Genomic DNA, 101,278 nt, shown 5'->3' with positions numbered 1-101,278 from the left:
CTAGTATTCTAACTTACTCCTTTTGCAACTTGACAAACTCCACAACTATTTACAAACTTATGAACATCCTTATACCTATGTGGCAAATAATAATTATCCTTCAACAAACTCAATGTTTTATCAATTCCAAAGTGTCTAGCCAATCCACCACTATGCATCTCCTTAATCAAATTCAACCCCATAGAACTTCTAGGAATACACAATTGAATACCTTTGAATAACATACCTTCTTGAATAAAATACTAATCGTACTTACTTATTGGATCTATTATATTTGGTGATCTACACTCTCTCCATGCCTTTGAAAAACAAGGTTTAGTATCATGCATCTCTTTCATGTCATCAAAACCAAGAACTTCAACCTTCTCTTAGTCAATAAAAAAGATCTTCTTCTCAATGCATCAACAACTCTATTAGTAACTCCACTCTTATTCTTAGTGACAAATGTGAAACTCTACAAGTACTCAACCCACTTCATATATCTCTAGTTTGATTTATGTTGACTTCCCAAGTACTATAAAGCTTTATGATCAATATATAATATAAAATCCTTAGGAATCAAATAATGTCTCACTTCTTTAGGGCTTGAACAATAGCATAAAACCCTCAATAATAAAAAAAATACTTCCTTTTAGCATCATTAAACTTTTCACTAAAGAAAGTAAGAGGTTTTCCTTCTTGACTTAATACAACTCCTATTGCACTACCACTTGCATCACATTCAACATGAAATATGTTATCAAAATTAGGCAAAGCCAATATAGCTAATTCGTCAACCCTTTTGTTTCAAAGTCTCAAAACTCTTGTCAACTCCATATGTCCACTTGAATTTCTCTCAATCTCCTCTCATTGTCTCAGTCATAGCATTACAAACATAACTAACATTTCTTAAAAACTTCCTACAAAAACTAGCCAAACCATGAAATGATCATACTTCACCCACATTTTTAGGTATAGGTCATTCTAAAAATTCTTTAACCTTCTCAGGATCCATTCTCAAACCATTGACTCAAATCAAAAATCCCAAATACATAATCTCCTCCTGCATAAAAGAACACTTCTTCAAGTTAATCACTAGCTTCTCCTCCTTCAACCTCTACAATACTTGTCTAACATGCTCAATATATTCTTCCTTACACTTACTAAATATCAGAATATCATCCAAATAAATAATCACAAACTTACCCATAAATGTTTTCAGAACTTCATTGATCAGCCTGATAAAAGATCTACATGCATTAGACAAACCAAAAGGCACAACCAACAATTCATACAAACCATCTTTTTCCTTGAAAGTAGTGTTCAATTCATCACCTTCTCTAATTCTAATCTGATGATAACCACTCTTCAAATCAACCTTTGTAAACTACTTTGCTCCACTCAAACAATCCATTATGTTATCTATCCTTGGCATAGGAGGCCTATATTTCACTGTGATCTTATTAATAGCTCTAGAATCAGTACACATTCTCAATTCATCATTATTTTTAGGTTTTAATACAATATATATAACACATGGACTCAAGCTTGCTCTAATCAGATCTATTTACAATAATTCATGCAATTGCATATTAAGTTCTTCATTCTTTGTAGGTGTCAATCTATAAGGTGCTTTATTTGGAAAACTAGCTCCAGGAATCAAATCAATAAAATGACTTATAATTCTCATCAAAGATAAATCATTAGTTATATTATTTGCAACAATATCATTATACTTATTCAACAACTCTGCAATTTCTAATGACACTCGGTCAATACTACCAGTTTACACTATCAATCAGTTACCTTTGACTGGTACTTAGTTAACACTATTTTTTGGCACTCGACTACTATTGGAACAACTCAATCTTCTTCAGATTATGGAAAAATAGTTTTGATTCTTCTTCATTTCTATTTTAAATTACTTTTCATTGATCATGTAGATTCTTATAGTAGTACACTTATCCTCACCTAGACTTTCAATTAAAATAAACATTATTTGTTTCTTTCCATTCACACAAAGAGTGCATTGATTCAATCTTCCATCATGTATAACATATCTATTATATTTCCAAAGTCTACCCAAAAAAATTTGACAACAATCCATAGGCATAATATCACACAAAACTTCATCAATGTAATATCCAATCTTGAACTTCACAAGGCATTGCTCACATACCAATGTCTTATGCTCATATTTGATACATGAAACATGATCAAGTTTAGGATGCTTCAACCTCTAGAATTGTAACTTTGTAACTAGCTCTTCCAATGCTAAATTTGTAGAACTTCCAACATCAATGATCACTTTGCAACATTTTCCAGCCATCTTACATCTTGTCTTGAAAAGACTTCTCCTAAGGATATGTTCCTCATCACTTCCCTTATTACATAAGGTTCTTCTCACCATCAGATTTTTTTCTAGCATTAGGTCCACTTGGCGAACACTTTTCATCTCCTTGAATCACAACATTTCTATTACCTTGTCCACTTTTAAAGGATCTACACTCAAAGGATGTATGTCCCTCTTCACCACATTTGAAAAAAATTCTACGAAAACCACTTCTAGAATAGGAATTACCTCTTCCACAGTAAGAACTAGTACCTCATTAGTAAGAATTACCTCCTCTCCATTCAATCTTGTTTTTATCATCATTCTTCCATTTATACTTTCCCTTATCTTGCACAAAATTGTTAGATTTTTCACCTTTATAATATCTACCTCTAACTCTCTAGAATCTACCACCTCTACGTCTTTTTATTTGTTCATGGTTCTTTCTCAAAATTTCATCAACTTTCAAGGCATATTGATAAGTTTCCTCTACACTTTCAAATTTCACAAAACTTATCTCATCTTGAATTCTAGATCTTAAACCATTTAGATACCTTTTAATTTTATCAACATCATCACCCACATGTCAAAATCTGATGTCTAATCTATAATATTCCTCAGTATACTCCTTCCCACTCATGTCTCTTTGTCTCAAATTTTACATCTTTCTCAACAAGCTAACTTGGTAATTAGCGAGAAGGAAATTTTTTTTACCTTGTTCATCATTTTCACCCAAGTTCTGATGTTTTTCTTTCCTCTCATTTGTCTATCCATATGTAAATGCTCCCACCATAATGACGCATGTCCTTTTAGCCTAGTGACTACAATTTTCACCATCCTATTATCAGGAGCTTTTTCATATTCAAAGAACTTCTCCATATCATAGATCCAATCAAACACAAAATTTCTATCCAATTTTCCATTATAAGAAACAAATTCTACATTAAGGTTTGAATGTGCCTTAGTTAATAATGTCATCAATCTTGCTTCATCTTGATCTTCCTCATGTTCTAGAATTTGGTTTCATGCTACTGATTCATCATCACTTACATCATCAAGATGTGCTCCTCTCCTCTGGGTTATTTCTACAATATCTAATCAACCTGCATTTGGTCTCAATGTATGCAATATTACATTATCAACATTTCCTCTACCTTGAACCATCTTTGAAAATTAGGCTCCTACAAAATTGTAATCCTCTTCAAGCTATAGGTCATATCCATAGATTTGCAACCCTACGATGAAATTCATTTTGGGTTCTACATGATCCAAACAACACAAGGAAAAACCTTGGTTTAGATAACACCTAATGTAGGGAGATAATGGAAAACAAGGGCCAAGGCACACCTAGCTATTCAAGTCATTTGTAAGAGTTAATATAGTGGAAAGAAACACAAACAATAACTACCAAAGGAGGTAGAAGAACACAATATTTTATAGATTTATCAAATAATCAACATACATGCCCAATTTTAAGGCCTTCAAGGTTGTACCCATATACAAATACATCCAAGCTCCGTAATCCAGTTTCAAAACTTGGATTCCCAAACATATATGCTTCCCTTTTCCCAAAATCCTCTCTCTCATCTCTAAAAATCAATCCTAGAACTCCTTAAATACTTGTGTGGCCACAGGTTGACCTATCACAAACTTCAAGCTTACATTAAATGCATGCATAGATACCAGTCGGCTCATATAAAATATTAACTACCTATCACAATATTAAATGCAAAGGTTAGCTCAAATAGGAAACCACATAGACAACTTGGTCAAATAAGGACCAAGAAAATGTTGTCACTCAATAATTCTTAACACCCACACAAACTCAGAAACCACACGAACTCGGTAACCACATAGACTTGACTCCCACATGAACTTCAAAAACTAAACAAATTCAGCATCCAAAGGATAACTTAGTAACCAAATAGAACTTAGTAGCAAAGGATGACTTGACAACCAAAGAAAACCTAAAAATGAAAGACACTTACCAACCACTATGAACACAACATCAACTAGGAAGTGTAACATCCACTAAACACTTAGCAAAAATTGAATACTCAATAATGCAAGACACTGTAACTTGATAAAAACAAAAAAAAAACAAAAAAATATGCAAGATAACAATGCAACTTAAGATGTTGCTACATCATTATTCAAGTAACATAAGTCCCCCATGGGGGGAGGGGTACATTTTAGAACCCAAGAAAAGAAGATTAAATAATTTGGACAAATTCTTTGGGGTCAAATTTTTGACTAATGGAGATATAAATAGAATAAACAAGCTACCAGAAGGGTGGAGTGAATTAGAATGTTAAACACTATAAACTTTTCACCAATTCATTCACATCTATCAATAAATATCTAATGTACATATATTGTAACATGCAAGTGTTTGAAATAATCAAGACTAACTAGGTTACTAAGAGGGGAGGGGTGAAATAGTAACCTCAAGAAGTTCAAATCAATTCAACACTTGATCCATTCATTATTCATTCATCTAATCTACTATATGCATGAGAAAGATAAACATTTATAACACATGAACATAGAATTTTGGTGACCCAAAAACCTTCCAAATAGAAAGTAAAACTGGGGTGGGGATGATACCCACAAAACTTCATTACTACAATATGAAGTTAGGCTATTAGGGCTTACATTGATCACTTCTAATGATCTACCCTGTTAAGAGTAATTTGGACTGCTAGATCCACCTTGTTAGAGGATTTACAAACATAGAATGAAGTATGCACTCTGTTAGAAAATTTATACAAAGACTGTTAAGTCTACCTTGTTAAATGATTTACAAAACTAATTCACCTATTAGGAAGAAAAAGTGGATCTACTTACAACTTGATTGCTGATTAGATACTTGAACTACAGATCACCACTTGTGACTGATGAATTTTTATTGCTCCTTGTAGACCTTGTTGAATACTCTGCTCTACTACTAATTCACTTTTATTCTTCTTAAAACATTACATGTCCATTCCTTCACATACTCATTCATTGTAAATGATATAATAAATTACATATATACCATTCCAATAATTACAATTGCAAGGTCAACCAAAATAAAAGTGACCAAAATATTACCAAGTTGGCCAAATAGTAGAAAACTCAGGTTCTTCAAGCTGAATTGGTAACCTTCTGATACTCGACATCCACTGCATTACTTGGCATCGTCATGCACTTGGTAGAAGTAGAAGCTCAGTCCATACTAATCAGACAACATAGCTTGGAACTCTGTAACCATTGGAGACTTGGTAGATAGAGTATCACTCTGTAAAAACTAAATTCTTCTTTTACCTTGTTCTCACTCAGTAAACACTATACTTCCATCACTTGATAAGCATTGGCTTCCATCACACAAACTGATAACTTAGTAGACACTGTGAAGCTCGATAAACATTGTATGCTCAGTAGATATTGCTAGACTACACACTCACTCGGTAGCTTTAATAGTTCTTGGTATGAACTACTAGACTCCACACTCACTCGATAGCTCCAAGAATGCTTGGTATGAATTGTTGGACTACACACTCACTCGGTAGCTTCAAGAATGCTCGGTATGAACTACTTAGGTGATGAATCTACAAGGTAACCACTAAATGCAGGTATACACTATAGACTGAGTGATGAACTCAGTAATCATTCATAATCGAATAAGTGTTGTCACTAATGACAAATACAATATAATGCCAACAATCTGCCCCTTTGGCATTAGTGACAAAAAAAACTTATGAGCCAAACATTGTGTACACTGACATACTAGATTTAATTTTTCAAATTTGATCTTTGTAAACCTATTGTATATACATTTCTTACATGTCTTTACTTATCTACCCGATACATATGGCATGGTATATACATAGCTTCTCACTGTACATATATCAATATATTCTCTCTGTCTCTTACTCCCTCTTTGACTTTTACTATCTCTTACTCACAATAATCTCCCACTTTTTTGACAATAATGCCAAAGGTAATCATAGTTATACAAAGACATCAAAATGTCAGAGAAACTCATAATGTAACTTAAGAATAAGAGCCAATGTCTTATCCTAGTTCTCTTGCAAAATTTTGCAGGTGGAGAGACCCACTTGAATTTCTACAGAAAGTTCAATCATATGATCTACTATAGAAAAATTGTTATCATGGATCAATGTTTTTGAATAAGAAATGTGCTTTTGCATTGTGTCCATGATAGGAAGGATCATGTTCTGGATGTCTAATAGTGTAGACTGGGTCCTTTCTTCCTCTCTCAATAGGTCTTCCTACATATCTAACAAGAATCTGATCTTTATGTAATGTGCAGAGCCTAAACTGGGTTCAAGCTGCAACTTTTGAGCACCGACCTTCAGATCTTCATCTATTTTATGCAATTTTACCTTTATTTCTTTTGTGTACTCGATAACATCATATAGCTTGGAAAAAAGGGATGTTACATTTGTAAAAGAATTTTCAAGATTGCTCAAAATTGAAGACATTTCAACCTACTTTATTTCAATGTGCTGAGCAATGTGCTCAAGCACTTTATTATCAAATTTCTTCTCTGCCTTTTCTATAAGCTTCTCTTGACCAGAATTGTCCTCATTGAACTTTTGTAAGGCCTCTACTAATTGTAACAAAATGTGTTGAGATGAATCCACATCAACACCTGTTGCCTCAGTAAGTATATTTTAAGCACTTACAATTATAGTGAATTCTTTATCTCTCTCATCTCTAAGTTGTTTCTACCTTGCTCTTTGCTCTAGACGCTGACCAGCCAGTCCCATTTCATCAACTGTGGTAGTATCCAAATCTATCTTAGGTATAATAATTTCCTTGTCCAACTCTATATCCTCATCAATTGCCTTGCTAGTAAGTAGAAGTTTTAGTGGAGTTTTTGGTTTTACTTTAGTGCTTACAATAGTTGATGAAGTTGGACTAGTAGAAAAAACATGAATTGACCTAACTGGAGGAAAACTAGGAGAGGTGCTAACTGTATCCAAAATTGATGTGCTTCTCAAAAATGAAGTATCAATAGGTAATGTACCAACAGGAATATTTACTACTAAAGTACTAATTGAAACAAAAAATGATGTAGTTGAAGCTATGGATGACAAAATTGTACAACAATCTAGAAAACTTACTATACGAGTTGCAATAGATGACATAGGAGCTAATAAAGAGGGTTGTAGCTCGATAGATGAAGTGCTTGATAGTTCCATTGAAGATACTTGCAGCTTGGAGATGACAATTGATGATTGAGTTATTGATGTGGAAATTGTCCTCACAATCTCACTTGCAGAAGCTATCTCCATAATAGATGTAACAATCTTTGGTGAAGAGTGAGGAAGGGATGCAATAACTTTTGTTGCAATTTTTACTTGATCTTCTTCATCCTTGGCTTCCTCTTCAGCTTCATCATCATCCTTTAGTTCTTGATAGTCCTCAACACCAAAAGTGGCACATGGAGCATTATCTCCTTCATCATTGTCACTGTCATCATTATCATCTTTGATTTCTATAGGATCATTACTGGGATTTTGCAGAAGATAGATGTTCTTCCACGTGTTTTTTTCATCTCTTACAACATGCTCAATGTCCTTAGTTAAAATCAAACATATGTGAAATCTAATCATCATTTTACCTTCATTGTTTCCTTAATTTTTGCTTCAATAAGACTCGATAAAATATCCTTAAAGGATTTCTCATATATGTCCTTACGCATTTGGTTGGCTAACTCCCATGTTGGTTGCAATCTCACCAATAGCTATTTTGAGATTTGAGGGGCAAGCTGGTCTAGGGAGTATTTCCCATCTTGTTAAGTACTAGTTCCTCAATCTACATTTTATCTAAATCAGTTCTTGTTTCAAATTTCAATGCCTTGAAATTTGTGATGCCAACTTCCTCTTCCAATTGTTTCAATCTTACTTGGAAGGTCAGTTGGGGCTTGTTGAATACTAATTCACCTTTTTTCTTATCTTTTTCTCTCCTTGTGGAAATAGCTAGGGAGGCTTTAGGTGGCTTGGTAATGAATACCTTTCCCTTCTTTTTGGCTTGCTCTACCTCCTTCTCTGATTCTTCCTCTATATCTTTTGCTTCCTACTCCTCTTCTTCATCCTCATCTTTTCTTTTAGTAATCATTAGTGGCTTAGTAGTAGGTTTTAACTTAGCAATCTTTCTCTTGCTTTTATTAATTGCTTGAGGAAGTTTGATTTCAAGCTCAATTCTAGCTTTTGCCTCATCATATGTTCCAAAAATTGGTTTCTTTGGATCTACTGGCTCATTCACCATTGCTTCAATAATATTCCTAGTTTCATCAATATTCACCTCATAAGGAAGAGGTTTCACCTATGCAACTCGGGGCCTGATTTCCTGAATGTATACTTTATCACAATCAATCATAAAACATACATCATCTTTGTAGTCTTCAACCAATTTTGGTGGAATTTGAAACCTATTATTCATCCTTTCCTTGAAATCTTCAAAGTAATTATCCATGATGCTATCAAAGTTTACACCCATTTCTGCTACAAACTCATTTATTTGATATAGAATAGGAATATATTTTCTCCACACAGCAGTTCCTTTGGATGAAAAGAGTTTTTGTACATAGAAGAAAATACATGTCAAAAAAGAACCAAACTTGCAAGGGTTGTTCTTTGAAGTCCTAATGATGTCCATATTCTTGTTCAGTTGTATTAACAATAATTCTAATAGATCAAATTCTAGACTTTTCTTCACAACCTTGAATGCCAAATCCACGGCCTTATAGGGCACACTGTTCAAATGACTCGAGCTATAAATATTGTGAGAAATGACATGAATGCCGAACCTTAATTCAACATCAGAAACAATTCTAACCTTCAAACCTCTACCATCCCATTCAGCTAGGGTTTTCTTCTGAAGTTCATCCCGACCTAGGGTTTTGGTAGGTTTTTCTCTACTTAGCATGGGGAGACCAATAATCCTATGAATCATCTTCTTGGTGATTAATATTGGCTGCTCTAACCATAGTTGACCATTGTGCATATGACTGAGGATGTACATAATCCACTTAATCTAGAAAATTCTTAGCATATGCGAGATATGGGTTAATCCTTTGGTCTCTAGATGCTTATGCTTGAGTTTTAAAGAGCCATCAACACTCATTTCTCCTAGGGAATTTTCCATTTCTAGGTTCCCAATCTCTTGAATAGAACATCTAAAATGAGTATGAATATTGTTGACAAGAAGTACCTTTGGTTGAGTTTGTAATTGAGCTCCATTGGGGTTGAGTGATTTTGCAATTGCTGAAACTAGCTTGAAATTTGACGCCTTCCACTCCACACCTTTAACTAGCATTTTTGAAGCTCCTTTTGCCTTTCTGCTACTACTACTCTCAGATGCCATTGATACTCAATAAAAGATAGAAATTTTTTGAACAAATACTTCGCTAGAAAATCACCTAAATTTGCTGGGAATTTGCTTGAGTGCACCTGAAAACCTCATAGCTCTAAAATTGCGATGAAGAATGAAATCAAATTTTGTGTTTTTGAAAAAAAATTTGTCATTAATGCTTGGTAGAAAAGTAGCTAAGATGTCATAGTGCTTGATAGGTTTTCATTCATTCATTTGCTTAGTAGAAGCTTGCAACTCGGTGATCAAACAAAACTTTTATTAATCTCGACCTAGCTCGGTTTAGTCTATGACTTACCTTGCTCAGTATGACCTAATTTCTTGTGACCCTTTGTATCTGAAATACTAATTAGATCTTTTTCTTTCTTTCATTTGGAACTGCTCCAGATATAGCTTGATGATACAGTTCCAGATCCTCCTTTACGAATCTAATTGGAGATGGTGGAGTCACCCATTTCTTGAGTGACATGGCCATCATTTGAACTATTCTGCTCGGTAGATTTAGGAATCTGCTATTGTCTCATCTATTTCCAAATGTTATCAGCTTTAGCTTTCCATATTCTCCACAATAATGACATATGTACCAAGTATTGTAATCCCATCCAAAGATTGCCTTAACAAGTTGTTTAGATGCATTGAATGATTTTGATCTACTTTGGAGTGCCTTGTGACCATGCTTCTTGCATTTGAGACATTTGCCTTCAAATTTTGGTTTTTCCTTGCATGCATTAGCTTTGTGATCATGTTGATTGCAGTTGTAGCATTTTCCATTGAATTTTTCTTTTCTATTACTCCAACATTTTCCTGATGTATGACCTAACTTACCATAGTGATTGCAAGTAGGTTTTGTATTCCTTTGAGCACCTTGTTTGGAAGACTCACCCTCTTCATTATATCCAAGTCCTGCTTTACCCTTTTGTCTATGAAGATTCTACTCATTTTGTTGATTTAATTGATTCATATCTTCTTGATACTTCATCATTCTCTCAATGATTTACTTTTTGGTATTTAGGTCATTTTCTAATCTTTCACTGATTTTTCTTTTAGTGATTAAATCAATCCTTAGGCTTTCATTTTTAGATCTTAGATTCATGATTTCTTCATTTACATTGGATAGTTGATTGATAAGCCTTTTATTTGCATTGATCCTTTCATTTGTCTCATTTTGAGATTTTTTTCTTTGTTCCAAGATTCCACATAGCTTGATTGATTGGATTTCTTGTTCTCTTTTAAATTTTCTTACTTCTTCCTTTAGACAGCCATTCTTTGTTAGGAGTTCCTTGATTGCCTCATTTGCTTCATTTGAGCTACTTGATGGTAAAAGGTCTTAAATCTTTTCTTCAACATACTGATGATCATTCATTTGTCTTGCAAGTTCCTTCCTTCTCTTCAAGGATTGAGAAAGATGCTCTTTTGCTTCTTTGAGTTGAGCCATGGCCATCTCCAAATCTAGCTTTTCATTTTCAATTTTTTTGTCAAATATGAATATCTCCACTTGTCCTTTAGATCTTTGCTCAAGCTGCCAAACTTTGTCTTGAAGAACCACAATGCTGTGATACCAACTATTGGAAATAATTAAGACTAACTAGGTTACTGAGAGGGGAGGGGTGAATCAGAAACCTCAAGAAGTTTAAATCAATCCAACATTTGATCCATTCATCATTAATTCATCTAATCTACTATATGCATGAGAAAGATAAACATTTATAACATATGAACAAGGAATTTTGCTGACCCAAAAACCTTCCAAATAGAAAGTAAAACTAGGGTGGGGATGATACCCATAAAACTTCATTACTATAGTATGAAGTTAGCCTATTAGGGCTTACATGAATCACTTTTGATGATCTACCCTATTAATATAAATTTGGACTGCTAGATCCACCCTGTTAGAGGATTTACAAACATACAATGAAGTATGCACTCTGTTAGGATATTTATACAAAGACTGTTAAGTATACCTTGTTAAAAGATTTACAAAACTGAGTCACCTATTAGGATGAAATAGTAGATCTACTTACAACTTGATTTCTAATTAGATCCTTGAAGTACATATCACCTCTTGTGACTGATGAATCTTTACTGCTCCTTGTAGACCTTGCTAAATAATCTGCTCTGCTACTAATTCACTTTTATTCTTCTTAAAACATTACATGTCCACTCCTTAACATACTCATTCATTTTAAATTATATAATACATTACATATATACCATTCCAATAATTACAATTGCAAGGTTGGCCAAAAAACAAGTGAACAAAATATTACTAAGTCAGCCAAATAGTAGAAAACTTGGGTTCTTCAAGCTAACTTGGTAACCTTCTAATACTCCGCATCCACTGCATTACTTAGCATCATCATGCACTCGGTAGAAGTAGAAGCTCAATCCATACTAATCACACAACATAGCTTGGAACTCAGTAACCATTGGAGACTTAGTAGATATAGTATCACTTGGTAAAACCTGAATCCTTCGTTTACCTTGTTCTCACTCAGTAAACACTATACTTCCATTACTTGGGTAAACACTAGCTTCCATCACACAAACTGATGACTCGGTAGACACTGTGAAGCTTTGTAAACATTGTATGCTTTGTAGATACTGCTCGGCTACACACTCATTCAATAGCTTTAGGAATTCTTGGTATGAACGGTTGGACTACACACTCACTCAGTAGCTTTAGGAATGCTCGGTATGAACTGTTGGACTACACACTCACTCAGTAGCTTCAAGAATGCTTGGTATGAACTACTTAAGTGATGAATCTACAAGGTAACCACTAAATGCTCGATATACATTGTAGACTGAGTGATGAACACGGCAATCATTCATAATCAAATAAGTGTTGTCACTAATGACAAATACAATATAATGCCAACAATCTCCCCCTTTAGCATTAGTGACAAATAAACTTATGAGACAAACATTGTGTACACTGTCATACTAGATTTGATGTTTCAAAATTGATCTTTGTAAACATGTTGTATATACATTTCCTACATGTATTTACATATCTCCCTCATACATATGGCATGGTATATACATAGCTTATCACTATACATATATCAATATATTCTCTCTTATTTTCTCCATTGTCTCTTACTCCCTCTTTGACTTTTACTATCTCTTACTCACAATAATCTCCCCCTTTTTTGACAATAATGCCAAAGGTAATCATAGTTATAAAGAGACACCACAATGCGAAGACAACTTAGAATGTACCTTAAGAATAAGAGCCAATGTCTTATCCCAATTCTCTTGCAAAATTTTGCAGGTGGAGAGAGCCACTTGAACTTTTGCAGAAAGTTCAATCATATGATCTACTACAAAAAAATTGTTATCATGGATCAATTTTTTTGAATAAGCAATGTGCTTTTGCATTGTGTCCATGATAGGAAGGATCATGATCTGGATGTCTAATAGTGTAGACTAGGTCCTTGGTTCCTCTCTCAATAGTTTTGTCTGCATATCTGATAGGAATCTCATCTTTATGTGATGTGCGAAGCTTGAACTGGGGTCAAGCTGCAACTTTTGAGCATTGACCTTCATATCTTCATCAATTTTACTCAATTTTACCTTTATTTCTTTTTTGTACTCAGTAACATCACATAGCTTGGCAAAAAGGGATGTTACATTTGTAAAAGAATTTTCAAGATTTCTCAAAATTGAAGATAGTTCAACCTACTTTATTGCAATGTGCTGAGCAATGTGCTTAAGCACTTTATTATCAAATTTCTTCTCTGGCTTTTCATAAGCTTCTCTTCACTAGAAGTGTCCTCATTGAACTTTTGTATGGCCTCTTCTAATTGTAACAAAATGTGGTGAGATGAATCCACATATACACCTATTGCCTCAGTAATTATATTTTTATTACTTACAATTATAGTGAATTCTTTACCTCTCTCATCTCTAAGTTGTTTCTGCCTTGCTCTTTGCTCTAAACGTTGACTGGTGAGTCTCATTTCATCAACTATGGTAGTATCCAAATCTATCTTACGTATAATAATTTCCTTTTCCAAGTCTATATCCTCATCAATTGCCTTGCCAGTAAGAAAAATTTTTAGTTGAGTCTTTGGTTTTACTTTAGTGCTTACAATAGTTGATGAAGTTGGACTAGCAGAAAAAACTTGAATCGAGCTAATTGGAGGAAAACTGAGAGAGGTGCTAACTATATCCAAAATTGATGTGCTTCTCAAAAATGAAGTACCAATAGGTAATATACCAACTGGAATATTTACAACTGAAGTACTAATTGGAACAAAAAGTGATGCAGTTAAAGCTATGGATGACAAAACTATAGAACAAATTGGCAAACTTATTGTACAAGCTGCAATAGATGACTCAAGAGCTGATAAAGAGGGTTATAACTTGGTAGATGAAGTGCTTGATGCTTTCATTGAAGATACTTGGATCTAGGAGATGACAGGTGATGATTGAGTTATTGATTTGGCAATTGTGCTCATAGTCCCACTTGCAAAAGCTATCGCCATAGTAGATGTAACAATCTTTGGTGGAGTTTGAGGAAGGGATGCAATAACTTTTGCTGCAATTTTTACTGGATCTTCTTCATCCTTGTCTTCCTCTTCAGCTTCATCATCATCCTTTAGTGCCTGATAGTCCTCATCTAACTCCCTTAATACCTCTAGAGAGCCCTTTAAAGACATTTCACTATTTCTTGGAATCTTGACCCCTTTCATGCTTAGCCCACTGATGGTAGAGATCCACTTCTGAATTATGAAAAATGTAACATGTCCCACCATGATCTTACTACCATCTAATGGCTTTCTAACTTTTTTTTGAATTTGTTTGATTGTATCCCTTAATGCCCACAATATAATTTTCCATTCATCCTTCTCAAGGATCTCATAGTGTTTCTTATCATTCTGGTATTCTGCCCATTCATTAGGCTCAATCTGATAAGGTTCTCTTCCCATCCTTCTATTATGATGAATGAAGCAAACGAACATGGATTCAAGAACTAGAAATTCCATAGATGCCAAGACAAAAGGAAAAATCCTTAATCTTTTCTTTGTAGTTAGATTATGCTAAAAAATCAAATGACACTCTCGCTCATTAAAATTTTATGGCAAATGGAAGGTCTATAAATAGTAATAATGATAACATAAATAATGTACAATTTGAATGAGATCATGACATATCACTTTGCACACCTCCACAAGGATGGATAGAGGGTTATCCCAAATTTTGAGTCTATATATGAATTTCTCCACACTTTCTAACCTATCCACAACATGATTTCCCTCTTAATAAGTTTGTATAAATGACAATTCATAAAAGTTTCTTAAGATATGTCTAATTAAAAAAATCAAATCCTAACTGTTCCAACTTGTCAATGCCACATATTTTTAAAAATTTATGATGTTTAAATAATTCACTTCAATGATAACATTTCTTATATTTTACCTAGTCAACAATAAGACCTAGTGGTTATTCTTTTGAGTAGTTGTTGACAATTAATTTTAAATTGAATTGTCATTACTAACTGCTAATTATTTCTTGAATTTTGTTTTCCCATCTTTATTTTATTCACTCATTTTATTCCCAATTAGAATTAAAAAAATTACATTGCTAATTTGATGAAGGATGCTCCCCTTGGTACCATAAGTTACACATAATAGATAAAAAGAAACAACAACAATTGTGAGAATAAAATAGGGGCTTCTTATTATCACCAAAAATGTGGAATTATAGAATTCACAGTTACAATATTCTAACCCACATGTGAACCTTGATTATAGTAATCTACAACAAAGCTATGAACTATCACACCGAGTTGTCCTAGACAATGTTCAAACTTTTCATAAATAGATAATTTTATGCCACCTAGGAAGGTTCCAGACACTCCAACTTAATACCTAGGGTAGATAGAACCTAACAATACATATAGATTAGGCCAAATACACCTTTGAAATTTATTTAATAAATATTGGATAGCCCAACATTGGAAGGCCACAACTCTCAAACCATTGCTCTGATTAGCTATTATAACAACTTTTCAAAAACCTGGGCTCCAAAATTTTCTATTAAAAATAAGTAATAACGTCTCTGATATTGAAGTTGGAGTAATGAGATTTTTATGGTAGGCTTACAATTCTAAAATGAACCTTCATTTAGAAAATCAGCACATTGTAAGTTCATATGACAAGCTTACCAAAAATAGTAAGGTCCAAAAAATAGTAAACACCCCCCATCTACTAGTCCTGATCAATATAGAAAAGGCTGAAAGTAAAAATATTTTTGGGTGATGCAAGATTTCCCTAACATGTAGGATGCTCCTACATCATATACTTGGGGTAATTTGAGAAGTAACTCTATCATGTCTTAGGTTTTTAGAGGAAAACCAAGATGGTCAACCTTCTCCCTTACTAGCAATGATTAATCCCCTACTAGCCTCCTTTCCATTTGACTAGGTATTCTTCATAAGTTTTGTTCCTTGTAATTTTTCTAACATGACTATCAAGTATTTCGTCAATTTCCTTTGTAGGGGAACTAGCTACTGGATTTATCTGATGTGTTTTTGCCACTTCATCTCCATCACCTCCTTCATAATACTCTATCAAATCTAAAATGTTAAACACTAGTGAAAAATTCAATTCAGCAGTAAATTCCACTTCATAGCCATTTCTAGAATCATGTCTTTTCATTATCTTACTTGGTTCAAACTTCTTCATCTTTATCTTATCATATGTACCCATTAGAAAATTCTCTTTTGTCCAATGTTTCATAACTTCATCCGTAATGTGAAATTCTTTATACCTCCTTTCCACATCTTCCTTAGCTTTATACTATGTATTCATCTTTATAATTTTCTTCCTCACATCCTCATGTATATTCTTCAAATATTCAACAAAATCTCTTGTTTCAGTGCTACGTATCTCTCCTTTATCAAACTGTCTCATTTTAGAACCATTTCTGGAATGGTCCCATATACAATCTAGAATGATGATTTACTAGTATTATTATTGACATAATTATTATATGAAAATTATGCCTATGGTAAAATCATATCCCATCCTTTTGGCTTGTCTCTAATAAAACTTCTCAACAAATTTCCTAGACTTTAGTTCACAACTTTCATTTATCCATCAGTCTATGGATGATGTGATGAACTAAACTTTAAATTGGTCTTCATTTTCTTCCATAATGTATGCCAAAAAATCCTAACAAATTTGGTATCTTGAAATAAAATTATAATCTTTGGTAGACCATGTAGTTTCACCACTTCTCTGAAGAAAACTCTACCACATGAACACCATCACTAGTTTTCTTACAAGAAATGAAATGTGCCATCTTTGAAAACCTGTAAACCACCACAAAACTCAAATCAGGCCCTTACTAAGTCCTTGGCAATCCAAGAAAAAAATCCATGCTAATGTCCTCCGATGACTTCTTTGGTACACATAATGGCTATACGACCAGTATTCTACTTCACTCCTTTTTCCATTTGACATACTCATCAAGTATGTACAAATTTCTTCACATCTTTCTATGACTATTTCCAATACTGCTATGGTGGCAATACCAGATAATGCAAAGGAGACAAGTATGAATTTTTTGAATAATACTCGTAATAGCATGATAGATAACTTCATATCTATCAAGTGGCTTTATCATGAGCTGGAGGAGTTTAGGGTGAAAATTGGACAAATGGAAAGTAAAAAGAAAGAGCCAGATTAGGAGAACCAGAAGGATTAGGAGGATAGATTCAGCTTGGGTGAGAATAGAATCCAAAACCTAGAAAACTATAATCATAACCTTGCAAATAAAATGATCTCCATTCTCAATTCTATCAATCACAACATTTTGTCCCTAACTGGTGTGTTAAAAGCTAGAGGCCTGCTAGATGTGAATGAGGAAAAGGATAGAGGAAGAGCTAGAATAGAGGAGGATGTGGCAATTGATATTACTTTCACCAGTATGGATTATGATACTTAGAAGACCCATGAGCAGATGGTAGAGGAGACTCACAAATCCTATGAAGCTACTCAAACTACGCAGGATCTCGAGTGAAAGGCAGAGGAGTCATCTTGTTTTATCTTGTACTTTCTTTTACTATTTTTGTCTTGCTAGCTTTTACTTGTACTAGGTTTATAACTATTAGTTTTTCTAGCCTTTTTGTTAGTCTTTATTTTTGGTTGGGCTTTAATTTCTTATTATTAGCCTTAGTTTGTAGTAACTTTTGGGTTTTAGGGTCCCTATAAAACATGTTTATCTTATAAAAAACTATTGCCAATAATAGTCCTCAACAACCAAGGAAATGGTTTTATCTCTACTAAAGTGTCTAGCCAATCCTCCACTATGCTTCTTCTTGATGAGATTCTCTCTCATTAAACTTCTCAAAATGTACAACTAGATTCCTTTGAACAACATACTATCCTAGATCATAAAATCCAACATCTTTGTCCTACCAAGTATAACATATTCTATACAAGCCTTCCACACTTCACCCAAATTAGGATCATTTGGATACAAATTCTTGAGTTTCTTCAACCCAACTACCTCAATCTACTTTTTTATCAGCAAGAGTTGTCTTCTGCTAAGAGCATCTGTAAATCTATTAGACTTTCCACTCCTATGTTTTAAAACAAATTTATAACTTTATAAAAACTCAACCCACTTCAAATTCCTTTGGTTCAATTTTCCTTGACTATTGAAATATTGCAAAGGTTGATGATTAGTATATAAAAAACTCCTTAGGAAGAAAATAGTGTCTCCACTTCTTCAATGCTTTAACTATATAATAAAATTTCTTATGAGAAACAAAATATTTTCTTTTTGCATCATTCAACTTCTCATTAAATTAATCAATAGATCTACCTTCTTGTCTAAAAAAAACTCCCATTATAGTACCACTAGCATTGCAGTCTATTTGACATACCTTGTTAAAATCTAGAAGTGCTCAAATAGGAAGCTCTATAAATCTCTACCTCAGTAGTTTGAAACTCTTATCTACATAAATTGTTTCTTATCCCCTCTCATCATTTTAGTCAAGGGTCCAAAAATACTACTAAAACCTCTTATGTAATTTCTATAAAAACTAGCTAATCCATGAAAAGATCTTACCTTTATAGCACCTTTTGGAAAAGGCCATTCAAGGATAGCCTCCACTTTCTCTAGGTTCATTTTCACACATTCTGCTAAGACTACATATCCTAGGTACACCAACTCTTTCTTCACAAAACTGCACTTCTTTCGATTTATCAGTAACTTCTCTTTCATCAACTTATCAAACACCTTTCAAATATTCATTGAATTCTCCTCCAATGACTAACTAAAGATCAAAACATCATGTAGGTAAACAATGACAAACTTACCTAGAAATTCCTTTAGTACCTCATTCATGAGCATCATAAAAGTACTTGGTGCATTGATTAGCTCGAAAGGCATGACTAACTACTCATATAGTCCTTCCATTATCTCAAAAGTAGCCTTCCATTCATCACCTTCCCTAATGCAAATTTGATAATATCCACTCTTTAGATCTATCTTTGTGGAATACATAGCTCCATTAAAACAAGCCATAATATCATCCATCCTTGGCAATGGAAATTTGTACTCGACTATGATCTTGTTAATAGCTTGAGAGACTGTGCACATCCTCCTTTCTCTATTATTCTTTGGTGTTAACATTATTGGTAAAAAACATGGACCCAAACTCTCTCTAATCAGCCCTTTTTACAACTCATGATCTTGTTTGTTCAACTCTTCACATTTTCCTAGTGTCATTTTGTGCATTGCCTCTTTTGTACATCATGAGATACAATATTAGGAAACTCTCCCAAAAAACATTCAACTTATATAGGTACTTCCTCTACTTCTTCTTTACCATCTTTTGAAATTACAATAAAACACATATTCTCACACTTCATACCTTTGAAAAACTCATATCCATCAATGAAATATATTCTGGCAGCACTACATACATTTTCTTCTCTCTCCTTTAATGACTTCAACCTATGTTTCACTCCATCCTTGGTCAAAGTGTAGGTATTTTCTTTCCCATCATGTATAACATACCTATAAAACTACCATGGCCTACCCAAAAACATATGGCATATGTCTATATGTATGATATCAAACAATACCACATCCTGGTAGCTTTTGATCTTGAACTTCACTAAGCATTTCTTATTGATGATGACCTTATGGTCATCTGTTACCCAAGCAATATGGTGTGGACATGAGTGTTTCTACCTCATCAACTTCAACTTTGTGACCATATTTTTTTACACTAGATTGTAAGGTTTTTTGACCATCAATGATCACATCACAATACTTAGCTTCACATTTGCACCTAGTATGAAACAAATTCCTCCATTGACCAAGTTCATTCTCACCACAGTAAGACTCTTCTATTGAGTATGACTTCTTTTCTTGAAACATCCTTAGAATGTGATGATCTAGCATCTTCATCAACATGTGCAAATCTAGTTTGGGCTTTGGTTCTTTGATATGTCCTTCCTTTCCACTGGGAACATTCAAATGTTCTATGCCCTTCTTCTTCATAGTGAGAACATTTACATATAAATCTCCTATTTGAGATCCTTGTCCTCTACCTCATCCTCTCTAATCTCTATTTTTTTTATCATGAAAATGATTGGAAATTTTCCCCTCAACTTTTGACTACTACTTCCAACCTCATCCTTGTTCTTTTCATCATCATTTCAACATCCATGAGAGCATCCATTAGATCTTCCACCATGACTTCTACCACTATTCTTATTATCAAATTTTTTTTAGCTTCTCCTCAACTCTTAAGAAAAAATAGTACACCTCCTCAATATTGGTCACTCAAAAAAGACTCATTTCCTCTTGAATTATTGGCCTTAATGCATTAAGATAGCATACTAGTTTCTCCTTATGAGCTTTGGGATGGTCATTTCTAAACAAAGCTTGGTAGAACTCTTCGGTATACTCTTGAACAGATTTTCTTGCTTGCTTCAACCCTTGAATTTTCTTCAATAGATCAATCTCATAATCCATGGTGATGAATTTTTACTTCATTTTATCTATCATCTAATCCCATCTAGTGATCTTTTCCTTTCCCCTTCTATTTTTCTCAAACTAAATCTCCTGCTACCATATTTGTGCATGTCCCTTCAATTTTTCCTTTGCAAACTTGACTCTATCAGGGTCCTCAATATCTTCATGCTCAAAGTACTCCTCCAATTAATTAATCAAATCAATGAGCTCCTCTAGGTTAAGATTTCCCAAAAATATGGGAACCTTAAAACTTAGGTCTTTTTCCAATCTTGGAGATGACCATAAAAAGCCTCTCTTCCTTTGGGTTTAGAATTGTCTTTACTTCAACATTTTCTTCTTTGTCCTCATCCTCGCTTTCATCTCTTACAAAAAAATTTATTACTGTACACATTTTTTCTTCCAATTATTGCATTTGTCTTTGGAGGGCTCTAAAACCATAGGGCAACACCTACTCAGCACACACTCTTTGTGGAGGCATTTACGTGCTTCTATTGAAATCATAGTGCAAATTACCTCACAATCAATGATCTATCTACACGTTCAGCCCAAACCACATTCCTAGTGCAAATTTCCCCACAGTCAGTGATTTGTTCACATGCTCAAGAACTCTAGCTCTAATACCACTTGATGAAGGGTGCACCCCTTAATATCATAAACACATAACAAAAAAAAAGAAACAACAAAAAATGCAAGAAAAAAATAGAGGCTTCTTATCAATTCCACAAATGTATATTTATAGAAATAATAATTGCAATATGTTAACCCACATTAGTGCCTTCATTATAGTATTCTACAAGAAAAAGTTGTGAGCTATCACCCAGTGCTGTCCTAGACAATGTTTAGGCATTTCTTAAATAGATAATTTTATATCGATTGGGAAAGTCTAAAATAGTCCAACTTAATACCTAGGGCCGAAAGACCCTAAAAAAACATAAAGAGTTGGCCAAATACACCTTTGATATTTATTTTATAAATTTTGGGTAGACCAACTTGGGAAGGCCACAACTCTTGAACTGTTGCTTTAATTGGCTATTGTAACCACTTTTTGGAAACCCTAGCTCCTAATCAACAGTAATAGATTAGTGAAAGTGTCCATTTGTCAAAGTTTTGGACCTAATCAAGGGCCTCTAAGGCCTTCAAAACTAAGTTCAAAGACTTTTCTCCAAAATTTTCCACCAAAAATCTGCAATAACTTCTCTGATACTGAAGCTGGATCAATGAGATTTTTATGGTAGGCTTATAATTCTGAAATAAACTTCATGTAGAAAAGTTGAATATTTTGAGCTCGTATGAAAAAATTTATAAAAATAGTAAGCTCCTAGAAATAGTAACCCCCTATCTAATAGTCCTAATTAAAATAAAAAAGGATAAAAATAAAAATACTTTTGGGTGATGCAAGATTTCCCTCACACCTAGGATGCTCCTGCATCATAATTTTTGTTAGTTAAAATGATGTTTTACTAAGTAAGATTTCAATTAGATTTAGTCATATACTAAATTAGTTTTATAATTAGTGATTGCATTGTATGTTTTATTACACTAATAGATTTAGTTTTGAATTAGACTTTTTTCATATTCCTAATTAGTTTTTAATTTTATTCATATTCATTGTAAAAATTAGATTTAGTAAAATTATATTTTAGTCAATTAAATAGAGCGGTGGTTTTAGTTTATATGACTAATTGTTATTAGTTAAAATCATTTCTACTATGTAAATTAGTACTAACTTAAATTAGTCACATAATTAGTGATTACATTGTAAATTTTGATACTTTACTAGATTAAAAAATTTACATACATTTTATTAGATCTTCATGTTATTTCTATTAATTTTTAGGTTATATTTACTTTAAAATAGATCTTAGTCATCTAAAAAGAACAATAGTTTTTCTTTAAAACATGGATTGGGCTTTTTGTAAATAATATTGAAAGGGAAAAATATCTAATTCTCTGCAATCATTTTACTAAAACATTATTTAATTTTCAAATTTATTAGATCTTATAATATGTTTATACTTAAATACTATATTTATATTTGAATTTCTTTGAATGCTAATATTGTTTCCCTCCACTTATATTGGCATCAATATTGAAGTGTACATTAATCTTCATGACATATATTTTAGTGGTGAATATAGAAATAAAAATAACGTAAAACAAAAATGTTAAATGAAAAAATGAAGAACAAACAAGTTAGTTGAAGCAATGGTGTAGTGGGAGATAATTTAGAGAGAGGAGTTGTATTGATGTAATTCAATTTAAGTATTAATTCAAAATATTCTACCTCGATCAATTTTATTATATTTGCTAGTAAATAATTGTTGGTAAACAGATTTTTCACCTAGAAGATATATGATTCTGCCCAATGGAGTATGTGGCAAATTGATGTCTCCAGTAGTTGGATAGGCCCTTAATATCTAGCCTTCCTCTGCGTTTAGAGGGGCAACTCCCTCGTAAGATAAAATTTGTGATTTTTCAATAAAAATGAGTAGAACTTAGAAAATAAAAAAGAAAACCATTGATAGTGAATGCACCACATGCCTTCAATATTTTCATAAAAATGATGCAAACTGTTAATGAGAGAAATCAAGGATTACGCTTGAGAGCTATCACACACAATGCTAATTCATCCATAAATACTCACATCGTACCATGAAAGTAATCATAGATGAATCAACACTTTAACAATCTAGATTCCTTGGAGAGAGAGCGTTAAATGTACTTCCTTTTATTTCTTACACCAAGAAAGAAATAAATAATTGATTACATAAAAACAACCATTGTACACACTTTCCAAAAATTGTTTTATGATCAGACCATAAGTGTTCCTTGGTATCCAAGTCCAAAAAGTCCCTTATTACATTGATTTTTAGGAATTTATAGCCAATCTAGAAGCACCAACTTTTTAGGTTCGTAACTACCCAAAGAGTTTGGACTACTTGAAGATGGTTCGTAACCAGCTCTAACCCTTGAAGCTTAACTACAGCTAGAAAAATGAAGACTAGAGTTAATTCTAAAGTTGATCTTTTTTTTTTTTACAAAATACATCAATCAAATTCTAAGACAATATTAGGCAAAAAATGCTTCTAACTTTTAATTCACTGAACTTGTTACTCGATCTATAGGTACTGCCAGCAACTAAGTTAAGTTTGCCTTGTACACTCAAAATGATTTGATAACCTAAGCCAAACTTTTGTGTTTAATGATGATTAAACTCTGCATCTTCAGTTTGCATAGCTCATGTCCTTTTTTGACTTCATCCAATTGTGTGATGCAACCTAGCAAGTTCTAAGTACAAGATTCCAATGCTACTGAGAGACTGCTCAGTCTCGAATCCATTTCAATTTTCTTTATCTCTGTACCTTCATCATTATTCTGACATTTCTTGCCTCCTCCCCCATGATGCAGCAGAATAAATGCTTGATAATAAAACATGTGTTGATTCATTTCTTGATTGTAACTCAAATAGATATTTTGTAGCAATCTTTTCTAAATCTATGTTCACATGAGTTTTGTAGCCACTGAGCAAGAACCCCAAATAATAGCATCTGGTTCCATAGGCATGTTATTGATAAAATCACGTGATTCCACCAAGTGTCCAGCTCAAAAAAGCAGATCAACCATGCAACAATAATGTTCAATAGAAGGAACAAGGTTATAATCTTGAGTCATGCATTTCAAATATATCATGCCATCATCTACCAGCCCTGTATGACAATAGGCACATAGAACACCAAGAAAGGTAATTTTATTTGGCTTTTTACCAGAGTGTTGCATTTCCTAAAATATCTGTAGCACCTCCTTTCCAAAAACATGCATGGCATATCCTACAATCATCACAGTCAATGAAATGACATTTCTCATAGTCATTTTGTGAAACAATTGTGAGGCATGGTTGATTGAACCACATTTAGCATACTTGTCTACAAGGACATTCCATACAAAGACATCAAATGGAAGCCTGCTTCTAACTACACAACCATGAATCTTCATGCCTTTGCAAAGAGCTGCAAGATTTGCACACACGGGAAGGACACTGGCAAAGCTTACATGATTAGCTCTTACATCACTCAATTGCATATCTCAGAAGAGCTTTAGAGCTCTAAAAAACCTCCCAATCTGTACAAGACCTGCAACAATGGTACTCCATGGAATCGCATTCCTATAGGGCATTTTCTAAAAGAGTTCCAATGCATCTTCAACATATCCTCCATTAGTATATCTAGTCTCCATGAGTACACATTTCTTTCAAGCATCTTCTGGAACAACTCCATGGCCTTATCCATATCCCCAATTTGTGTGTATCTTGCAACCATAGCAGTCTAGGAAACAACATTTTGTTGAGGCATTTATCTAGTAATCATTTTGGATTCTAACAACGTATTCATCAGAATAATTTTTGATTGAAATCCATGTCTAGAGATATTTCCATGAATCTCCAAACCATGTCTAAATAATTTTGATGAACTGTATTTATTTTGATGAATACGTTGCTAGAATTATTTTGGATACCATGGCTTAAGAGCATGCGAAAAGATCATGAATTATGCGAAAATAATTCTATGAATACAGTTCATCAAAAAAAAATTGGATTGAAATGCATGTCTAGAGATATTTCCATGAATCTCCAAACCATGTCTAAGGGATGAGAAGCTTGCACATACCGGGAGAATAGTGGAGAAAGTGAAATTATCTGGTTGTATAGTTGTTCATTGCATTTGGTGAAACAATGTCAATGCTTCTACTGTAAATCCATGTCTTCGACAAGATGTTGATAAGAGTATTTTATAGGAGTGAGTATGAAGAAAATGTAGAACCTTTGTCAATGTTGTGAGAGTGGATTTTATTATACTCTAGGAGGGATTTCTTGTCAATGTAGGCCTATAGTAAATGTGCATATGTAGAGAAGTCTATAGGAGGTTTGGTTGTGCTGAGCAGAATATGGAGTGTCTCTTTCAAGCAACCTTCTTTAGTCAATGCTCTTAGATTTTGATTGAGATGGACTGTAGATGACATTGTATCAATCTGAAAAAACTCTAAAAGCATTGGCACCTGAGTTTAATTTCTTGGACACATTTTAGTGTTGTTGGTAAATAGATTATTTGAGTTATTAATTTCAAAAAATTATCTGGCAACATTTTGAATGCTTTCACTTTCCCCGTCACACCATTGCAAAGTTTCAAGCATTAGTGGAAATGTGCATAGATAATGAATGGAAGTTGTATCACCTCCAAATCACCATGACTAACCTACAAGTGCCTTCCCTATGAATAAAACCAGTCTTCAAATTATATCTATGAACTTTTATTTCTAGTTGGTAGTTATTTTAAAGTTGAAGTTTGGGTTGGGAGGTTTGGGTTAGGATTAGGTTAAAAAGTTGGAGTACGAGGAGAGAGAGTAAGGCTAGTATGTGTAGAGAGAAAAATTTAGTGTGAAAACTAAAACCCTAACTCAAACCATGTACTTCTCTCTAAAAGTTTCTAGTATGTGGAGAGAGAAAAGTTGGAAGAGAGAGAGTGAAAACCCAAACCAGAGCCTTAACTCGTACTTCACTCTAAAGGTTTTAGTACATGGAGAGAGAAAAGTATGGGGAGAGAGGAAGTTTGATTTTTCTTGAGTATTAATCTCTCTCTTTTCAATTAATTAATGTAATTAAACTCTCCGTAAAATGTTTGGGAAACAATAATTTAGTTTTTATTTTTTACACACATATATAAGCTACAAAATGATAGATGTCCAAGTGGGAATGAAGGTAGAAGTCATATGTGATGAAGAAAAATTCGATGGAACATGGCTTACTATAATTTTCATAGGAACAGTTAATAATATTGAATGGAATAAAATTTAAGTACACAATGATCACTTTATCATGGACAAGGTGCACTAACAACCCCTTGGTGATGACGTGTTTTCAAAGAGCACAAGACTGGATCCTCCTCTAATCATGTTCTCTTAATAAATATTAGTTGAATTTGGTATTTAAGAATTTTATTGTGTCACTTAGTGGAGAGGTATAATAATGATGGATTTATTTTGCCTCTAAGTTTTGAAGAGCTCTATGAAGTAGATTTTCTTCATGGTTGCACTCTAAATTTATTTATCTATTCCCAACTAGGTGCATGTGAGGACTAGACTAGAGGAGAATGGATAATTATAAAATTTCATTGAAGATCTTGTTACTACTTATTAACTTTAGATCTATGTATTATTATGAATCTCATTAAATAGAATTTTAGGCCATTCCTTATCATGATGTAGCCAAGTTTCCATATAACAATACTTTTATTAAGTTTTGCAATCTTATAGTGGTCTTTTTATTCTACATTGAATATTACTTCTCTTTTAGAGTGAAGAAAACAGTTAAAACATAAGAATTTTACTTTTAAAAATTGTAGTGCTTATGATTGATTTAAATTATGTACCACTATTGATGAACTTATTTATATTTGGTATGTGGTGGAAAAATGTTTTAATATTTTGAGATTCACATGCTTAGTTTAAAGGTTCACATTGCATCTTCTAAAAACTTTCTTGAAAATTTTCATATATCTAGGAGTACAATTGTAAAGGAGAAAAAAGGAAGCACTTTAAGAGGAATGTAGATCTCCTTGCTCTAAGGTCCACTAACAAATTCAAATAGATATGTGAGAGAAATAGGATAGTTTCTAAATATGATTCTAGTTATGATCGAAAGAAGATTAGCTAGAACCTAAAGAAAGAAAGGTTCTAATTCTAAATTCTGATTATTAAAAAGAATGAAATAAAAGGAAACACTCTCTTTGGCCCTTGATATGATAATGTAAACGTAACTTTTAACTAATTTCTTAAATAATATAAATTTTAATGCTATGTGTATACAATTGGGTCAATTAAGATATAGATCTAGGATAAAGATATAAAGGGAAATAAACTATAGATTAATCACCTTGAAATGAAAAGAAGAAGAGGTATTTCAGCTCCAAAACTCATAGATGTGAATTATTTTTGTATTTCCTATCATGGATATTAGAATAAAATGATGAAGGTAATAAAACCCATAAATATTCCCCAAAATGGAGATTGAACCTCTATGTTGACTTGGAAGGGAAACTTACCACCATGCTGATGTTTTTTGTTTATTTATAACTAAGGACTCTAGAAAGATTCTAAAAAGTAGTTTCTATATTTGTAATTATTTTTTCTACCACCCTGCAAATAAACATAGAAATAAAATATTTTGTGGTTGGGATGAGATGAGGGGTTGACTTGGTCAAGCCCTATGTTAAGGAATTAAATTTAAATGTAAATGATTGGAAAATAAGATAAAGTTTAGGATTCACCATACTTGAAACCATTATTTGTAATGGTATTGTATGGAAATGCATTATGGATCTTGAACTAGGAATTCAAGTCATCTCCATAATTTGTAACTAATCTACCATAATTCCATGATGGTGTCATGGATATAAGTGTGCACCAATGAAGAAGATGAATGCTTAAATATAGACCTCCTCCCTTGATGACCAGCAATAAGCTATATCTTGAAGAGGAAAGTCCAGCAAAGGATTCTTCAATGCTTCATAGAAATATTCTTAGTTGAATACTTGAAAATTTTTAATATTTGAAGTCTTTGAATGCAAAAGGAAGGAATCTAAACTTGAGAGAATGAGCCTAATAAAATGAATCTTGATGTCTAAGTGTGGTACATGATATGAAACTAAAACCTCCAATTTTTCCCATATATGATTTTTTACACAAGAAAAAAATACAACATGAAATGTGAACAAAATAAAACTAATTAAACCCTTGAGATCTTTTGGTCCCTGATCCCTGACGTCACTAGGGACTAGGTTGATCTGATCTACTTGCTCCTAGAATAGGTTTTCTTGGGACAAATAGGTCAACTTGGTTAACTTAGTTCAAAGTAGATCAACCTAGTTCTAGAGATTGGGTGAAAGTAGCCATAGGAAGCTTAGGTAGATACCAGGAGAAACGAGATGAAAAATGGAAGAAGAGAGTAGAAAAAGATATTGAGCATGAGATTATCCTAGGTCCAAAGAAGGCATTATCAAGAGGGGGATAAAAGGTCTTTAAAAGGAAAGTGCATCCATTTTAAGATGATAAATTTAGCCCCCACATTAGCAAGAGTATGAGTTTCCTTGAACTCACAATAAAGTAGATCAACAATACAAACATAAAATCTCATCATGATTGAGGAGGAAAAGAAATCATTAAGCCCCTAAGAGACTTAAATATTTATCACATAAAAAATCATTATAAGAGACATTTAATCTATGAACAAATGGGTGTATTTGCATACTCAATAAGGTATTGGTACCATATTGTGAAAAACACAAGAAAAATAGAAAGAGTAAAAGTTCTCTACAAAAAGAGATGGTGTTGAATGGTCGAGAAGGTGTGTGTAACATGCTATTCAACTCATCAAAGATGAGTGAATCTAGCAATATTGGATGCCATTCTAGTTAATCCATCAAGAGGTTCAACTCTAAAAGAGCTCTATATCTAAAAATAATGAAATTAAGGTGAACCATATATAAGGATTTGAATGGTTTTATCAATTTAAGATTGGGCTTCCTAGATTGTTAGTAGTTAGAAGAAGGGTCAAAATAGGGTCAGGGTCAATTATCCCAAACTATACATAGTTTAGAGAGAAATATAGAGAAAAGAAAATAAGCCCTTAGGAACTCTGAATATTTTTTGAAAACTAAAAGGAAAAAATTAGTGAGAGGTAAAAATAAAATAGAACTACATAGATTATGGTATACCTTAGAAATCATACCAAGCACTAAGGCTGAAGTACTCCAAGTTATAAATAGAATCCATATTTGTATTCAATGGACAAAGAATGACCATAGAGTATGACCCACATTAAAGAAATTGCAAAAAATTAAATGGGGGGAATGGCTTTAACATAATTGTACATGCATCCCCTAAATAACATTTCCACTATGGCATGCCCCCAAGAAGAGAAACATATTAGGGGATGTCAAAACATAAAATGGAAGAGAATAGAGGGATCTAATAATTTTGGGGTTAGCAAGATCATATGATAATATATAATATTATATCAAATATGAAAATATCATCATTCCCTGAAGGAAGTAGAACTATGCCACAATGGAGGAAAATACAAAAAAGAGGTAGGAAGAAGAGTCTATTTGGGCCAATAACATGAAGACCAAAAAGAATCAATGGTTATACAGGATCACTAGTATAGATAATAGTGCAACATAGCATGTGAAAACATATAGATGAAAGAGATACAAATAGAAGAATGTATATGACCTGGGTTGATTACTTTATCTTCTTGAGCTTGAAACAACAAGAAGGATCATCTAAAGAAATTAAAACAACAAAAAAAGAAAAAACATCGTATGGGGAAAAATACAATAGAAGAACAACATGACTACCATAGTAAATGAAGTCCACATCAAATGTTTCATCAATCTCCCTCATCTTGTTTTTGAAACACTAGGGGATGGATGGAGAATTTCCTTAAGTTATATAACAATTATGGCAGGAATCACACCAAGTTTTAAGAAATGACTTTGGGAGTCACTAATCTAATTACTAGGAGAAAGTGTTAGCTATGTATAAAGCACATTAGGAAAAAATGTATCCATATCAATTAATTCCTTATCAATACTAACATGTTTTTCATCTAAAGTATTGGCTCCTAGTTTAACAATATTTGAGTAACCTAATGAAAGAACATAGATTTGAATCTAACAAAGTAGATAAAACTCCAAATTATTTTATACTTATGTAATTAGATAGGTGTGTTAGATAGTAAAGTCCACCAAGATAACTGAGAAAGTGGGGGGCGGGGGAGAATCATTTATCCAACTTTGAAATTATTTACCAACCTTGTCAATCCTTAACCATATGAGTAATACAATCAGCAACCATAAGAATATGCTCATACATAATAATACCATGTATGTCAACTATGGAAATCCTTGATTAGAGTTAAAACCTTGGTGGTGATGTTACCCATAAAATGAGTTATTAACATAATAGTTCCTTGTAAGAGGATGGACTCTATTAGGATCCAATGAATAACATTTATTGAATCTTAATCCCTATAAAGAGGCTCTGATAGGAGATTGCAACCCTATTAGGATTTGTGCCAACCCTGTTAGGAGTTGTGAAAGGAAGAAGGACCCATTGGCCATATAGCTACAAATGCTAGAAAATCACATGTGCAACTATTGACCTTGCGGACTTATTGACATCATCATCAAGCTATTTACTATGAATTTATAATTGTGCTCATCTTGATTATATCCCTGTAAAGTGATAAAATTGAATCATTAGAAACTATTTATCAGGTACTCCATCTTATTATTTTCTTCTATAATTCATTAATAATATGTGCATGTATCTGAATACAAATGTCCTCTTTATCATGATACAATGTGCATAACACATCCTTAACTATACTTAACTTGATTCTCAATACACAAACTATACAATCATGTGCAACTATTGACCTTGTGGACTTTCTGACATCATCATCAAGCTATTTACTATGAATTTATAATTGTGCTCATCTTGAATATATCCCTATAAAGTGATAAAATTGAATCATTAGAAACTATTTATTAGGTACTCCATCTTATTATTTTCTTCTATAATTCATTATTAATATGTGCATGTATCTGAATACAAATGTCCTCTTTATCATGATACAATGTGCATAACACATCCTTAACTACACTTAACTTGATTCTCAATACAAAAACTATACAATCTCATTCTCTATCTACTAGTCTACTAGTCTTAAAAGAAATAATATTACGTTGACATTGATGAAAAAAATAGGCATGAATTAAATATTTCAATCATGTACATGTTCTCTAAAAATTTTAGGATACCACCCCAAAGAAATACCATCAACATTCGTGATAACAATTTCCTCTATTGGCATTGATATAAACATAGATAAAAAAACATGTAAGTTGCAAGAATACCAAATCCAACTCTATTGTTGTTGTTGTTCTCTTCTTTTCAAATCCTCATTATCAATCAAATTTGATACTCACTTGAGCACTACTTTTCTTGTGCTTTCTTACTCTTAGGATTGGGATCACTTATTCACTCTCCAACTCTTAGGAACAACTTTCCATTCTTAGCTAAATTAAATGGATAGAAATAAAATTTTCTAAACTTCTTTCAATCTATCCAAGAAAAATTCTCCCCCATACATAAAAATACATGTTTCATATATATAAGCATTCCCCTATTATGTTAGAGAGAATCTAAAACTTTTTTAGTTCATACATAGGAGATACTTTTCAAACCAATCTCTCTCCCATTTACATCAATGAGAAATGCTTCATTATGTTAATCATTTTTCCCATTTCTTCAATTAGCTCAAGTGTCCAAATACATTGTTCAATACCAAATACCAAGAGTCCTTCATAATTCTTCTCATCATACATACCTTCTAATATAGGAAGCATTAGTATTCAGTCAAGATAAAAAATATTGCTATGTACCACTAGACTAATGCCCTTTCTACATCATCTACTCAAAAGTAGCAAGGAGCATAATTCTAAGCATACCTCATGAATACTCAAATGTATCTCTAGGAAAATAATTCATAAAGATGTCTACAATCTTCTCTTTTTTACTACATATTATAATTAGATTTCTATCTCTACAACTTTATCTCTCAAAACATGATACTTAATAGATATATGCTATGTATCACATGATTCTTAGATATGTACACTTACTATAATTTTTTATCACAATGAATGATAATAGATTCTTAAATTTTTATTCCAATTTTTTCAACATCTATCTCATCCTCCTGATCTAAATGCAACTATTTTCTATAACTTCATACTTTTCTTCTATTGTACTTTTTGAAATACAATCATTTTTCTTGCTTAGCTAAGAAACCAATATCCATCCAAGAAAAATGTTCCACCACTAGTTCTCTTTCTATCATCCATATGGCCTACCTAATCTGCATCATTATAAGCACACCAAGTAAAATCATATGATCTATCATACCACAAACTGTAATAAGGTGTATCCTTCAGATATAGGAATATTCTCTTTGCTTCTAGATAATGTGCTTCTTTAGGATATACTTGAAATCTTTCTACTATCTAAATTTCATATTCTATATCTCATTTGGTGTGAGTTAGATAAATTACAAACCTCTAATCATAGATCTATACTTGATTTTCTCAACTATAGCTATCTCATGTTTGCTAGATAACTTGTGACCAATTATAATGGTTGCACCAATAGACTTACAAGTTTCCAAGCCAAATGTTTTCAACAAGTCTTTTAAGCACTTAGTTTGTGATAAGAAGACACCATCAATTTTTTGTAAAATCTATAAACCTAAGAAATATTTCATCTCACCAATTATACTCATCTTTAACTCATTCTTCATTTCATCAACAAGTTTATCACTTGCTTAATAAATTATGGCATGCAAAAAATCACAATAATCAAAACTCTATTCCCTTCATATGACAAGCTCCATTGTTACCAACTTTGACAATTCCTCCATCATGAAATTGCTAAACTTAACAAACTTATTCATGCCTCCAGACATATGATGTGAACATCCATTGTCTATAATCCGATTAGATTTCTTTCCACCTTGAATGATTTGACTTTTTAATTCTTTAACTTTTGTTTTTTCAATATTTTATTCTTTTATAGTTACAAATCTTATTCGTCATCACCTTTACTCTAAACTCATTCTTGAGACTCATCATTTCTAACTCTTCTAGACTTGAAATTCTTCTAATAAATGTTCTCTCCTTTGGGAAACTTGCAAGCATAATGACCAAATTCATTTCTAGTCTAACATTTAAAATTCTCTAACCATCTAGTTCTCTTCTTACAAGTAGGGAAATTCTTTCTTCAATTCTTCTATCCTCCTTAGATTTGGATCAGCTTCTACTAGTATATATTCCATTATTCATTGCACTTCTTGATAAAGAAGGGTTAACACTTAACGAACTAAAGATTGTCTCCACTCTACGTAGATCTCTAGATTTCTTCAAGCTTTGTTCTATTGCTTCCAATCTTCCAAGTAGTATCTCTCTAGTAAATTTCTTAGTGTAGACTATCACTAGCTTAATTATCTATGATGTTTGCTTGAATGGCAATGTCAATGTATTCAAGATATGCTAGATAAAATCATCTTCAATTTTAGATCCATCGCAAGACTTAATACCTACAATAGTTTTTGATACTATACCAATATAGCTTATTATAGATTCATCTTCCATCATTCTTGCATCCTAAAAGGAACATGTCCAATTCTGTAATTTGATTCTTTTAACATGCATATCACCTTCTAATGTAGTTTCCAAAGATTATGAGAAGTATCTAAGGAATTTATGTAACTATGTTCATTCTCAAGAAGAGATTACAATAATGCTTCTTTAGCAAACATATTTTACATAAACAAATCTCTTTCAGGTTCACTACATTCTCAAGTTTTCTTTCTTCCACAATCTTCTTTCCTTTCTTTTCCATCAACCAATACCATATACCCATATATGGAAAATGAGTCTTCATATTTTCCTTTCAGCTATCATAGTTAAGTCCATCATATTTAGGACTTTTCTTTTTGAGGTGCCCTACCATTGATCTCCTAAAGTTGTTAGTCCTTTTCTTCAAGGACTTGATGCTCTGATACCGATTGTTAGAAAGTAAAGTCCATCAAGATAACTGAGAAGGAGGGAGTGGTGAATGAATAATTTATCCAACTAAGACATTATTTTTTTACCTTATTAATCATTAATCTATGAGAAATATAATTAGCAACCATAAGAAGTTACTCATATACAATAACACCATATATGTTAATTAGGTAAATCCTTGATCAAAGGGAAAATCTTGGTGGGGATGGTACCCACAAAATTATTTACTAATTTATAAAAAATTCCTTGTAAGAGGATGGACTCTATTAGGAGCTAGTAAAATGCATATATTATATATCAATACCTATTAGGAAACTTGGAATTCCTATTAGAATATTCCAACTCTATTAGGAGTTACGAAAACCTTGTCAAGAGTTGTAGAAGGTAGAAAGACTTAGTGTGAAAATAGCTTTAGAAGAGAGACCACCAAACTTGCTATCCAACTAGTCAATGTATTATTCCTTGCAAAATAATAGAAATGAAATAACTTAAACTTCTCTCTCCTCTTCACTAGACCAAAACCTCTTATGATCTTAATGCCAAATCACCAACTTTCTATCCAAATAATCCCTTGGATCGCTTACATGTATTTACCAACTTCACATATTACTTATTGAATACAAATGGAACACATATCACTACAAAGAAAATAACTTTCCTTTATACTATGACTTCAATACAATTCCTTGAGTTAAACTTGAGGCTTTCCCAATTAATTATAATAGGACCTCATTAAGATATTATAGTTATTTTATAATTATACAACATTATTAGCTCACAGTTTTCATAAATTTTAACATTTACAACTACTGATGTCATCATCAAGTTGTCTAGTATCATTGTCTAACTATACCTGTCATGATTCTATCCATGTAAATAGATGTAGTAAAAATATTAGAAAACACTTATCGGCTACTTTGTCTTCTTACTATCTTCCATAATTCATGAATATCTTCTGCATGTCTTTGACTCTTAATACACACAATTATCCACTTCATCAAGACATTATGTAGAATATATACCTAAGCGGGCTTGACCTAATTATCAATATATAGTTTGTACGACCTTGTTCTCTATTTATTATTCTACCAGTCTTTACAAAAACAATTCTGTGTTGAAATCAATAAAAAGTATACTCAACATGTCAATAATTTATATAGTCTCTCCAATGCTTAGGATACTCTCCCATAGGAATACCATCAACATTCACTGAAACATATTGCCTCATATCTAATTACCCAACTGATAAAATTGACAACCAAAGTGAGGGTTTGCATTCAACTCCTAAATGGAAAAGGGAAATGGGCTTTGACATTTGATTTTGAAAGATTATACAATATCAATAAGGAAATAAATCTCCTATAGCTAAGATTAGTGCCTAATCTATTGGAAAATTTGGTCATGAGAAAGACAAAAAATTAAAGTGAATATATGTATACACATTGCTACTCCAGTAGTTGTACACATAACAATAGTATTTGTACACTAAAATATTAATGTTTACTTAAGTGGTCATCTTATTTAATTAAGTGAGAATATTATGTTTTGAGTGATGCATATGTATTAGATAACTATGATATTTTGTTTGAAACAAAATGTTATCTATTTTACTGATTCATTTATTTTTATCTATAATATATATAACTATTCATGTTTTGCATATTTTTTTATCAACATTTAGATTTATTTATATCTACAAATAGATAAATAAATTACAATATATAATAAAAATGTGTTGGAAGATTGGATTAGTGCATGATAGGATGATCGACTATTGAACCGCACTCAACAATTATATCCTCTCCCCTATATATTGGTCCTCCATTTTTACTATAAAAAAAAATTAGAAAAAATTGTATAGAAAAAAAATTATACAATGACTAAGATTTAATAGAATTACATTATTTATAATGTTAAAATTTATCTGACTAAGATTTGGTAGAATTACATTATTCATAAGCATTTTTGACATATTATGTTGTATATTTAAAGATTGGAAGTAAAATCGATTGGATGAAATAAATGTATGTTAAAGCCCCCAAAAAAAGTCCAATAACCAACTATCCCATCTCAAGGAACATTACAATGACATTTGAAATTGGAGCTACTATAAGAACATGAAATAATATAAAATACAACCATTTCACTTCAAGTTATTATATAAATAAAAAAGAAGTAAAATATTATGTACATTATACTTATTTCTTTATTTTAATTTTCATTTCCAAATAGGTTTTCAATCTGAATTCACTTTGAAATTTCTCGAGACAGCTCGTGAAAGTACAAAACACATTTCGAGCACGGTCATAAACAGCTTTCAATTGTACAAAGCCAATCAAACACTAGGAACCAATTGTTAAGGGAATGATCTATCTGACCCTGTAGAATAGTTTCTTAGTTTCAATAAGCCTATTTAAAACATGGTCACCAGAAAACTTGGGTTTACAATAGCTTGGTCTCAAATTTTCTAACAACTTTTATTTAAAGGTAAAATAAATATACACATTAAATTAATAATACTAGTCGTCGTCATGATAATGGAGCTTGGCACACTTGGTCCAATTTTTGAGCGGGTCCTAACCGCATATTGAAACATCTTGATCATGCTATGATCTTAGCGCAATCTTTTTTTTTATATATTTCTTAATATCATGATCTACCTATCATTCCCCTGATAGATGTGACGTTGTCAGACCACTATTCTATTTATTTTGGCATTTCTTGGCAAACAACTATCCCCAATGTGGTTAAGTCTCAATTCTTCCTCAACACGTCTGTGCTATTGCATGCCTCCACCATTTCCTACATACAATGTATCTGGAATTTGGAACCATGTCCACATTCCCATCGAGGTTGGATTCAATGGTGGAATGATGCCATTACCAGAACGGCTCATTTTTTGTGCATCTACGGGTGTCAGCTAGAAATTTTTAGAAAATGATCTTATGAAGCCAACACCCTTGCCCTCAAAAAAGCCTCTGAAGCGCTCACCTTCAACCCCTTTCATGTGGATCTTCAAATTTAGCTTGCCAAGCTTCTCCATGAAAAGAAAATTGCTGATAACTATGTTGCCCGAGGAACTCAAATCAAAGCCCGTCTCCACTGGTTGGAGGTTGGTGACAAAGCCTCGAAGGAGTTCTTCCAGGCTCTTCAAGCCTGTCATACCAATATTGGGATTAAAAAGACAAAATAGGGAACTGATGTTCTTTCCAGTCTACCAGACATCCTACAAGCTTTTGTTCTTCACTATGAGAATTTTTTTGCTTCACATGGGCATTCGGTTGCTCAGGAGGAGGCTCTTAGAAAGTGTATTACTGTTACTCCAAACCGCCTCGCAGTTGAGCAACGTGCTTTTTGTGAGAAACTTCTTTCCCTTTGAGAGCTTAAAGAGGCAGCCTACTCCATGGCAGATGAAAAATCCCCTAGGTGTGATGGATTTCCCTGTCAATTCTACAAACATCTCTTGTAGCAAATTGGTCCTGATCTGTACAAAGTCTATCTTGAAGCATACCATTCTAAAAGCTTAGGAGAAATCATAAATAAAGGCAATATTAAATTCATACCTAAAGCTGGTGATCTTGACGAAATCTACAACTGGAGGCCCATCACCCTCCTAAATGTGTCTTATAAGATCATTGCTAAGGCGCTCTCTCTCAAAATCCACCATATGCTTCCTCTAATTGTGTAGCCTGAACAAACTGGCTTCATAAAATCTACGTATATTCTTGACAACATCATTACTATCTGGGAAGGTATGGAATGGGCCCGTAAGTCCAAGCAGTAGGCTATCTTTTTAAAGATAGATTTTGCTAAAGCCTATGATTGCATTGAATGGCCTTTCATTTTGGCTATGCTTCAAGCTCTGGATTTTGGTCCAAATTTCCTTCAGTCCGTGGAGATGCTCTTTGGTGATGCTAATGCTTGCATCACCATCAATAATTTGCAATCTAAAGCTTTTCGACTTTTTCATTCCATTAGACAAGGTTGTCTGTTAGCTCCAACGCTTTATGTCCTTGCTGCTGAAGGTTTTGGTTATTTACTTGCTCAATCTATGTCTTCAGGGCTGGTCCGCGGCATTTCCTTGCCTGATTCTTCCTCCTAGTTAGTCAATGGTCATTTTTCTAATGATTCTTTTCTTACTCTTCTTGAAGATGAAGACAACATCAAAAATGCTTTAAATTGTCTTGACACTTTTTGTCAAGCCTCTGGCTCTGCCATTCAATGGCATAAAATGCTATGTTATCGATAGTCTTTTTTGCCAGCTCCACCTTGGCTCAGCCAATTCCAGTGGAAATGGGTTACTCATGGAGAAATTTTCCACTTTCTTGGCATTCCCTTTGCTTTCCAGGCTTCCCCTATGGAGCTTTGGAATGTTGTGCTTTCAAAGATGACCAAAAAGCTTGATTATTGGATCACTAAGCTGATTTCTCTTGCTGATAAATTCCAGATTTGTTCTAAGATTTTGGCTGCCACCCATGTTTTTTATTCTTCTTGTTGGGCTCCCTTCAAAGCTTCCTATCTCAAATTAGAATGTTTTCTTAGAGATTTTCTTTGGGCCTCTGGTTCTGACCATCATGGTTTTCATAGAGTTGCTTGGGATTTTTGTTGTCTCCCAAGAGAATCTAGGGGTCTCGGCTTGCTTTCCACTCAAAAGCAGGGCCTTGCCCTCAGTGCTAAATGGATTATTAGAGCTATTTTTGGAGATGAAGCCTAGAAAATTCTTGTCAGGCATTCCATCTCTTTAGGCTCCCCTGCTAATAGACCAGCATGGAAGGGAATTGGTTTTCAAAGCCTTCTCACTATGCGTGATCCAGTGGTCATACAGGGCTCTTTCGTTACAAAGAGCATCTGGAAAGCCTGGGAAGTTGTTAAACATTGGCTTCATTGGGCTGGTAATGAGTTTTGCAATGGGCTGTTCTTAAATCAGTAGAACATTTGGTGGTCTCACCTGTTTGCCTTCCAAGGTATTCCTCTTGTCAAGACTCAAGGTGCCAGCGCTCTGCATTTCTATAAACATGGTATTCACACTACCAAGGACATTTTTTCAAGAGTCACCATGAATTTAAGGTCTTGGGAGGATATGCAAGTTCAATACCGCCTTGTACGTGTCGATCACCAGACTTGTGAGCTTCTGTTGTCTTCCATCCCTGTGCACTTACTTCATAAAGTGGGGATTTAGTCCGTTCGACCTTGGTGGTATGATTGGAAGTGGTTCCCTGCCACTCCATTTACCAATTAGAAGCCCAATATGGGATATAGATGGCTTTCGCCACACCTTTCGATGGTGGACACACTTAATCAATGGTGGCATTTGCATTCTTCACTTTCTCAATGGAGAAATCAGTTCGACACCATTTAAAGTACCATTACAGAACCTAAGATTGCTCACTTTGCTTGGTGCCTTGCTTTCCAAGGTCTTCCCCTGGGGCCTCAGCTCAAGCACATTGGGGTTCTTGATCCCAGATGCCCCTTCTATGGCCAACCAGAGTCCTTTTTGCATATTTTTTGGTTTTGCAAATGTGCTCAGAATTATTGGCACTGGATCCATGATTTTTTAAAGCCTTTTAGGCCCAAACCTTTTTCATGGCACATGATCCTGTTGGGTGATTCCCCCAAATTTCCTCGAAAGTTTTTCCAGATTTGGCATACTTTCAGGATGGAAATTTTGTTTTCTCTATGGAAAGATAGGAATGTAGTTCTATTCACTCACATTTTTTTGGATGTTAACATTGCAATGTACACTAAGGCATGCATTTGTAACAATGTCATTATGTAGATATAGGTGCAAGCTAATAAAGTTTCCCTAGAGGTTGCCCACTTACAGGAATTGTTAAACCACTGGGGCAATGCTCCTTGTAACATTTCCAAAGTGCCTTCGGATGCCTCGGTTGATGCCTCCTCATCCCGCAGTCACCATTCCAGATGCCAATCCTCTGGTTGCCATTCACACATGCCGCGCTCCTAGGGTCCCCACCACCGCTCTCCCAATGGTGGTCATGGCGGTTGGAGGCACTGCTCCACTTCCCCACCACGTGGTGGTTCTGGCTGGTCCCCGGCTCCCCCCCTTGGGTGTGCTTCTGGCTGGTCTCCAGCTCCTCCCCCTAGACATGCACACTCTAGCAAGTTTCCCTGGCTAGCCTTGGAAATTTCTCCTTTGCGGCCAGACAAGAAGGATGCGGAGACTGCAACTACCCTAGATCCTACGGATGCTGCTGACAGCTGGACTATTCCTAGTCCACCTCACAATCCCACTGATGTGTGGGGATTTCTTGACAAAGATGATCCTCCTCCCTCTTTTGGTACTGCCTTGGCAGCATGAGGTTGTTTTAAATGTTTTTTTTTGATGAATAGTTTATAATTGCTAGCTATAGCCATGTTGTTTACTTCGACTTCGGCCGATTGAACTCATTCGCGGGGTGATCTTGTATCACCCAGCCCTTTTTTGTGAATTGTAATCTTAGTAAATTTTATTAATTGAAAAGGACTATTCGTCAAAAAAAAAATTGATTTGGAATAAAAATATGTATTTAAATTTCATCTATTTGGATGGAATAAAAAAGGCTTACTTTTGGAGTAAAATTGGCATCCATATTCTTATTCTTAATTTCTATTGGATGTATTGGATGCATCTGACAAGAGAATTGAAAATTTTAAAAATTTATCAACTCCACTCTAATTCTAATTCCAACAAAATAGGCCCTTACAAAATTCAATTCTTAATATAAAAATATTCTTTTATAATTTAAACTAGGTTCTAAAGATTAAATGATTATAATTTTTTAAGTAATTGATAGCAATTCAAAAAGACAACTCCAAAGTACAAAAAGCTTAAGACTGATTATATTATTAAATGACTGTATTACTTTCTTACAATATAGCTAATTTAATAGAGTTTATATTGGAAATATCTAAACATAACATAGAATGATTGCAAAGTATAAGATTGTTTGGACGATACTATGTTGTTTATATTACTCATAACCTGAGAAAACATACCATTCTTTTATGGCGTATGATGCAATTTTGATGGTTAGATATTAAACAAGATGTGTTGAACTTGTTTCAAGCATGGCTCAAATTAACTGCCTCAATAATTAAATTTTTGAGATGAATTGGTGCACAAAAAAACATGTCCCATATGAATGAACAAACAAAATGAATTCAAATATTACTTCTATTTTGAACAAGTATCATAATATAGAACGAGTATCATAATATAGTATACATTGGATTTTGCCAATTTTATCAAAACAAATAAGTTAAATACTTATATTTTTTCTAAAAACATATAATCTCAAAATAAGTATTGAAAGAAACTTTTTGTTTCCAACTTTATAAAAATACACCAAATTTATCCTATAGAAACCAAAATCAGATGAAATGCATATTTTATTTGTAAACACAACAATGCCAATATTTTAGATAATATTTTACTTATTGTCAAAGTAAAATTTTAATGAATTAATTCGAATTTCTATTCACTTAAAAAATTAGAAATCTACTCAACAATTAGAAATATACATTGTTTAATGAAAATAGAATCACGACGAGAGACCTCCCTTCTCAAGAAAAGCTCTCTCAAATGAATGTTTATAAATTATGATCTCCCAAAACTATACAATTTTAGCAATCCCTACTAAAGACATTTACAAACAATTTTAGATAGTGTAGATCATAATTTTTTTTATTCGATCTGTTGAATGGATTTTTAATTTCTAATATTGAACTCTTATTCATAGTAATCAAAACCTTTATATCACTGCAAAGGTTTATTAAATGTAACATGCAAGCTCATGATAAATGTTTTCTCATTAGTATCTCCAACTAGGGCGGCGGCCCTAGCTCGGTTGGCTAAATCTTCCCTATTGTAGGGGGTTGGTCACGGGTTCTAGTCTCCCCCATCCCCGTGGTACCGGTGGGCGTGTCATGTTAGCGCTACCGGTCACGTTAAAAAGTTTACCCAACACACTGTAGTTTATAGGGGGGGTCATGTTGCACCTGATTCTTGCAGTCTAATAAAAAAAAAAACCTTTATTAGAAATGCCACCACAATTGTAGCAGTTCTATTCAACCCAATATCCGCAACAACACTCAACTTATACAATCAAGTTGTTAGTTATGTTGATGAATTGGTGAAATATTTTTCTTGCATGTAACTAGTATACAATATGTCAAATCAAAATCTTTCAAAATAGTTCAAAGATGATGTATTTACAAGTTTGTCAATGATTGATACATGACAAAGGATATAAGACACATCGATTTGTTTGAGTAAATTAAGAATTAAAGAAATTCTCAATTGAAAATGTTATTTTATTACTTTATAAAATAATTATGTCTATTAAGGATTAGGAAGAATAATTTTATTTATTTATTTTATGAATATTCTCTTTCTATTAATAAATTAATATAATAGTTACAAATTCACAAAAAGGGGCTTAGGGATATAAGATCACCCTATGAGAGTTCACATGGTTGAAGTCAAAATCAATAACTATTTATAAAGAAAAACATGTAAGCAACTGCCTTGAGCTACTAGAGTAGTGCCGACTATGGTAGGTGGTTCATCACGATCAGTAAAACGACTAGGAATAGTCCAGCCATCAACAATGTCGTCACCAGCAAACATTTTCAATAATTAAATAGTTAACATTGAGCATTCCTTAAGCTACCAAGTGATTGCGTAGTTTATTAGTGTTTATCAAGCTTACAATGTTCACCGAACAGGTAGTGGTCACTAAGCTTCATAGTATCTACTGAGTCATCAGTTTGTGTGATGAGAAGCTAGTTTCTATCAAGTGATGGATGTGTAGTGTTTACCAAGTGATAGCAAGGTAAACAAAGGATTCAATATCTACCAAGTGATACTATATCTACTAAGCCTCCAATGGTTACCAAGTTCTAAGATGCGTTATGTGATTAGTACGTACCAAGCTTCTACTTCTACCAAGTTCATGATGATGCCAAGTAATGCAGTGTATGCTGAATATCAGAAGATCACCAAGTTAGCTTGAAGTACCCGAGCTTTCTACTATTTGGCCAACTAAGTAATGTTTTGTTTACTTGCATTTTAGCTGACCTTGTAATTGTAAATATTGGAATGGTATATATGTAATGTATTGTATCATTTCCAATGTAAGGATGAGAATATCAAGCAATAGACATGTAATGTTTTGAGAAGAGTGAATGAGAATCAACAAAAAAGAAGAGTATACAACAAGGTCATTAAGGAGTAGAAAATACATATCAATCACAAGAGGAGATCTATACTTCAAAGATTTATTCAGCAATCATGTTGTAAGTCAGATCTACTATTTCATCCTGACAGGTGAATCAGTGTTCTAAATCCTTTAACAAGGTAGGCTTAACAGTCTTTGTATAAATCTCCTAACAGAGTGCATACTTCACTGTATGTTTGTAAAACCTCTAACAAGGTGGATCTAGCAGTCCAAAATGCTCTTAATAGGGAAAATCATCAGAAGTGGTCAATGTAAGCCCTAACAGGCCAACTTTATACTATAGCAGTGAAGTTTTTTCATAATCATCCCCACCCTAATTTTACTTTCTATTTGGAAGGTTTCTTGGACACCAAAATAATGTGTTCATGTGTTATGAATGTTTATTCTTTTGTGCATATAGTAGATTAGATGAATGAATGGAAAATAATTTAAAGTTTTTAAGGTTACTAATTCACCCCTCCCCTCTTAGTAACCTAGCTAGTCTTGATTATTTCCAACACATACCTAGGAGCCCAAAGAAAGTCACAGAAAAAGGACTCAGTCTTAAGATATGAGACTTTGGAAGGAACCCAACAAGAAGAGTTATACACATGAGTAGCCACTAGCACCTTAGAGAAAACCTATAATTTCCTTGCAAGAGAAAGGGGTTTAATAATCTAGTAATCAAGGTTTTTTATCTATTTTCATGAGCACAACATTCCATAGTTCTACCAAAGAAGTGTAAAAGGAAAATGGGATGTGTAGAAAATAGAATATTTTCCTGTGCATAACACATTTGCACTTGAACTGAACAAGCCAACGGGCACCCAAAGGAAAGATTTCCCATAAAAAAATGTGTTGCGCCATTAAATTGTCCATGTATTTCAAGGCATTAGTGAAATTTTCCTCATCCTCCAAGAGAGTGAGAAAAGAATAATAATCAAAGTGATCATTGATATGTTGAGAAGAAGACTTAGGAAAGGAAATGCCACAAACCAAACTAGCAAAAAAAAAGTCAGCTAGTAAGGAATCAAACCGTTCAACAACAAGAATATACAAAGTTGGAGCTAGAGGGAAACCCTACCAAACGGATTAAAAGAGCCCAAAGGGTTTAGATTGAGAGTTTTTAATAGTAATACAAGCACTAGCATCACAAAAAATCATGTCCATGGACTAAAAAATGTTAGGGCCAAAACCCAAAGCCATCAGCATAGCCAAAATGAAGGGCCATCCAATAACATCAAAAGCTTTTGCAAAAACAATTTTTAAATTTTTTTAAAAATAGAGTCTATAGATTTGACATGCGATCCCACTCGGTGTCTTTGCAAACATCAATGATATTGTCAAGAATAAACCTAGATTTGATAAAACTAGTTTTTTCTCGACACACAATTAAGGGTAGAAGAAGAGGAGTCTTGGGAGATAAGGCCTTAACAATGATCTTGTATGAAACATTAAGCAAGGTGATGGGCCACTAGTTGCAAATATCTTTAAGGTCACTATCTTTAGGTATCAATTTAATTTTTCTTTTATTAGTGATGGCTCCTAGACTCTTAATGTGGTAGGCTTCAAGATAGACTTTGTGCAGGTCTTGACCAATAGACTCCCAAAGGTGTTTGTAAAATTCATAGGGGAACTCATCACAAATAGGGGACTTTTCATATATCATAGAAAAGATAACCTCTTTGAGGTCCCTTATGGTGATAAGTTGTTCACAAAAAGCCCAATTCTCAACTTCTAGGTGGTTTGGAGTAACAAAAATACACTTTTAGAGAGCTTCTTCTCAAGTAACTAAATTTCCTTCCGAAGCAAAAACATTTTCATAATGATATAAAAAATATTGTAGGATGTCAAGGATATTGGAAAGAATACCATTTCCCTATTTAATATTTTTAATCACAAAGTTGGTATGATGGGCTCTGAGAGCCTGAAAGAATTATTTAGAAGCTTAATCACCAACCTCTAACCAATGGATGAGACCTTTGATTTAGGCACCTTGAGCAACATAGTTATCAACAAGTTATTTCTCATAGTGAAGCTTGGCAAGGTGGACTTGCAAATTAGAATCAAATGAGTTAAGAGTAAGAGCTTTAGAAGGCTTCCTGAGAGCCTTGGTATTGGCTTCATAAGATCTTTTTCTAAAAATATCCAATCTCCACCCATAGATACAAATAGACCTATTGATTTTGGTAACAACACCATTCCACAATCGAATCCAACCTATTTGATAATGCGGATGTGCCTCCAAATTAATAGACATGTAGGATGTCAGCAATAGTGGAAGCATGTGTTAGCAATGATGTGTTGAGGAAAAATTATGTTCTAACAGATCCCTAGACAATAGTTTGGCAAGGAATGGTAAAGTAAATGGGATAGTATTTTGATAACATCACATCTGACAAAGGAATCATAGATAACTCTTGATCTTGAAAAAAGGAGAAAAAATATTGTGTAGTAATCACTATATGATCAAGATGTTTTAATATAAAGTTTGAGCTAGCACCAAAATTAGACCAAGTGAGCCATACCCCACTCTACTAGCATCATCTAGTATTAGGACAAAAAAGGCCCATTTTATTATGCATGTAGTACCATGCTTCCCTTTCCCTAGTTGTTAAATGAAAAAGAAAATACCTTCCTTGTTAGAAGCCAACTCTACCATATTAAAATTACTACACATAACTCAAGTAGCTAGAGGTGAGTTGTCAACCATCTAGCACCAAAGTTGAGATCTTTCCACAACATCATTGCAAGTATAAACATTAACTATATGGGTATGTGCATGATCATGATGTGTCAAAAAGTGGTAATCTGGAAAATATATAGTTCTAAAATGCCTCAAACTGTTTCATAATTTATTCAAATTTTTTTCCCACGCATCCTGATGCTAAATGAAAAAAATTAATACCTTTATAAGACCTACTATATCTTTTGATACCAACCCTATATGGTCAACTTTAAAAACATCCTGAAAATGTGTTTTTTGGCCTATTCTTGTGTGTTTTACACTTCAAACATGTAGCTAACAACTTTTTTTGATACCAAAAATTGATGAAATAAAAAAGGTTTCTTAATAATGTTCTTATCATTCTAGAAATGTAAGGTTTGTTAAATTATGAGTTTATTAAGTAACTATTACTTATTTTCTTATGGAGTTATGTATAAAGTGTTGATTGACACACTTCTTGAAAAACAACTATAGCTTTCAAATGGTACAATATTTTTGAAATCCAAAAGATGAATCACAATCTATACTTCTTCTATTATAACTAAAAATATAAAAAAATATTTTTTTGTAGAGTTTTGAATTAGTTAAGCTGGTCAGACACAAGAGCTTTTTTATTCCAAAAATAGTGTAAGTAGAAAATGAATAATTAACTATTGACATAGAGTAAAAATACCCAGAAATATATTTCACATCTAGCCATGAGTTTAATTCTTATATCTAGAATAATAATAAAAAAAATTATCATTTGATTTTGATTAAGGTGGTTAGACATACATCTACTTCTTATTTTTGTCTTGAAATATTTGTACTATTGCATTAAAATTAAAAATTTTGACCAATGGTTTTTTTATTCTTATAAGGCCTAGTAGTATCAAAAGTAAATTCAATTTCCTAGAGATTCTTTTCTCTCAACTTTTTGATATAAACTATATAACAAGTAGAAAATTGTACATCAAGTTGTGATAACCCTGATTTATTGATTTTTTATTTCCTCTTAATAGCATAGTTTGGTTGACCATTATCCTCCACATACCCATACAAAAGGAATGATTATTGATAGAAAAAATATCTAAATAATTCAGTGCATGGCATAAGAACCATGCAAAATAATAATAGAATGAAGATGAGGTGACAAGAGAGTAACTACACCACCTCTACTAGTTTTATCTTCAAAAGAAAACATAATATCATTTGGCCAAATGATGCAAGATGCAGAAGAATGCATGAAACAATAGATTTTAACTTCTTGCATACAAAGGAAATCTAGATTACCAAGTCCATGATGGGTTTCCTAGACATAAAACTTTATGGAGAAGTCTATAAGACCTTGCACATTATGTGATAAAAAATTCATGAAATCTCTTCCATATCTTCTTTTTCCTTGAGGGAGGAGTAGCTATTTTACATGAAATTATAAATTGGGTCGAAATTAGAGGGAAACCCTCTAGGAGTGATAACTTGTTGCTTCTCATTTAGTTTTTCAACATCTCTAGGAGGACTATAAAAATGACACAAATTTTGAGTCTCAATAGAGGACACATCAAGAACAGTGTGAACCACTATAGGAATGGTAGCCATCTCAACCACCTTGATCCCCTATGAAATAATAGGAATTAACTCTAGTGAAATTAGCATTGACCCTGTAATGCCTGAGGTTTGCACTCCATTATGCATAGGAGGAATAGAAGCTAAAGAAACATTCAATTGTTTGGGGGCTAAGGATGCCTTTCCCTAGCACCCAAAAATGGTCCATTTATCTTTTTGTTTTTGTTTTTCTAGCTTAATAAGAGCATCCTTGGGTGGTGTTTAACTCTATGCACTGATAAAGGGCAATTCTTGATCTTGTGTTCAACCAACTGACACCTATAATAGGTGTTTGGCAAGTTTAAAGCACCTTCTGAGAGAAGGTTTGGGAACCAATCTCAATCTCCATAGACTCCTTGAGATCCTTGGAGAGATCAACCTCAACTCAAAACATATTTATGAGGGCAAGCATCAAAAAAATTATTGTGTTGCTTAGTAATAATATTTCCAAGAGTGTTGGTAATGGACTCAATAAAAGGTCAACACGGTAAGGGTAGACCAAGAAACAAAACCCAAATAGGAACCCTATAATCTTTTCATTAGAGACTGTAAATTATTGTGACCACCTTTGGAACACAAGCAAGTAGGAACAAACTAACCAAAAGCTATTATCAAAGACTGTATTGGCTTGGGATAGGTTAGCAAAGTAGAATAAGAAAAACCTTTTGTAAGGTTTTAAAAAGCTCCAAGGTGGACTCCATGAGGAGTCCAACTCTTGATATCCCATTCTCTGAGCATGCCTTCAGGAGGAGCCCAACCCACAAAATACCCTATCAATGTATTTTTTCTAACCATTCACATGCAAAATCAAATTTTGGAGGAGGAAGGATAATATTAGAATTGCCTCATGGAAAACATTTGGGATGAACTTCCAAGGATGATTTTTCAATGGAGGCACTATGGCTATCCAAAGTAGAAACATAAACACAAATATCAACTACAAGATTGCAACTAGTTTGGGCCATTATAAACTATACCTAAAAACTCCCACACTAAATGTGGTTTGATAGATGGAGATAATAGAGGGAAAGCTCAGATAGATAGTCGTACTCAAAAGACACATGAAACCATAGTAGAGTCATAAAATCATTTATTTGTCTTATTTTTTCTATTCATTAGGTGGTTGTATAAGACCATAAAATAAATTCTTATATGGAAGGTGCTATATAACTAGGAAATTAGATTAGGACAAAGGGAAAGGATATAATAGATCTTAGTCAAACATTATGACTAGTGAGGCTATAGGATAGATTCAAGACCATGTATATTTTTAGTAGTGAAATGTTCAATTTCAACAATTTTATATGCCAACATGTTCAAAGGTTAGGAGGAGTGTCCATGAGAAACACATTCTTCTAAAAATAAAAGTTGCAATACAAGGAAAAATGAGTCTCCAATTGAATATCTAGCCTTCAAACTCCATCTCTTGATTGGATAGAAATAACATTATGGAGGGGCTTTCTTGAATGTAGATGTTAAGCATTTTATCAAATTGCTTGTTCATTAAATTTCATCTTAAACATTCAAAATCTTCAAAATATTAGATATCTATGTTCTAGCATAAAGTCTTTTGGTTGACTAGAAGGAAACATAGTTAATAGAAGTTGTTAAATGATTCAATGAGGAATCCACAACTACAAATATGTTTTTAAATAGTTTATAATTGGATGATTTAAACATTATAGTAAGGTTTTAGTCCTAAATTAAAAGTGTTAAATAATCAAAGTTGACCTATTTCTCTAAGCTTAATTTTATCATTTGTGTATTCAATATTATTAATTTATACATTATTTCTAGGTATCCATTTAAAATAAAATCATTATATACACCATATTTTCAAATCCTACAAATTATAAATAAAACTTCATAGAAAACCTTTGCAACCATGTAATTAAAATACTTGATAAATCCCCTCCCCCCCCCCCCCCCCCCCCGCAAAATATTATAGGCCCATCTATATAACATAGGCATACCAGGAAATGATTCAAAGCATGAGCTCAAAGGTAAGAGATATAGTAGGTTTTAAGAACTCATATATTACAAGCCTTCCACTCAACTATTGGATTGGGATCTTATCTATTTTAAATGACCCCCTTTAAGAATAATTTTTGGGTCTCCTACTATAGAAAAACAAAACTTGTTCTAAAATATGGCATTTTTTGGATGTTTGTCAAGAGAAATAACTTATTTTTTGCACTTCCCAAATAGGCAAGGTAATATTTTTGGGAAATGAAGTGAATCTAATTGTCAAAGGATGGAAACCATGATACTTTTGGTGATGATCTAAAGGGCCCTTAGAGGACCTTTATTTGTGAGGCATTCATTCTTAGATTGGCATTCTAAAAATGTAAATCTTGAATATGGAACAACCAAGGCTAAACGATGAGTAGGCTTCATGAGGGGTTGAGTGGTAAGCATAGGGGAGTTATATATGGCTCTTAGCACATCCTTTTGAACTATCAAATTAACTATGTCCAAACTAGAATTGGCCAAAATATGGAAGATGTCTTTATCTTGAGGGACCTCCTATTGGAAGTATTATGATAGGCTAAGATATTCAGAGGGGAGGGGTGAATCAGTAACTTCTAAAACTTTTATCCCAATTAGTAATTAGACTTTTTATGTGAATTCTGATCCAATTACATGCATGAGGAACTCAAAACATGAAAGCATGCATAACACTTTAAAATAATATTTGGTGACCCAGAAACCTTATAAATAGAAAGTAAAACTATGGTGGGGATGATACATCCAAGCCTTAGTACTACATTATAATGTTGGCCTCTTAAGGCTTACAATGATAACTTTTGACTATCTCCCTATTAGGAGCAATAAGGACTACTAGGTCCATGTTGCAAAAGGGTTTACAAACATACAATGAAGTATGCATTCAATAAAGAGGTTTATATAAGACTATTAGGTCTACCTTGTTAAAATATTTGACTGATCCACCAATTAGGATGAAGCAATAGCTAATATCTAATCTGTAAGTTGGTTTGCTAAATGAGATTCCTCTTAGTGTACAAATCACCTTGATGTGATATATGAATCATTGTTGCTTCTTATAATGTCATAGCATTTGAAATTTTCTCTTGTAATCTTGTCTGATTATTATATTACATTTCTTGTTGATTTGATTTGGATGTGGTACAATACATTACATATATACCAATCCAATTACATAATTACAAATTCAGCCACAATACAAGTTTACACAAATATTAAAAAATTGGCCAAAGTGTAGAAACTTGGGTTCTAAAGACTAACTTGGTGAGGTTTTGATACTTGGCATCCAATATCAATTCTTGGCATCATCATTCACTCAATAGTCATAGAAGCTTGGTCCATAGTCATCACTTGCATGTAGTCTTGCACTCGGTCTACACCAGTGACTTGGTGAATACTGTGAAACTTGGCATATAAATTGAATCATTTGATTCACACTACCTAGCTTGGTTAATACTATCACTTCAAGCTCAGTATAAATTGAGTCTCTTGCTTAAGACTAGGTAGATCAATTAACACTAGACTCGCAATACATCAATTACAAACTTGGTAAGCACTATTCAACTTGGTTTGCACTAGAAAAATCAACATACAATAAGATGCTCAATTTACAATACTGATCAACAGCTTGGTAGTAATTGCATGGTGCAAACTGAAATCTATCCAAAGGAATTAGTAGCAATTGTAGAAGTCGGTAACAACTGAAATTCTTAGTTAACACTATTAACTATACAATATGCTCGAGATGAACTCACAATCTAAATAAGTGTATGTCACTAATAAAAAACATGACTAGAATGTTAATAATCTCTCCCTTTTGCATTAGTGACAAAAACACTTGTCAGTCAAGAATGAATTCAAGAATGTTCAAGAACACCTTTATTCATTACCTTATATCTCCAACTTAGTAGAGTATACTACTTTTGAGATTTTTCATAATTGGTTTTGTAAAGGATACATTTATGTACATGGTAATGCTCCCTCATACATAATATATAGTATACTATACATATAATGTTCATTTTCTCTAAAATCTACAATTATTCTTTTAATTTTCTTCCTTATCCAATATTCTCACATCTTCTCCCCCTTTTATGTCCTTATTATATCTCCTTAAAGCTTCTCCCCCTTTTTGACATTAATGCCAAATAATTATGCTCTATGTATTTACATAGTAATGCCAAAATGAGATAAGAAATCTAAGTGTACCATCATTATGAGTGCCCAAGTCTTGTCCCAGTTCTCTTGGAAGACCCTAAATGTGTGCAATACCACCTGCACTTTTGCTAACAATTCAATCATTTGTTCTACAATAACAAAATTAATATCATGGATGAGGGTTTTTGAATGTGCAATATGTTTTTGTAGTGCATCCATGTTAGGGAGAATCATATTATAGATATCTATTGAAGTTGATTTAATGTTTGCTTCTTCTCTGAGTAGTTCTACCTGCATATCTATTAAAAATATGATCCTGTTGAAGTGAGTAGAGCTAGAACTCAGGTCAAGATACAACTATTGTGCAATTGCCTTTAGATCTTCATCAATTTTAGACAATTTGTCTTTTATTTCTTTTCTAAAAATTGATGTATCGCATAATTTACCAAAAAGTAATGATAAATTAATGCAATAAGTTTTTGCAGAGCCTAAAAAAGTAGATAACTCTACTTGGTGAATGGAAATATGTTCATAAATAAGTTCTAGAACTTTATTGTCAAACTTTTTCTTAGCTCTTTGAAGTAATTTATCCTATCCATTCAAAATTTCACTATATTTCTAGATTGCCTCTACCAACTAATACAAAATTGTTTTAGAAGTGTCAACATTTGTACCTATAGCCACTATAACAATCTTAATTGGGATGGTTTCCTCAACATCTTGTGCATCTTGCTCAATAGCCTCTTACTCATGTTCCTCTTCATCATCAACATTATCAAAATGAGTTATTTCCTCATCATCTTTTTCTTTATCCTTTTCTTGATTGTTATCATCATCATCCTTTTCACTTATATTAACTAGAAAATATCTCAATTTGTGAAGAAGATAGACATTCTTCCATATATCTGTTGTATTCTTCACAACATGCTCTATTTCATTCAACAAAATAAGACAAGTCTTAAATCTTAATGTTAACTTTTATTCATTTTTCTATAAATATTCTTTCGATTCCTCATTAGTCAAATTTGGCATAAGTTGCCTCAATGTTTTCTCATAAATATCTTTTGCATTTTTCATTGCTTGTTCCCACCTTGGCTTGATCTTATCTATTAAAGTATTGGGAATTCACTGAGTGAGCTAATTAGGTGAGTATTTCCACTTACCCATCTTGGATATCAGTATATCTTCAATTTTATTTTTCTCATCAACAATTTTGGTCTCATATTTCAATGATTTAAAGTTTTTTATTCTAGAATGTGATTCCAATTCTTTTATTCTCTCCTCAAATGTGGCTGGGGATCTCTTTAAAGTTGTGCCTCCTCCTTTTCCTTCTTTCTTCTTAGAGGATCTCCTAGTGAACATGGCAATGGATGTCTTGGCAATCTTGGTAATGATTACCTTGCCCTTCTTCATTAATTGTTCCTCTTCCTCTAATTCTTCATCCTCTACTTCTTCATCTTCACTTTTTCTCTCGGTCAACAAAAGAGTGGAATTTGATTTCAACTTGGTAATCCTCTTCTTGCCTTTGTTAACTACCTTAGGGAGCTTAATCTCTAGTTTTGTCCTCGCCTTTGCCTCATCAAATGTGCAAAAATAGGTTTTTTTATGATCTTGTTCACTAGTTCATTTATTTATGCCTCAATTATATCCTTTCTTTCATCAATATTTGCCGCATATCCTAGAGGTTTCACCCATGCAATTCTAGGCCTAATTGCCTAAATATATACCTTATCATAAAACAAACATCATCTTTATAATCCTCAACTAGTTTCCTTGGAATTTGAAATATGTTATTCATTTTCTCCTTTAATGCATTAAAATAATTGTCCATGATACTTGAATAATCTTCTCCCATCTCAATAGTGTATTCATTAATCTGATAGAGTACTCACAGATCTTTCCTCCAAACAATAGTACCTTTTGACAGAAAGAATTTTTGAACATAGAAAACTAAACATGTTAATAGTGAGCTAAACTTACATGGATTTTTCTTTGATGTCCTAATGATTTGCACATTTTTGTTGAATTGATTCGATAGTATCTTGACAAGGTTAAGAGAAAGGTTATTCTTGACTACCTTGTATGCCAAGTCAACCTGTTCATATGACACATTATTCAATATACTCAAATAGTAGATTTTGTGGGTAATGACATGACTAAAAAGCTTTAGTTCAATGTTTTTCACACTACTTACTTTCATTCCCCTTCAATCCCACTTGGCTAGGGTTTTAGTCATTTTGGCTTTAGATATAATGGGAAGACCAATGATTTTGTGGATCATCTTCTTTTTGATAAAGATAAGTTGCTCCAACCACAACTAACCATTATGCACATGATTGGAGATTATTTTATCCACTTAACTTGAAATTCTCATGGCATATGAGCAATATTTGTTAAACCTTTCACTTCTAGATGTTGGCATTCATGTTTCAACATGCCATTACCACATTGGTTGTCTAGGGTTTCATCCATCTCTAGTCTGCCTATATCCTAAATTGTACATTTTAAATGAGAATGGATATCATTAATCAACAATACCTTTGGAGGGATTTGAGACTACACTCCACTCGGATGTAGGGTTCTACAACTATAGGAATGAGCTTGAAATCTAGTGCCTTCCATTCTACACCACAGACCAACATGTCTAATCCTTGTTTCACCTTGCTATTAGGTGTTGTCATATCTACTCTATAGGGTTTGAGATAATTCAAAAAATTTTGGTTATAATTCACTCAAATAATTTGGATGCTCTGGAAGATCACTCTACACAAATAGCTCAAAAGTTCACAGTGAAAAATGACTTTGATTTCATTCCTTTTATCAAAATTTTCCATAAATTTTTGGTATGAATGTTACATCAAATTAAAAAAAATTCATTGACTTTTCTTGCATTGATTACTCAGTGGGGTCTTTCATGACTTAGTAACCACATAAGACTTAGTTAATCCCAAACTTGTTTGGTAGAGTCTATATAAGGACCTTTCTTGGTAAGGAAGGTAACTCGATGGTAACTAGTACTTCTTATTTGGTGATCCCTTTGCATCTTGAATGCTGATATGGATCTTTTGTCTTTTCAATTGGAACTAATTTAGATGTGTTCTTTAGTAGCCTAGTTCTAGTTTTTCTCTGAGAAATCAAGTCGAAATTATGGAATCATCCAATTCTTGAGTGACTTGATCATTATTGCTTAGACTTTGATTCTTGGTAGACATTGGAATACATTGTTGTCTTGTTTGTTTTATGATGTTATTAGCATTTTTCTTCTTTTAATTTTCTATTCTTTTAGTATTCATATAGTTCTTAGCAAGATAACCAAGTTCTATACAAATGAAATATCTTTTTGTAGTATCTATTTTCCTCATGTGATGTTTTACACAATTCATTCCAATGTGTCTAAATTCTCTATAGTAATGACATTTGCACTATATGTTATAGTCCCAACCAAATATATCTCTCACAATTTTTTATATTGGATTCGTTATCTTAGTTTTAAATTCTGATGACTTGTGTCCATGCTTCTTACATTTTTGAAATTTGCCTTCAAATCTTGGTTTTTCATTACATTCATTTGCTCTATGATCATGCTTATTAAAATTGTAACATTTTCCATTGAATTTTTCTTTGCCATTGCTTAAACATTTCTTTGATATATGACCTATTTCACCATAGTGACTACAAGTACGTTTTTGATTCCTTTGAGCTCCTTGCTTGGATGATTCACCTTCTTCTGTGTATCCAATTCCTACTTTTCCTTTTTGTCTATAATGACTTTCCTCACTCAATTGATTCATGTTTCCTAGGGATCTCATCATTCTTTCATTGGTTTGTCTTTTAGTATTTAAATCATTCTATAATCTTTCATTCTCTGATCTCAAGTTCATGATTTCTTCATTTGCATTCGTGAGTTGATCAATGAAGTCTTCTTGCTGAAGGGATATGTATTAAATTTCATTATTCTATCCTTCTATCTCTTCTCTTATATTTTTTTTCTCTTTCATGACCTCACACATTCTTACTTAATTTCTTTCTATCTTTTTGGTTTTCTTTAACTTGGCTTCTAGCTTGGTTCTATTTTTAGAATCTATATGAGCAAATGCTTCACAACCAACAGTTTTGAGAAAAGAATAAGTCAACTTCTTATGAGTCCATGATTCCTATGGAATACCGCCAATAAAAGGAGTAGAGGGACCTCTATTAATCAAATACATAGTAGTATTTATAGCCTCCACCCACATGTATAAGGGAAACCCAGGATGCAACCTCATGCTCCTTGCACACTCCATTATAGTCTTGTTCATGCGTTTAGCCACTCCATTTTCCTATGGAGTCCATGAAATAGTTTTCTATCTATGAATACACTTAGTGGAATAATAATATTCAAATTCATGACTACAATACTCACCACCATTATCAAATCTAAAGCATTTTAATTTTTTACGAGTCTCATTTTCAACCAATCATTTCTATTTCTTAAAACTTTGAAATACATTATATTTTTGTCTATGGAAATAAACCCATACTTTTCTAGTTGCATCATTAATGAATGTAACATAATAATGAGAGCCACCAAGGGAAGATACCTGAGCTAGTCCCCATACATTTGTATGCACAAGCTCTAATTTCTACTTTTTATTTTCCTTCACAGTCTTCACAAAACTCACTGTATTTTGTTTACCATACACACAACTTTCACAAAAATCCATATTAACACATTTTAGACCTAGTAAATTTTTTTTTGATTGGAGTAATTTCATACCTTCTCACTCATATGCCCAAATCTATTGTGCCATAGAACTATATCAAAATTTACATCAGCTATTTGTTCTCCCTGCTCAACTGCAACAACTATTCTCGAACATTCATTTTTCTTTGAATCAATTAAAGTAGAAGGACCAATATGACCTATACAAAGATATAAGATTCCTACTTTCACACCTTTTTTTGCTACAAGGGAACATTTTGAAACCTTCTAATTTTTATCACTAAAATTAACTACACAATCCTCACCACCAAGTTTCCCTACTAAAATTAAATTCCTACTCAGTGTTGGAACATGTCTTACCTCATGTAGTAGTGAATGATTCCCATTGTGTAACTTAATCTTAACTTCTCCCTATCCAACAATCTAATAGGGTTCATTAACCTCCAAATAAACAAGTCTAAAATCCCCTTGGAGATTATTAATGAAATAACCTCTATGAGGTGTTGAATGAAATGAAGCACCAAAATCTTAAACCTATGGACATAAGAAATGCATCCTCTTTGGATTTATTACTTACCACATTTTCCTCCTTGTGTCCATCCGATTTATATTCTTCATTTTTCTTTCAAGTTGAGCAATCTTTCTTTTTATGCCTTGGTTTCCCATAGTACCAGTAGTTTTTTTATCCTCTTGATTGAGGTCTCCTCCCCTTTGAATTTCCTCTTGATTTCCCATGATTTCCAAAATTACTTACCCTCTGAATTGTTTTGTCATGACTTTGTGTGTTCAAAGCACTTCCTGATGTATATCCACAAGAGATTTTCCTATTAGTTTCCTCACTCAAAATAACATTGATCACATCATCATATTTTAGGGTGCTAGATCCAAGAACAAAATTACTTAGAGCGATTACCAAGTTGTTCTAGCTTTTAGGAAAAGAACACAAAATCAAGAGAGCCCTTATTTCTTCATCAAAATTGATACCCATAGAAGATAACTAACTAGTAATAGTATTAAACTCATTTAAATAATCTACAAAAAATCCACCTTCTATCATTTTCATACTAAATAAATTGTTTCATGAATGTTGGTGTAAATAAGTATTTACTTATTACACTTTACTTAAGTTTACTTAGGTCAATGCATTATTTTATTATTTATTAAGTTGACACTTAGGAGTTTGCATAGTCTTATGACTTGTCTTGTTGACAACACAAAAGTAAGCAACTCTAATTTAGCACATGGTGTCTACAACATTAGAGTTTGCACAATTAATTGAGCTATCATGTAGACAACACACTTATTCACTCTCTTATTTTAGCACATGGTGTCTACAACATAAATTTATGTGTTACACCTCTGTAGCCTTATCCTCTCATCATAGCACTTACTCTTTTTCTTAATGGAGGAGAATCCACTAATTGTGGACATGTACTTGGTTGTAAGACTTATCAATGTGTTGAGTCTTAGACATTCTAGAAGCATTCTGCGGGCCTTTATATATATGGCACTCCTAGTGTACTTTGACATCAATAGAATATCATAGTTTTATTCTAATCATACTCTTTTCGTCTATTCTTATGTTTGTGCTTGAGCTCCTTGATTTTGGGTTTTTTTTTATGGAAAATTCTTACATAGTATCAGAGTTGAGGGAAATTCTCTTTACATAGCCATTGGAGACCAATCTTGCTTCATCATTCTAAGGACACCTCAACCTTGATCTAGAGTATCACAGTCATTGGGAGTGTCTAGAGCTAAGTAGACCTTGCCATTGCATCTGGAACATCAATTTAGTGAAAATCAACTTTAATTTTGCTTATATTAGGCCATAGTCAAATTTGAGATTAAAAACTTTTGCAAATCAAGACCCAAAGGTGTGATTTGAAAAGTAGGTATGATTATTTTTTAGATCTACAAATTTAATTTTTAGATCAGTATTTTATTCTTTAAAATTTTTATCAAAATATTTTTGCATCTTTCAAAATTTTCAATAAATTCTTTTAGGCCAATAGGGCCTGCAAAGAATTTTTTTTTGTAAGAACCGAGTGATGAAACCTCGGCCCATGTAGGCAAAATATTCCTCATCAATTGGTGGTCTCATTAAATGAGTGGATGTAATCAAAATCATAGGGGCATCAGCTATAAATTTCTAGCAATTAGCTTTCAACATTAACTAACAATTAAACTAGACACTGACCGAACACAATCTACAACTCTCTTGACGCCCTTTCTTTACAATCCACTCTTGGGCTCTCATTTTTTAAAACACTCTCAAATGCTATCCTTTGCTAATGTAGGACTAAAGTTAATAACCCCACATCATCAAGTTTTTTTTGGCCTTAGTGCCAATCTCAAATGATGACAAATCAAACCATTAGCATGATGATTTTGCATTCTAGCATCTGACAATGATTTTTGAGCACCCGCAACATAATACTCACTAGCACTAGTTTTCTATAGTTTTTCAACAACATCAATTCTTCACTTCTTGACCCTCCACATGTTATGCAAATAGACATTACTATCTAGCTAAACCAAACTCAGTGCACTACTGCATGGACCACCAAAATTCTATCACGTGACTTGACAACTTAGCATTTCTGTAGATAGCTTATGTATAGACTATATGGTCTATACACAAAGTCACCCTACCAAGTTAGCAAGGGGGATTTCTTTTGTTGAAATCAACATTATACAAGTCTAAATTTTAAGATCATTTGACTATCATTTCAAGGCCAAATAGCACAGCTATTATGGAAATTTGGCTGTAAAAATTAACCTAGTATTTTGCTTCTCAGACTGATCTCCAAATGTAGTTCTGATTTGATAGTCTAACTTTGGGAGGCCATAACTTAGTCATCCAAAATCCTAGCCACGTGTGATATTTTTTTATTTTGGGTAGAATTTCCTTAAAAAAATATTTGTATTATTCTTTTCTAGTTTTAGTTTATGGATTTGTTAGAAATTGTATTTTTTGGCAACTATACTTGTCCAATCCTACATTTTTCAACTTCAAATGGTCTATATGGGCTCATCTAGAAACATTTTCAGGTTCTATTTTTTTTAAGTTCTTAATTTTTTGTCTACTTTCCAAATTTGCAATCAGATTATGGCATTTTCTAGAAAAAAATATCATTTTTAGAATTAGGTCCTTTTCTACATTGTATTACTTTAATTACTTTTCAAAATTGTTGTACATCTAAGCTATAGTGCTTAGTGATAAAATTTATTCTCAAAAGGCAATTGTAAAGAGTAAAATTAGAAGTCCACTTTGTACATTTTGACAAGTGGCCTATCATACATGCACTACATATAAAGTGCCAAAAGCATTCTTTTGGAGGTCTTTTGATTGATTGAATAGGGGGGTGTCTCTTGTGTTCTTGTGTCTCTCTTTTCTACTCTTTTTTATTTTCTGCATCATGGGTTCACCTAAAACTCCACTTCTAACTTCACACAATTATACTACATGGAAAGATATTGTATGGAGTAGATTAATAGAAAAAGGTTTAAATCTATATGTTGATGGTACATTGTAAAACCCATTGATGCTACAACACTAGTTGATTGGCAACTTAAAGACAATCAAGATTTAGGAATTATTAGGAGTTATGTTCATAGAGGTCTCTTCTTCAACATTTCTAACTTTAAGAAAGCCAAGCCTTCTTCGCACAAACCTTAAGGATTGAATGGTAAGGTGGATGAGCAAAATGGATTCCAAATTGAAGATGACCTACTTCTATCAGATCTTGAGAATTTTGACACAATTCAAGACTATGTCAACAAAGCAAATGAATTGAAAGCACTACTTAAAGATTGTGGTAATCCCATGAATAATGATAGATTGATTCATCACATCTTAAAGAGGCTACCGTCAAATTATGCAACCTTAGTTTTGAGCTACAACGCTCATAGGTTGACCATGGAAAGTGCTTTCACAAAGCCTACATTTGATGCATTTATAGAAATGTTGATGTTGGAACAATCCAAGTTGATAGACATAGGAATTCTCAAGTCATCAAAGACCAAAGCATTAGTGGCTAGTAATGAGAACCAATCAAACCAACAAGGAAAAAGTTCTACCAATAGCAAGAAAAAGTAGTGGAAGCAAAAATCACAACCAGAGAGCCAACAATCTTCCTCCTCATAGCAAGTTAATTCTTCTTCAAACAAGAAGGGAAATGATGAAAAGAAGTACAAACTATTTTGTGCATATTGCAAGAAACCAAATCATGATGAGCATCATTGCAAGATTAAGTGAATCGATGAGTTGGAAAACCTACTCAAGAAGGACAAAATCAATGTGCCAAATGCTTCCAAGGATTCATCTCCACCCACTTAAAAGGGAAAAGGGAAAGCACTCATGGTTGGTTCAATTTCTTTAGGGGAATGGATACTTGACTCAAGTTCCTTGTATCATATGGGTTCTTCAAAAGGAGACTTTTCTTCATTGAAGCATTCTAAGCTACCTCACATCTTTGTAGGAGATGATACAAAAATGGAAGTCGAAGGGAAAGGAAAAGTGGAGATGGAAATTGGAAAGTTCAAAGAAGTTCTCTATGTTCCCAATATTAGCTCTAATCTTCTTTCAATCAACCAAATAACTTACTATGGAGATAGCAATAAAGTTGACTTCCTTCCTAATTCATTAATGGTTTGCAATCTTAAAGATTATTTATTAGTTGCAGTGGGTAAAGCCAATAATTAGAAAAGGCTTTATTCTTTCTCCCACTTTGTGTCTAAGTCTCCTTCACATGCCTTGTTCACTCAATCCAATTAATAAAGTACATTATGGCATGAGTAGTATGTACATCTTGCCTTCCGCTATCTCCATCAACTTTTCTCAAACAATATGGTCAAAGGTCTACTTGCACTCAAATTTTCTAAGGGTGAATGTTCAACTAGTTTAATGGATATGCATCTAGAAGAAAAGATTGTTAAAGGGATGTCTTTGCGAGCATCAACTATTCTTGAGTTAGTTCACATAGTTCTAGCAAGTCCTTTTGTAGTAACATCAATTAGGAAGGGTCACTACATACTTTCTTGATCACAAGAATGAAGTGTTTGACAAGTTTCTAGCCTTCAAGAGTCATGTTGAAAAGCAATCAAGGAAAGCCATCAAGGTTCTTTGTGTTGACAATGAAGTAAGATATGTGAATGTGAACTCAAGACTTAAATAATTTTGTAAGCTTGAGGGTATTGATCTTCAAAATCTAGTAGCATTCTGTCTACAAAAACCAAGTGTTGCATAAATGAGGATTATAACTCTTAAGTCCATGGCAAGTTGCATGATTCAAGCCAAGTCTCTTGATCCATCACTTGAAGTTAGAGCTTTAAGTAGTGCCAATCTCATACTTAATAGATCTCCTCATAATTCCTTAGATGGAAAAAATCCTTTTGAGGCAGGGTGCAGTAGGAAACTAGTTGTGAAAAACTTCAGAGTCATTTCTTGTCTAGCATGGGAAAACATATCTTCCAAGGATTGCAAGGCACCACAACTAGGGCCCTGTACTTTCATTAGATATGAAGATAGTCTTAAGGCATATAGACATATGGATCCTAAGATTCATGATATTTTCATAGAGAAGAATGTACACTTTGAGGAAAGTCCACCTAGCTTATCCTCTAATTCTCTCTGCACTTCATGCACAGTGGAAACTGATAGTGACAACAACGATAGTGATTCAAAAAATCTAGATATGTGGGATCCTATTGACAACTACAACACAATGTTAAAACATCAGCATATTCCAGATGAATATATTGCCATAGTGATAAGTCCATGCATTTTACCATAGTAGGGTACACCTTGTCTTCCAGCTCTAGCATCAGTGGATGACTTCTTGAAAAATATTTTAGGTTTGTTTGTGGAGTCATACATAGAAGATTTGGGAGACATCATTGATGATATACATCTTCTCTTTGATGAAGATGTAATGTCCCCATCTTTTTAGCATATCAATGGAGTTCTTAGCCTTTATGTTCTCTGAAAGCTAAGTGGAGAAATAAGGAGAAATTGATTAAATTAATTTTTATAAAGTCAAAAAAAAAAAGAGTGACTTTATATTTAATTAATTTAATATATTAGAAGATGCATTAACTATTGGAAGGGGAAAGCTTCTAGTAATTTAATTTTTGAGAAGCATAATTAATTATTGTATTGTAAGAGAGAAGCTTCTAGCAGGTGCATTAATTATTGGAAGGGGGTGAATTCTAGAAATTTAATTTCCTAAAAGCACATTCATCATTGGAAAGAGAGAAACTTCTAGATGCTGCAATTCCTAAATATTTTACTTCCTTCTAGAAGGGTAAAGGAAAAGTATAAATAGAGGTGAGAGCTTCATTTTTATCATCAGATTTTGTGAATTGCATTTGATATCAAGTTTAGAGAAGAAACTAAGGGTTTTAATTTCAGTCAGCCATTGGAGAACGTCAACTCTTTAATGTTGCAACCATTTGAGGTGGTGAAATATCCATTGAATTTGGTTTTTATGAGAGCTTTAATTCAGGAGATCTATTTGCACTTAATTGGAGAAAAGATTTTGGCTGCTATAGTACACATAGATGATGTCATGCTATAGTATCTTTGTTTGATTCATTTTCATTCTCAAGAATCACTATTATGATTGTACTTCATCAACATATGATGTTGCTATGATAATTCAGAATCTAAATTTTGGCATTACTATAGTCATTGTTTTGCATCTAGTTTCCATCTATTTCCACTGATAATACCAAAATAATTGCACTTGTATATTAGTTTGTTGTAAGAGGATATTACATTGGTATTAGAGCTTGCTTGCAAAGTGTTTGATGAAATGTCAAACAACTAAAGTATAAATATTTTTGGGTGTTTGAAGAAGTTATAAGTTGTTGGGGTTATTATAGTAGTATCAGAGTTTTCACCATACCATCCTATGATCAGTCAAACACTAGATGAGTGAGAGAGAAATCAAATGTTATAATAGGGAACAATGGATATAACAATCTCAGAATCCTTAGGTTGAAGGGGATACATTCTCAGAAGCATTAAGAGAGAGATACTAGAAAATGGTTCAAAATATGGTAAAAGAAGAAAATAGGGATGCAAGAGATGAAAGGAAATTTGATACCATGCTTGATATGATGTCACGCTTATTAGCAAAAATGAATCAGCAAACCACTCAAAATCAAAACATAGCTGAACATAGTAAAGAGGAAAGGTCTATACATCATGCTAAAGAGACTAGAGGATTAGCCTCTAGGCCTCTTTTTTCTCACCTTTACACCAAGAGAAGAACAAGCATCCTACTCTAGTTATTTCTATTGCAGAAAAAGCTAGACAAGCCTACTTTGAGTATACCACTCCCCCTCATTATATGAGAGAAATATGGACATTAGATCAATTCATGAAGCAAAGAGATAGGAGAGGAGGAAGGAATGATCACTATGCTCCAAGAAATGACTATCAAGAAACACTTGGTAAGATTTTCATGGCTTACTATGATGGAAGTAACAAATACATAGCTAGGTCTTGGGTTCAAAAGCTTTCTAATTATTTTTCTTTAAGACCAATTCCTAAAGAGGATACCATAAGATTTTCCACACTACATCTTGAAGGAGCTTCTCACAAGTTGTGGTATTATGGGTTAGTCACTCTTGGACACAACCTTATCACTACATATGAGGATTTTACCAACAAGTTGATTGAAAGGCTTGATGTCAAAGATCCTAAGGTGAGTTTCTATGAATTGGCACAACTAAAATACCATGGGTCCCTTGATGCTTATGTGAATGACTTCCAACAGTTATCGTTCATGGTTCCTAATATCAATGAAAGAAAATTGGTGGCATTATTCATGGAAGGATTGATGGAGCCATTGAAGGGTTGGTTGAAAGATTTTGATCCTCCCTCACTACAAGAAGCAATGAAGAAGGTTAGGAGCATGGAGTTTGCAACACCAAAGAGCAAGAGCTTGCATAAGGAAATCCCTTCAATAAGCAATGAGACTCCTCAACAATCAGACATGAAAAAAAACTAGAACCTATGATGGATGAGGAGACATGAGAAGAGTTGAGGAAGAGGAAATTATGCTATTAGTTCAAGGAGCCTTACAAAAATGATCATGATTTCCCCTTGACGCCTAAGGGAAATGCAAACCATTTCATGTGGGCATCCTTTGAGGACTCTGACTCTTATGAAGTTGATTAGTAGGTTTCTTTAGAACTTGATCAGGGTGAGAAGACTTATGCTCCCATGGCATATATTTCCAATGTTCAAGATGAGACTACATTCAGGTTCAGAGGGAAAGTTGATGGATAGCATTGCATCACAATGCTTGATATTCGTGCGACACATAACTTTATTAATGGAGATTTTGTAGCTCAGTGCAAACTTTAGGTTGAGGATTTTGATGAATTCGGAGTTTTAATTGTAGATGAATATACTCTCACATGTACCAGAAAGGTTGCTAATCTAACCTTGAGATTGAGCAACTATGAGTTATATTTAGATTTTTATGTGGTCAACATGGAAGAGATGGATATAGTTTTGGCAATGAAGTAGCTCTAGGACTTGGGAGTATTTTCCCTCAATGTACCTAAGATGGAAATTCCTTTTGAGGTTGATGGTAGGAGGCATGTATTGAGGGGTATTATAGATGGAGGCTTGCATTCTATCAGAGGGTCTGGCAATAAGAGAAAGATGAAAATGATTCAACAGAAATCTGAGATGATTCTCAATCTATTGTTCAAAGTGGAATTCACTTGGTCATAAGATAATCCACTCTATGGCTTGGATGATGATAGCTCTCTTGATTCTAGCTTTGAGATGAGCATTGTCAATAGTATTTGTGATCCTACTAGTGCATCAAGATTGCAAATGGGGCTCATAGAGGAGATTTCAAAGCTGTACATGGTGATAAATGCTCACAGCTTCATTTTTTATTCTCATGTACATGACCTATTCATGATGCACAATTTAGGAGCGCATGTACTGAATATTTGGGATTTGACAGTTTAGCTTGTAGAAAGTTTGGAGGCAAGGTTGATCAGTCTCTTCGCTTGCTTCCACTTGAGGCTTATACTTCTATAATACTTGATGATGATATTAAGTTGGTACGACAGTTTTAGTTTGAGCAAATGTTGCAGAGATTGTTCAGTGATGACAAGACATCATGTAGTTCTTTTTCGGATCCAAGTGGTGAATTGCTTGAGGAAAAGCAATTTTAGGAAGGGCAAACTGTAATGTCCCCATATTTTTAGCATATTAGTGGACTTCATAGCCTTTATGTTCTTTGAATGCTAAGTGGAGAAATAAAGAGAAATTGATTAAATTAATTTCTTGTTTAGTCAAAAAAAAGAAGAGTGAATTTATATTTAATTAATTTAATATATTAGAAGATGCATTAATTATTTGAAGGGGGAAGCTTCCAATAATTTAATTTTCTAGAAGCACAATTAATTATTGTATTGTAAGAGAGAAGCTTCTAGAAAGTACATTAATTATTAGAAGGGGGAGACTTCTAGCAATTTAATTTCCTTAAAGAACATTAATTATTGGAAAGGGAGAAACTTCTAGAGAATGCAATTATTAATAATTTTATTTCCTTCTAGAAGGGTGAAGGAAAACTATAAATAGAGGTGAGAGCTTCATTCTTGATCATCTGAATTTGTGAATTGCATTTGATATCAAGTTAGGAGAAGAAACTAAGGTTTTTTATTTTAGTCAGCCATCGGAGAATGACAACACTTTAGTGTTGCAACCATTTGAGGCGGTGAAATATCAATTGAATTTCATTTTTAGGAGAGCTTCAATTTAGGAGTTCTATTTGTGCTTAATTGGGGAAAAGATTTTGGCTGCTATAGTACACATGCACGATGTCACGTTGCAGTATCTGTGCTTGATTCATTTCCATTCTCGGGCATCACTATTATCATTGTACTTCATCAGCATATGATTTTTTTGTGATAATTCAAAATCTAAATTTTGGCATTATTGTAGTCATTGTTTTGCATCTAGTTTCCATATATTTGCACTAATAATACCAAAAGAATTGCACTTGTATATTACTTCATTATTAGAGGATATTGCATTGGTATTAGAGCTTTCTTGCAAAGTGTTTGATGAAATGTCGAACAAGTAAAGTATAAATATTTTCTAGTATTTGAAGAAGTTATAACCTATTGGGGTTATTACAGAAGATCCTTCTTTAGTTTTTATGAGGGCTCACTCTAAACCTCCTATCCATTCTCTATATGATCAGTCTTTCCAACTTGATATGATTGTGGATCCTTATGTACAACAGTTGCAGGAGGTCTCTTTATCATTTGAGGAGACACATGGTTCTTTAGGATATGTTCTACATCCATCCTTGCTAGATCTGCACTTGTTCTTTTTAGTAGTGTTGGAAGGGGCAACAAAGGGACAATTGAGAAAGTTTCAATGATGCCATTCATCATCGGGATTATTTCTACACATAGGGGAAGCATCTCATTAGTGCCTATGATATTATTTCTTTCAAAGGGGAGGAACATACTTCAATATTCATCGATCAACTTGTACATTGGAGCAACTATCACTAATGGGCATTCTACATTTGGTGGGGGTCTACCTTGTCTCCTTTCTTCTTCTCTCTTATTGGGGGGGGGTGTGGCTTTTCCTCTTTTAGGAATGTGTTCTTCTCATACTTCTCTAATGTATATACTTGATGTATTTCGTAATGGGGGGTCTTGATTACTCCATCCATCCACATCTTATTTTTTCATCTCTCTTTTGGGGGACAGTTTTTCCCATGAGTTTTTCCCTTTTTCTCTGCTTTATGAGAGATTGCATTGCATTTTTTACATGGGTACCTAACATGGCCTAGTAGCTAGGATCCATCATGCATTTTTCATCCTAGCTTTTGTAAGCTTAAGTTCATTCCCCTAAGTTGCACTTAAGGGGGGTGTTGTTGTAAATAAGAATTTACTTATTACACTTTATTTAAGTTTAATTAGGTCAATGCATTATTTTATTATTTATTAGGTTGACACTTAGGAGTTTGCGTACTCTTATGAGTTGTCTTGTTGACAGTACATAAGTAAGCAACTCTAATTTAGTACATGGTGTCTACAACACTAGAGTTTGCATAATTAACTGAGTTGTCATATAGACAACATAGTTATTCACACTCTTACTTTCGCACATGGTTTTTAGAACATAATTTTATGTGCTACACCTTTATAGTCTTATCCTCTCATCATCGTACTTACTCCTATACTTAATGGAGGATAGTCCACTCCTGGTGGACATGTGCTTGGTTGTAAGACTTATCAGTGTGTTGACTTATCCTAGTGTACTTGGACATTAATTGAATATCATATTGTTATTCTGATCATACTCTTTTGGTCTATTCCTATGCTTGTTCTTGAGTTCCTTGATCTTGGGTGATTTTACCTTAAGTAGAATGCTTACAATGAGAAATACCTTGTTTGAAGTGGAGGGCTTTTGATATAGTTTCTCTAGGGTTTGCATCAACTCTTTTGTTGTCTTGGCTGTTATAATATGAAATGCCACTGATGGTGCTAGGCATAATTAAATACTTCAAAGTGCCTTTCTATCCAAATGATCTGAGTCATCATTTGACATAGATCTCTAATTCTTTGTTTTCCCTTCCAACAACTTCCATAAATCCTTCTAATAAAGATAACCTTCCATTTACATCTTTCATAATTGAAGTTCTACCCATTAAACCTACCAACCCTCATCTTACCCTCATCTGCCATTGCTCCCACTCAATTGTGAGACTTTCCTAGAGAGGATAATTGAAATAAAAACTTTGCTCTGATACTACTTGCTAGGACTAAACCATAGATAGGAATAACACTTACATGCAAATATAAACAATATCAAAAAATAATGGATCACACAGAAAGGATTGCCAGACACTAAGATTTAATGTAGTTCACCCAATCCTTGGGCTACGTCCACCAAGTAGCAAGTATGATATTATTACAATTCAGTGATTACAACTTCATTACAATTTGTAATCCCTTATAGTTCAATATTTCTGCAAGAACTAATTTTTGCATCACAACAATAAAACAATCCCTAACCCTAAGCCCTTTTATACCAATATTTTTACCATTTAGGGTTATAATTATTAATTACTTGTCGACCCAAAATATCAATAAAATAGGGTCCAAATTTTTTTTAATGAATTTATGAAGTATGTACAGTACTCTTCTAATTAGTCACCAAAAACTAACATCGACAGCCCTAGAAAGCTTCCCTTGCTGAAACCACCTCTCAAATGAACTAGCTCCCATCTTCTTTGCATAATCTATTCATACTAGTTTTGTCAACCACCTTAGTAATCCACTTCCATTTCCTTCCTTTGAAGAAGATTCTAGTATTAATCTCTAATCCTATTAGTGTCCAAATGCCTTGTCATTTACTAGGCAAGATTATATGGTCATCACTACAAATGAGTTATCTAGTAAAGGTCAAGTATATAAAGTTTCCACTAAGTAGCATAGTGATTGTCAAATATTCATTTGTGACCGTACACATGTATGTGCCGAGAAATATAGTTGAGATTGAAAAAATTTATGAGTTATTGATTTCCAAGAAAGTAGGTACATAGAAGCTAAGTTATAGTATAAAATTTTTTGCATGATCGGGCATTACAAAATTCAAGTGCTGAGCCATTTAGTTTTGATATATAAGTTTGTAATGGCTCAAATACATATGTAAACTATTTTGGGTGAATTTTATACGAATTTTAATATTTTAAGATCCAACTAAGAAGGTGATAACAAATCATTTTAGAATGTAATGATCCCAAGTTGCATAATTCAAACAATCGTAAAATCAGAAAGAAACAACAAAAGACGATGAATTGTAAACCCTCAATCAAGATTTAGAACCTTCATAGAACATATATTTAAGGAGGATTCTAACCCTAGAATTAATTTGTGTGTGTGTGTGTGTGTGTGTGTGTGTGTGTGTGTGTGTGTGTGTGTGTGTGTGTGTGTGTGTGTGTGTGTGTGTGTGAGAGAGAGAGAGAGAGAGAGAGAGAGAGAGAGAGAGAGAGAGAGAGAGAGAGATGAGGCATATTTGTATGTGCATGTGAACAAGTTAAGATTAAGTTTGAAAGATGATCAGACACAAAGAAATCAAATTAGTTAAGGACTCAACAAAGTGATTAGATTAGGAGATCACATTGGAGATATAGCAAAGAGGAGACCCAAGATCAACTTGCAGAGAAAACTAAGTGATAGGTGTTGAATTAGTTATTGTTAGTTTAGATAGGATAAATATCTTAATAGAGTGGTTTTAACAGACCTATGTAGACCTCCTAATAGATTCCCTAATTCATTGTGAGTATAAAATCCTTTAATAAAGTGAGATTTAATACTCTCTAGAGTTTTTACTAGGGTACAAGGTAGACCATATCTTATGAACAAACATTGTAACCCTAACAGGTTAATTTTATCATTGCAAAAATGAAGATTTATGGGTTGCATCCTCACCCCAATTTTACCTTTGCATTAAAGTTTTTCTGGGTTACCAAATCATTGCGTTATGTGCTAGAATATTTCATGGATATGATGTATTTCATTTATATTTTACCATTATACTTTTAGTAGTAAGATCTATTATATAAAATGAATTAGGTGTGAGTTCATTGAGTTGGTTTTGAAGTCAAAGGTTTAATGTCTTGTTTCTCCCCCCTCTTAATATCTTGTTTCTCATATTACTCATTCCACCAATTGGTCCTAGGGCTCAGCTCTCTGATCAAAAAGCCTAACAGTTTGAGAGGATAAGATCACAAAGGTAAAAGTGCATAAGATGGGAAAAAAATTAGGAACTAGATGATTGAAATCTAGAACATATTGCAACAATTAGAAGCAATGAAAGAAGAGTAAATGAAAACCCTAAAAGGAAGGAAAGAGATAGCTATTTAGAAAAATGACATTCAATACAAAGAAGTTGACATGCAGGGCCACTTAACATTGGAAAGATTAGTAATAATGGAGAAGAATTGATAAAAGTACTAGAAAAGAATAGTACCCTTTCAAAAGAAGAAAAAGATCTCAAGATAGATCAAAAAATTCAATTAGTTACACTTTACGAAAAAATCAAACAAAAGAAGAAAGAAGTGGAAGACAAGTTCATCGAAGAAGAAGACAAAATATTGATGGCTAGTAGACTTGTAGAGAGATCATTTTAAGTACATATGCTTAAAAATAATCAGCTAGATATGGTAAATCAATTAGTAATTACAAATCTATAAGTAAATAGAAAAAAAAATTGGAAATAAGAAAATCTAATGTTACAAAATGAGCAACTAAAAAGTGAGTTAAGTCATGAAAGGGAACTCATGGAGAGATTGAATAAACCAAATGAAGCAATCAAATACTTTGAATAATTTTTTAGGTTACCTAGAATAAAAGACACCTCTAGAATTTGATACAACAAGCACTCTTTGTCTGCTAAAGAAGGAGAATCATCCATTAGTGGAGACCAAGGGAATGAAAAAACTAATGGAAAAGCTACATGTCACTAGTTTGGGAGAATTTTTCACACAACCAAAATTTACATAAGCAAAAGTGGTATGCAAACTCCTAAATCTAAAATAAGTCATAATTATTTTAATTGCAAAAGGGAAGGACATTAAACACATGAAATAAGATCAAAGAAAAATTACTCAAATAGGAACGTAGTTATATTCCAAGGTTATTCTTAAAACAGTCAAAAGTATGGACATAGAGCTCATGATTGTAGATTCAAGCATAAATAAAACATGATACTTCAAAAACAAACTCATACATCACATAAAGAAAATTCATATAATTAGCATTAAAACACATGGTATAGTTGTAACTTTTGTGAAGAATGTGGCAACATTCCAGAGAATTGCATCAAAACAATTTTTAGAGGAAATTACAAGAAATGGCTGAATGGAGAAATAATATGTTTTAGTTGTAACAAAGTTGGACATATCAGTAGAAATTACAAAGCTAGAACACCAACAGTAGCACCAAGTAATGGAAATGAAAAACTTGTAAGAAATAAAACATAGATATAAATCGTAAGAGCAAGAAGAAATAGAGAAAATGAAACTATTATCACCCAATCTGATGGGTCAAGTGTTAACACAACATGTATCTAAAGAAAAGAAGGTATGTAGGAACTATATACTCAATGTTATATTTTACACTAGTTCCTAGAACAAAAGTGATAAAAGTTAATATTTTCAAAAATAAAAGATGCATTAAGAACTAAAGGAAAAATAAAATCATAGAGTATCGAGCATTAGTGGTACAATATGTAACAATAGACCTTGCCAATATAGGTCAAGTGATGAATGAAAGCAATGTATTGATCAAATGAATTAGTAAGTACTGAGTGAGTAACCTTGACTGAGCTAAAATGGAGGTTGAGCTAGCTATCATACACCAACCAAGTATGAGGACATTAAATGTAGAAATAAAATTAAAATTTGAAGGTATTTGTTAAATTAGGACATTTCATTTTCATTCAAAAAGTGATCAAAGAGTTTATGAGAACATTTCAAGATGATCAAAGAGATTTCATTGACCAGTTCAAAAATAATCATAATAATTTACCAACAAATTTGTGATACAAAGTATCTATTACTCTTAGTTTTGAGTTAAATATTCTGTGGATACATTTGCAAAATATTTTTTTTAAACCCTAGATCATAATGGCATCTAGAAATGAAATTTTGATGAACACTAATTCACAAATTAAAAGAAATGATCAAACTCATCCACCCAACTTCAGAAACTGTGTAAACCTTGAAAAGATTATTGATGCTATTGGACCTTTATCATCAATTTTATTAAGAGTCTTTATTTTTGAGGTTGTAAGATCCTTTTATCTATCAATAGTAGGAGAAATTGTAGAATTTTAAATTATCAAAGCTTATGATAAACTATGTGTTGATAGAACCCAGAAGGATGAACACAAGGTCATTGCTAAGAAAGGGCTTACCATTACCCTAGTTTTCCTAAAGGTTTTTGAAGTTGAATGGATAAAGATTGTGTTCAACCATATTCATGACACAAAAAATGAAATTAAAATTTTGACCAAGGAAAAGTGGAATGGTCATGGTATGTAAATTGATGTATTTGTGAAACCATTAGCAGAATTTTTTGTTTGTGTGATTGCACTTAAATGTTATCAATCAAGTAGGTTGAATAGTATACCTTTGTAGCAGTGAATTTGGGCTACAAAATTGTGAAGAAGGATGATTACTGTGATCTTGTCAAGATGCAACATCGCAAACTTATAGATAATTTAGATGTGGTAACAAAAGAGAAGAAAATCTCTTGTAAGTTTAGATCTTTATCGGTCTGTATATTCATCTATATACAAAATTGTTTTCTTACCATTAGAAAAATTTCTTGGGATATAAACTGAATAACTATGGAGTAGATTAGTGATTTAATTAGTAGATTGGGAGAAAATTTTGAAGCAATAGCGAAAGTAGAGATGAGAAACATAATGAGGATTCCTAAGTTGGTTATAAATAGGTACTATGATGAAGTTTATTTTATTGAAGACACAGATTTTGTGCATGCTTGAAAAAATTTTTGTCAAGGGAAGCATTAATAAGGCCAATGCCCTATGAAGTAAATGTAGATGAGGTCACTACAATAGTTATTGGACTTTTAGCATAGGACAGAGATGAAAATGTTGAACAATTTGGCACTTACAAAAATGTAGTTGTCGAGCTAACTATGGAAACTAGCACCCCTAAAGCAAGAAAGAAAAGAAAAAGGAAGGACAAAATGAAGAGGGAGAAGGGTCTAGATATCCTATAGATGCAAAGGAAGGAAATAGGAAAGAAATTTTTAATGTATATCATAAGGATACCAAGAAAAGAAGGCTTTTTATTATTGAGCCTAAGGTAAAGGCTAACCTAAAGAAGGACATGCAAGACATTGTGACACCTCAAAAGGGAAAGGGAAAGATGATCATCACTTGGAAAATGAATCTCAACCCACTTTTGTACAAGGCACAAGAAGTCCATCAACGAAAAGGAAACCGATTGAAAAAGAAATGCATCCAACACAAGGAATGCCAAAGAGAAAATTGAATGTAGCATAAGAGGAGGAAGATAACGAAAATATTGAGTTTGATGAACCCAAAAAACTTCAAAGAGTGAAGAGACTCCCTCCAATGACTATGGATTAGGTATGTGAAAAATTAGGATACTATGAAAGTTTTATGGGACGTAAAGATATTAATTATGATTCTTTTAAAAGTGTTGAACAAGATAAACTTGAAGGACCTTTGATTGACATGATGATCAAGTTTAGATGGACATCCCTAGAATTGGGAGCTAGATTTCCAGTGGGATTGTATAATCGAGTAGATGTAGAGTGAAAGTGATCATTGTCCATTGAGAAACAAACAAGAGAGACAACACTGGCACTAGCTATGCCATATTTGGAGAAGACTCATATGCCTATATCTCTTAAAGATTTTGTAAAGAAGTTTACGTTGAGAGATAGGGAATTTAATATTTTAAAGAATAAATTTCATGAAGTTGAGCAAGATAGTATTTGGATATGGAAAGAATGATTTGGGTTGCTTACTCCATATGTGGAAGTGAGGGAAGGTTAGGACATAATATGATTTGAAGATGACTACAAGAAAGAAATGGCCAAGCTTCTCAAGGAGATTCAACAGCTTGTCAATTAGTATGAATAGAAAGAGAGTGTTACAATAGAAGACAACACTCACATTCCTCCACCTAATCAAAATATACTTACAAAAAATGACATTAAAATCTTGATGATAGATTCAAGAAAACTATGTACTAACCCAAATTTTGTTACAGATTATAGATTATCCAAAGCTTCAAAGTAAAAATGCTGATGATATTAATGTGGCATCAATTACAATGGATACAAGTGCCAAAAATATTTGTAAGGCCTTAATTCTATATACACCATTTACTTGTATGACTATTTTACAAAAGGAGACAAATTTTGAAAAAGACACATGCATTGAATTGGTAGAAGAAATAAAATAGAAAGAGAAAGAGGTTACTCAAGCTTTTATTCACTTTTTGAGTACAAATCGTACATAACATATAACTATGACACCTATGCAACTGGTGCTTTACACACAAGTGTAGTAGCGAAGATCAAGATCAAGTGAAAAGGGGAAACAACTACAATTTTCACTACTAAGTGATACACCTTAACGATATCAAGATGTGAATCATTTAGGTGAGGATGATGAGATAGTGTACCTTGATGTAGTAATCATGTTACCTATGTATGATTTGAAAAATTTTAGACTTGAGAAAATGCAAGAGCTACAAACCTTATTGAGTCATAAGGAAAAACAAGAACAAATGGAAGAGAGTAGAAGAGAAGGTAGGTATTACATACTATCAAAGATATTATTTTAGATGCATTTGGTATCATAAATTTAAATAACTAGCATACATTTTTGGATCAGTTAGTCTACTTAGTTGATAAGAGTTAGACATAAGACATAGAGACCAATGATAAATTATTACAAAGGTTTGAAATAAGGGTGGACCATAAAGTGCTAGAGAAAGTCTCACAAGAACATGAACGTAGACAAGTTGAGATTTCTACATTAGTCAAGCAACTGATAAGAATTTTGTAGACCATTAATTCACTATATTTGAAATTGTGTGATATTAATTTTTTGAAATAGATATCCAAACCTAAGTGGAAGTATAATTATATTGGTCAAGAATGCAAGTTCAAGATCATCCTCATATAATGGATTCACATTTAGTCAAAAGAGGTATACAAAAGATGAGCCACAACATAAAGAAGTCTACATGACTTAGCATTAGAGCATTGAAGTGTAGAGCAATTCAGTTTTGACATATAAGTTTGCAATGGCACAAACACATATGTAAACCATTTTGGACAACTTTTATATGAAATTTAGTATTTGTAGATCCAACTAAGAAGGTAATCACCTATCAATTCAAAATGTAATGATAAAAAGGTGTGTAATTAAAGAAATAAAATAATTAGATAAAAATGAAAAAAGACAATGAATTGTAAACCTTCACTCAAGATCTAAAACCTCCATAGAATATATATTTAAGGAGGATTATAACTCTAGATTTAGTGTGAGTAAGAAAGAGAGAGGATGCATATCTGTACATTCATGTGAAGAGGTAAAGATTAAGTTTGAAATAATATTGAATAGAGAGAAATTATAGGAGCAAAGGACTAAATAGAGTTATTATATTAGGAGATTAGATTGGAGATATACCGAAGAGGAAACCCAAGACCATCTTGCAGAGAAAACAGAGGGTCAATTATTGAATTGGTTATTGTTTATTGAGATTGGTGAATCTCTTAATAGTATGATTTTAATGGACCTATGTAGGCCTCCTAAAGGCATGACATAGACTTGGTCCTACCAAGCTTATGAATTTATGAACCAATTTTCTACTAAGACATTTAATCAACAATTTTAGGGATTGTTGTAATTTTTATATGGTCATCACCATAGAATATTTTGACAAAACAATAACTCATTATAGGTCTTACAATTCTGATTTCAAAAATTCAAATTTTATAGTTTTATGAGTTCATTTGCGATTTTTTCATTATTTATTAATTAAAAGTATCTCTTAAACATTAAATAGTGACATTCACTAAAAATTTAATAAATTTTTAAATTTTTCATAGTCATCAATCCGCACACAATTCTTTTAAAGCTTAAACAATTACAAAATTAAAAAATTGATTAAGTCATGGTGTCCATACACAAGAGGTTTTAGAAATTAGCTTAATTTTCAATTAAAAATTTAAATTAAAAAAAAATTCATTAAAAAATTAGAGAAAAATATTCTTGTTTGTCTTTGGTGTGTCAGGTATCTTCGTTTAAAAGGATTCACAAAAATTCATATATTTCTGTCAAATTATGGTGTTCATACTCATGTATGCTATGGTCCTGAAGCAAACATTTTGCAAACATGGTTTTTAAATATCCATACCAAAAAAATTCTATCATATAGATATAAAATTAAATTATATATTCAAAAAGAAGATCCCAAGCACTACAATTTTTATTTCTGAGGTTTTTATATATTTAATTTCTAAATGGCTTAAATTTTGGCATCAATTGACAATATATTTCAAAAATAGAAAAAACGCTTCCACATTTTTGCCAAAAGTAAGACCTAACTTCTTGCACTGACCCAAATCTTTGGTACAAGATATCAACAATTGTATCATTTGAACTACTAGATTACAGAGTGGTGTTAAGCTCTTCAATATCTTCCATATTATGTCGTCATCCTCTTTTGCTCCTCCTTGACATATAATACCTACATTAATTTCTAATATGTTGCCTTCATATGTTCTTATAGATTCATCTTCCATCATTTTAGCATCTTGAAATGCATAAGTCAAATGTTGTAGCCTCAATTTCTTAGAATGTTCATCACCTTCAAAACTAATTTCCAAAGCTTTCCAAATCAAATGAGAAGTAACAAGTGAATTTAACTAGTTGTATTCAATTTGAGGATATGCAAATAGTATTGCTTCTCTAGCACTCATGTCACACATGAAAATATCTCTTTGTTCCTCACCATAAGTTTCCAAATCTTTTTCAGCAATGATTATCTTTGATGATTTTGTGAAAATCTAATATCCTCAACCTATACACAATAGATGTGTCTTCATCTTTTCCTTGCTAGAAGATTTTGACCCTATTAGAAGTTGTGCCAACCCTATTAGGAGTTGTCGAAGAGAGAAGGACCCATTGTCCAAACAGCTTCTAGGGCAAGACTATTGAACTCACTATCCAACTAATCTCTCAACTATTCCTTGTTGAATAATTGTATGTACTACACTTTAAATTATTTTCTTTGTCCTATCAACTAGACTAATGATTGTCAAACCTTATAGACTAGGTCACAAACATCAAATCCAACTATCAAACTTTAGATCACACGATAAAATGTCACCAATAAAGTTTCCTTCACTTCTACTATGCTCAACTTATTTTTGTATTCCACACTTTGTACTGCTGACAATCATCTACATTCATCCATACATCCATCATGCATGATAAAGGAAAATTTCATTCCTTTATACTGAATCCATAAAATAATTCCCTGAGTTAGTTGTTACACCTTCTTAATTAATTATTATAGGACCACATTAAGAACATGTTACACTTAGCAATGACATTAATCTTCTGCCTTGCAACTTGAATATCTTTTTGTACATGTATCATTATGAAGAGTGAGATTAGTCGTGTCATTACCAACATGTCTTCTTCACATTTTTAACTTCATCTAAATTCAGAATAACAAATCTGCTAAGAGATATAAAAAGTTTGCTACAACATGTCTCTATAAACTCTGTCTCAAAATAGTCTACATTGAGACTTGCATAACTTCTTCCATACTTAATATCTTATTCTTTTGATGTTATATACCTACACTATACACTTAGTAGTATGTCCTTTTGAACCTACTACTACAAGTATGCAATGATCATCCCCTACCAACTTGATCTTTCTATTGTTCTTTTGTTGAATACCATAGAAAATTGTTATGTTGACATCAATCACAAACACAGTCATGAATGTAACATATCATTATGATAATGAACTAATCATGTTTCTAAAATACTCCCCCATAGGAATATCATCACCATTCACGCTTCCAACAAGAGCCTCTATGAGAGAGAAATTGATACAAGAAAAATACAATGAGTCACTGAGTGGTCATTTTGCAATCCATAAGCCACTAGATTTTGTTCATAGATTATACTATTGGCCAAAAATGAAAATAGATATAAAGATGTATTTGGATTCATGCATCATTTGTCAACATTGTTTCAAGTAGAGATTCAAAATTCATGAATCATTTCTCAAAGACTCTTTGGAAAAAACTAGGCACTGACCTTTCTTTATAGTGTGCTTATCACCCACAAATAGATGGGTAGACTAATGTGGTTAATAGAAGCCAAGGGAACTTGCTTAGATTTTTCATGAAGGAATATTGTCAAACATGGGATCATATTCTTCCTCATGCTAAATATGCATACAATGATACTCAAAATAGATCTACTTGCAAGAGTCCTTTTGAAATAGTTTACGGGATATGCCCAAGGGGCATATTGGAGCATAGAGAGTTGGGAAATACTGTAGATAAGAGTGGTTATGCTGAAATTTTTTCTATGTCTATGAAGGAGATTCATGTTGTAGTAAATTAACCTTGATAGATAACACCCATAAAACGAAGCAAAAAGTTGATAAGAAGAAAAGTGACTTACAATTAATGGAATGAGACCTCATTTTCAATAATAAATGTTGAAAAATATACTTAGTTAGTGCCCAACACTAACATGTGCTAAGAAGATAGTGCTGAGTCACTCAATTAAAGAGAAAATCAACACATGCCGAATGATTTAGGTGCTAAATAAAAAATTTTATGCCAAGTCATTCAGGAGCCAAGTTACAACATTAAGGATATAGTGGATTCTAAGCATCAGAGCTTTTGAATGCCTAGTAAATAGTTTTTTTCATAATTGTTTGTAATGGCATAATTTTATAATGATTATGATTGCACGCGATCTCAACAATTAAATTTATTAACCCATCAAACACTGCTTAATCGCTTCATTTCCTTTCCTAGTAAAGATGTTGCCTAAGAATGATTATTTTTTCATTCAATTGAGATGTATGCAGAATTATGTATTTGCATTATAGAAAATGTTCTATAGAGTTGCAATTACTATATTAACTCTGCCATCTAATTCTTTGAATGATCGAAGGCTTGATTTTTTTGATAGCAATATGGTTGGAACTACCAATTAATTCTCATGGCCCTAATATTCATCAACCAATTTTGAAGCCATCACAATTATATCAGAACATTGCATGGAGACATTCTATCAAATATATTGTCTGTGTTGAGGGATTTGACAAAATAAGTCACTATTGTAGACCATCTACAATTAGTTGACTATTCCTTTTTTCTTTTAATAAGCTATAACTAAATACAAATTATAATTTAGTTCTTTAATTAGTCATTTAGATCATATCCTATGTGAATTCTCTTGTCTACAATATATAAATTTATTAATAGAAAAACATTATATATAAGTTATCTAAAAATCATTTTCTTATAACTATCCTTGATTTTAGGAAACCTCCTATATCTATAGCTTCAAGATCTATAGCACTAATATCACTAAGTAGGAATCTATAAAATTGAACTATTCAAAATAAAAATTATCTAAATTTTCACTAGAAAATAAAAAAGAATTTCTCTATCTCAATATTTCTTCCATAGATAAATGTCAAAATATTTTCTATAAGCTGGTATTCTCTATTACCTATGCTATTCTCATATTGATATACTAACCTAGATTTTTTATCTTTAACTAGATATAATCACCAAATGTTTACGACATCAACTAGTATACAATGGAAAACACAACATTTTATGGTGATAGTGGCTGACAAATCCACTTCTTGCTACATAACACTATGAGGAAATCTGAACAAACCCACAAGCATTTGGTAGTGGGTAAGTCTATTGGCTTAAATATCCACACTAAATTTCAAGTCAAAGAAATACAATATCACATATTTTTGTTGTCTCTTTTTATAATGCCTCTAATACCTTCTTACTAGGTCTCTAATAACCACATATTTGAGTCCTCAAAATGAACATTTTAGTGCTTTACAATGATAGAATCATATGGGCTCCTACTTCCCATGGTATCTGCTTAGTAAGAGCTGGTTATAATGCAATTTAAAAAATACAAGAATGTCAAACACTTATCAAACCATACATATTTTTTTTGTCAAATATGGTTCCCCCTAAAGCTGGTTTTCTTGCATGGATGGCTATCAATTATAGAGCCCTTATGAGTGATACATTGGCAAGATTGAATATTGCAAATCAATTCAAATATACAATGTGCAATAAGATAACAAAAACATCATATCATCTCTTTCAATCATGTGAGTTTGCATTGGATTACTGGTCACATGTCCTTTCAAAACTAAGTTACCATATAACTCTTCCTAACACACTTGTAGATTTGTTTCTAGCATGGCCAATCCTATTTAAAGATTCATTCTTTTCGTGCATTTGGATCTTTATTCTTGCAATAATAGTATGGCCAATATGGTGGGAAAAAATCTAAGAATCTTCTAACACAATCCTCCACAACTATTAAGTTCTTGAACAAGTTAGACACTGCTATTGAGGAAGCTATCATAGCAATCTTTTAAAAGATTAGCCAAGTATTAGGCTTGCTTTTTCAAGGTCACAATTTACCACCAATAAATAAAAGGTGAACAAGTAGGAGATTAGATGCAGACTACCTCTACCTCCATATGTTAAGCTAAATTTTGATGGAGCCTCAAGAGGCAGCCCAAAATAGTCAGGTATTAGATTTGTAATCCAAAATCACTTTGGTGATCCCATTATGATGCATGCAATGCCAATTCCTCAAGGGACTAATAACCAAGCTAAATAAATGGCATTATTAGGTAGGCTTCAACACACCTTAAGGATAGGTCTCACTAAGATTCACATTAAGGGAGCCTCTATACTTATTGTGGAGGGAATCAAATACCAAAAGTGCTCCAAATGGAGCATCAAATATATTATGAACCAAATCTAGAATATTATGCTAATGTTCCCATCTATTCACACACATCGTGAGGGAAATAAATTTAATGACAAGCTCGCAAACCATCATTGTGATGGTAGAACACTACACTTTGAAGGACCAATGCCATAGATTTTTGACTTCACGGATATGATGCAATCCATAAATGAAGATCACACATTTTTTTCATAATCAGCTCTAATCTCTAGTTAAATATATCCTCAGGGTAATCACTCTTCTTCTACCACATACCTCTTTTTTCTCTATTTCATTATTCTATTCCAAGCTTCCATGCCTTTGTTATAAATATTTATTTTAATATATATTTCATATAGGTCTTGGGCCTTTTGTTCAAAAAAAAAATTCAGTACTTAGTGCCTATAAGATAAATGATTATATCTGACTGTCAAGCAACTATATCCTATAATTGATAATTTATCTTTTAATTCTATTAATTAACATGTGTTTGTGACTCTAGTGTAGTGTAAATTTTCTTTCTTTTTCTGAATTGCTTATCATATTTTTTTATGGACTAAAATATTTGGCTAGAAATCCATAATGGTGATCATCTATTTTTGTTGCCCGCATTGGGTTGCTAAGTAAGACAATAAGGTAGCAACTCACACAGACACTCTCCTATATGGTTTTAGTCTTTGTATGCTTCAAATAGAGTTAGACAAATAACACCCAGCAAGTTGAAAGCATGATTACAAAAATTGTAGTGTTTACAGAGAAAGGCTTATTAGCTATGGAAAAACTTAGTAGCAAAATTTAGTAATGGTGAAACCATGAGGTAGATATCATCAAGTAGTGATAAAATAACTAATTTGAAGTGATTCTATTATTTTAGTTTGTTTTTTTGGTTACTAAAGAGTTACAAGGATTTTATTTGTTAAAATGGATAAACAAGTCCAATATCATTGAAATATAATAGCATATATACAAAATGTTCAATACCATTGAAAAACTAACACCAACAAGAGGAATCTACTATGAATGAGTCATGGGTGACCCCTATTTTGTGAAAACAAATGCAAATCTCCTAATGATGATGTAAATGCTAACATCACTTAAGTTGTTGATTCATGCTTAACAAGAGTAGAGATGCTCCATCCAAAACCAGAGGGATCTTTATTTGTGAAAATTAACACTGTTGTATCCACTGATTATTAATCTCCTATTGTAAATGATTATTAAACAACTAAAAATAAATTCATAGCTAATGTCAAAAAATAACACAATTGCAGCTTCACCAATAAAATTAAAAAATAAATTCACAACACAAAGAACACAATATTTTTGAACAAATCATCCCTAGAAAAAAAACTAAGGGAAACCAATTCTGTAGATGGAAAATATATTAACTTTAGAAAATCAAGAGGTACAAAATTCCTTGCCTCTCACTGATGAAATTTAGACAACCTCCTAATTTCTCTTGCAGATATTTTCCATTGCTATCCCCAATGCTATCACTGTGCTCTTGCTAATGCTACAAGATTGTTATCTTTCACTACAAACTCATTTGCTAACACTAAAAATTCTTCTATGACTTGTGTTCCTCAATTTTGTTCACCAAATGCCTCTCTTGACCCCTCTTTTATACTACCTAACCAAGAGGTTTCTAGTTGCTTCTTCATCAAGACAACCTAGCCAAGAAGTTTCTAGTTGCTTCTTGATAACAACCCAACCAAGAAGTTTCCAGTTTGTTCTTGATTAAAACAACCTAAACAATAGGTTAATAGTTTCGTCTAGGAGTTAGTTAATTAAAAAATATTTCTTTATTACTCACATATGGATGAACAGTTGTCAAAGCTACCTAAAACTAACACTCCCTTTAAGTGAGGAAGTTGTTCTACATGACACCTGACTTATCTCTAAAGAAGATGAATTTAGCCTTCCCCAATGCCTTAGTCAATATTTCTTCTACCTACTCCTTTGTAGGTATGTACTATAGCTAAAAAACCCCCCATTATACATAATATCTGATGAAGTGATATTTGATGTCTATATGTTTAGGCCTATCATTAAATACTAGATTCTTAGACAGCTTGATGCAACTTTGATTCATGTAGTGTATCATAGTAGTCTTGACCTTCTAACCAAACAAGGCTACTAACAACTTCTAAATTCATATAGCTTCACATTTCACCATGCTAGCTGCTATGTATTTTGATTCTACTAAACTCAGAGCCACAAATTTTTGCTTCCTATTAAATCAAGCTACAACTCTTGATCCAAAATTGAAACAACACCTTGAATTGCTCCTTTTGTCTTTTGTATTTCATGCCCAATATGCATCTGTATAGCTCGTCAACCTAATACCTTCACCTTGAACATATCTAATGCCATACTCAACTATACCATGTAAGTAATGCAATACATGCTTGGAAGCTATCCATAGCATTGTCCTTGGTTCAACCATGAATTGACTAAGTGAGTTCACCACAAATGCAATATCTAGCCTGCTATTGAACATGTACATAAGTGAACCAGTCAACTACTTGGATAAGGTGGGATCTACATCATTCTCCTTAGATGTATCTACCTTCCTCCAATTCGTGATAATGGCTGTAGACATGACTTTGCAATCCTCCATCCTGATTCTCTTCAATATTTCAATGTAATATTTCCCTTGACCAAGGAAAAGTTTTCCATTTGTTTGCCACACCTCCATGCCTAGAAAGTAGTGGACAAGTCCTAAGTCCTTCATCTCAAACTCTTCTACAGGGTTCCTCTTGTAATATTCTATGAACCCTAATGAACTTGTGCATCTCACCACTAAACAACAAGTAGTACAAGTTAGCATCTGCTTCACTCTTCACAAAGCCAATTTCTTGCAAGTATGTGTCAATGCACTCATACCACACTCTAGGAGCCTTCTTGAGTTTCTAAAATGCTCTCTTTAATCTACATATGTGGGTCTCTTTTTTGTGTTCTACAAAGCCTTCTAGCTACTCTATGTATACCTCCTCCTTTAACTCACCATTAAGGAATGTTGTCTTGACATCCATTTGAGGGATCTACCATCTCATCTATGTTGCAAATGAGATAATAAATTGTGTAGAAGTATACCTGACCATTGGAGAAAATGCCTCCTTATAGTGTATTCACTCCTTCTTAGAGAACCCCTTGATCATGAACCTTTACTTGTATTTCTTGATGCTATCATATGTACCATGCTTTCCCTTATAGATCCAACATGATCCAACTACTTCTCTATCTATCGGTCTAGGCACTTCCTCCCACACATCATTATGTATTGTTGAAGAATACTCCTCAACCATAGAATCTCTCCATACTTTATGCTATGAAGCCTCTTGATAGCTAGAAGGCTCACTATCTACCAACTAACTAACTAATGCCATATAGTCGTTGAACTTGGTTGGTTGTATCTGCTTTATAGTAGTCTTCCTAGGAGCTCCCACAAACTCTTGAGTATCCCTTAGTGTCTCTTGAACCTCACGATTCTTGCTACTAACTATAGAGGATGAAATATCAACCTCTAAGTATTCTAGATGCATTTCCTATTTCACCTATTGCTCCATGCTCTGTGAATCTTTACCACTTGAGCCTACATTTGTATTGGTAACTATACTTGTGCTTCACTTCCCTTAACTAGGCCTTAGAGCTTATTTTAGCCGCTCACTCTAATCATTTGTTGGAAAATATTTGGATCTTCTAAATGCTTTGTCCTACATGAACATAACATCATGTCTAACAATAATTCTTCTCATCCTAGGGATAAAAATCCTATCTACCTTTGAGGTTTCACTGTACCCAACAAACTATTCCCTCTCTGTAGTGTCATCTAACTTGCTACATGTATCACCTAGAATATGACAATATGCCAAACTCCCAAATATTTTGTAATGGCTAACATTAGGATTCTTTCCTGTGAAAGCTTCCTCTATTGTCATACTTCCTAGTACCTTGTGCGGAACCCTATTTTGAATGTAGATTGTTGTACTACCTGGTTTTTCCCATAATTAGCGAGGCATATCTTAGTCATGTAGCATAGCTCTTGTTGCCTCTAATATAAAATGGTTCTTCCTCTCAACAACTCCATTCTTCTCTGGATTGTAAGAAATAATCCACTCTCTCTTGATTCATTCCCTAGTACAGAACTCCTAGAAGTTATTTCCTTTGTACTCGCCTCCATTATTAGACAAAAGAACCTTTATCTTCTTTCATGTTGAGTTCTCTACTAGAACCTTGAACTCTTTGAATCGACTAAAAAATTCATCCTTGATGTTCAAGAAGTATAACTAGGTCTTCCTAGAGAAATATTCAATAAAAGTAACATAATACTCATATCCTCTTATAGACTTTTTCAACATTGGTCCACATACATCCAAATGTACTGGATCAAGAACACCTTGAGATCTGGTGTCTCTCCTTGGAAAAGATTCTTTCATAAAATTCCCCAACATGAATCCATCACATACATCATCATGCTCTATGCTCACCTCTAGAAAACCTCTCACCATCTCATGAAGTGATTTGAGTGCTCCATGATGAATATGGTCCATCCTCCTATGCCATAGCTCTCCAAGATCTTTAGGATTACAGCTACTCATAAGTTCCTTAGGAGTACCAAACTGTAACCTATAAGTGTGACCACTCATAACTCCACTAGTTATGGGTGATTTCCAATCCTTGTGCTTAATCAACACATGTTCCCCCTTAAAGATTACATTATACCCCCTATCCTAAAGAAAAAATACAAAAATCAAATTCATACCTAAGCCTGACACATGTAACACATCATAAAATAGAACTATCTTTCCATTCTCCCTCTTAAATAGAATAGTCCCTTTCCCAAATGGGTTGATTTTGGGCAAGTTTCCCATAGAAATATGGATATTGGTGTTCTCCTCCTTATAATTGGAGAAGTACTCTCTAACTCCTATCAAATAAAATGACACCCCACTATCATATATACCAAATAGTCAGTGTGGTTAAGCTCACCATATGAGCTACAAGTGAAAACTCATCTTCCATTTTTCTAGAGAGCTCTTTTGCACTTGCTAAATCTGCCACCTACTTCTTTGCCTTCTTCCTTTCTAGAAAATCACTAACATAGTTACCATACTCATGACATCTAAAGAACTTGACTATAGAAAGGTCCTTCTTCTTCTTCTCACTTTGTGAATTCAATCCTTTGCTAGATCCCTTCTTTGCTTTCCCTTTACCTACTAGGGCAAAATTCTCCCATTCCATCTCACTTTTTGACTCTTTTTGGTCCTATTGACAAGACATAGTCTAAACTCCTCTTGAGTGAAATTAGTCTTTAGTTGATCCCAACTCAATAAGGTGTCTCATCCACTAACAGCTTGAACAAAGACACTCCACTATTTAGAAAACTCTTTTAGGGCTATTCTCACTAGCTCATCATTGTTGGGAAAATCTCCAATAGCTACTAACTCATCCTTGAATAGTCTATGCCTAGAGAGGTAACTTGTAACATCTTCTCCCTAGTTCATCCAAGTATTCTTCAGCTTCTCTCTAAGAATAATCTTCCTATTAGTGGTAGCATTTTGGTACAGATTCAAAATGGCATCCCACATCTTCTTTGACATATCTAGCTCCATGATATGTGGAACAATAAGATCCTTGACACCATCAAGTATATTCCTCCTCACGTTGGCATCATCCTTCTTGTATGTTGTGAGCTATGTCACATCTGTTGGTACAACTCCAACACTAGTAACATAATCCTTGATACCATTCTCTTCCAACAATAAAAAAATTATGGCCTTCTAGACACAAATATTTGAGGCATCATACAATCTATCCTAATCGCTCAAACTAACCAAAGACATCCCAAGGGATTAAAGCAATATTAATTTTGAAGACATCACATAAGGTTATATAAACCCTTAATTTCTTTCCTAGGGAAAAACTTTTCTATCGTCAACATTTCTCTAATACCATGTTAAAAAAAACATTGTTGCAGCCACTGATTAGTAATCTCCTATAGTAAATTATTTTTAAATGATGAAAAATAAATTCACAGGTAGTATTGGAAAATAACACAACTGCAACTTCACCAATAAAATATGGAAACAAATTCACAACACAAAGAACAAAATATTTTTGGAAAAATCATACCTAGAAAAACCCCTAAGGGAAAACTAGTTTTGCATATGGAAAATATATTAACTTTAGCAAATCAAGAGATACAAAATTCCTTGCCTCTCACTAGCAGAAATCAGACAACCTCCTAATTTCTCTTGCTAATATTCCCCACTACTATCCCCAATGCTATCATTGCACTCTTACTAACACTACAAGACTATCTGCTATCACCTCAAATGCTTCTACAACTTATGTTCCTATGTTCTATTCACCAAATGCCTCCCTTGATCCCCCTTTTATACAACCTAACCAAGAGGTTTCTAGTTGCTTCTTGAACAAGACAACCTAACCAAGAAGTTTCTAGTTTCTTCTTCATTAAAATAACCTAACCAATAGGTTACTAGTTTCTTTTAAAGGGAGTCAATTAATTAACAAATATTTTCTGATTAATCACATATAGATGAACAAGAATCAAAGATACCTAAAACTAACATTAATCTTTTCAGAGACTTGTCCCTACGACTTCTCTAATGTAAGCTCTGTCACCTTTGCTCCTACTCCACTACCTTTTGAAATGCACCCTCCACATCATTTGTCTCCAAGTGTAATATTGTAGACATTCCTTTCAAAAGCCCATTTTTAAAATCGAATAGTGCTTGCCACATTGGGAGGAAACACAATGACTGCCTTTGTAGCCGCTACTTCACTACCATTCTTCTTTACATTCTCTTCCTTGGCCATTTTCAACCCACTTGAATTTTCAACTCACACAATCTTCCTCTTTCACGCAAAACTCACTTAGAATGGAATGGACTAATTATTGATTATTTTAAAAAAAATTGTAATTTTGAAATTTAAATAGCAACTAGTTTTATTTCTTAGATCTCTAATATCTTGGATCACTATAACTAGATATCATAACAACTTCATTGAATCTATTTCCATTTAGTACATGTCCAATATGCCATTCCATTCTATTTTTATTTCCAATATGGGATCTCACATATGCACTCCAAAACAAAAGCAAAGCAAATAGATAAGATGAAAATGTTGTTTACATATTAATATGTGATTTTAGTTATGTTTAGTTCTTGTTAATTATCAAGGACTTATGACACTTGCATTTGAATCTATATAGTTTTCTTTTGTTCTTTATATGAAAAATTTAATCTATTTATGGTTTCATTCCTGAATGAACATTCAATCTTAAATAACTCAAAAGAGTGTATGGAGAGTACATCAAGATCAATGTTTGGTAGAAATACTAATCTCTTCTTTTTAGAATAATTTATTTTATCTTTATATTTCTTTTAAAGCCTAAGGGTTCACATTATTACATGGCTTCTTATTAGAAATTTTTTATTCTTCTTACAATAATTATCAATCTAATTTAAGAAATAGGTAGGTAATGATTTAATTATTTTGATATTCATATGTTTACATCAACCATTTTACACTTTGCAATAGTTAGAAATATATAAGTCTTTGCCTCCTTTGGCAAAAACCAATATTCCTTTCCATTTTTTTATGAATGAAATTTTAATTGTTAATTTTCAAGTTTCTATTAATTGTAATTATTTTCTAGAAGTCTTTTCATTTTTTTGATGATAGAATTTTTTTTTTAAAACTAGGTTAGCTGAAAATACATTGTATGTATTTTACTTGTTTACTTGAGCTTTGTAGACTTACACTTTAAGTTTGTGCATCCTACCAAACAAGAGGGCAACAACAATAGGCAAAGATGTGGTTTTCTCCTAATTTGTTGGGCCTAGTGAGTACTGAAGGAAGTCCATGAATCAATAAGGAAGATGCTAACTAAAAATGTTGGAAAACTCAAGCATAAGATAGATGATAGTAATAGAGATGTACAATTCAAGGTTGGGGATGTTGTGATGGTTCATCTACAAAAAGTATGGTTGCAAAAGTGAGTTCCCCATAAACTTCAGATGAGAAGGTTAGGACCTTGAACAATACTAGTCAAGTATGGAATCAATACATACAAGGTGGAGTTTCCCTACTCTAGATGTTAATTAGATACTTAAGAGGTTGTTCAAGATTTAGAAGACTTGGACTTGAGTCCTCCACCACCAAAAATAGTTGAGAAGGTACTTGACTCAATAGTTTACAAGAAAACAAGGACAAAGACATACTCAGAACATCTTGCCAAGTGGGACGGAATACAAAAGGCTAACAAAAGGAAAAGGCTAAAAGGCTAAAAGGAACATCTTGTCAAGTGTCACCCTTATGTAAAGGAAAAGGCTAACGCAAGTATAACTATTTACCTTCAATGACATAAAATTGGTATTATTATTTTGAGTTTGAAAATCAAGTAAACTAATAAAATGCATAGAAATGGATGAATTTTAGGATTATAATTTTAATTATTATTTGGAATAAGAATTGAATATTTTTTTCTAATTTTTATAGATGATTTTCTAGCTGCTAAAAAATGCTAAAAATTAGGGGTCCATTTCCCACCACAAAACTATACGAAAATAAACTTATTCCCTTTTTGGTTTGAGACTATGTTATAGATAACATATATAACCAGAATAATAAAAAATAGAATAGGCTTTAGACTTATATTTTCTCTTTTATTATAATTCAAATTTTAATTCACCTGAAATCAATAGTTTTCATCTCCCACAATAGTTTTCAAAATAAATATATTCTAAATAGGAGAACAACTATACATTCTAAGAAGAGAACTCTCTCCTATAGAAGGTCATATAATTTTTTAAAAAAATTCATATGATTTAACATTTTTTCTTTCTCAAAACTTTTAATTACATTATACTATATCTAATTAAAACACCATAAGCTCTATATGAGAATATTCTTGAGACTAAGCTCTATAAAATGGTATTTATATGTTATGTTAAAAATATCATAAAAATTAGCAAGAGTTATTGAAACAACACTTTTCTGAAATAATTTTATTTCTTTAGTAATTGAATACAAAATAGTATAAAACATGCATTTAATAGACATTTCCAGTTCGAAAAGTGCGAGATCGTATATAAAATAGCTAGAATGAATTTATCTACATCATCTATTTGAAAAAATGTATTTTAGATAGAAATACTCAAATTAAGTCATTTTGATAAGTTAACCTTAAAGGTGAGACAACTTTGTAGTTTTACCCTCTAGCTTTCTCAATCCTAGGATGGATTGAACTCTTTGTGTTCAAGGGAGTATGATTCATGAGCATGTAGGCTAACTCCTAGTCCTAGTCCCACATTTTTGGTTTTGGCATGTACTGACCTTAGCCAAGTTAGTGGGGTGTGTTTGGACCTTAGAAGGTCATGTGATGTTTCTCCTAGATGGATTTGACTAGGCTTAATCCATTCTTGATGTTTCTTCTTACCTTGTGTTTAGGATTTGTGGAAGCAAGATTAGGTTATGGGTCTTATAGAGTAAAATTCTAGAGAAAGTTTGAATTTGAGCTTATTGTATCTTCCATGATCTTTTTACATATTTTAGCATAGGTTGAAGGTCATATGTTGTCATTTGATGCAATATTGGGAAAGATGTCAATTTGTTTTAAAAGTTCTCAACTACGCCAAATTGGCCTAAATAATGTGAGTGGATGCTCTAAAGGATAAATAATTCTTAAACATAATAAAGAGACCATAATATGTCTATTTGGAAGATTCCAAGTGTCCAATGTCAAAGTTGCATATCATGAGGATGGAGTTGATAGTTAAGATAACTATCTAAAACCTCTAATAAAACCATGAAAAATGCATTCCAAGGGTTAGATGTTGTAGGAAGTGAATGATGAAACTAAAATCCACAAATGTGTTGTTCCAGAACTGACAATTTTGTATTTTTGGATTGCACGAATAAATTAATGGATTGATAGATTCTTGTTTCTATTGGATCCTGAAATATCATGTTCTCACAATACATTTTTGTTTAGATTGAAAGTGGATAGGATTTCATTTGTTTATAGTTAGAAAATCTTGTGTAAATAGATAGTTTGTCATTCTTGTTTTCACAATTTTTTGAAAAATAGAGCTGCCATGAACCCTCACCATAGAATCATCATGCCCTTGACGAATTTGGAAGTGGATTCCTTGTACAATGTGCATAGAAAAGGAGAAGTTTGGACAAGCCAATTTGTTATTTTTCAAGTGATGTCTTAGGCAAGCTTTTGAAGCATGGCTAGGTGATCACAATGCTAGGAAGTTGTTTTTGATAGATTGAATATGACAGGAAGTTCAGTATAAAAATTATAGGAGGAGGAGGAGGGATATATGAGGAAACTATGGGTGAAAGAAAAGGTTCCCAAGACAATATTTTCTATGAATTTCATTAGACCCTAGTAGGTGTTGTCATGAAATTTTTAAAACCCTTATTTTTAGGCATAAGAGTAGAAAAGTGGTGTATGGACAAGTTGAGTTTCAAAGATCTACAAAATATCAAATTAATTCAAAAAGGGTATTCATATTGCTAATTATTTTTCCACCCTTTTAGAGGAAATTTGGAGTTATAGTCCAAAAACTAAGTGTGGAGGCTTAATTCAACTAGGCCTAATTAGGACATTTTTGTCAAATTTGAAGGAATCGATAGTGAAATCTATGGATTTGCGACCAAGAGGATAGAGAAAGTATAAAATCCCTCAATTTAAATCCCTCACTCCAACTTGAAGGTAGAATGACCATTCTTGATGAAATTGTGTGTTTGGAGAACAAGTTGGAATGTCTCCATGTTGGATGGAAGTTGCAAAAATATTTTTGTAGCTAGATAGGGAAGTGTGTAGGATAAGATAGCTATCCTCTATAGGTTAGCATGAAAAAATGGGAACCCTATTAGGCTAGAAGAGAAGCCTAGGTAAGTCCTTGGTGAAGGAAAGAGCTTGTAACAATCCAGTTTACATCACAAAAATTAAAAAATTGTCTATTTTATATTCCATGCATTAAAAATGCATTTCATATGCTTCATTTCAATAATAGTTAACTACTAGTTCATAAATGAGCAACATCTTAACTAGTGCTTCATTCTACATCTTCATCATCTATAATAAAAATATTTATTCCATGGAACTACTACCAATGATGATGAAAACTATGATGGAACTACATGGATGGAATACCAATAATGATGAAAACTATGCTAGAACTATGAGTTTGACCATCACTTAAATCTCAATGCTTTCCCTTGATGCTAAGACTTGCAATATGATCTCCATAAACTCAAACGTAACTCATGCAACTATTAATGAAACTTCTCACACTAGAGTCTTATAGGCTAACATGATACTTCTAATAGAAGTCAAATAACTCTTTATTAATTTCTCTCTTCTGGGAGAGATCACAAGGCTCAATCTTCCCCTCCTTTCTCTAATATAGAGAAGACTCCATGACACTTGCACATGTCAATCAGAACAAGTAGTCATCCACTACTTCACTCAAACATTTGAACCTTGATCTATCACTATCTCTTTTGACATGAAAAAATTAATGTTTGTACAACATTTTCAAAAAATTTGTGACCTTTTGTAATCATGACCCATCAATCCATCCATAACCAACCTGCATGCAATTTTTCATAGATTGTCCATCACAGTCTCTAGTCCAATATGTCTTGTTGTTGTGACTCCTCAACCCACAAATTTGACAAGTGTGAAAATCCCAACATCTATCCTTAGAATGTCCTTCTCTATGGAAGTGAGAACAATGCACTCTTTCAATTGATTTCTCTAAAATTTTCATAGTTGCAACATCAGTTCCATCTCTCTTGTTGAATCCTAGGCCTTCATATTTTGGCCTCCAAATGGGTTGGATGGGCTCATTCCTTGGCCACGCTTTCCTAATCTATTTTCTTTGAACCTCACTTTCTTTATAATCTTCAAATGGATATTATTTTTAAAAAATGCATTGTTATCATCATAACAATTTACATCTATACTTGCTAAAGTATTCTTATCTTCATCTTTACCCAACTAAATAGGAGAACCTTTCTCTATATCATATGTATTCAAACCACATAGATCACTCATATCATGTATAACACCATAAACTAGTTAATTTAATTTCAAGATCTCAAATCTTTTTCTAAAATCTTTACCTCCTTACCCAAATCTTCTACTTCTTCATTTCATCAAATAACATTAAATTTTCTTTCAATTCAACATTTTTCATAATAAAACCTTTTCTAATTCTTTTTCTAGATTCTCAACTTGAAATAAATATTCATATCTCTTGTTTCCAAATATTTTAAAATTCTCTACTATTCCTAAATTGTACTTCTCTAACACCAAATGTAAAACAGGAGAAGAAAAACAAAAACAAATAACACAAAGAGAACAATACAAAATTACCCAAACATGTTATTTTAGTCCATTGGAATTATATATCAATTACATTGTTGTACAATCTTCTAAACTAATTACAATAGGATGTTTTTATAGAGGTTGTAGGCTCTCAAATATATTGATTTTTTCTATTTTATTATTTTTGCATTATTTAATGCATTCTATATGCTTTGTTTCAATACTATTTAAATTTGCAACATTTAACTAGTGTTTCATTCTAAATCTTCATTGTCTATAGTTAAAATATTCCTTGCATGGGGTGAAAACTATCCTAGAACTATTTATCTCAAAAACTAAGTCATAAATATTTGAAATATGATCAAATTTCCCATATTGTGAACTTGGACCTCCTAATTGTACTTGTGCATTGGATGCTATTACACCAGTTTTGTATGCTCCATTTTGTATACACTAATTAGAGAATGTTTTTTGAATTTTGTATGTGAAACCTAAACTTTATAAAGGGGGGAAAAGAAAATTTCTTTTAAGAGTCTCTAGGATCTATATATTGGTCAGGCAATTGACTATAGATTAGATTTAATTTTGTAAATTATGGAAATGTGAGTTGAGAACCTTATTACTATTATTATTAATGTGTTTATTTCCTTGCTCTTATTCTTATATATATAAGTCCTAATACTTTCGTTTAAAAAAGACACTAAGTCAAAGAACCAAAATTAGTACTATAAGAAGATGTTAGGACAAAAGTTTGTTATTATAGTGTACAGGATATTAATATCAGGTAGTTACCATAACTATGCTTGTATCCATCTGCACCTTGTATAAATGTGTGTCCTCATCATTGAGTATATCATCAAGAATGTCACCTCTCAATATTCTATAACTTATGTCTGTATAGTTAAGGGTGAGTGGACTTGCACTAATTTTGTTGAGCCTTGGAGTTGTGTGTAGGAGATTGGCATGTAAATTTGTCTTCATATTGACATTTATCAATAGATGGTAGTGGAATGATGGTGAATTAAAACAAATCATTTATTTTCTTTTTAAAGTAATAGCTGATTATATAATCCACTCTATGTATGCTGAAGTATCATTGCATTTGGACACTCTATTAACATAGGAGTAATGCTAAATTGTTAGGATGAGAAGAATTTTAGAGAGGATATTATATTGAGTCCCACTTTTAAAAAATCTACAATAATGAGCAGTACAATATGTAAAATCAATTCCCTTCATGTTTAAAGGAAGACAATAAAATATTTAGACAGTAGATATTTATACATATACTATATATCAAATCAACTAATTAAACATATACTTTCATTTAATTTTTTAATAATTTATTGATTTAAAAATAAAAAGCTAAAAATAAGAATCGTGATTGAGAGTCAACAAAATTAGTTCATTTATTCAAATGGAATGAACAAAGTTCAGTGATTTCCCACATGCTAAACACCTCTATCAATATTGTCTTGTAATCTAATTTAACTTTAATGTTGTTATTTTGGGTTCCTCTTTATCTCTTAGTTGTAATTTACAATAAAAACAACTACGGAAGCCGCCAATTGAACTTTGATATCCACAATGTCGGAAGCTCGTTTTATATTAACTTCAATTTATACGTTAACCATTCTAGGTGTCCATGAGGGATGGATATATAGGTGTCCCTCTTTGCCCTATTTCTTATAAATCAATAGACATATTCTTACAAAGATATTCTTTTCCAACTTTCTAGACATAACAACTCAATTGTTCTCTCATTTCTTATTATTTTCTCCTGGTTGAAGTCTCCAACATAGAATTGTTTGTTTGCGTGCATTTGTTGCGTTTACTTTCAATCAGAATTCTTTTTCTTAGCCTTTCATTGTAGAATAAAGGCACTGCAGAGAAAAATATTAATAATTCACTAACTTCTCGTTATGCCCAACAAGAGAAGCCTAACACCTATAACAGTACTGAAACTCCATTAGATGAGCTTTACATAACATGTAAAGACCTACACTACTACAGTAAAAGGTGGGAAAGGTTTCGCCATGAAAAAGCAAAGCAGGACGCCTCCTCCTCTGATCATCTCTGGCCAGAATGTTGCTCCAAATATGGGACCCTCTTCTCAAACAAAGAAACCAGGAGTAAAAGATTTGAAGGCTGCTAAAACTAATAATATCTTTCTAGAGGTCACAATTTACAAAAAGGTATATCCAATAAGCAAAAGATGTATCTGTAAGTGTATGTATTTATCTCTGTCTTTATATAGTCCATTAACGTTCAAGGGGATCCCGTTCCCATTGACCTTCATCAACCCTTTGGCTTAATTGTAACTTTTAGCTTAAATTATATGTGAAACTTTTCTTTATCTATTATGGATCATATTATAAATTCAATTATCAGAATGAAAAAAATTGTTACAGAGTAGAAATAAGAGGATCTTAGAATTTATGTTTTCTAATTATTTGTTTGGTCTGATCATAGATTGATGATCAAGAAAATTTACACAATCTTAATCAGAAATATAAAATTAATATTATAAAACCAGATAATTTTATATATATATGTGTGGGTTTTTCATTTGTTCCTACGTTTCTAAATTGCCCAATGTAATCATACGATTTTTCTCTATAGGCAGCAGCGGAATTGGTGGCAACGTTTATCCTAGAATTTGCTGGTTATGGAGGAATCATGGTGGAAACAAGGGATAAAGTGTTAGGTCAAGTTGGGGTTGCTGCTGTTTTTGGACTGGTTATAGTAGCACTAGTCTAGACTGTGGGACATATCTCTGGTTCTCACATAAGTCCTGCAATTACTCTTGCCCTCTCATCTGTGAGAAAACTGTTTCCTCAGGAGGTAAACGAATCTAGTGCTTAGAAAATACAAATTGGGTTTGATCTTTGAAAAAGGAATATTCTAAAATAAGCTTTTAGATTCTGAAGGACATTGTACTATGTTTCTTTCATGACGCTAAAAATGGTAACATTGATGGCTTTTAATGTCTTTGAAATTATCAGCTGCCCATTTATATTATATCTCAGATTGTGGGTGCCACAGCAGCTGCAGCTGCACTCGATATAATTATTACAAAAGTATCCATTAATGTTGCTGTCAATGTTCCTCCTGGACATCCAATGGTATCACTGGTTGTGGAATTCATTATCACATTCATACTCACCATTGTTATATTTTCAACAGTAACAGATCCTAAAGCAGTAAGTGATTCAATTTACTACAATTCTATATATCTTCCATAGATCTATATTACATTTGATTGTATATCATTTAGCAACATATTCTCACTATGAGGAAAAAATAGGAGGAAAAGAAAAATTGTGATGGGCGTTTGTTTATAGTACATTACTAGTAATTGTTAGACATCGCAGGAATTTTTGAAACCAAAACCAACTATACTTTACCTTTAAATTATATAGTAATACACTTAAATTTTAGTTATTCATCATTTTATCTAAAGAATAGAGAGGCTATATATTATTTTAGTTAGTCATCATTTTATGTACAGAATAGAGAGGCTATATATTATAGCTCACTAGGTGAATTTTTGCCACAATAGTAGCTAATTAGTAGCTAATTGAGTGATGGTTTATCCTGCAACGAGGCGAAATGGTGGGGATTGCTGTGGGTGGTGCGGCTGTTTGTAATGCTTTATTTGCAGGGTATGTGTTGAACTAATAAAGAAATGTTTCCACTTATGTTTTTGGGCGGATCATTGCATTTCTTTTTTGAAAATTTAGTGGCTACTAAATGAAGAATGTTTTCAACCCAGCAAGATCATTGGGGCCTGCACTGATAACATTCAATTTTGAAGGGCTCTAGGTGTATATTCTTGGACCTGTTTTGACTGCCCTCTGTGGAACCTTGTTTTATAAGGGTATTTCTATAACGGAGCAAGAATAGATACTGATTTCTTTAGTTATTTTTCAATGCATGGTGGTATGATAATTTAGATTTTTTATTTTTTTATTTTATTAAATAAGCATATAGTATAAAAGGAGATTATAAATCACTTAGATTTCAGTTTTCTATAGTATATGTGGGAATGGGGTCTTGGTTTAGGAAACACTCTTACTTATTAATTTATTTATAGGAAACTGTGTGGAGTTCTTTTATCCTATGTTTTTCCAAAATACTTTATTAAAGTGAGATTTTGTCATTTAATTCTTATTTTCTGATTGTTCACTTCTGAATTTTCTGGTGGTCTTTTTATTTTTCTATTGTGAAAAATAGGAAATTTTATTTACAAATATTTGGACATTTATTAATAGTACACATAGTAGAAACAATTTGATAAGTGGTAGTTTTATATTAATTCACTTGTATTATATTATACATTTTTTTTAATTCAATCCACATAGCTGAGCATCATAGACATGTGACAACCTTATAACACTTCACATGACTACCTGCCCTGTTTTTCCACATTTTGCATGGCAACCATATCAATGGAACCTTGTGCTTATAATATAGAATTGAACTCTCACCTACACTTTCATAAATAACTTGATTGTTTGCAAATATTCTCATTACTTACACATCACTTCTTCACAGAACAGGCTAGATTCTAGTGAATTTGATGGAAGAATTTCTATTGTTTGTTTCCTAATTTTGAATTGATGAAAAGAAGTATATGATAGAGTACATGATAGAATATATATCTGTGGAGTAGTTCTTGAAGACAAACTGCACCAAGAGGTATTGTTCCTTTTGCAAATTATTTGAGAGGCACAAAATGAATTCAACCTTTCTAGTTATTTCTTTGACATTTGTTTTCAATTTCATGGATAGTGAAGGTTGTGCATGCCTAGATGCAAGATAAGATGCTACTAGTGGACATCAAAAATAGTATCTTACAAAAAGCTAAACAAACATTATATGGTTAGAGGAATCAAAGTGCATTTAAGTGGCAACACAAAAAATTCCATTCATACATGATTTAGATGTAGTTAAACATAGCAAAGAAATTGATAGAAGGATCTTAATTATGAGAATAACCTCATGTTAATGCTTGTAATAATTTTTTGGCATCTCCAATCAATAAAATTATACATTGGCATAAAGCCATTAAAATGGAGCTTACAAAAATTATTGAAGAGGAATGTAGGGTGCATCAATCTACAGAGATTTCAAATATACCTACATTCATTGATAGGTTGCAATTTCTTGCAGACATTTGTATCTAATTGAAAATTTTTTTTTAATCATCCATTTATGGTTGACCTCTTATATGTTTACATTTTAATAAAGCTAACACCGCATGACTAGTACTATAGAAGACACAACTTTGTTTCCTCTATTCGTTAGAAAGTTTGAAGATGCTTGTCTTTTATGGATGACCACAGACAATAAAAAAGATAGATAAATGAATTTCAAAGGCCTATGTAAATAATGAATATTGTTAAAGCATAGGTTTACTAGAGTTCTCAATCAGTATGGTTCTATTATCAAAATAATCAATTTAATTATAAGTAACCTCAACTCAATAGTGCATAAGTTAATGTTTTCTTTTATGATTTCATAATTAACAACCAACTAAATTTTGTGTTTTTCTCTAGTTATTCTTGGCATAAATTTTTATTATAACCTAGATTCAAGTTGTCTGATCAACATTGACTCATCATCAAAGGTTTCCTTGGCTAGTATAATTGTTAGGAAAGCTACTTGCGAAAAATGTCTTCCAAATTCCAATTTACAACGGAAATATAAAAGAATGTAAATCTAGTTTAGAACATTGAGATGCACAAAAAGACAAGAACATTGGAAAAAAATGCACACAAGATAAACACAGGAAGCTAGATTTAAGAAACCCTCTAGGGAAAAACCCACCACCCAAAAAACCCCAAGAAACTTTATATTACAATAAACAATTTACATATAGAAAACTCTATTTTCTAGATAGGTTCATAGGCTTACAATTGCCTTTACAACCAACCCAACTTTCATAGCCCCAAGCTTTGCTTTTGCTTTTGCCCTATTCAGCCCAATGAATCTTGCAAATATTTATAAACTCTACAATTCATTATGGAATCTGGTGCATTATCTGTCAAGAACAAAATGGTTACAATCCCACCCAATGATTACTCATCCATCTAACGATCACTCTTCTAGTTGATAGTCCCTTCAAAAATGGGTCGCTCCCTTCGACCTCTAAAACTCCCTTCAACATCAAAGCCTTAGGCATCACCATACGACTGTACAAACCAAACATGACCTAACCGTACACTATATTGGTCTACTTTACTATACCACTATACATATGTACATAAAACTAACAACTCCACCATACAAATTTTTAAAATAATATTATGTCATTGTACGGTGACCTCCACCATAGGGTGAGGTTCCCTACATCATATGGTGCACACTTCATCACCTTAACAATCTCCCACTTGACAAAGTAGCACCAACCATTCCAACAAACACATCTCTAATCACAAGAGATAACTCCATCATTTCCATCTCTAAGTTTCAATGAGCACCAATCAATCCATGACAAATTTGAATGCAACACAAAGTATCCAACAAATGATCAATGTACTTAAAACAACTAAACTAAACCAAGTTCAATGTGAAAATTCCAACCATGGCCTTAGGAACATAAACATTACAATATGATCTATAAAAAATCTAAACTAGAGAGATTACATTCTCCATTTTTTATATGAAAACATAAACCACACCCTTATCAAAGACTTCGTTGAGCCCTCCATATGTCAACATCTTCAGTCACATGAAGATTAACATCTCCAAATAGTACTTCAAAAAATGTGAAAAGATCCTTCTAGAAGATCATAATCTCACACCTTCAACATCTACAATAAAAATGAAGATCAATTATTTTTCATTGCCAACAACTTCCACTAAGTCGTGGTGTCAAGTTACAAATGGCAGCTACATCACTGCCAACAATTCCTACTATATGGTGGTGTTAAGTCACACATGGCATCATGAAAAAAATCTTCCGCACAAAGATTGAATCACTCTAACCAGTCATCATTAGATGACCTATTAGCCAAAGCAACATTGCTTGCATCTTTGTCATAACTATGAGAAGACTCAAAATTGGAAGAACTCTCCATTTTCTTCTTCTTCTGCTCCTTGTAATCCTTTTAGATATGACCAATTTTCCCTTAATTCCAACACTTCTCTTTGAACATTTTAGGAGAAGATTCAAGCTTCATGTCCTTCTTTCTTTTGTCCTTCACTCTACCTTGAGCAATGAGATCCTCCTTAGTCACCTCAGAAGAAAATTCTATAGAAGTTCCACCTACTCATAAACTTCTACCTACTTAGTTCTGCGGTTTCCTCCTTTTCAAAAATAAATTATTTTTTTTGTTTCTTCCTCTTGTGTCCAAATATTTACACTCACATATTTTATACTTTAGTGAGTTAGTTTTTAAAAAATGTTGTCTAAGAATAATTTAGGGTTTTGAATAAAATTATATTCTTGCTAAAATCATCCTATAAACATTATTCTTTTTCAATTTGAACTTCCTAGG

At 32.8% G+C, this 101,278-nt stretch overlaps 1 pseudogene; it reads left to right on the top strand.

Annotated features, from left to right (window-relative positions):
• The first annotated feature begins 40,226 nt into the window (after positions 1-40,226).
• Positions 40,227-97,679, top strand: LOC149528684 (aquaporin NIP1-4-like; annotated as a pseudogene).
• The last annotated feature ends 3,599 nt before the right edge of the window (positions 97,680-101,278 follow it).

The sequence above is a fragment of the Cupressus sempervirens genome, chromosome 11 (assembly GCF_028749045.1).
Source record: "Cupressus sempervirens isolate cs-2001-9-10 chromosome 11, ASM2874904v1, whole genome shotgun sequence".
Classification (NCBI taxonomy): Eukaryota; Viridiplantae; Streptophyta; class Pinopsida; order Cupressales; family Cupressaceae; genus Cupressus; species Cupressus sempervirens.
Note: the sequence above shows the minus strand (reverse complement) of the source record. Positions and strands in the feature narration are given on the sequence as shown.